We start from the raw sequence: 121,896 nt of genomic DNA, 5'->3' as shown, positions 1-121,896 counted from the left end.
AAAAACAATATGAATGATACACAGTTGCATTGTGAATGCTGATTCCATGTTTTTCTAATGCTGTAACAGCCATGTTAATGAACCTGAGGAGTTATCACCAACTGGTTAACTGTCTAATTCCTTGTTCTTTTCTAGTATTTCTTCCTTAGTTTAAGGATGGCCTTAAAATGCCTCAATTACCAAATTAAGTTAATTTTAATTACAAAAAGTACATTTAAATAAAAATTTCGTCTGGATAATAAGATTTACTACATATCATTTATACTGATATGATGACCATCATACGTATGTTTTCATTAAATGTTTTATTTTCCTGCTGCATCTGAGTCTATCCTAGAAATGTTGAATGTAAAGTATGAATACACACACTGGATGGAATGCATGACCATCAAGCACATACACATTCAGAAAACTAATTAATATCTAGCAGGATTTTAGAGTACACAGGTTACATAGTGCTATGTTATTAAACAGTGGAAAGAAACCGGATGACCCAAAGGAAACCAGTGCAGACACAAGCAGAACATACAAAATTCCAGTCAGACCTGAGCTCAGGTGCAAACCAGGATTGCACTATGTTGCGTTGTCTCTTAGCTTCTTTTACCCTTTCCTCCATCACTGCTGGGGGACCACCATCATTAATTAATTTTTATTTTTGTGGGTGTGTTATAGTGTGCTCGTGGTTCTGGGACTAACTGCTACTGCTTGTTTGAGAAATAGAATACCAACCAAAGCACTACAAAACTCATAGTGACAAAGGGCTGGAAAATGATTAACCCTGATTTTGCTTGAAAATTGGCTACATTCTCTAACTGCACGCCTACAAGGTGGATAAATTTCTGGTCAGCAGTGGTCCATTTCCAGTGATGGATGGGGTAGAAGAGTGCTGACAAATTGCGCATAGCAACAGATGGGAAATAATATTGTTGGATTGCTACATATCTAATAATGATAAGAGAAAGTGATAATGGGGATAATGACTATAATTTTGACATTGCCATCAAGTACAATGCATAAAAGCTTCTGAATTTTTGCATGGCACAATAGCCTGAAAATAAGACATAGAAATGACTAGGTAGCTATAGCAACATCACCAACCACTGTATGTCTTTTTTGCGTCATTTCACAGATAAAATAAGTTAATATAATAAGCCATCACCAGGTTCAGGATGCCATGGCTGTAGCTAAAACCTTAATGGACATTTTTATGTTTTTCACAAGATAATATGTGCATTCATTATCACAAGATACTGTACAAAAATTGTAATAAGATACCACTTTGTGCTTTTGGTTTATAAATTTGTGGCTAAAATTCCCTATCCCAGTGTGACTTCTTTGTCACAGAGTAATATGATGGAACGCTGAGTCTGGTACTGTGTAAAATAATCACCATATGTACTACACTGTGTGTCCAATAAGGAGTCATTTGGGATTCAGTGTATTCCTCACCCATCCTGGCATGCTTGATGGGGCCATGTTATTTTCCAGGCAGGCACCCTCAATTTCTGTCCTTTCGTTCGGTGTGTTGGGTAATCCAAGCGTTACGGATTGAGAGGACAGAGAAAATGGACGGTTCCCTCCTCTTTAATGGGCTGCTGCCCTGCGATTGAGCTCTGTTTGGAGTACCACTGTCTGTCTTTTCTGTTTTTGACCTGTAGTCCTGTGTGGGTAGACGTACTGAAACATTATATTTTAAACAGCTCCCAGGTTGCAACAGATACAGAAATGTAACCATGCCTTGCTCAAAGTAGGACATATATAATGCAGCAGTTATTCATTTATGTAGTGTAGATTAGTCATTAGAACCCAACTACTGCAAGTGATTTGCTTGAGAAAGTAAATTTAACTTTAAGCATGACAGATCAAAGACAGTGACATCTGAGGGTTACAGAGTGCCTACGGAATCCCTGTAGAACTGGATTCAAACTGAACACTTACCTCTATCCAAAATTAGACCTCTGTCCTGGTCTCTCTTGGATCTTGGTTAAAGAGGAACAGGAATGGACACAATAAAATGGCAGTGATGAAAAGGTCATATTTTCAACAGTCCTGATATTCAAGAACCAGTTTCTAAGAGAACATAAATCCCCCCATCATAGTTACCTCTTGCTCTTGCCCATTGCTTGCATATAAATAAACAAACATGGGGAGCATCTAAAAGTCATTGCAAACACAAAATTACCCTTAGGAGGACATTTCCACAAATAGATAAATAACTCTCTCTCTCTCTCTCTCTCTCTCTCACACACACACACACACACACACACACACACACACACACACACACACACACACAAGAAAAAAAAACAAAACAAAAGATAGACTCAATTTAATTGTTATGTAAGGACAGGTTTAGGCTACAATTTTCTTTCTCTCCAATTTTGCTCACAGTAGGCCTGTTTCTCTTCTTGGTGGTGCTGTATTAGAGGAACAAAATTGTGTATGTGTGTGTGTTTTTTCTTTTTGAGGATTTGATGCTTCTTGTTATCATCATTGCCCCTAAGATTTCCCTTTCCTGTTTGTGACTTCTTGAATTGCAGAAAAACACATCCTGTAATTGGAAGGTATTCAGAATGAAACACCTTGAGATCAGAGGAGAATGACCAGACTGGTTTAAGCTGACAGGAAGTCTATAGTAATTCAAATAAGCACTCTTTTTAACGGTTGTAAGCAGAAGCGCATTTTGAAATGCACAACACATTAACCTTTGAGGGGGATGATGACAACAGCAAAGGACCACACTGAGTTCGACTGTAAGCCTCTAATTCTTTTTTTGCTATCACGAACACATACTATCCAAAACTAGACAGATGAGGACTGGACAAAAACCAATTTTTCCTAATCTTCATCTGTCCATTTTGGGTGCTTATTATTTAAGTTACAATGTTCTTACTAAGAATCAGAATTATTTTGGCCATTTGACTTTGACCTCTTTCATCAACAACCCTGCCATCAACAACCCTGCCATCCCACGTGCCACGGTCACAGGGATCATGATGTATCCCCATTCTGATGTTTGATGTAAAATGGTCTTTGACCTTTATTTGCATGATAAAAACAAAACATATTTATTGATTTATTAATTTATTTATTTATCTATTTTTTTGCTCCTAATTAACTGAATGCTGAGATTTACTTTAAATTCTTGAGGGTTAGTTAGTGTCTTTACACTACCTTGGGCAAACTAACCAACAACCAGTATTAATTTAGTAATTAAGCCATTTGAACAAGTCAAACGCCGAAGTGTATTCATGTCTAAACTCCGGGTCCTTATCTATCATCAATCTAAGAACACAACACCCAATAAAAATGTACCTTTCCCATTTTGCGCGCGCAAATTACATTAGGAGTCCAGACTCGGTCTATTTGCTGTTCATCTTAGTCACAGGACGCTGCAGTAAACTCATGTCTTCTTCGGGGTTCTCACTGTAGGCAGCTTACGCTGTACCGCAGTAGGGTGGTGTTCTTCTCAGCTGAGCTCCTGAACTCCCAGAGTGTATCTGTACACACAATTAACTCCTTCTGGTTTGATCGGCATTGCTACTGTATACCGTATTCAGCAACGAGCTTCAAAGGGGAAAAAGCGATTTAGCTCATTCACTTGATATGTAATCGTGTAGATCTGTTTACGATAAAGGCAAAATGAATTCATGTAAAATAATCGAAAAAATAAATAAATAAATAAAATAAACAAGGTTCGAACTAGAACTTCTTATTTGTCGAGCCCTAGCAGGCAGTAACTTGCCAGCTGTTAGGGAGCCGCTTTCACACTGTTGGTGATTCGCGGAGCAGATAGGGAGCTATCCAAACCTGTGGTGCTGAAAATAGACAAAGCCGCAGCCTGTCTGCCATCACCACGGGACCAAGAAAATCCCTTTAGAACCACTTTAAGTTGTTTGCATTGCGACTATGTTTTGTAATCGATTTCACCGAGAATTTTTCTGCAGTTTCAGTGATCGTTCTTGTTTTACCTGAACACGGTTCTCTTTATTTTAGGAGGCTTTCTAGTAAAGCGTGCCTTCCTTAAGATTTTTGCCACTCTAAGGAAAAGTTCAGCTTTTTTAGTTCAGTTTGGTGATTTCTAAGCATATAGTGAGATGTGTGTCTCATGTTAATACCCAGTCGTTTTTATCAGTAACGATCCCGGAGCCGCGCATCGATAACGCAATGTAGCGTTGAGCCTGTGGGAAACCGCGAAAGGGGGTGGAGTTCAGCTTCTCCCACTTTCCCGGCGCTCCAGTGTGAGTGCACACACAGCTCTCACCGCAAGCGCGTACTTTCGCATTCCTCTGCGCTCTGCAGTATCCCCGCTTTCCACCAGTCTGCCTGGAATTGTAGAGCGCATCGCAGCTCAGTTCTTCCCCATTATTCTCTGTCCGCTCGCGGTGTTTCTGCGTTAAATCCTTCGTTGCAAAGTGAAGCTGCGGGAGGCAGTCAGCTTCCCAGCGTCCATGGAGGGAGACGGGATGGACAAGCTGGAGCGCATGGCCTCCGTGTGCGAGTTCGACCCAATCACAGGAAACATCCCCGCCACCAAAGTGGAAGTCAGTGTCTCATGCAGGTACGTGAAGCTATAACCCTCACGCTGAAAGAGAATTTCATAATTGATTGATGGAAAATCTTTACCCTTTATCTTTAATCCCATCTTCTGAAATTACATCTAATATCTAACTATCTCTTTATATAAGCTTGTTAATTCAGGTGTTAATATGCACTGTTTAGTACCTGTATGCATTGTTCGATTATCAAAAACCTTGAGGTTACAGGAAGGCTATGGACTATGTACGCTGTAGATGTTCTTTCAGGAGAATAATTGGTCAATTAAGAAGAAGCTGGTCCACAATAAGGCATAAGTGAAGTATGTGTGCGTTGAAGTCGTACAGTATCATGGCTTTATCCTGATAAAAACCTTGCTTATTGTTGTTTTATTCACACTAAGGCATATTGATGTTTCCGTAACTACACTCAAACTAATCTATACAAAATATCTTGTATCTCTTTTACAATAAAGGCAAAATAATATAATAATAACCCTTTCATTAAAGGTGTGTAAAGAAAGCTTTTTAACTTTTTTTCTTAATGCGCACTGAATATTTGGTATATAGGAACAAATAATTCATGTAATAACAATAAAAAAATGAGCTGTGCTCCCTTCAATAATTATTCTTAGATGCTCATCCTGTGTGGACAAATGGCTTTGATATTTATGAGCCTGATAACAACACACTTTCCGCAAAGCTCACTGGGATCATTGAATATAAATACACTCCATCCCAGAGGGGAAATAGAATATTTTCTCCTGTCCCATTTTTGCACTATATATTATGTCTGCATACACTGTGTGGAACCAGATAATTGCAGATCAAACAAATTTCCTCTATGGCACATGTGTCTACATGCAGCATTGAATTTGTTTTGATAGTTACGTATCTTACCCCATCTTGCACCCTTGATGGTAGGATGCAGGTAATAATACCTTCAATTAAAAGTCTTGATAAATTTAAGAGATGGGGTAGATAAGAAATTCAATCTCATTCATGCTGCCTTGCTATCAAGATCTCAGTCAGACAAATTGCATAAGGTGGGGCGGGCTGGTGGTGTGTGCTTTTTAATCATAATGGGGAGAAATGGAAGCAGCTGGCAGCTTTAAACTTACATAGGCACTGTAGGCACTTACATAGTGAATTATGCATTCCAGTTCACATTGAACTTAACAATAATTGTTGAATCAAACAACAAGACTACAACAATAAGAATGCAAATAATTAATTTGGTTTAATAAACTGACCATCTTAATGCACACTCATAATTGGGATACCACTGATAGAGCACAGCTTGATGTAATTTGACTGGAATAATAAAAATCATGCTAATAAAAAATACTAACCAAATAGAGAGGTTGTTTTATAGGAATCACACCATCACCATCTCTGGAAACCTGCATTTTTGCCATTGGGGTCCAGGATTCCATGAACTTGTTTCATGTAATTGATTTTGTGCAAATAAAGAGCCTGGAGAAGATATTCTCACAAGGCTTTTTTGTTACATAGTAAGACAAGGCATATTTTGGCAGTAATTATGCTGTGCATTCAAGGAGGTTCAAATACACAAGGAATGACAAGCGTAAGATATTAAGAAAGTTTTGGATTTATTATCTTGTCAAGCATATGCACATTCCAATGTATTTTAAAATTCATTTTAATTATGAGCTGAAACACATCAAGCTGAAATATTACTTTAAAAGTTCTTGCATTTGCAGTTTTTAAGTTTACATTTTGAACCAAACCACTGTAAACCTCCCTTCAGACAATGACAAGTACAGTACATATATCTAGTCACATGTATGCTGATTCTGGTGAATGCAGCGTTCATGTGGAACTAGCTATACTATTATTTGCTGTGAATATAGAAGCAGGGAGTAAATAATTCATGGGGTCCTTTCTGAATGTAAACTCTGTTTTCTAGTGATCAACACTGAGCTTTTTGTACTTTTGTTGGATTATTCCACTGTCTTATACTTACAGAAAAAATATTTTATCTATTGCCACACAGTGTTTTTTTTTTTTTTTACTTTTTCCATGTGGAAAAAAATGTAATGCTGTATTAAGATCTTTCTCCTGAAAAGTTTCAAAGTAAAACACTTAGAAAAAAAAAAAAAACAGAGATGTCAGCTATTCAGTAGACCCATAATAAAAAAGACATGCACAAATGGTAAGCTAAGAGATCAAGACCCTCCAGATGACTTTAAACCCAATGCGAGTCCTTAGGATCTGAGTATTTGTACCATTCCTTAGTGCCCTAAAATTTAACATATCAACCCTTATCTGCTATACAGAATCCCACCACCTACCAAATGCCAACCTTGTCATGTCTATGCATTGTATAGCTCAGAGAAAAAATACCATGACAAAGACATTGCGATGTTCAAGAGCTGTTTTTATATTTAGTCTATGTTATTGTTCCCTTTTGCTTGAATTTCAAATGAAAATGTCAGTTCATTCAAATACTCAGTAATATCTCCACCTCTGGCTGATTTTAGGACATAGAAATCCTTAGCAGTGACAAATGTCAACACATCCCTTAAGGTGTCTCTCCTGCGTTACTTTTCTGCAGTATTTTATCAAAGTGTGTGCTATAATTTTCCTATTACACAGAGTCTGATGCAATTATGGGCAATAAGGATATAACCAAACCATATTTTAATTTCAGATTGAACAGATGTGTTCTAAACTGTTACATATATCACATTTGAAGGACATTCAAGTCAAACCGGCACTTATGATTGTGCAGAATAAGAGAACAGAGTTATGAAAAAACCATAATCCCCTGCTACACTAATGCACTTATCACAGCATTTCACTAGTGCTTGGATACCATCAAGACAGAAAGTTTTCTCAGTACATCAGAGCCATGATGGGACTGTGTGTTTCACAATGCATTTTGATTCATACACAATGCCAACTGTTAAAAGCGCTATACAAATAAATTGAATTGAATTGAAATTGAATTGATTTTAAAACCCTGGCCTCCGAGCCACCTCACCTGCGATTGTCATTCATAGATGTAGGCCCCTTTTTAAAAAGTATGCACCATAAAAAACGTTTCCTGTAGCCAATACTTTCATTGCCATACTATGCTTCAAATTTTCTGTAAATGTCAGGCAGTTTTTTTACCTTCATTTACAAAAAAAGAAAAACACCAGTACATTACAATCCCCATATATTAGAATAGTTAATGGATTTTATGTTTTTAATTTTTAATAAAAAACAAGCCAAAAGGTTTTACAGTGCATTTGATTGTGATATCAGGTGACAGGGATCATGTACTGTAGAATGCATACAGATATGTTCAAATGTAAGATTTGTACTTTTATGTGGGTATGTAATGCCTTATGAAACTTGCAAGTGGTCAAATCTCAAATTACTATGAATGTGCAGGAACAGAGGCATAGAGACATAACCAAAATTCTTATAAGGGGTTTACTAATGTTGTGTAAAACTGACTACAGGCACCACACTGACATTATTTACTTATTATGCTTACAGTGAAAGTTAGAACAACACAGCTGAGGGATTTCATTACATCTTCTGGCAGATTCTTGTGTCTGAAACTGCAGCCTCTTGGCTGCTTCTGTCTTGACCTTGCAGGTGTGAAGAATCAGGGAGCTTGCCTCCTTTTCCTGCTTTACTTTGTTTACTGTTACTGCAGTGCTGTGCCTTTGCTCAACCGTCTTCTCTGCTTCACTACCTGAGTCACATTACAAGTAGATACTTTTTGCTTTTCACTTCTATCTGTGTAATGGATATGAATTTGATGTGAGAGCTAAGAAAGGATATCGTTTGACTGCTTTCTGTGGCTCTGTTTGTGAGCATGATGCAGTGGTAGTGCTAATTATCCAATGGTTTAATTGTATTCAACAGCACAATGCAAAATGTATAAGGGTGCCTTCAACAAATCAAGGAAATGTCATTAGTTATTTCCCATATGTGACTGAGAGCTACAGTCTTCCCTCAGGGGCTAATTTTTTAATCAAGTGGACACTGAACTTTATCATTGCTTTAAAGAACCTTTAGGGTTGGGGATAATGCAAGTTGATAGTGCCCCAGTGCTTTCTAGAGACATGCTTTGTTCTTTGATACAGTGATGAATTTCACTCTGATTGGTTCTCATTCCATGTTCAGGGCCTGTCTTTGATCTTTTGAACTCATGTTTTCTTTCACATGCTTTTCATACATTGTTCCTAATGTTTATAACAACAGTCTTTCCTTTCCTGTTGCAATAATGTGAATAAACTAATATTAGTTACACATTCTGAACAACAAAAATATTCTTCTACAGTGCTGTGGAAGAGTATTTGCCCCTTCCTGATTTGATGATGATTTAATTTCTTAATAAGCTGTCCAAACCTCCCTGGCTTATGTGAAAAAAGTAATTGTCCCCTAAACCTAATAACTGGTTGTGCCACTCTTGGCGGCAACAACTGCAATCAAGCATTTGTGATAACTGGCAATGAGTCCTCGCTGTGGAGGAATTTTGGCCCAAACTGGTGGGGTTTCAAGCATGAATGGCCTGTTTAAGGTCATGCCACATCATTCCAATTGAATATAAGTCAGGGTGTTCCAAAACCAAACAATCCTAATTTATTATATATTTTTTAACCATTCAGAAGTAGACTTGATGGTGTGTTTCAGATTATTGACTTGCTGCATAACCCAGGTGTGCTCAAGCTGCAAAGCAGACCCAGACCATCAGTCTACCACCACCATGTTTGACTGTTGGTATGATGTTCTTTTTATGAAATGCTGTATTAGTTGTAAACCAGATGTAACGGGACACACACCACACCTGGGTTCATTTATGAGCTCCTGAGTGAGTTGTCGTTCTGCCCTAGAAGTAACTGTAGTAGGCTGGTCACTCCTGACAAGGTTCACTACTGGTTCCAAATTTTTTCCATTTGTGGATAATGGCTATCACTCTGGTTTGCTGGAGTCCCAAAGCCTAAGAAGTTGTTTGATAACTCTTTTCAAACTGATACAATTGTAATCATCTTGTTTCTTATCTTTTATTGAGATTTTTACAAAAAAAAAAAAACAACAAAAAAAAAATCAGGAAGTGGCAAATACTTTTCAACAGCACTGCATATAATTCTTCACTGCAGTGGTAAACGAATAAATAAGCAGAACATTGTTTTATTGCAAAGATTGATCATACATAATGACCTTCAAATTTCTCTTGAGAATATACAGTATGTATGGTAGTAATTGTCCACATTTTTCATCTAGCATCCTACAGTGCACCTGTTTGTGTGTTCGTTTAACTGGTGATTTATTTAGAACTCTATAAAACATACAACCTTTTTCATTTCCAAAAAAATGTTGAAGTTAGACTGCCTTAAAAACTAGAACAATCTTAACAGAACTTTAAGTCTAAAAGCATCCAGTATGTATATATAAATGCATGTAGATAAGTGTACTATTATGTTACATTATGGGAGTTCTCTCCACAGAGTGGAGAGGGTGGAGAACAGGTCCTACGTAGCATGACAAAGCTGCTTTATCTAAAGGAAATTAAATCTAGATGTTGACTGCTGGTTGACTGCTGGCACTTAGTAAGCAGTGGATCTGTCTTTTCCCCTTATGAGCGTCACTCATCTAGGTTATGGTGAGTAAACAACCAGATGGTAGGAAGCAGCATCTGTTGGAAGAAACGATGGGCAGGGTGAGGCTGGGGTAGTCGTTAATAGAGCTGACAGATTGTATGTGTGTGTTCTTTTGGGAACACTCTGAATATAAATGTGAGCTTGTGCACCCAAGGGTTTAGACCTAACATTGTGTTGCTTTAAAGAAATGTAAGTAATAATGCTTCTTAGTACCAGTCCTGTGTGAGGATATATAAATGTTGCAGATCCAAAAATTGATTTGGGAGAATTTAGGCCTAGATTAATCTGGAATCTGATCACAAGCCTTATTTTAGCGTAAGAGCACAGTACTGCTATCTTTACTCATGTCAAAGGATGGTAATATGCTTGATATTATGAGGAAAAAAACTGAAAATTAAGAAAATCAGTAAAAAAACAAACAAACAAAAAAACAACTATTTGAATTTTAAATTCTTCCTAGCTTATACATTAAAATAAAACTTGACTTACTGTATATTAATTACTGTTTCTCACTCCAAAAATAAAAATTTCTTTCTTTATTTATTTTTATTTGTTAGACATAATAAGCACATGGATTATTCCTAACCACTATCAATTTATATAAAGAATCTTTATGAATATAACTCTAAGAGTATTTCATAATCATATTCAATACCATTTACATTCACAAGCATTCACAGTTATGAAACAGGGTAATGACTAATAAATATTTGTATCATATGATTGAAAATGAAGTGCGCTACAATGGAGATTGCATTTTAATTGCACTGCACTATATGCACTATACTTGGGTATACTGTTCCTCCATGGTTGTTGATTAGTTGCTAAAGTGCTGACATTGTTGTTTTGCTAAAACCTCTTAGTAACTCACTCACTCACGTACAGTATACATGATTGCTGGGGGCCTGGACTTTATCCCAGGAGACTCAAGGCATGAGGAGGAGTACACCTTGGACAGGGTGACAATCCATCACAGGGCACACACACACACACTCACACGCTCATTCATACACTGTGGGCAATTTGGGAACACCAATTAGCCCAATCTGCATGTCCTTGGACTGTGGAAGGAAACCGGAGTACCTGGAGGAAACCCACCAAGCAGAAGGAGAACATGCAACCTCCATGCACACAGACCACAAAGAGGGAATTGCACCTGGGCCCTGAAGTTGCAAGGCGACACTGCTAATTACTGCGCCAATGTGCCGCCTAGTTAATGAAACCTCATAATGGGAATTCCCTTTCTGTCAGAGTGGAAAAGGAATCACCATCTCATTTAAATATCTTATTAACATTCTGACATGATGGTAGGACTCAGCTCATAATTGTCTGGGCTGCCCATCCTTTGTGCTCCCTTGAGGAAACATTCTGGTTTTCTTAGCCTCAGCCTGCCCTGTGATTCATACAGCATAGACTAAATCAGCTTAGTGACGAACCCAATTCTGGTGAATCTCTTTTTAAAATCCAGACAAGAAATAGAATCTTGTTTAATGTTGGACCCTAAACTTTGACTTTCAATGCAGTCAATTCTAAAATTCACTGTCTGCTGGTTAGCATTTGATCAATTATTCCTAATTGTTCAATTCTCAAATCATGCATTATGTCCCAAGTAGAAAAAAAGTATGCTAAGAATATTAAATCCTAACATGCCAAAGCATACCTAAATGTATTTGCAGCCAGACTAATTACTAGTATACTTGAAGTTTGTTATTTTGGAACAACTAATTTTGTACTAAGTGTATTTAAGTTGTAATTAACTTGTACGTGTAATTTAAATTCTAAGTGAATTAAGTATACAGTACTTAGAGTACTTAGAGTACAGACACTTAAAGTATATGGCTGTGTGTGTACTAACATAAATACCTGACAGTAATTAATGAAATTTAAGTATGTATTTAATATATTATAAATACATTACAGCTATTTTTTTTTACTGTGTTACAAATACATGATTAATATACTATGAGTATATTCCTGTTGCAGCAGTAGCATGCTGTTATACTTCTGGTCAATTACAAATATTAAAAAAGGACACTTTGTGGTTAATACAAATATACTTTATTGTATCATACAGTCCATACAACCTTCCATACTAAAGTACTGCAAATGTATTACCAGTACAATAAAGGTGCTTACTGTAGGATAATTTACAAATGCTAAATGCATTTTCTACACTATAACATATTTTTGAAAAACATTACATCAGTTATTATTAGGCAGATTTTATTCATGAGTTCAACAGATTTAATTTGCACAAGGTTACAAAAAAGCACTACTATAGTTTATTTGTGTTCAACAAAACAACAGGTTGTCTCAGACAAACAAAAATTTAAACTGTCGTCTGAACAAAGACAGACATTAGTATTATAATATACAGGTACAGTATTATTTAAACCTGGGGTGTTAATTCCAGCTGTCACAGAGACTGAAAACAGGCCAAGAGCGCGCAGAAGAGTGAGAGAGAGTGGAAACTCTCCACGAAAATGAGTTTCGGCACGAGAGAGTAGTGCACTAAATATAAGCATTAATGAAGTACGAATAAGTACATTTAAATTTTACTGAAAATATACTGAGATGTATATTAAAATTTGTATTCTAATGTATATTTTTTTGTACATTTGTAAAATGATTATTTCAAGCATATTTAAAAAAAAATACTAAATTTAAATAAAAATTCAAGTTTAAATAAGTGTGCTGGAAATTAGACCAACCTTTCACTTAAAGTACAGTATATTTCCCTATAATACATTTTTGGAAAGTGTACTATAATACCTAAAAAAAAGCATGATGTTAGTATACCTTTTATATATTAACTGATGGTACAACTTTTGTTAGTATATTTGCAATGTACTATTGAAGATTTTAATATATTTGTAATACACTAAAGTGTATTTTTTTATACTGGGGTGTGTTAAATCAATGAGAGATCAATGAGAGATGCTGAGAAGGTTGGAGTTTGTTTTGATTGTTCTGTCTGAAATAGCTTCTCCAGAGTAAGGGTGCCTATTACAGTGCCACTGGGTTTGTGGAGAGTGTGTATAGAGGGGAATTGAATTGCAGGTCCAGGGGTGTGAAACTGCTGGCTGTTAAGGCGAAAAGAAGTTTTTAACATAAAAAATGTGTTCTAATATTTTTCCATCAATTTATCTAGTCAAGCAGGAAATAATAGAAAAAAATCTGAAAAGACATTTGTGTGAATTGCTGTATTGTTTAGTTTTATCTATGTTGTCTAGTTCATTAGGTTGCTTGTTTAAGCGCCTTCTATACTAGTTATGAGTTCTGCTCTCATCTTTCTAAGCAAACCCTGCTCCATACAAGCCATAACCTAAACAAGACATAACCTGCTATGTCCCATGTCATTGAGGATGTTATGCCCATCCTACCTGAAGGCTTTTAAAGACTTCATGCTGACACCACCTGCTGACTTTTGTCGACAGTGTGATAGCTTCACCAGTTGGCTTAGAGGACGTCATGCTGTGGTTGCCTGTGGACTTTGAGGACATTGTGTTCCAATGTGGCTGGTAACTATGCCAAATTTCAGGACACCAAACTCTAGCCGAGGGCCCCATCCAGTACACCAAACAGCAACCCACTGACCACAGCAGGCTCCTGTTTGGCAACTGTGTGAAATTCTAATATGCCAAGCACTAGCCTGGTGCCTAAACTAGGTTTCTGTCTGTTGCTAATGCCTGGCTCCAGTACACCAAACTACCAATGCAGCTCTGGTCTGACACCTTTGGCAGATTCCAGCAACTAAACGTCTTTCATTATTATTATTATTATTATTATTATTATTTGCCAGTCTCAGTTTATAGTTCACAGGTTCAGCAACTTATTCATACTGTAGTTCAGCTACATTAGTGTCCTTGTCCTAGTGTCCTGATGTCAGTAATAAAATCTGACATGCTGGTTCCCTTTCAAAGGCTACACTTGATGCTGCGTGAAAACGCTATGGGAATATCTTTTCATGTTGCCGGTTGTGAAGCATGTGTGTACCAAACACGCCAAATTTTGGCTTATATAACCTCGGTCAGGTGACGTCATCTGATTAGACGCACCTGCAGGTTATAAATAGGAGTGAACCAGCAACATTCCTCAGATCTTTTTCTTCACCGCAATGTGCGCGTGTGTCAGCAAAAGCATACTAAAATATAAACAAGCAGAATTAAACTTATAAAATTAATAAAAATCACCAGATAATATGGCGAAGTTTAAGGTTACTGTAGATGTCCCCCTCCTTGCAAAAACTTCCTTTCGGAGGGCGATATGCATACGTGTTCTTCTTCGAATGTTTGGGTGAAAAGCACGCTCTCGAAGGGCTTAATGGAGAGTGTGAGCACTGTGATCTTCTCCCCATAAAGCTGCTTCGTGCGCGTCGCATTCTTTAGGGAACCACGAGCCACGCTGCACTCATAGGGATCACAAGCAGATTTGGCCGAGGCACGAGAAACGGAGTCCCTCCTTTCTCTCGCCCTCTCCCCCGATTCCAAAGTCTCTTCTTCCACTTCACGAGTGCACTCCGGTGCTTCTCGTGGGTGTGTTGAAGAGATTCGTTCTCCTTCTTCTGTGGAAATGGAAGTAGCTTCCTCAGAACGATCGTCTAAAGATGATAGAGAATACGAGTAAGCCTTTTTCTTCGCGTATTTTTGTACCATCGACTTCGTTTTATTCGAACATCGTTCGAAAAAGCACGAGGTTATGTGGTGATGCCCCAGATAAAAAAGACGCTCGCGGGCTATCTCTCCCCTGGAACATCATTCTCATTAAAGAAACCAACACTTCCCTCCAAGCCGTGTAGAACTTCTTCTACCTACCTCTAGCGTTCCACGCAGCAGGTCAGGCCGGCGCTTCCTTGCACACCATGGCGGTTTTGCAGGCGTATCAGGCTGATCTGCTGAAAGATTTGAGCATGAGCGGCACACTGAATCACAAAGCATTGAATGAATTACGCCGAGCTACTGATTTAGCAGCCCGTGCTATCGGCCATTCTATGGCATCCTTGGTGACCGCTGAAAGACACCTGTGGTTGAATCTGACAGGCATCAAGGACAAGGATCGATCATTCCTCCTTGATGCCCCTGTCTCACCTTCCGGCCTATTTGGCGACACTGTGAATTCCGTCGCCACTAGGTTCCGAGATGGTAAGCTGTATGAACAGGCTTTTGGGAAATTTCTCCCACGCCATGCTCAAGAGTCGAGGCCTTTGGCTACCCAGCCTAGACCAGATCTGATTCTCGCCAGGCGAGAAGCACAGAAGGAGAGTGTCAGCAGCCGGGCACCCCCTGTACGGACTGGGGTACGGCTCGTCGCCCCTCACAGGCCGCCTCCAAAAGATCAGATCGCCGCAGTGTCTTCTTTTCAAAGTCCTGAAAGCCTACAAGCCCAGGACTGTGGGGGTGATCCCCCCCTGGGGAGCAGCACGCAACGCTCTTTCCTATAAGAGCATGCCCCCCCGGACACCCCCAGGGGGTTGGTGTTTAGTTTCCGCCGCCAGCGTGGAAGCTACTGCCAGGCATATCTCCCTGGGTGCTAAAGACTGTAGAGAAAGGCTACAGGATTCAGTTTGCTCATCGCCCTCCATGTTTCAACGGCGTGGTCTATAATTCCGTGATACTGGAAAGGGCGCATCTGCTGAACTCCGAGGCGTTGCTGGAGAAGGGAGCCATAGAACAGGTTCCTCCTCCAGACAGGGAGACAGGCTATTACAGTCGTTATTTTCTGGTCCCCAAGAAAGGCGGGGGGCTGTGTCCGATTTTGGATCTTCGCGGGCTGAACCGCTATCTCAAAAAATACAGATTTAAAATCTTAACCATCAAAATGATTGTCTCGCAAATCCATCCAGAAGATTGGTTTGTGACGATAGATTTAAAGGACGCATACTTTTACATAAAAGTTTTGCCACAACACAGGAAGTTCCTAAGGTTCGCTTTCGGGGAAGAAGCTTACCAGTATCGGGTCCTTCCATTCGGTCTAGCTCTGTCACCCCGCACATATACAAAATGTATGGATGCAGTCCTGGCTCCCTTGCGACTTCAGGGCATCCGTATTTTCAATTACATAGACGACTGGCTAATCCTGGCCCAGTCTCAGCAGCTAGCGCTCCGACATCGCGATGTGCGTCCTAGCTCATCTCCATTCCCTGGGTTTGAGACTCAACTCTACCAAAAGCGTTCTTGTTCTGGCTCAGAGGACAACATACTTGGGTGTCAGATGGGATTCGATCACTATGCGGGCATCCTCAGCATCCTCAAGGAAATCAATGCTAATGACAGACGCTTCCCTTACCGGCTGGGGCGCGGTCTTGGATGGCCGTCCAGCCCAAGGGTGCTGGAGAGGTCATCTTCTTGCATGGCAAATCAATTGCCTCGAAATGATGGCTCTATTTTTGGCCCTTCAGCACTTTCTCCAGCAGCTGAGAGGCTACCATGTTCTAGTGCGGGTGGACAACACATCGGTAGTCTCCTATATAAATTGCCAGGGCGGACTGCACTCGCGCAGCTTGAACGAGCTAGCGCATCAGGTTCTGCTCTGGGCACAGGACAAGTTCCTGTCCCTCAGGGCGATTTACATTCCAGGGCACATGAATGTGGGAGCAGATTTACTGTCCAGACAAGCTGTGGCACACACGGAATGAAAACTCCACCCCGACGTAGTCAACCAAATCTAGGAAAGATTCTTTACAGCAGAGGTGGACCTCTTTGCCTCCCAAGAGACAGCACAATGTCCCCTCTACTACTCTCTGACTCATCCAGCTCCCCTGGGTCTCGACGCGATGGCCCATATGTGGCCCAATTTACGCCTTTATGCGTTTCCTTCAATACCTCTGCTCCCGGGAGTCCTGGTGAGGGTCCGTCAACACGGTTTGCACCTCTTACTGATAGCGCCCCCTTGGCCGGCCAGAGTATGGTTCTCGGATCTAATATGTCTCCTCGAACGCTCACCTTGGATGATTCCAGTGAGGAGGGATTTTCTGTCTCAGGCGCAGGGGACAATATTTCATCCCCGACCCGAGCTTTGGAACTTTCACGTTTGGCCCCTGAACGGGACCAACTTAGTCAAGCTGGTCTTCCAGCCAGCATAATTGACACTATTCTAGCCGCTAGCCCTCTGCTGGAGTTCCTGCAAGATAAGTTGTCCTCGGGCTTGTGCCCTAGTACCCTCAGGACGTACATGGCCGCTATTTTAGCCTGCCACATTCCAATCGAGGGGGTTACTGTGGGAAAACACCCTTTAGTTGCTCGTTTTATTCATGGCGCTAAACGGTTGAGGCCACCCACTAGAGCCACGACCCCTTCATGGGATTTATCTATCGTGCTCGAAGGTCTAATTGACACTCCTTTTGAACCGCTATAGTCAGCGCCTGACAGGCTTTTGACTCTTAAGATAGTTTTTCTTATGGCCATTACCTCTCTCAAGAGGATTGGAGGTCTGCGCGCCTTGTCAGTCTCCCCATCTTGCCTGGACTTTGCCCCTGGGTTAGTCAAGGCCATTCTGCATCCTCACCCGAACTATCTTCCGAACGTATTTTCAAACATGCACCCTGTTGTTCTCGAAGCCTTCTGTCCTCCACCTTTTACAGCTTCGGAGCAGAAGAAACTTTACCTATACCTCTTTTCCACTTCACTAGTGCTGGTGCCAGGTGCCGCATTTACGCTAGACAGGAGCTCAGCGGGTGCTGCATGATAATATGTCACAGGCCAAGCCCACTCAACAGAAACGAACATGGCCGAACTCAGTTTATACTCAGTTATTCTCCAAACATTGAAAATGTATTTCAATATCCAAAGGCAGCTTATTCGACGTATTATGACCGCTGAAAGAGATCGACATAGACAACGAATACGTGCAAGACGACTGGTAAGTTCTGCCCTTCCGTTAACTAATGTGTTTTTTTTTTTTAACCCAAACTAGCATTAGCTTAAATGCTAATGGTAATGGTATCTAACTAAACTGTTGTTCTTCTTTTTTTTCAACACGTAATTTACGCAGTAAATAACATTTAACATTCCAATTTTCACATCGCCTCAAAACTTCGTGTGTGCCGTAAATCGCCAGTGATGTGGATGTTGCCACGAGCACAGCAGTGGTGGGATACAATTGTTCCCGATTTCAGCCCAGCGCAGTTCATTGAAAATTTCAGAGTCTTGCCGGAGTCATTTGAATACATTTGTTGCTAGCTGAGTACAATGGGGAAAAGAAACACTACGTATCGCCTGTGTATACCGCTAAGAAAACGAGTTGCTATTGCCATTTGGAAGCTGGCAACCGGTGGCGAGTACAGAACAGTGAGCCACCTTTTTGGAGTAGGCATATCCACCGTGTGTAATTGTGTGCAGGACTTTTGTGACGCTGTGATTAGAGTACTTCTCCCTCAACACATAAAATTTCCAGATCCAGCCAAGTTTGTGGAAATGGCAAACTTTTTTAAAAGTCGCTGGAGAGTGCCACAGTGTGTGGGGGCAATGGATGGAAGTCACATACCTATAATTGCACTGAAAGAGTACCCAGGTGATTACTTTAACCGCAAAGAATGGCATTCAGTTGTTTTACAAGCTGTTGTGAATGGAAAAGGACAATTTTGGGACATTTGTGTTGGATTTCCTGGTAGTGTTCATGATGCAAGGGTGTTAAAACAGTCATATGTATGAAAAAGGCTGAGTGATGGTGACCTGCTAAGCCAAAACAAAGTTAACATCTGTGGTTATGATGTTGGTCATTACTTAATTGGTGACCCTGCCTACCCTCTGCAAAATTGGCTGATGAAGCCATTTTCAGACACTGGCAGATTATCAATTCAACAACAGAAGTATAATTACAGAATAAGCAGTGCAGTGTCAGTCGTGGAAATGAACTTCGGTAGGTTAAAAGGAAGTTGGAGATGTCTGATGAAAAGGAATGATTGTCAACTTGACTTTACAAAGAAGATGGTGTTGGCCTGCTGTGTGCTGCATAATATATGTGAGGAGCATGGTGACAACTTTAGTGAGGATCTTCGTGCCATGCATGTCAATCTACAGCCTCCTCTTCAGGCAGTACCTGACCATGGACATCCAGAAGGAGCTGATGTAAGAGCAGCATTAATGGACTACTTCAACAGACAGGACCAATAAATCTGTAGTGTTTTATTGAAATGCAACAATTGAAGAACAAGTAAAGTGCAAACATTTTTTGAAACATTAAACTGTGATTACAATAATAAATAAAAATAAATGAAAAAAAAAACTTTAACTGTGTGTTGTCTGGTTTCTCTCCATAACCGTAACCATTCGCTCCAAAAGGCCCAGCATAGTACCTGAGGCCTCATCCATTTTTTTAAGAATGGCCTTGTTCATCTCTCTACTTTGCTGTAAAAACTGCTTATCCAATCTTTCCATATAGGCAAGTAGTTCCTCATTATCCCGTTCTCTCGTCTTTCTCTTAGCTGTGTAATGACACACAAATAAAAGTAAGTAAATTGGCTTAACATATAATACACGAATGTTATATTGAATTTTTAATACAAATTTCTATTACTGAGAAACTGGCGACAAAACAATACTTACCTTTCCTTCATGGTTCTGAAGATGAGAAAGCTTCACTTAAAGGTGAAGATGCACTGCATTCTTCCTGATCTTCAGGGCTTCCCACACATGATGTATTTGAGTCTAAATATCAACAGTACAGAAAACATCAGTTTCATATTTTCGGCTTGTTCAATTTTGTACACAGTAACAACGCATTCTTTCAACAAAATGTGTTGTAAACCCACCCATACTGTACACATACAACATTATGAATCATTGAGCAACAAGTTAAAGCATCATATTAATAATCACAGTATGGCTGCACAAAGATGTAAACGTATGTAGCAACTGAGATTTTTTACACTAACAAAGAAAGTAAACAAAGTAACTTAGCTTACCAAGATCCGATGTGGAAGGGAAGACGATTTCCTGGAGCATTGCTGTGGCTAAATTTAATGCCCCAGTAAGTTGATTCGATGGTCTGTGCCCCAGCACCGAATCCATCACATCATAAAAATAATCTTTTGCTCCTCCACCGCTGCCGCTTTTACACAGCCCCTTCCTTTTGTCCCTGTAGTCTTTCTTCAGTTTTTTTAGCTAGTTGTTCGAGTAAATCCTTTCGACTATTAGTTCTTCCCGTATTTCCTCATTCTTTTTTTTTTCTTAAAGCACTTTCTAATTTCTCCTGAATCTCTGCGGATGTCCAAATAGCTAAAAGCGCTTTAGTTTCGTCCGCGCTCCACGTTTGGGTCGCCGCCATTTTTTTTTAAACAATCCCTATAACTCTTACTCCGCCTACCTCTCGTGACGTCACGGGTTCTCGCGACTAGACCAGCAGAGTTTAGGGGCCGGTTTGGTGCTCATTTTAGGGCACCAATTTTTTTCTGTGGAAAAGCGCAACACTGGTTCCAAAATTGGTAACCGGCACGGAACCGGCGCGGGAACCAGAGCAGTGGAAAAGGGGTACTACTGTGTCCAGTACATGTTCTTCCGATCTATATTCACCGCACCAGCTAGTGGCGTAAATCAGAGCAGGTCTTTATATGCTATAGAGGCCACAACCGGGGGGCGGCCGCCACTACACAGACCTTGTCACACTGGGTGAGAGATGCTATTGCTCTCTCCTATGAGGCGCATGGGCTCACTTTGCCTCTAGGAATCAGGGCTCATTCAACCAGGGGGATTGCTAGCTATTGCACTAGCAAGAGGTATTCCCCTGCAACAAGTGTGTGACGCGGCGGGCTGGTCCTCTCCGCACACATTTGTTAGATTTTATAGTCTGGATGTTCCTGTCACTCCGGGCTCACGAGTCCTCGAGTCAGCTTCCCAGACATAGTTCTGAGACCTGTCAGCCTTGTGCGCACACGCTACACAATGCGGGGTCCAGACACTTGCAGTGCGGCGACGTTGGTACTCTTGTTCCCATAGCGTTTTCACGCAGCATCGAGTGTAGCCTTTAAAAGGGAACGTCTCGGGTTACTTTGCTGTAGCCCTGTTCCCTGAAAAGGCAGGAAGGAGATGCTGCGTCCCAATGCCGCACTGCCTACTTGACTGGACGTCCGTTCAGACAAATCAATCTGAGGAATGTTGCCGGTTCACTCCTATTTATAACCTGCGGGTGCGTCTAATCAGATGATGTCACCTGACCAAGGTTATATAAAACAAAATTTGGCGTGTTTGGTACACACATGCTTCACAACCGGCAACATGAAAAGATATTCTCATAGCGTTTTCATACAGCATTTCGTTCTCGCCTTTTCAGGGAACAGGGTTACAGCAAAGTAACCTGAGACGATCTCCATCTTTGTTTTCATTATTTCATGTGCTAATACTAACAGCTTACTCCCAAATATACAGCCACAGGCCTGGCTTCAGCATGGAGCAGAAATTAGTGTATAGAAGAGGTAAAGGTTCCCATTTGATCATGATGAGAGAGAACTTGATTATTTTTAGATAAAGTAAAAACATGCAACATCAATTTATACAGTAGTTACCCTAATAATAGTTGCATCCTTCGCCAGCCAAAAACTTTAGTGTCTGTGTTTTGTTTTGTTTATTATAATGTATAAAATTTTTCTGCATTTCCATCCTCGGCTCAAAGGATCCCTAAGAGTTGCCTGCTCATTCATAAATAAAGATACTTACTTGTTGGTCCCGAAGGCTATAATCTTTTATTAAGTAATAATTCATGATTGGTATCTCAGTAATCTCTTGGTTTTAGCCTGATAATTAGTCAATGAATAGACACAAATTAAAACAGATTTTTAAACCATGATTATTATTACAATTGTTAATGAATTCTTATTGACAATTTTTATAAAATGTGCACTTATTGTGTTTCAAGTGACATGTATGTTTATGTAAGTGATGTAATGATCTGTAATACTTCACTTAATATGTCCAGTTATCCCTACTAACTACTATTATTTGACCCTGCTTACCATTTCTCATTTATTTGCAGTTGGTTCCATCTGAAGAGAAACTTGCTACACTGACTGGGTGAAACTATGAATAAAAAATGAAAGAATTAAAATAGTATTTAAATGTATTTAAAGGCTTAAAAGGAGAATGATGGCGCTTTGTTTCCATCAGTGTCTGTCACTAAGAGATTGCGACTGTTAGGTTGATAAAGTAGTGAATAGCTAATATTCTCCTTTGTCAGCACTGTTACATGAGGGAAAAATTGAATGCAAATTAGATACATTAAAATAAGATTTAGCAGAATGCTGTTATTGACTTTGCAGTACCTCCTGCAAATTTCCCTGGTGTCCACAATTATTATAGTGCTTACTTGCAATATAGTACAGAGCAGTGTTCAAATTAGACTCGGGTTTCTGGGGGGTGGCAAGATGGCAATAAAACACTGCTTCCATTTGTTCAAGTGCATGCACTATCACAGTCTGGTGCACATTGTCATACAATTTCAAAATGGTTTTCGGTAAACAAATGGAAACAATTTATTAAAAAAATAAATGTATGTGCGTTTTAACCTATTGTGTTATTTCACCCAAACCTCAGCAGTGCAAAATTGAAAATTGACCTCACGTTTTGCACAGGGGATTCGTCAAGTTGGAGCATGTTCAGGCGTCTAAGTTCCACTGAAGTTAAATTGCAATGCTACAGCATACAATTCTGAATAATTGTATACAGAGACGCTCCTGGTAACAATTATAAAAAGGCCCATATTATACAATATGTGGCTGTGATTTTCAGGTGTACACAGTGCACATACATTACTTTTGTCCATATGGTGTACCATGCAGGGTACTTGTAGATTTACAAGTCTTGCTTGTGGGTCCTTATGTGTTGAAGGTTTGCTTACATTTGCCTGCCAAAGTGGATAACAAGGTTGACTTTGAATTTCCTAACTAGCTTTGACTTTTTTCATAAACAAAAGCCTTTGAGACCGACTTCTGGTAGTACATTTTCATATTTGTATTTTTTTTTATTTAACTAATTACGATTTGAAAAATAGACTCTTCAAGAGAAAGTGACTGCCGTGTTTTAGAGACATGTTGGGTAGAGTAGCGTACAGAAGATTATTTTCAATCCTATGCAAAACAATAGAAAGAGATAGCATTCTCTAAGGTCTCTAATGCTTAATACACTTTTGTATTATGGAAACTGACAAAGGTGTTGTACAACATAATAACTAGACAATGTGCAAAGTAATGTAAAGAAAAATAAGGACAACCACACAATAAATGCAATGCAGTAGTTGTAACAGTAGAATTGTGGTTGATGATGAAAACAGCGACATGACAATTAGCAGCATATTTTTTTTTTTATTGTTAAAATGTAACATTACCTGAATGTTATGAATAGAGTGCTTATTACTCCTGGAGTTTTATCAGTAAAGTGTTTAACATTCCCTCAGGGTTCTCAGTAAAACGTTTAACATTCCCTAAGTGTTATTCCCCATGAATAGAGTCTTTAACATTCTGTGAGTGTCATGAGCAAAGAGTCTATTGTGATGTTGCTGTACGATGGCCAATACTGGTACTGTATATGAGGTCAATGCATGATTCTGTATACAAGTTCTGAATATGATATTATAATGCGATGTATTGTATGCATAATAAGTGAAATAGATAGGGCATGCGCACAATATTTGTGCCCCAGTAAATAAGTGTGGGACAGTTTGTCATTAAGGCTTCTGACAGCTAGTGAGAAGAAGCTGTTTGGGAATCTTGTGGACTTGCTCTGGATATTTCAGCTAGATGGCAGAGGGACCAGAGTTTAGGGTGAACGTGGGAGGGATCTGACACTATACTGCTAGATCAGTGGAGGCGGCATTTGTGATAGATGCTCTATATTAGAGGCAGAGAGACTCATATGATGTTATGTGCTGTCTTCATCTTCTGCTGCAAGGACCTGCAGGTTAATCCTCTGAAGTTCCCATACCATATAGTGATGCAGCTGGTCAGGACACTTTTAAAAATGCCTGTGTAGAATATGGTGAGGATAGAGCAGGGGAGTCTAACTTTCCTCAGTCAGTGCAGAAAGAAGAGACACTGCTGTGATTATTTGCTTAGAGATATGGTGTTGTGAGTCTAGGTGAAGTCATCAGATAAGTCTTCTTCTAGAAACTTGCAGTCTGTCACCATTTCCACAGGGAAGCCAAGGATTCACACTTAGGAGCTCCCAGGTACACTCTCTCATGAATTTACACTCAGTGAGCTGAATCAGAGCCATGCATTAGAAATGGCTACATGTGCCTACAATTAACATGAATGATGAGGATGGCTGCAGAACCCTACTGTAGAAAGCTGGCCTGTGCTGCCATTTGGACTGCAGTTTGAGTGTTACGCATTTGGTATTACTATTCATATTCCTGGTCCTCTGTCGCATTTATCTTTATAGTTAATGAAGCACAGCAGTAGTGTTCTTGTGTAACTGAGGGAATAAGTGCAGAGAAGATGCAATACTGCCTGCAATACCCCCCAAAAAAAATTCTTCTACCCACACACACTCAAAACACAAGAGCAGCGGTCACATTATAGCATTGAATATGTGTTAGTTTATGGAATCTAAAAATATATATGTGGTATATCATCGTGTGATCATCAGTGTCATCATGAAAAAATATTTGGACACCTTGTTTAATGTAATTTCAGTGCATGTATGTCACTTCACGTTTTCACAAAACATTTCTTTTGGCTTTGTACATACAAACACTACTGTATGCACTGCAGTTATAGATTTTACTACTGCAGAAAAAAATGTTCTTATGAAAAATGCACCTGGTTATTATAAAAGAAATTTGTAATAGAAAAAGAAAATGGTATGCAATGCAATAGTACCTAGAAATAGTTGTTCAAAGAAGGACAACCAGTGAACCAGTAATAGTATTATGGGTGTCCAGTCAGGGTGCCTAGGCTGACCCCTGTCCACCATCAAAAGTGCCTACACTGAGCATGCTAATTGGCCAAAGGAGTAAAGAACGAAAGTGGCTTGGTCTAATAAATAAATTTTGCATCATGTGCATGGGGGGTGCATGTATGCCGTTTATCTGGGCACTATGGGAAAAATGAGCAGTGGGCAAAAGACCAGCTGGCAGAGGAACTGTAATGATCTGAGCATTGCTCTGTTTGGAAACCTTAGGTCCTTGCATTCATGTGGATGTTACTTTAACACATAACACCTATCTAAAAATTGTGGCAGACAAAGTATACCTCTTTATAACAACAGTAATCCTTAATGGCAGCAGAAAAAACACCTTAATCAGGTTCTGTGACATTGTGCGGCCATTGGGAAGAAAACACTTACAAGAATGTAAGGATCTATCCAATGACAGAAACTTCAAACCCCTTTTTTTTATTTGCTCAGAGCAGCTGTACTGGAACAATTCTTACAAGACCAGTATTGTCAAGTGCATTTGCAAGACCCATCAAGAACCATGATGATTCCAAGACTTACCAGCATAAAAAAACATTAATTATCAGGACCTCAGATTAGAGCCATTATGAATGATTTACAGAGCATAAGAAGCAGATATATGTCAATATCAACTATTTAAATAAGATTATTGCATATCTTGGATGCCCTCGCCATTTTTTTTTACAATGCAGAAAGGAATGAAAATCAGTGTATAACCATTGAAATAGAAGGTGCATCTAAACTTTTAACTGGTATTGTAAGTGAGGAGTTCTCCTGGACAATCAACTCTGCATCACTGACCAAGAAAGCACAGCAGAACCTCTATTTTCTCTATTTTCTCCACAAACAGGAAAGAATGAGACTCCACCCACTCATCACACATTCTTTCTGACGAGCTACATCACTGTGTGGCACGGGAGCTTTACCGCCTACAATCGACAGACCCTGCAGCACATAGTGAATGCAGCTGGAAATATTATTGATGTTTCATATATAAACACATGCCTCACTTGTAAGCATTGTGGGTGACTCTTACAGAGTTTCCGTGCCTGCTCCTCCAAATTTAGGAAGCTGAAATCTCTTCCACTTCAGATGATGGATTGGAGAGAAACCCTTTTTTCTATCCATCTTTATTTTATTGTACATATGGTAGAAAGTGACAATAAATTTAAACTCGACTTAACTTGACTCCTTAATGGGTCAGAGCTGTTTTGATGGCAGAGGTGGAAGCAACACTATTAGGCAAGGAGTTATGCTATTGTTGATCAATATGCCAAAGTCAATCGGCATATATCTCATAATCTTGAGGGTTTTTTTTCTGTTTGGGGGCCCTAATCTCTCCCCTCTGAGAGAGCTTGGCCAATCAGCCAATTAACCAATTGAGAGGCTACAGCATACCAGGCTACCAAAATTCAAACTCACTGATGATATGGTGAGCAATGTACTGCTTACGCCACTGTGGAGTCCTGCGGATTTAAAGACAATTTGCCAAGAGAAATAGACAACAATTAAATTACAATGAGGCAAAAAGTACATTATTTCTATTAGTAGATGGGGTGAAGCTGTAATAGCCAAAAACAGCTTTGCAGAAAAGTACTAATGATGGTTATTTGAATTCTTCAAAAACTTCATTCCCAATCAATTTTATTTTAAACATATGAATTATGAATGCATACCTTGGTGTGTAGGTATAATATCAAAAGACACTATGAGTAAATTTAAAGTGGAGATAAAATACACAATGTGTATTAATATACTGTAGTGTATTAGATTGCAAAAAAATAAATGTCTGGATATGTATTTCCTCTCACTGTGCATAAAAAATGTAAGAATAACATAAGCCATGTTTCTTTTTTCTTCAGGAACCTGCTAGATCGAGACACATTCTCAAAATCTGATCCATGTAAGTACAATGGACTTACTTGTTTTTTTATACAGCTTACTGGAAATAGGTTACTGAATGGCTTCCTGGCTTGGTCTTTTTCATAGACTCTTCTAACTTTCTTGCACTTTTCATTGCACTGTGAAAGTGTCTACTTGGCTGTTTCAGATAGTTCCCTTAACACATCACATTTGCATAGTAATGTGACAGGTTTTCTTCAATATCAACACAATGCCATAATTTATTCTATGCTCAAACCTGGACTCTTGAATATTAATGAAAGCTTAGAATGATGCTTTGCTCTCTGTGGCACAGGCATCTTGTACTTATATCAGTTAAAACTGGTTTGTGTTCCCTTCAGGGCAAACTTGATTTATTTTTGATTAAAATTTGCAGATAATTTAATATTTTAATATTTAATAGTCTATGCAGTATATATTTGTGAAAGCCTATTATATTAAATGTGATAGTTCAGTTATGATTTTGTTAAAACTTTTTCAAACTTCAATTTTTCTGTTAATCTGATATACTGTAAACAGAACTTTTTTTTAATGTATAAATCCGATAAAACCTATTTGCTTTTCTCCCACATTACAACAGTATGCATCCTGTATACTCAGGGAGTGGAGTCGAAGCAGTGGCGGGAGGTGAGTGAATGATATTCAGAATCAGCTTGTTCCGACTTCATTGCTTTTATGCTTTGCACACCATGTTCTATGCCTGATGAAATAACTTGAGAAATACATAAAAAGCATACACTGCTCACATTAAAGAACACTTATTGCTTGTTATTTGTTGTTTTGGCATTGTATTCAATCAAGCAGACTATAGGGATCACATATTGTTTGAAAAATTTGCAATTTTATACAATAAAAACCGTTTAGCTTATGACTATGCTAACTATAAAGGAGAGCTTACAGCCTTTGAGATTTAAAATCAAATACGAATTTGTATTCTTGCCAGGACCTTATCAACACCCTCTCATTTCCTGGGACTGCAGAGAACATGGAGTCACCTTTGTTATGTTTGTTATTCTGGTTGTTCCCATCTTGTCCCTTGACAGTTTACAGTCTCTCACTTTCATTACCCATTTTTTAAATCACTGTATTTTATACTTGTTATAAATGTTGTTGTAATAGACAGATATGTAATAGACAGATATGTGATGGTTTATGCACGAAATGTTTATCACAAAATCTAAAACAATTTTTAATATATAAGACAATCAGTCTTTCACATTGCATCACATCTTTGCATAATGTTTTAATTTAACCACATCGGAGGATTTAACCAGTTTAACGTCATGCTACAGCATCTCAATTAGATTTAAGTTCGGACTTCTAGGTTTGTTTCGAATCATCGTCCTGATGCGCAACCCAAACTGATGGCCAGACTTTCAGTATTCAGGATTTTCTGGTAGGAAACAGAACTCATGGTTCCATCAAATTATGGCAAGTCATCCTGTTCCTTGGTACATTATGATATTCTTTTCATAAATACTGGGTTAATCTTATGCCAGATGTAACTGGACAAACACCTTCCAAAAAGTTACATTTTTTTCTTATCAGTCCACAGAATATTTGCTTAGAAATTTTGGTAACAATCAAATGTGAGGACGAGCGTTGTGTTCTTTTTGACCAGCAGAGTTATTTGCCTTGGAACTATTCTATTGATGCTATTTTGTACAGGCTCTTTCTTATTGCTGACCTTATGCCAATATGTCAGAGTCAATTAGCAATAATCTCATAATCTAGAGGATTTTTTTTGTTTGGGGGCCCCAATCCCCCAATCCCTCCCCTCTGAGAAAGCTTGGCCAATCAGCCAATTAACCAATTGAGAGGCTACAGCATCACCCAGAATTCAAACTCGCCAACTCCTGATGATATGGCGAGCAACGTACTGCTTATGCCACTCTGGGGCCCTGAGGATTTAAAGACAATTTGCCAAAAGAAATGTACGACGATTAAATTAAAATGAGGAAAAAAGTACATTATTTTTATTAGTAGATGGGGTGAAGCCGTAATAGCCAAAAACAGCTTTGCAGAAAAGTACTAATGATGGTCATTTAAATTCTTCAAATACTTCATTCCCAATCAATTTTATTTTAAACATATGAATTATGAATTCATACCTTTTTGTTAATATGTGTAGGTATAAAATCAAAAGATACTATGAGTAAATTTAAAGTGGAGATAAAATACACAATGTGTATTAATATACTGTAATGTATAAGATCGCAAAAAAATAAATGTCTGGATATATTTTCCTCTCACTGTGCATATGAGGCAAGTGAGACCTGCAGCTCTTCAGATATTGTTCTGGGTTCTTTTATAAGCTCCTGGATGAGTCATCATTGTGCTCTTGGAGTTATTGTAGTACTGTAGGCCGGGCACTCCTGAGAAGGTTCATCACTGTTTCAAGTTTTCTTCATTTGTGGATAATGGCTCCCACTGTGGTTTGCTGTAGTCCTAAAGCTTTATAAATGGCTTTGTAACACTTTTCTTACTGATACATGTCAATTACTTTGTTTCTCAACTGTTTTTGAATTTCTAGAAGGTTTTTTTTTTTTTTTTTTTAGATCTGTAAGCATGATTCACTTTGTCAGACAAGATATTTTAAAGTGATTTACTGATTCAACAGATCTGGCAAAAATCAGCCCTGAGTGAGTGACTGATATATACACACACATTCGAAGCACACCAGTAAATCAATATCAGAGTGGCTTAAAAATTTAATAAATCCAGGTTTTGAAAAGGCCTATTCAAAGTCAACCCAGTTGAAATGCTGTGGCGGGACAGAACAGAGCTGTACGTAAGTGAATACCCAAAAACCCCAATGACCTGAAGCGAACAATGGACCAAAACAATGGAAGAGACTGATAAAAACAGGCAAGAAATAATTACTATGAGTATAATATAATATAATATAATATAATATAATATAATATAATATAATATAATTTACAATGTGAAAAAGTTTTGGGAGCTATCCTCAGCTTGGGAGTTCTGGAAGTGACAATTTGGTCCTCACAGAGCCCTGATCTCAATATGAAGAAACAGAAAGATTTGATTTGTTAAACAGAAACAAACCCCAAAACAAACCCCAAATATATTTGATGTTTTAGTCTATCCAAAGAAGCTACATTTAGCTTTGATGAAAGTTTGGCTCACTCATAGCATTCTCTCATCAGCTTCATAAGGTTGTCACCTGGACTGGTTTTCCATTCACAGATGTGCCTTGTCAAAAATTACTTTGTGATATTTCTTGCCTTCTTAATGTGCTTTAGACCATCAGTTGTCTTGTATAGAGGAAGGATGGGTACAGAGTTAATAGTCCTATTAGTTCTACCACAACTACTGTACAAATCATATTGTTGCAAGAAACACTTAGTTAAGTAAAATAAAAAGACATTACTGTACTTTCGGGAAATGAAGGTCAGTCAATCCAAAAAAATCTCAAGAATGTTGAATGTGTTCCTAAGTGTAGTCACCAAAACCGTCAAACGCTGTGATGAAACTGACTTTTATGAGTTTTTGTGCCTTCAATGTGGACATGCTGCTAAGGAGCTTGTGAGTGCCACCACAATTTTATACCCATCTTATCAACCTTGCATTGATAAGATTCTTTCGGTTCTTTCGGTTCTTTCGGTTCTTTCGGTTCTTTCCAACTGGCAAGTCTTCCTTATTTTAGACATGCCACCGCTGCTGCCTCTGCCAGGCTACTATTCCTTAAATGCTGGCTCATCGCCATTGCTACAGGAACTCAATGACCACATGTTTTTTTTTTGTTTCGGTCATCCACCGCTGCCACTGAACTTTGATGAGCCTTCAAACTTCACAACATTGTCTTATTGCTGAGGAGCTTGCAAGTGCCGCTTCCATTTCACACTCTTCTCATCAACATGTCGCGGCTTTGTTCATAATAACTTCAGACAAGGACATTCTGCCGTAGAGCTAGCAATTGCGTTCTCTGTTTCATGCCCACCTCATCGGTTTGTTGCAGCTTTGATTTCAATGACTTCAACTTGGGCCTTTAACATCAAAGCATTGCATTTGTCCATTACAATAAGTATAGTAACCTGAGGACAAATTGACATTGATAGTGATTAATTAACAATACAAAAGGTAAACTGTTCTCTCCTGTTCAGTACAATGTCCTCTGGTATAGTAACTGAAATCTTATGAAATACTGATATGGTTTCCATGGCTAGGGCTAGCTTTGGCAGAGGGTACTAAATAGTAAAACTTTGGAAAATAATTCATGATAACAAGAGTCATTGAGTCTATGTTAAAGATTGCTGAGAATAGAAGTTCAAGATTTAAGATTGTGTGTAGATAGCACATGCCTGGACATGCCAAGTGAATATGACCAAAGTTTACTACTCAAACAGTACATTTTGTTGTGTGTTTTATCCAGAGCTGGGTGATGTGTGTCCCCACTGCTTAAGTCCTTTAAATAAATGTTTGCCCTTGAGGGCATTCTGTTGATGGAGTTGTTCCTGTTATGCCCTTAAAATATTATCCATATTGTTATTTCCCACACACACCCTTACTGAGAAATTTTTTTTTTCCTCGAGGCCTTTCCTACAGTCAGGAACCAGCATTTGTAAACTGGTCAGTATGTGAGTTTGAAATTAAATCGTGTGAAGAAAAGGACCTTATGGCCTGAGGAGGATTTAGCTTTTTTGCTGACTTTACATACTTGAGATTTCTGTGATCTGTGAGGATTAGAAGGGGATAATCTGCACCTTCTAACCTTTGTCTCCGGCTTTCTAATAGGTCTTTGATGGCTAATAGCCTCCCGTGTCTGACGTCATGGTTTCTTTCATCTTCAGTTAATTGATGGGGGTACAAATCACAGATATAACTTTGGAGAATTTTAATAAAAAAAAGAAAAAATATACCATATGTGAAGAATTGTCAGTGGAAGAGTATTAACAAAATTCACATTTCCAAAAAAAAAATGATAAAGAAATGTTTGTCTGAGAATTGACAAGGTGTTCCAACACTTGACAATATGTTCCTTTTCTAAAGAGTTTCGAGATGTAATTTTGTGGGGTAATTACAAAAAAGTTGGATAATCACAGATAGATTTAGGATGTCTCAGAGGGCCATGGTAAATATATCTTGAAATCTTGTCTTTTTACTTGTTAAAGACCTGAAGAGACAAGGTGAAGCCGGTACCTATGGTAATAGAATTCACATCTCTTATCAATACACTGCTATAACCCTCCATCCTTCGTTTTCATGAAGAACATAAAAAGCAGTGGTGAGACAATGAACAGATTTATTTCTGATCTATTGCTTATGTTTCTGGAACTGAAAGTAGGTATTCTTTGCTACTGGTGTGGAGTCAGGGAGAAGTTTCTGACATTGAACAAGAGCAATGTGGATGCCTTAAACTTACTGAACATTTCTGCCAGTTTTCAGTATCTCCCAATTTTTTTTCTTGACCTCATGGTCTTCTTTCTGGAATGGGAGAGAGACATCACATTATCGCTTTAAATCTTGTAATATGTGCAATAAGTCATATGAACAGTAAGGAGCAATGGGCAAAAAGAGAACAACAGGAGACTCTAAGGAGATTAACACATAAAATACCAACCATTATGGTGAAAGTGACACTGAAATGACTGTGGAATTTTACAGTAAGTACCTGTAATTTGCATAACATATATGACAGTGGAGACCAATTACTGCATTCTTGAACAATTTATTTAAACATTATTATAACGATTAGGTCTTTAAATGGGTTTGTTAAAAACATGTGGCTCCTGAATATTTAGTAAAAAAAAAAAAAAAAAAAAAAAACAGGTCCTGAATAGTTTCTTCAAAAACTGTGCTAATTTTCATGGCAAAATGCAATTATTATGACTGAACCAGTGTGTGTGTGTGCGCGTGCACGCCGTGGACACGCAGGACATATTTGAACTTGTTTTCAGCGTTCTAGTACTAGTAAGATAAACAACAAATACCTTGAGAAATTGCTGTCATCACATCACTGTAACATTGGATTGAATTGTTTTTACATTGTTTGGCAGGAAGATGATTCATGATTTGATGTTAAGTACTAAAAGCCCCTAAACTCTCTTCCGTAATTATATTTTTGTAAAATTCCTTTCTTTTTTTCCTTAGTTAAATACAGACATAACAGCTACACAAACACAGGTGCGATTTTGTCACATCATAATCACATGATAAACAGTTCTCAAAATGAATTCTGTAAGCTAATGGGATTTTCAGTATTAGGTGCTCTTAGTTAGTGGGTCTCACCAGGTGGAAAATCATGTATTATCTGCTCTGCTATATTTAACAGACAAGAAATCTCAAGTGTTTGTGAAGTGTAAAACTTACATATTACTCTAAAAAAAGGAGAAAAAAAATACTGTGGCTATTATTAGTCTACACAACCGTGTTAAAATGGCAGGTTTTCCCACTATTGATGTGACATAGAGACTAAAATTATTCAAATAAAAAACAGATAAAAGTGTATACTTATACAGTAGTACAGTAATCTGGTTTCACTAATGTACATATTATCTAATACTTTCTTTGAAAAACCTTTGCTTGTAACACTGTATTGAATCTTTTTGGGCAAGAATCTATTGCATGTCTTGATTTGCCAAAGTTATTCCACTTTTCCTTATAAAATTACTCCACATCTATCAAATCGCAATGGGATCTCCTTGCTGAGCTCTATTCAAGTCATTCAACAGCTTTTTAGATTGAATTTAGATCTGGGCTATGACTGGGCCATTCTTTATCAGATTGACTTATAGAAGTACTTTGTAGCCTCTATCTGAAATATACCCTCATTCTGGTTGACAGGCTTTGACAAGTTGCATGGAGATGCTTTATGGAGACATTTAAAGCTGAAAAAGGCAGAGCCAAACAATAAAAAAATGTGAGCAATCAGAATGCAGGAGATGCATAAGAAATAGTAGTTGGAGGGAACCACTGATATGGGTGTTGATGTGAACTGAGTATAGAGTTCAGTGCACTTCATCACATGGCCTTGATCAACTTTTTATTTTTTTGGGCTACCACTAGATTACTCATTGAATCCTACAGTAGTCTATAGGACCATAAATGGCTGAGAAGTGTTCTATTTACTGATGTTTTTTGAAAAGGGACAAAGAAAAAAAAATATTTTGTGAAGAATTCCTACCTAACTGGACACAGACTAATAATTACATTGGCTTGATCAATATATCTAACCTGAGGTTCTGTAGTTTACATCACTCTATCTGCTACAGTATTTGCCTTTTGTATTTCTCTCTTATACACAACCTGGCCAAAAAAAGTCACTTACTCGAATGTTTCATTGGACCACCTTTTGATTGATCTTGCATTAATCATGGGCAGGTCGGGCCACTGTGTAAGGTTTTTTCTAGCACATCCCACATTATCAGCCCGATGAGTCCTGGCATGGTCGTCCTGGAATATTCCTGTTCCATCAAAGAAAAAAAAAAAAAATCCAGCGAGCCTTCTTTTTGGGCACATAACTTTGCTAAACCTAGACCTGTCCAACAGAAGAAACCACAGATCATAACTCATTTTTGCTTTTTTTGAGCTTTTTTTTTTCAGTGCTCGACAGTCTATTTCTTATGCCTGCTCGCATTTTTTTTCTGATTAGCCTCAATGATAAGTGGTTTTCCTAAGGCTACTAAACAGCTGTTTAGTCCCAATTCCTTGAGTGATCTTAGCATTGTGTGTATGGAACTGCCCATTTCACTGTTTTTTTATGATTTGATTTCACTAATGTTCAGAATGTTTTTTTGAGAACAAAGATCATGGTTTATCACTATCCTTTCAGGTTTTAATAGTGCAGTTCTTAACCCAGTTTTACTAGTTTAAGCAATCTCCTTAGTTGTTTTCTTTTCTTGATGCAGTATAATAATTTGCTACAATCACAGGATATGTCTATAAGAGATGAGAAGCTACTCACTCCATCAGTTAGGGTTAAATAACTTGTTGCTAGCTGAACCATATTAATCACTTCAGCAATTTCCAATGGAAGGCTCTTAGCTCTTTGCTTAGATAAATTTATGTAGTGATTTTTTTTGTTTGGGCAGTGGATTTTAATTCTTTAAAAATTTCAGAACGAAAGAAATACGTCTGACCTGTGTTATAGCCCACCGCTAGACTGGGCCAAAGCAAATCTAATATAATATATATATATATATATATATATATATATATATATATATATATATATATATAAAATAACCACTTTTTCTCTAGCGTCTGGTAGAAAGAATTTATCGTCAAGCCTCCAGTTAGTCCATTCTGCAACCAGACCCTTTTTGCTTAGTTTGAAGTTACATTTCTCCTAATTAGTTTTATTTATGTAGATTGATATTGAAATTATGGGTGGCTGGCGAGCATACTGTAACTTCAGTACTACCATAGGTTTAATGCTGAATCCTATATGGCAGCTAGACATAGCTTTGTTCTTGTTAAAATGCCGGATGAAGTATTGGGTTTTCGGCCTTGTTTAAAGATGGACAGTGACTCAGCTAATTAAACAGCCACTGTGGGTACATTCCACTATTCTAAGTTCATTCCACCACCTGGGTATGAGACGAGAGAATAGCCTTGATGCCTGTGGACTTTGGTGGGTCAAGTTGAGCCATCCTTGTGGCTTGAAGGGAAAGTATTCTGACTCACAAAAGGGTTAAAAGATCCTGAGAGTGCACAGAGATTTTGTTTCCATGAAGTACCGCAGTCTCCATTAGAAATTGTTCTTCAGTACCTTCTCTCTTTCTCTGCAGCCATGGCCGTCACACCCATGCCTATCAGCAGCCATTGATTTCAGTGCTGAATATTAATGTTCTAACCCTCAGCCCTGCTCCAGTGTTTGACTTTTGATTAGCATTAAAATCAATTGACCTTTAGCCAACGTATTACCTGTGGGAAATCCAGCCCAGTTGATGGCTAAGCAAAAATGAGCCCCTGAATATGAGAATGTAAATTGGATAAGAATCGGGTTGCAATGATAAGCATAGTAATTTATCCATACCCTTTTATGTGTGCACATAATTCATGGAATATATATGCTTATAATTAATGGAATATCTTAATTGCATACTAAAATATCAGAGAACCTTATTGTTAACGCAAGGCCCTGCATGATTTTCTTTTCCAAAAATGGCGATGAAACATTTTGTAAGGTGGTCATTTAACATAATGCTAAAAAAGTCACTTTCTCGAATCAACTCTGTGTACTTTGATTTACAGTGTCTGCCATGTATGATGCAGTTATGTGATAATAGCAGTCACTCAGTAGAAGCTTTCAAACTGTGTGGGAATGATAAGGCTACAGTAGTTTTCCCTGTTAGGGTGAAAGGGGGTTTGTCCAGGAAGGAGTAGATACTGTTAGCGTTTTCTCTGTGGCACTGGAACTCCCTAATTATACTGCTCTAGCTCAAAGAATGGAAGACATGTCCACAGCCCACATATCCCCAAATTTTCATCCCACATTCACAGTTTTGTATCTCTTTTTCTACTTTACCACCGATGATAAAAACTATGTGAACCAGACACTGCCTGACAGACTAGATGTTCTTTAACCATATTATGTCTTTTTTGTATTGTCATCTAACATATTCCATCACTATATTTAAAATTATTTAAATGTAGTGGACAATAAATTATCTTACTGCAGTAATATTGATATTTTTCCTTATTTGCCTCCTTTTTTATATCAGCTCCACTGAATATCTTAATATGATTACAAGACATTACTTTAATATTTTATATGAAAGATTTCTACATAAGACATGCATAAAACACTACATACAATTTTACCTACACATTTTGTCACATATGTATATGTGCATAATTGATTTATCTATTTTAAAATAACACGGCAATTAACAAGTACTGTACATGATCGTATTTTGTGAATTTAAAATGAAAGAGTTTTTTTTTTTACAATGCACTCTTAAGCTGTATTATATCACCAGCATGATTGTTATCATTATGCCAAGCTACTGTATAATTTACATTTTCCCAAAATTATAGGACTCAGTTCCACTTGCTTTTTAGTTTAAATGCCGGTAAGGGAGATCAACTTTTCAGTGTTTTCTACCAATTTAACCTTTGGTTACAGAAAGAAGGGAAGCGGGTAAGTGTTTTTTAATGCATAATTAAGTCTTTTTTTTCCCCTTTTTTTTCAAATGTATGAATTATATTCATACATTGCCTATAGAAACTAAAAACTACAGAAATTTTTCCTTAACAAAATAAAATTCCTATTCTTGTCATTTAACATACAAAAATGTTAATAAAAATAGTCAAGGCTATATTATGAGGTGTTTTCCAGCAGTACCACAACTTAAGAAGTAAGAAGAAGTGTTCTTAAGAGCCAGAGCAGAGTTTTTCTTTTGTTACATATAAAAAAAATCATATTAGAACTTTTTATTCAAACATCAAACCCTAAATGTGAAATGTTGAACATTAAATCTTAACTCACCCCTAGGCTATTTTATAGGCTTCTACTGTCCAGTCAATGTGGATAAGTCAGATACATCTGATTTAAAAAAAAAAAAAAAGCTTTAGTGTGGGTAACATTGAAAGTATAGCATTATTGTGATGCTAAGAATAAACTTCCTGCTATGGAATATTGCAGAGCAATATAACAGAGCAATGGGGTAAAATCATTATTTAGGCAGGAAATCATGCAGATCAGCACTGTGCTTTGTGCTCTGGCAAAATGTGAAATTGCAGATGCATAAAAAAAAATCTATTACTGAAGAAGGGCAATGCCATTTGCATTACAGTTACAAGTCCATTTTAATTAGCTGGACTGTATTTCTTACATATCACCTAATTCTTGCATGATTTAGTATATGTGACTTTGCAAATTAAAGTAACAAAAAAACAAAAAAAACAAATAGAAATGTTTTAAATTAAAGAATAATTAAAACAATAATCTGGTTGCATACCCTTTTATAATGGAACATGTCACTCAATCAATTAAATTTAAACTCTTATTCTAAAGTAATAATAACCCTGTCACGACTAGTGATTCTGTTGAACTCCAAATAGAGATCAACTGCTTCTTGTGAATTTCTTGGTTTTATCTGACTGCTGAACCGATCGTTTTTAAAGAGCTTATAACGCATGTAGTGGATTTCATTGACATAAGGCTTTGCTTGGGAGATGAGTACAAAACATTGTTTCCTCCGATCCTTCAGCACTGGACGCTTTGTCCCACCATCTCTCAGGGATCGAGGACGACATTCATTCAGACTCTTTTTTTGTTCTGGCACCTAGGTGCCAGAATGTCCTCTAGATGTCCGTACAGCAGAGTCTTTGAAAATCTTTAAACGACGACTCAAGACGTATCTGTTTCTTCAATACTTGGACTAATCCTCGGACCTCATTCACCACCCGGGACAGGGGCTGTAGTCAAGGGACTCATTTGAACAACTTGGCAGAGAAACAGGTTCCAGAGGCTGTGTCCAGCTGGCATGTGGGCCAATTGATGGCAATGCCAGACTGGCGGAGTGGATCCATGTGGGCAGTGGCTCCTGCAGGCTACTTAACGTAACTCCCATAGTTGTGACTAACTGGTTTTGATCAGCCCTTTTTGAGTGAGTTGAATGCGACACAGCCGGTATCATTTGTCACTTCTCTGGTAACCACAGCGTCAATTCCAGCTGGGAAAGGGGGCCATGGAGTCGAATGCAACGGCCTTTTACTCTTCAGGGGCTGGATCACGAAGACTGGCTCTCTGCAAAGAAAAAATTAGCGCAGCAACTCGTGCAGTCCTTTAGCTGATGTTTCTTGGGTGGCAAATAAATGACAGTGTTCAGTCTGCGCACTTTCAAAGTTCCTGGGGTGGATGGCATCGCCCTGCTCACATTACACTGTTTCATTTAACGTTTGCCACGCATTCTCCTCACTCCCAAACTTTTGGAACTGAAGCTAAACTCCCTGCTATGCTTTTAAAGAGCAGGCAAGCTCGAGGTCCGTTAACAATTATCTCTCACCAGCCTTGTCAGATTTAGTGGCCCTGCTTCTTCACAAATCTTTTTAAAAAGGAGGCTACATGCCCAGTGAACCCTTTTGGTTATCTCGGGGAAAATAAACATTTAGGTTCACGCTTATCACTGATGCTTCCGTGACACCAACCAAAACAGTGGCTGCAGTTAGTAAAAAAAAAAAAAAAAAATGCATTTTTAGGAAATGTTGAAACTGAGGCAAGAAAATTTACACACTGTTACCGCAGTCACCCCAGGAGTGATTTACAGATATGTGTTGCATAACAACCTTAATTATTTTTGTGAAAGAAAAAGACAATTTGCAATTTGCATGTGGGATTCTGTAGTGTATCCACTGTAGTAAAAGTATTTTGTAGTCCAGTCTCCTGTTTTACTTCCAAATTAATGCCTCTCTGTTTTTTTTTCTAGCTTCTCTTATCACTTGCACTGGTTTGCTGCATTTTGGAGCTGTGAAAAGAAAATTACGCGTTACAACACTTAAAAGACACACAAGTACTTTGTGCATAAGAGCCATGAGATGCACAAGCTGTGTGTGGGACGCTGTTGGGTAAATGGTGCATTCTTTTACTATGATAAGGAGTCTTCAAGTACCAAAGTAAGATTAAAAATGGGAGGAGGAAGCTCACGAAGCTGTAAATGGAAGTTTGGTGTTGTTTATAATGTCTCATGATCTTATAAAATCTTTGAGATAAAAAAAAGATTTTGTGTGGAACAGAACAATTTTACTTGATCTAATTTGCTGCCACTACTTTTTGTTTGACTCAAATAATGAGTTTGCCATATTTTAATGTGTATGTATAATACTCTACCAACATAAAACTGATACTACTGTAAACTACATGACCACAAATGAAATGAACACAAACTCAGGCTGATTTATAACAAATCTGTGCGAATTATAACTTTTTGCAAAATCACAAAAAAAAAAAAAAAAAAATCACACTAATATAACCTTTTGACTCAAAGATAATATGCACAAAATATTCAAAATTGCAATGTGTCTTGCTTCATCTGACAAAACTGCAACTTTTATTTTACTGCAAAATTTTTTTTTTTGCTGTCAAACTGCTCATGTAAGTTCCAAACTATTTTGGTTCAGAAGACCTCCTCATTATTTGATACATCTGAATAATTTTTCAAAAAGGAAAATATCAAGATGTGTTGATTTTATAGCCAACAACAACCAAACAAGAGGGCTGTAATGCTCAATCAACATTTTATGTTCATTTTATTATATACAGTAAATATTTATCCCATTTATACCATATCCATAGCTGCATACATTAAGCAGTCATAACATTAAAAACATTAATGTCATAACCACTTAGATTTTGGGTTCCCCTTGTGCCATTGGGTCAGCTCTGGCCCCCCAAGGCATTGCTCTGCAGAAACTTTGAGGGTATGTTCTGGTGTCTGGCACAACCAAAGCCTTTGAGTCCTTTGGGTACAGGGTGAGGCCACCATGGATCCATAGTTTGTTTGGCATTTTATTTTATTTTACCTTATGTGAATGTGTGGGTGTGTTGCATTCCCAGGGAACAGATGGAACGAAGATTTATTTCGAGAAGACAAATTGCTGGAGCCATGTGAGGCTCTGAGCAATGTTATGCTGGGTAACCTTGTGTCCTGACAGTTAAGCAGATGTTACTTTTACATGTACCACCTGCCTAAACATTTCTGAAGACCAATACAGGTCTTCAATGATTTGTACAGGTTTAAATGTTGTGGCTAATGTGTGCACCCTAATCAACGCTGGAAAAAGTTGAAGGAACACAAACTCATCACAGCTTGTTGTGTATGGAGCTGCCCATCTGCAGAGTAGTCAGGATGAATTTTGCAACAGCCATCTTAGTTTTTTTAATGCTCTATTAAAAAAAGAAATTGACTGAATTGATCCAAGATTCCTGTATAAATGTTCTCCAATTTTTTATTGTACAGCAAAGAAAATACTTAGTCTTTTTGCTTAAAAAATAAATTGGTGATACAGTATATTTCCTTAAAACAATTATTGGCATAGGAATATAGACATAAACTGAAAAAGTATTATTTAACTTTTATTTACCCTTTATTTACCTATGATGTGGTAACAAAATGCAGTAGATATTGTAGCTGTATAATATTGTAGCAATTTATCCATAGGAAAATGTGCAGGAATATAACATTGGAATTTTTAAAATTCATTATTTATGAGTATTTATCAGTGTCTGTTATTTTTCTTCTTCTTCTTCTTTATCTTTCGGCTGTTCCCTTTCAGGGGTCGCCACAGCGAATCATCTGCCTCAGTTATTATTTTGGTAAAATGTAAAAATTGCTTTATTTCAGTACATAAATAGAACATAAGTACATAAATAAATAATATAAATAGTTTTCTACATAAAATTTACATAATGCAAAATTAAATTTTTAGTAATTTTATTCATTTAGCTGTCTCCAATGTATGCATACAAAACATTTCCTGCTTTATGTCCTTTTTCCATTTTAGTATTTACCCACGCTTAAACAAGCTATGTAGATTTTTCTTTCTATTTTGACCCTATATAAGAGGATCCCCTTCTCATGGCTTGTTACTCAGTTCTACTTATCTTTACTCAGGTCTTTTCTTAGGAGTGGGGATGGAGGTTCAGACACTGAAACAGAGTGTTTAGACATGGAGTGAAACAAAGGGGGTTTCAGGTATAAGAAAAATGCATTTTTCTAAGGGTCATTTTAGCTGGAGCATTAAAAGACATATTTTGGTGGAGCTCTGAGACCCATGTTAACTTGCGAAAGAAATAAGGACCTTTAAAAAAATTAGAGAAGGGACTATGTGAAACAAAATGACAAGACCATAGCAGCAGTGGGTAAGTACATTTCATGAAAGAATACATATTTAAAATGAGCAGTTTGATAGTTTGCTGGTATGATGAGTGGCAGCAGGCTTATGCAAGTGGCATGGGTGGGCAAATCCTGAGCAGAATCCTGGTTTCACCGGTTATGTTGACTTGCTCTTAGACCCGCCATCTATTCCTTTTTGGGTTTTTCGAACATGAACGCCTATTATTAATGGATCTGCCGCACTTACCCAAGCTTAGTCAAACAACAGACTGCCGTGGCTGCACAGACACTTCAGAGTTCTGTGCTAGTGACAGTGCCTGAGAACTTCTATTCATGTCACGTCTTGTACAGAACCATTTCTTCATTGTCACCTCTAATGCATACAATGATATTGATATATTAAACATCACCCTGTAATGTTTACATCATTTAAATACATGTAACAAAAAAAATTAATTTAGAATTAGCTGCAAACAATGGCACAAAATCTCAATAAAATGCAATCAAACTGAGCTACATTAAGATATTCAGGTGCTCTATAAGTAGCTGAAGAGTGCTTCATTATAGGCTGAATAAATAATGATTGAGAAACACTATTGCATATATCAAATCATATTGACTTAGCGCATAGTTTACAGAGTGGAAATTCTCCAGAAGATCTAGATGAATAGCCTAGAGCTGCATCATAATCTGCGATGTAAGAAGCATATAATTAGGTTCCTGTCAGACCTTGCATTTTCAGTGCTTAATTTTCAACCCTACATTTCAACGGAATAGAAAACCTCTGACTAGGAGTTCACACTGTCACTGTAGACTAACACTTATGAGGAATATTTTATTTATGCAGATCTGAAGAGCTGCCTCTTTAAATTGAATTATTCATGGTAAACACAATTAGACGAGGGAATGAACTGCCATCTTTTGGCAAGTAGCTACCGAGGGGAGAGCAGCACATCCTCTACTCTTTGTACCTCTGTTCGCCGGGAGACAGAGATCACAGAGTTTAGCGCTCTGGGCTATGACAAGCTGCTGTGTTCTAATAACGGCAGATAGTCCTTTGTAGCCCGGAGACCGAAGGGTTAGTTTTGGATGTGTCGTTCTATGATGCCTCACGTTTGCTGATGGTTATACACAGTGAGTGTTGTACAATGTGGTTATTACAAACAACCTGAATATGGTTTTGTAGGCTGCTGTGCTGTTTGCTTGGGCAGGTGGCAAAGCAGACAAAAAGTTTCCCAGAAGGGCATATGTTTTGTCACTTGCTGTCTGGAGTAAGGCTGCAAACAATATACAAATATTAGAGGACATTCATTCTGTGTGAATTTCATTAGCAAGGACTGGTAACACACACCAACTAAAATATCCAGAACCTTTAGAGAGAATTTTATGGCTTGATACATATATGCTAATAGGGAGTGCTTAGCACCATGCCAACTAGAGAATAATGTACTGTAATGACACTATTTTTGTCTGTATTTGAATAGCATGACAGCAAACGAGATCACTATACAGTATATTATTTTTTCAGAAGATTCAAACTATCATTACAACTGTTTTTGCTGCATTTGGGAGCCATACATTTTTATTATATTATATTATTATATTTTATTATAATATACATTAATATTATTATTATTATTATAATAATGTGTGTGTATATATATATATATATATATATATATACACACACACACACACTCACCTAAAGGATAATTAGGAACACCCCCTTTTGTCAACACCCCCCTTGTTATTTAACCCCTTTCGGTTTCAGAACTACCTTAATTCTACGTGGCATTGATTCAACAAGGGGCTGAAAGCATTTTTTAGAAATGTTGGCCCATATTGATAGGATAGCATCTTGCAGTTGATGGAGAAAGCTCCCGTATATATATATATATATATATTTACAGCCATGCATATATTCTCCTGTAATGTTATTTATTTATATTTTTTTAAGTTATATATAGAAATACTGAATGATTTTGTACATAATTATGCAGACATGATAAACATATACATATAACATATACATTGGGACAGCATATAATATGTTGCCTAAGACTTTTGCACAGTACTGTACACACAATAAATCGGTTGGTACTGAAAAATATACATTACTGATTGCTTTGTTCAACAGAATATGGGTTAAAAACACTGCAAAAATGTGGGTGACATGTACAGTATTATAATGTCTTAAACATAAGTGGGTTAAAAAGGAGATGTTCCTCAACTGTTTCTGGTGGCTGTGCCCTGATAGGAAAAGGCTTGCAACCTATAGGACATTCCAGGGCGGTCTATATAAAACTGCAAAACTACAACTACAGAAAAGATGCATTTTAGAAAGGATTGAAAAAGAAAGAAAATCAAGCATGCTAAAATGCAGAATCTGCACTTTATTTTAGCTGGAAAATTAACAAACACGTCTTGGAGACCTCTAGGTCTTATAGTAATTTGCATAAAAGAAGTGTATTAAGGGATCTTTAAGCCATTAAGCCACTTCAATGCTGACCAGGAAGGTACTAAGGGTGCATAGCCACACATTCATATTAATTATTATGATTTTTTTCTTTATTGTCTTGCTAAGTTCATATCCGATGACACCATGTAAACCTTTTATTATAAATTTATATATATATATATATATATATATATATATATATAAGAAACATAATAGAGATTTCACTAGTACTTCTACTGTTGAGATTTTATAATATTGTCATGATCCCTTATCCTTACACTGTCTTTCTCTCTCTCTCTCTTTCTCTTATAGTTCGGGAGGACAGAAGTGATTGACAACACACTCAATCCAGACTTTGTGAGGAAGTACATTCTGGACTATTTTTTTGAGGAGAAGCAAAATCTGCGGTTTGACATGTAAGCTAATCCTTTTTATCTTTACACAAAGAAATATACTTACATTTAGGCATTTGGCAGACGCTCTTATCCAGAGCGACTTACATTTTTATCTTATTATACATCTGAGCAGTTGAGGGTTAAGGGCCGCGCTCAAGGGCCCAACAGTGGCAACTTGGTGGTTGTGGGGTTTGAACCTGGGACCTTCCGAACCGTAGTCCAATGCCTTAACCACTGAGCTACCCCTGGCACAACTTCTTCTCTTCTTGCTTCTTTTCTTCCTTTCTTTTCTTTCATTCCTTCATCCCTCATTCCCTTATTCATGTGACCATTTTATTATCTATCTATCTATCTATCTATCTATCTATCTATCTATCTATCAATCTATCAATCTATCTATCTTTATATATATATATATACCTGGCCTATCTGATAAAGTAATTGCCCCTAAACCTAATAACTGATAACTGTGTGAACATTGGCAGCAACAGCAGCAATCAAGCATTTATGATAACTTGCAACACGTCTTTCGCATGTCTGTGGAGAAATTTTTGGCCTACTTTTCTTTGCAGAATTGTTTAAACTTGTTTTGGAGTGTTTTTGAGCATTAATGGCCTGTTTAAGATCATGCCACAGCACCTCAAAATTGGATTTAAATTAAGATTAGGCCACTCCAAAACCTTTTTTTTTTGTTGAGCCATTTAGAGGTGGTGTGTTGTGGGTCATTGTCCTGCTGCATAACCCAAGTGCACTTGAGCTTGATGTCTGGATGAGTTGTCCTTGTGCTTTTGGAGTAATTTTGGTAGGCTGCCCACTTCTGGGAAGGTTCAACACTGTTCCAAGTTTTCTCCATATGTGGATAATGGTTTTCAACATGGTTCACTGATGTCCCAAAACTTTAGAAATGGCTTTGTAACCCTACTCAAACTGATAAATGTCAATTACTTTGTTTCTCAGCTGTTTGTTTCTTAGCTATTTCTTCAGATCCTGGCATGTTGTATAGCATGCTTTACTTTGTCAGACAGGTTCTATTTATGTAATTTTTTTATATCTGGCTGCAATCAGTACTTTTTCAAATAGGGCCAGGTAGGTTTGGACAGCTTTTTCTTTAATAAATAAAATCAAATAAATGACATTTAAAAACTGTCATGTATAGTTATGTATAGTCATGTGTAGTCATGTGTAGTCATGTGTAGAAGTGCAAGTCAAATTCAGTCAAACAAGTGATAAATAAAAGTAGATCATTTTTGTCCTCATTCTTTTTACATGTGTTTAGCACAAGACAGTGACTCTCAGTTCCAATCTCACGCATCTTTCCATTTCACTTTCTTTGACTCTTATAGCTTTTTCTCAATTGAAGAGGCAAAGCACATGCACTAACCGGAGGTGTGAGATATAATTGCAAACCTCAGAGACTTGCCTCTAAATCACACCTGGGCTCTAGGGAGACAATTTTTTTCTTAACAAAGCACATATGGTCAGGACTGTGTGACCTCCTGGGCTAGTGAATCTGACTCAACTTTTTAATATTGTGAGTTATTAATGCTCATCTCACAGGAACTCATTTCTGAATATAATGGCTTAATAACAAGAATGTGACGTCTGCTGGAGGCATTAGAATAGATCTGTAGATATCAGACTTCTCCACACTGTGATTCTGTGGGTCCTGCTTTAATTATAAGCAGATGCAGCTGTCTAGGGCCTCAGAGGAATTTCATGTAGACTCATCTTTATGATAGACTTGATATCCTGTCATTAGAGAGTCACAAATAATAGAGAAAATTAGTATTACAGCTTATAGCCAGAATCTGTAATTTATTTGATATTTGTAATTTAAATGTTAAATGATTTGTTTTTCTGCATATTTTCTGGATTTATACGGAGTGGCAGCTTTCTAGTGTATTGCCACTGAGTGTGAGTTCATATTCAAATAGAAATTGTTTTTTGGTCATTATTGATAATTCAAACCAATCATAAAGTTTCATATATATATATATATATATACAGTGAGGTCAAAGAGTATTTGATCATCCTGTAAGAGACAGAATCTAAAAAGAAAAACCTGGAAATCACATTGTATGATTTTTTAACAATTAATTTGTTAATTACTGGGTCAAATAAGTATTTGATCACTTGCTTATCAGTCAGATTTCTAACCCTCAAAGACCTGTTATTTTGCTTTTAAATAGTCCATATGCTGCTTACGGAGCCACTCCTAGGTTTTCCTGGCTGTGTGCTTTGGGTCATTGTCATATTGGAAGACCCAGCCACAACCCATCTTTAATGCTCTGACTGTGGGAAGGAGGTTTTTACCCAATATGTCACAATACATGGCCCCGTTCATCCTCTCCTTGAAACAGTGCAGTTGTCCTGTCCCCTGTGCAAAAAAACACCCCCAAAGCATGATGCTTCCAGCCCCATGCTTCACTGTAGGTATGCTATTATTGGAAGGAGACTCATCATTCGTCTTCCTCCAAACATGGCGAATGGAGTTAAGACCAAAAAGTTCTACTTTGATCTCATCTGACCACAGGACTTTCTCCCATGACTGGCAAACTTCAGACGGGCCTCGACATGGGCTGACTAAAGCAGGGGAACCTTCTGTGCGATGCAAAATTTTAAACCATGACGTCTTAGTGTATTACTGATGGTAGCCTTGGAAACGATGGTCCCAGCTCTCTTCACGGCATTGACCAGCTCTTCCCGTGTAGTTCTGGGCTGATCTTTACCATTCTTAATGGTGCTACTAATTCTAATAATGAATCATGAGCAGAGTGTAGCTGGACTATTTAAAAGCAAAATAACAGGTCTTTGAGGGTCAGAACTATATAAATATAACAACTTTTTGTACATAGTGTAGAAGGCCACTAATGGTTTTATATCCGCATATACTGTAAATCACTCAATCAAATGTTATAGGATGTTATTAATCAGTTTTTAAAAGCAATGTTTTCAATTTACTGGTTTCAGATATGACATTGATTCCAAAAGTCCTGACCTGGCCAAGCATGTAAGTTTGTAAGATACTACTGCATGTGTGTCTGCTTGTTGGCTACCAAGGAACAAGAATGCATTTAATCTCCTTTGTGTAGAAATACTGACCACATTTATTTTATCGTGCATGCTCTTTACCATTTTAACTTTGGTTTTATGCAAATAAGACTTACTCATTCACATGGTGTAACATGCTTTTAATTCATAATAACACTGCTGTGTGTACAAGGATTAATGTTATTTTGGATCAGTGTCTAGTAACTAATGAAGCAACATCTGCTCATTGCTATTAACCAGTTATTCCCTACTGATAGCAATTCATTTTAAATGTGTGGTTAGCATATTTTATGTGTGCCCATGATGCACACATAATGTGCAAGTTCATTTCCATAAGAAATGAAATCTTTCATATTTCGATGACTTTATCAAAGCTTTCAGAGCTAGGTTTCATATAATATTTTTATTTTTCATTTGTATTATGAGTATGGCACTTAAGAATTTTCAAAACTTATTTAAACTGGAAACAATATTTCAGAAATGGAAGCTTTGATAGTTTTTAATTTTTTACTCCTGGATATTAGTAATAGATTTTTTTTACCCTTTGCCACTGGTTTGCATATCACCAAAACATGTTCATTTACATTTTTATTTCAGATTATGATTTATGAGTTGGTATTCACATTAATGCGTGTAAATGGATTATTGAGGGCGGTGGTTCACCCCCACTCCTCCTTCTATTTAGTCTTTCTCTCTCCTGCTCTCACTCTCTTTTTTCTCTCCACCACCTCTTATATCAGACTATTTCAGCCTTGTTTTTTCTTTCTTTCTTTTTTTTTTTTTTTTAAATCCTTTCTGTTACATGATGTACTCTTTTGTTATTGCTAATGACGGTGCCTGCCTGTTCCCTGGAAGCCCTCCGAATTCAACGTACGTGGATGCCTTCCTTGACTTTATTAGCTGTACAACACATTTCTTGGTAAAACGCTGCTCTGACTCAGTGTGCTTTCTCTTCACTCCATTTCCTGTGTTCCGGATTTGCCTCCGGTCCTTCTTTTTTTTTCCCTTTTTCTCATGCTAACCCTCTGCAGGACTTCCTGGGTCAGACCTTCTGCACTCTGGGTGAGATAGTGGGATCGCCAGCCAGTCGATTAGAAAAGCCTCTGGGGTAAGCAGCTAATGCACTGTAGAACATGCTTGCTTGCTGTACAATGACAGAAGCTACATACTGTAGGTTACATTATGTACTGAAATGTAGCTTTGTATAATAGATGGGCATGTGTTTTTTGCTGCAAAATTGTAGATGGATGCTTTTGCAGATTTCATTTATTACAAGTGAAAAAACAAAACATACATAAAAAACAAAAAGACAATTTAAGGAAGAAACTAGAGAGGCAAAGTAACACCTTAAATGTAGCATGAAAGGACAACACAGAAAGCAAGTCTTATACTGTACACGTAAATATTTCAATACTTGTGCTTTTTTTAAACATAAACATAGATCTGGGGCAACCAGTCATGTGATGTAATATTTTAATTCATAAAACTCAGTACAATATCCCTCCCCCCACACACATGAGAGTCTTTTAAACTAATGAATTTGTTCTTTAAGGATTCTCAGTGACATTACAAAATATAAGATGATTTATGTTTGTCTTAACTTCAAGGGAGAAAAAAAAATTAGCTATTAGGAAAGGGAACACCTGATTATAGCTGCTATAACAGAAGTGATACAAGGAACTTCTCTTGTGCATGTCCACAACATTAAATATGACTGTAATTAGCTTAAAAATATAAAGTGGTGTTTCAAATTAGAAATTTTTGTTATCTAGAGAAGGGCTCTTCAATAAGGCCTGCATTACTGTAGACTTTTATCCCAGTCAAATAGAAGGCACTCTTGATAGTTGATTGGAGCCCAAGATGAATTGATTAAACAAGTGGAAACTGGTGTGACTCCTGCCTAGATCGGAGACCCCTGGTATAGAGAAATAATAATAAGTCTTTTTGACTTGCGTTTTCACTCAGTGAACAGAAAAATGATGAATATTAAGGGTTTCTTTATTTCAGTCAAGTGACATATGTAAATAAATTAAAATACTAAGACTTAGAATGATTCTAGGAATGTAAGCTACTGTAAGTGTAGAGCACTATGATCAAAAAGGTATTGATCCATCTACTCCACGCTATACTGAAATCGGCTGTGTTTCATAAATCTTACACTTGATGTAAACAGAACAGCACACAATAATAATAGCACAGACTAGCCGAAATAAAAATCCAGAAAATTAAATAAAGTTTCAAATATAAGATATTTTTCGATGAACTCATTTACTGTACAATAACCTGTTTCCAATATTATATTTTTCCTATACCAAAATACCACCTGCACCCTTGTGGCCCTGTTACTCCTTTACCACACTTTTTTTTTCCCCATAAAGGAACTACTTACATTTACCTGACTTTTACATTCATATAAGCCTGCTTTTACAAAATAAATAAAATGGTCAAAAATTATTAAGGATTAACAACACCACAAACACACAAGTGTTATATTGTTTTTATCACAGGGTCACAAAGTTCACATAGTTTGTGGGGAGGAAGCGGACAGGAGGATAGTCTTGCTTTCCTTGTAGAAATGAATAATTATATATATATAATATATATATACAAACATATAGTAGTTTAAATAAAAAATATAATGCAATAAAATAAAACAATTATAAAAAGTCACATAAAGAAGCCACATAATGTCACATGACCTGACTGCTCACAAATTAATTTATTGCAAAACTACAGATGCAAAGTAGGCATTTACTTCTTAATAAGTTATATAATATAGTGGACTCTTTGAGTGCAAGTAACTCAGTCTGTGTGTGTTTTGCATGACAAGCAACATTTTAAAATAAATTTTATCTTAATAAATAAACGATGGCTTCTTTGGTCTAAAATTAAGATAGTTAAGATAAATTAAGATCTAAAGACTAAAATTAAGATAAATTAAGCATGTGTTTTGTCTGCCGAGCATCACGTGATCAAAACTCCCTCGCTTTCTGATGGATTATGGGTAAGCATCTTCCATGCTCAGTCTCAGTGTACGTGCATCACTCTTATAGTCAACATCCGTGCGCAGTAGCCCCCTCCCCCTCCTTTCATCTTACTTATTCTTCACACGCGCATGTGTGTGTGTGTGCATGCAAGCACAAACATACACACTAATGGAAACACTGCTCTGTCGTGATTCTTTTTAAAGGTAAAGTGCAGGTTAATTTGTTTTAGTTGTACTTTATATTTTGTATTAATTATTTTTATATGAATATTTTTGGGTTGCGAAACGGATCTTCGAGTTCACATTATTTCTTATGGGAAAATTCGTTTTGATATGCGAGTGTTTTGATATACAGACAGGCATGAATGAATTATGCTTACAATCCAAGGTTTAACTGTATATGTTTTACAAGCCCGTTGCAAGAACAGATGAATCTTTTGGCAATTTTTTTTTTATTGTGTGTGCATGTGTTTTGTATATAAGCTAGTATTTATATAAAAATGAAAGCTTAACAGTACAATATAAATAAACTGTTATTTGAGTTTTAACAGAATTTATAAAAATGAGTGTGCTTCAGTTGTGGGTATTTGTGTACAAGACAAATCCCCTGCATCAGCCTGTATAGTACAAAGCGATCAGCAAATTCTTTGAATTGCTGTGTTATTTGATCTTATGGCAAGCTTATCAGCATTGTCTTCTGGTACTTTATATAAATAACATGTCATGCAGTAGTTGGACTGTGTACTGATGTCCGTTTAAAAAAAATTGCCCCTAGTGCAAATGTCTCTAGACAATTTCCACAATGCAGCACAGCCTACTAACATTGCTGTTAGAGTGCAGCTGACTCACTCAAGTTTACGCATCTACCGAATTATCAAACTTTGGCTCAAGCAAAAAACACATTTTCACAGTATATAAGGACTCTTTACACACATAACTAAGGGGAAGCATACACTTTTCCAGTTCTTTACCAAGCCTGTTTATTCAGTTTGCCATTTTTGTATATGACCTTGCTTCTATCTAGTTGCTCTTGAGATCACCTTTATGTCTGTTTACGCATCACCTGGTTCTACCCTGTTTCCGACCTTCAAGTTGATTTTTTGCCTGGTTTTTATAAAGTCTTGCTTACCTCTAATTGTGTTGATCAGTTTGAGCTCGGACACACATTCATTAAATGGTCTTAATTAGTAGTTGAGGCTGAAAGTTTTTTTTTTTTTTTCAGCTGTTATGGGGCTTTAATCTTGTTTTTATTTCACTGTGGCATAAGGGAAGATGTTTCCTTAAAGCATAACCCTCTGCAGTCGCTGTCCGTGGGTAAGATAAGTGTGAGTGCCTCTAAGCATAACAAGAGGCATCCACTTTACAATTACTCATCTGAGCCACTGGTTATACTCCCCGCACCCGTACTCATAGTTAAGTAAAGGAAAATGAAGACATAGTGGTCAACATTATGACTAACATTTTAAAATGATCTATAATATAAATGTATGAATTAGTGGATTATTACAGATTTAGTTTGCATAACTCATGATAGAACCAAGAGAGAGAGAGAGAGAAAGAGAGAGAGAGAGAAAGAGAGAGAGAGAGAGATGTCTAGCTCAAACATTATATTTTCTTTATTTATATATACATCATGTATTTCCTATGTTGATTATAAATGATTGCTGAAAAACTCTACAGCATCAAAAGGATCATTTAGCCTTAATGACAGTTTGAGAGTCCTGCATTAAAAAAGATGATTTTTAAGTGGTTAAAATAACTATTAATATAGGTTGATATGGTGTCTACACTATGTTTATATATTTTATGTGTTTAAAATACTTTCTCAAAACTAATATAATAAATGATATAGGAATTGCTGAAGTCAGTTTTATCTCACAAATACAGTATGGCATCAGCAGCTTCAAAATGTTATTGTCAGGTAAAATAACTTTTTGCTTTGCCAAGTGGCTTAGAATGGCAAGAACTGTGACAGAAACTGCATGGCAACAAAAAAATCTAGCCAGCAAGCGAAATTAGCTGATGTTAATGATAAATAAAATATTGTACAGTATATATCTTATAAATATTTTAACATGATGCTGCTGTTAATTAAAGTCTTAAAATGCAAAGTAAGCGACGCAAGTCAGGTAGCTAAGTGCTAACATTACTTAGTGCTTATTAGCTAAGTGCTTATTATGCAACTGCTAACTGATTGATCATAGTTCATGATTATGGTGGAACCACAGCAGCAGCTGAGAAAAATAAAAATCACATTTTAAATGTTTTGTCATAGCCTGTGAAGGCATGGGGTGGGGTGTGCATGCCTGTGTGTGTGTGTGTGTGTGTGTGTGTGTAGGCATCTCTACTGATCCAATACAAAAGTCAATTCTGGCCCACTCTGGCTAGGGATGTGTGAAATCCCTTCATCTGCTGGACTGCGATTGTGTGCCGGTGGGAAAGAGCTTTGCGGGAGATTTCAGCCTTAGTGCAACAACACTGTAAAGATTCACGCTCCTTGTACTCAGCCATCTTATTTCTGTTTGTTTATGAACGAGGTAAAGAGGCATCCTCTTTTTGTGGTTACTGTTTGCTTGTGTGGTTCAGTACCTTAAAGTAATGATTGAGGAAACTGAGGAAACGAAAGAGCATCTGGAGGCTTGTGCACATCTGTTAACTTTATCAACACAAGCCTTCTCTCAGTCTCAGCACACTGAATGACCTGCTTTCCTTGAGTATACTGTGTCTGTCAGCTTACCAACTTATCACACACACACACACACACACACACACACACACACACACACACACTCATGCTTTACTGGTGTCTGGTGTGTTTCTTGTCATTAAACAAGAAACAATGTATAGTTTCGCCCTTTGTTTCTGCAAACAGTTGATAAAACTGCTGGACAACTCTATTGTATACTTAGTTGTTATGGGAATAATAAAGCAAGATAGCGTTGTTGTTGCTGTCTATTACAGCTAAATTTCCCTTATATATATAATTTTTATTTTTTTTAAATAACTACACATCCAAATGTGGATTTACTGGGGGCTAGTCCTAGAATATGTACATTTAAACCATAGGTTCAGTCGTACCTTTGACAATACCATGTGTCTTACATTACCTCTCTGTTATATCGTTTTTTTTTTAACTGCATTACTGAGAACCTACATGCTGCAGTTTTTGTAGCTCACCCTGTCTAGTGAAAGGATTAATGCACATCTAAAATCAAGTCATTGTCTCTCAGACAAAAGTTTTATATTAAAAAGGAGAGATATGCTTTAGCTCCAGGCAGCTATTAATGTCACATAGCAATGACAGGAGTGGGAGAGTCAAAGCATTTTGTCTTTGCAGACACAGCAGATATTCCCTTAGTAGTAGAAGTTTCTGACTTAGAGCTATTTAAAGTTTTTTGTGGGGAAAAAAAGTTTTTAGATTTAAAAAAAAAATAAAAACAATAAAAGAAAGCTAAAAGTTTAAACCCTATAAGAACAGTTAATGTTTTTTTATTTTTATTTTTACAGTGATACAACTCAAGGACACTCAACTCTTAGCACAGCCAAGGAACATTGCATGGATACTTTCTTGTCCAGTGGCATACACATGCACAACAATACACATGCAGAACAAGATCACAAAATAACACACACACACACACACACACATATATATATATATATATATATATATATATATATAAAATATAATTAAAAGTTTTTGCATAAGTACCACTGTGACGCAGAAATCTTTCCTTGTATGTGTCGAACCTAGTGCGCACCTCATCGAACTGCATCTGCATAACACTATGACAGTATTCTGAACTACAGGAAGCCCATATTCCTGACCTATTATCTCCTTTTTTCGTGCAGAATTGAATTTTTCATATCTGCTTTTAACATTGATTTAAGAGCACTCATCAGTTAGTTGACTGGGTTCTTCTTTTGTTTCCTGCCATTTTTAAGGAAAGACAAGAACCCTGTGACCTAACAGCATAGAAAATGCTCATAATTAAAAAAAAAAAATAATAATAAACCTAGCACACAGTGCACCTATTATCCTCTTAAGTGGTGTGCACACCATTTATTGTATCCAGTGTGCTACCTGGTTCCAATAACATACTAGCTTTCATGCAGGGACTGCTAGTCAGTGGAAAGTTCCTGTCTATACTTAAGGTATGTGAATGCCATTGTAATACATTACAGCACCACTGAAGGTGTCTTGCTGGAAATTAGGTGCTATCATCTGCCACTTTCCTAAGAGCCTTGCAGAATCTCCCACTTGTGCTAGAGTCATTTAAGGCTGCTTCTTATGAGTCCATGCTGGATGCCAAAATTAAAATGTGTCTTTCTAGCAAATGCCTTCGGGTAGCAGTCACAGCAGCAAAAACAGGTGGAATACTGCATGCCTTGGCACTAAGACCACCTTGTGTGTACTGGAGAGCTGATGATTATGGAGTGAGCTTAAGTGAGCCAGGTATTCTGCCCAAGGAAATATCACCTCATTTGGTTAAGTAACTCACCAATCTTGCAGCATTTATGATGATGAACATGCAGATCATTACTTGTTACAGACAATACATGCCCTGTGACACTTTGTGGACTGTACGCCTAAAATTTAATCCTTTTATCGGATTAGGCCGTGGAAGAAATACTGTATGTAGGGTGCTTCCCTTCTTACAGTATACTGGTCCAATGAGTAAAGAAATCAACCCTATAGCTGTCCTTATGAAATGCCACTCTAGAGGAAACATGGCAGAAATTTGTGTTGCTGCTGCTAAATTGTTATAATTATTAGTCTTCTTCAGGTTGTACAGGCTTAAGATAACCCCTTAATGTGGTGAATGTGTAGTGTATTTGAGCAACTTCCAAAATCAATCCTAAAGTGGCTTGCTTCCTGGTTATTGATTGAACCACAGTCAACTTCCTGACACTTGACACAAGGTCATCCTAATTGTGCCATATGAGCACCATCTTATTAAAAATTAAACACACTAACAACAATGCATGTATGTTTGTAAGCACTGTTTTACCATGCTGAAACTGTTATACCAGTTGAAGAGAGAATACCAGCTGCACAACAATAGATCATCAGAAATAAAGAAAGATATACAGTATGTCATTTAATTAATGCACAATGGACAGTTTTTTTTTTTTTTTTTTACATCATGGTCCCCTGCTATGCAAATGTATGAAGTGATTCAGTGCTTCGGGGAATTTTAGAGAGGTCTTCCACAAATGTACATTTAAAATCTATTTAAGCTCTCTTCCTTCCTAAAACAATATTTATTTTTGATATATTAAATAATTTATGTGATTTTTTTGTTTTTGCAAATTAAAAGCAAGCAAACAAAGACTTTACTCGACTTAAAATGTTCTAACTTAAAAATGCTGATACAAGTGTGTTACCTTTTACGCCACCTCAGCATTAGCCAATTTGCTTAGCTTGCAAGTGGTCTGGGGGTAACCTTTATATTGGGTCAAGCCTCATTGTAAATGTAAGTGGACTTGGTGGTGCAGTTTTATTCAGGCTAATAGATCTTTGATGTGGTAGTGCAGTTGGTTTTAACTAACCCTTGTGGAGCTTTAGAGTCACTGGAGAAGCTAATGGCTGAGTGGATATATAACAGAATTACAGATATGAATTCTATCACTCACTGCACATGGTTAGCACCATTATAGTCAAGCAGCAGTGCCAACAAAAGGGGCCTGAGAATTTGCTTTCATTGCCATGCAGGACTTCACTAAAATATATTTTTTATTATTAAAAAGTAGCCTCACAAACATGCACACATTACTAAATTAATTAAATCTAGTCCCTTGTTTGAAATTGTGTACCATTGGGCTCAATTTAGGCCAAAGAAGCTCAGAATTTAAATTGAAATCTAATAAGTATATTTTCCTGCAATAAAAGCAGGATGTTTTAAGGCTCATTTAACAGCAAAGTAGTTTAGAATATGTTAGATGAGCACTCATTAAGATCGTGGGGTTAATGACAAACACTGTGGTGTCAATGCTTCTTGTCGGAGTCATAACACTTGCATTAGTGTTTTTTTTTATTTTTTTAGGTTGAATGTGGTCTACTTATTTCCATTTTAAATAGTTCATCTTTAGACTAAGGATTCACTAAGAAACACACATTGCACACATTTTCACACATGCAGTGTTAAAGGTAAACTTTAGTCTTTTTTCTCAAGACTGTGCAGTACTTACAGGAAATTATCTTATCTTAGTGTAATGATGGAAACAGCTTGAATACATGTTGATTTTAAAACTTAAATATCTAACTCTGATACATTTTATTTAACATCTGACTTCAATTTTCAATAATTGTTAACTTAATTATCAGACTATAATTTGCTAGATTTCCTTAAAGTGACTGAATCCAATGAATAATTTTGTAGATAGTGCTTGTGGCATAATATCTTTATGTTAAAATAAATTACAATTAATCTACAACTTCATACGAGGATGGTACAGTGGCTTAGTGGTTAGCACTGTTGCCTTGGCACTCTTGCTCGTCTCTGTTTGCATGGAGTTTGCATTTTTTTCCCGTGCTTGGTGGGTTTCCTCCCCCTGTCCAAAGACATGCAGATTATGCTAATTGGGATTAAAAAATTGCACGCTGTTTGTGAATGAGTGTGTGCCCTGTGATGGATTGGCACCCTGTCCAGGAACACTTAGGGCCCACCTCGTGACAAAAGTCTCTGGGGACACGTTCCAGGGACCCCAAGATCCTGTATACTGTACAGTACAGGATAAAGCGGTATAGACGATGAGTGAGTGAACTTCACACTAAGTTTTTATTATAAAGCGATGTTTCTATGTCAGAGATTTTTATGGATAACATATTAATTAAACCATTATTCTGTTAGTGCAGAGGTATCTATCAATGTGCAAGTCCTAGCCCTTTCATATTTACCTACTTGTCAGAGGTTACTATTTCTACTTGAAAATATTAGGCTTATATAGCAGCTAATCAGAGGTTGCTGTCAAATGTGACTAATGTACTACACCTTACTTAGAGAACTACCACATTGCTTACTATAAAATATGGATGTAGTTAATATCAAATATGCCTTAAGGAATGTTTAAGTCAAATTTAATTTAGATGACCAAATTCATTTTATGTAGTTTCTCTGACCAACTTTACTGATTCAAAAAAAATCTGACCAGTCCAGTATCTGACACAGATTATACATCTACTACACCAGTTAACAAACCAATATCCTGTCGGATGACTGTAATGTTTACAGTAGCCAGTACATGTTTAGTAAAAAATGGATACACGTTCTATAGACCATCAACTTTTCCTTTTTGCTGTCACAATCTATACTGCCCAGTTTATAGATCAGTTGCTTCCTAGCCATAATCACAAATTATGCTGTTGAAAGGTAGTTGAAAATAAAGATGATTTAATATGTTGTTTGGAACAAGTTGAAAAACAAAAGACTGTTCTGGTATTGTGTAGCATAAAATTTTGAAATTAAATTTTTTTATTAGTTATTTAAATAATAAGTTAAGTTAATAATGTGCTATCTAATTAGTTCAAATAAAACATAATTTTTAATCATTATTTTGGCTTTAATAAAATTTTGGCTGGATTTTGCTGTCCCACGCGAAGCAGTATTGGCATATGAGCAATCAAGTCAGCCACGCATAAATTCGCTTAAGTGTATTTTCTGTTCCCAAAACTTGTTTGCAAAGCGAGTTTACTTTTTTGTGTTTTTATTTTATTTTATTATTTTGTGCAAGACTTAGTTAAGACGTAGCACCATGAGTCCCATGTTTGTAACGCTTATAATAATTAAATAACCGAGATTACACAAACACTGGACTTTTATCTCATCTCCTGGTGTTAACAAAACCCAAGTACATGAAAGATACACAAACAACACTCAATATTTCAAACCCAAATGTGTATTATACAAAACAGACACTGCAGTGCACAAAATATGACTATTTACTCGAGTTATGCAAGCACTGAAATCACAGCTGATCAGGTCAATTTAAATCCTATGATACACAAGGATTGTGAATGGCTGTGTTAAAAATCAACATTATTATGATTCTAATCCTAAGTCTGCTAATAGACTTTTCTTAATGCTGTCACAGTGATTAGCCATGTGTTGTGTTTATAAGAGCTGTCATCCAATGACTTTCACTAAACCCATAAATTTGTCTTAGTTTCACATGATGAGTCAAGTGTCCTCTTCGTTAAAGTTTTTGATGGACCAGTGATCTGTGATTACACAGCTTATCTCAGTGAAACATTTACGTTTAATTTAGATCATTCTGGTAGAGCCATTGTCTGCCTAAAAAATACGTTTTTCTTTTTCCCTTCATTTCCCATTGGTATTTTAATAGTAAGATATGCTGGACAGTTGCCATATTGATGACCTCAATAGTGGTGTTTGCTTTGAGCTTCTTATAGCACACTCTGAGCTGTATGTCCACATACCAGATTTCCTCCACCTGCCTCTTGACTGATTGCACTCTAGTTTAAATATCAGAACTATTTTTCATCCTAATGAGTGTGTATGCAATACTCCCAAGATGGCTTACTGCTTGAAGATTCGTATAACAGTGCTGTTTACAATGAAATTATATTATGTTGTTTTCCCAAAGTCACAGAGGAGGACACTATCTGTATGTTGTGGGATATGTCAATACACAGCTACAAAGAACTGCTTGACCATGCTTGGGAGTTAATGTTTTGTGTCCTATTGTAGGACATGCCTGAGCAGAAATCAAATTAAAGTCCCTGGATCTGGCCAAAACTCTGCCAGAATTTAAATGGTTGCTGATATAGAATGCAAGATCTGCCTCACAAACACTGTGCAACTTATTATGCTGAGAAGTGCCCTCATAAATCACATCCTCATCTCCAATCAGCTCTCCCCATACAAAATTAGATGCTAAAGCATGGCTGGCACAGAAATAAAACAGTTCTGTAAATTGTGGTGGTGAATAACAGGCATTATACTGAATCACATCATTGCTCACTTTCATGTGTGTTCAGTATGTAAAAATATTCTACCGTGTGCTTAATGACTCTGTCTTGGATAGCATGCTTTCTTAAAACCTTGTTTGATCAGCGCTGCTTTTGTGCAGCTGAACATACAATGGCATGATGTATTTACTTAAAAATAATCTGGTTTTAGGAGCAGAAGTTGCACAGACTATTTCGTTTCTCTTGTTTCAGCTGTCATTTTCGTGTTGACGTAAGCTCTGTCATGATACAGATAAAGTGCACTTAAACTGACATTTACAGTATTCTCAATCAATAATGCTACATATCTTGACATTTTAAAGAATAACACCCTCAGCCAAAGTCTATTCCTTTGTATTATACAGTGGATTGTGCAATATGTTCTGTTCATGAAACTCAGCAAGATATATGGAAGGACATGATCTTCCATGCACATGTCACTAATTTAGTTACGACATACAATTACTATTCCAGTGCTTGATTGTTTTCATGTTTTGTTCTTCCTGACTTACTGTTTTTAAGTTTCTTCATAGAGCTTTCTTCCTCTCCACGTAGACGGCACTTTAGCTGTCAGTCAGACAAGAACCTGTGGCCCTTAATTTGCAGTGTGAAACTATACAAATTAACTAGTTCAGTTTGCCTGTGTGCCCTACTACAGTATATGAACATAAAAACAAACACTTTCTTAAAGATTGATTTCCTCATTTTATATAACACTTGCAAAACCAATGGGGTTTCTCATGTTTGATCACATGCAAATCACTTGGAAATGGGACACGGAGAGTTGTGAATGTGATTGATTGAGTTTGGCTGTGCTGGAAAGCATTGGGAGCAGAGAGCAGTAAAAGCCACATCAATAATAAACAACCCAATTCACTGGTGGGGGTTGTAACAGGAAATTAGATGGGGCATTTCAAATGGTTTCATCATTCAAGGTTTTGGTGTCCCATCAGATTGAAACTGTAAATTAATTCAGTATCACAGAACCTCATTTATCAACTTATTGAGACGTGTTTGTGGTTTATGTTTAGCTACAGTGCAAGTTAATGATTTTAGGTTCAGGATTCAAACTGATTTGCTTATACTGAGGCTGAAAGCTGAATGTTTGTACGTGCTTGTTAATGTATTCTTTGACAATGACTGTTCAGCAAAAGCAAAGTATTGGTTCAACGCTATGATAGCTCTTGTGATAACTCCCCTCTTTATAACTTCCTTTTCTATGGCTCATGGGGTGGAATGTTCAGGCTTCTTGGTTAGATTGTAAGCAAATAGGTTAACTTTATCCAGTAAGATGATGAATTACCCTAATAGTTTTAGTAAATGCCTCGAATTAAAGCTGGAAGATAACATTTAATAACATCTTGATTACTTCGTTTCAAATTCTTTGTAGTATGGTATGATCCATTTGTCAGGATAAAAAATATATATGTATCCCCCATAGGGAGGTGTTTTTTTTAAATGAATGTTAACTTTATAATAATGCATCTTTACCTGGGATCTGATATTGTGCTGCAGTATTTACATTACTGTTGATTTATTAATAAATGTGTACATGATTACTATAATATTATCTGTTAAAATATGATTAAATATTTTTTTATTATTATAAAAAATATATATTTTAAAATTATTAAAATATTAACTTTAATAATTTCTTCACATTGTCATGCTTAAGAATATGTGGTTGCCTGATATGTAGACTATTTGGCTTGTTTTTAGGGGCATTCCAGGGAAGAAATGTGGCACCATTATTTTAACAGCAGAGGAACTGGGAAACTGTAGGGTAAGTATGCTACTTATGTAAATACTGTAATGGACTAAATTCTGCTAAACATAATTTGTCTCTCTTTAAGTAAATTTCACAATAGCCAGATTAGATTTTTACTGTAGTACTCAACTTTCTCATTTTAATAAAGATTGAACATATAACTGAAGCCATTTCCTTTTCCTCACTTAAAGGCAAAAAAACAAAACAAAAAACAGTATAGTTATTTAAACACACACACACACACACACACACACGCACACACAAAGTAACTATTGTTACTTTAGCTACATCAAAACATTCCATATCTAAGCGCTTTTTTGAGACGAACAGAAGCCACTCAAGTAACTATTGTATTTTCAACAGATGACAATAAAGTAATTAACAAAGTGATTAGCACAGCAGTTTTCAGTTTTGCTTTTTGCCATAAAGCTTTGATCAAAAGTCTTTTTCAGGCCGTATAGGATCATTCACGATATGTCAGCATTCCTCTTTGGTCAGAACAAGTGCATCTTTGTATCTAAAGTCAATTTCAAAGCCTGGACAAACTTAGAACCCTAAGACATCCTGGCAGACCTGTAGGGCTTTAGAGAACTTTGAAGTTTTTTTTTTTTTTTTTTTTGCTTTAGATCTTGCTTCCAAGATTTCTGATAAGGATGAGTAAGCAGCTAGAATTACTGGAGAGATTATTTAGTATAATGGCTTATGCATTTCCTACATCTACTGTAATTGCTATTTGATAGAGTCACACTGAACAACACCAGATGGAACGATAAGCGGTTCATTATGAAATGCTAAAATTGCTCTAGTATAACAATGTGATGAAAAATAGTTCTGGTGAAACAGAAATGAAGAGAAATGCAAATCATGAGTATAAGACATAAGAATTTTATTTGATTGAGGCTTTATGTTGGTTGCAGTTTCTCATGATGTCTGAGTAGAGATAAAATAATGATTCCTATCACAAGATATAAATAATTATTTTTTTTTTTTTACAAGCTATCAGAATTAATATCGTGGACCTTCACAACAAGTAGTTGCCTAAATTGTTACAACCAATTTAGATGACTGGTGGTGGCAGAGCATGATGAAAGCGCTGGTTGCTTATTATATGTTTGAGCTATTATTTGTTCATTGTCCCAGCTTATAACACCGACACATTGGACTCACAAATTATAGGCTCTGATGTAATTTCTCACTGATAAGTGGGTTTAAATTGTGAGACAAAGAGCAGCCAATTTGACTGACAAAATATCAACCAAATACAGTACTCAAGAGAAATGGGTGCTCTGCAGTTGGTGTGACTCTTCCAGTTCCATTTTTACATCCAGACACTTAGAGATTAGTTTCCACTGATAGCAATGACCTTGAAATACAGTATCATCAATGCCTCTGTTCTAACAAGTTTAGGAATATGAAATTCAAGTAGCTGGCTTTCTGGGAGTCATTCTAGGAACTTCTAGGGCTTCTATGGAAAGGTATAAATATACATAAACCTGGGCTCTGCAGTGTACCCCAAATTGTAAGCCTATGGCCCCCTGTTTCCTTTAGGTTGACCAAAGGGGAAAGATATAGGCTAGGATTGTACAGTATCACAAGGTTTTTGTTTTAAAGTGCACAAACATTGGTCTTAAATAGCATCAGTCCTAATCTACTGTTTGATAAACTAACGCAGACTGCCATTATCTTGGATTATTAATATAACTGGTATATCGATTTCCTCTTCTGTAACATTATGTTAGGATGCGTAACCAGTTTTCAGACCCATTCCACATCAACAATGGAGCGTCAAAATATTGCCTCCTTTCATCTCTTCTTTACTCACTGGACACCAACATCTGTACTTCTGAAAATGACTCCATCAAGCTCATCCATTTTGCAGATGGCTCCAACCTCGAGGGGCTGATATCTATCAATGATTAGTCCATATATTGGACAGAAGTGAGTCATCTGATAGCACAAAAACTGTGGAGATAATTTTCGGTTTCAAAAGGAAGCAGATTCCTCATGTTCGTATAGAACTAACATCTCAGATGTCAGAACACTCCTGCTGTTAGAACATTTCCAACACAAAATCCCTAAGCAATGCCTGCACTTTCTGCAACAGCTAAAAAGTCCTTGTACTTTTTTTTACAGAGCTATAATAGAATCAGTACTCATGTCTTCCATTTTTACCTGGTTCATCTCTGCAACTTTATTCTCATGCAAGCTATAGAGCAGCAGTAGTGCAGAAAAACAAAAACAAACAAACAAGCAAAAAAAAAAAAGATTGGCTGTCAGCTCCTGATCCTCACTGACCTGCATTCTTCCAGTATAAAAAAGAGAATGGGGAAACCATGGCAGATTCTACACATCCCAGCCATTTTTCTTTTTCAGCATTTTCCCAGAGTAAGAGATCTGAAATCCTATACCAGTTTGCACCTGCTATAGTTTCATGCCCTAGGCTACAATTTTTCTTAATAAGCACCATCCATATAGCCCAAACACTTTTCCCTCTGTTATGCAGCACAAATCGCTTAAATAGGAGAGACAAATAGACTGAAGAGCCATGAACTAAAGGGAACTTGGAAGACTTACTGATACTGTAAACAGGCAGATTTGTTCAGTCACTTTTCACTGGTAAGGTGATATGTGGTACAGCATTAGTGATGGGAAGTTTGGATCATTTTAGTGACTCAGTTCTTTGAATCTTGTTCATCAAAATTAGCGAATCTTTTTTTGAGTCATTTAGTTCATTTCGTTCTTTTGATCAGAAATAAAATAAAATGTTTCCAATAAAAAGACCCCCAGCACATTTACAAATATTTGAATAAATAAAAAATATTACAATGCAGCTAAGGACATATTATTATAAACAGAATGAGCAGTTTACCTGAATTGGTCTGAATCATTCATTCTTTTGTCACTTGACTCTCATATACGCTATGCAGTGCATTACACAGGAAACAGAATTGAACGGTTCTTCTCATGAGTCTTCTAGTCTGAGTCATTCGTTCTCCAAAAGACTCAAAGGTAACTACTCATTTCTGTTTCCTGTACATAATCTATGGAGGTTTTGAGATGCTTTGCGCATGCGCACCCAGTAAAAATGAAATAATCACTCTTTGAGACTACTCGTTTTTCTGAGTTATGTTAAAGACTTGTTCAAAAAGAACGAATCGTTCGTGAATGACCCGTCACTATAGTGCATGAACTGACTGAGAATTCTGGGATATATCCTGGGATAAACTAGTTTGCTGAGGATTTGGCTATTGTATTTGTGGAATTTTTCTCTAAACACAAACAGACTTGACATGACAAAGATCAAGATAAGATTACTGAGGATATGTTCATTTGTCTCCTGTAATTTAGGTACTGTAAGGCCTCGCTTTACTCTTTGTCTTCAGTCATGAGCATAGCTTTCCAACAAATCCCAAGTTGTCTGTGATCACACTGGAAAAGTGCCGGAAACCCAGATTGTCTTAGGCCAAATAATAAGAAGAAAGATTTTCTCTTTTAGAATGTTCTAGAAAGTAAGTTTAGTTTCTCCCTGTTGTCTCATTAAGTTTACTGCCACACCAGTGTTATGACATTCAATAAAACTCTGCAGCTGGGAGAACAGTATAGTCCACCAGGGATCAGTAACACACAGATTCAGAGCACTCTACAACACAGGTTTTGTAGGCTTTCTGCTTTTTATGATTGTTAGGACAAAAAAGGTGGGTTTATAAGGCAAAGTTTTTTGGTTCTCTGGGTGCTAAAATGTATTCCTTTTTTTCCCCTAGCAAACTAAAAATGCATGCTTTAGAAAAAAGCTAACATACATAATGCATAAAGTTTGCATTAAAATGCTTGGTCTCACTGATTTAAGCCATTATTCAGTTCACAGTGTCAGAACAAATCTCTTTCCTCCCAATCTTAAAGCTTTAACATCAGACATACTGTAGTCTTTCTGTGGTTATGAAGCACATATTCTGTCAAGTCTTGCCGGATATTTATTTGAGGCTTTAATATTATAACTAATGATGATGACCTTTGCTGTGCTAATTGTATTCCATTAGCCAGAGGAAATACAGATGGCAGGAGTGTGCAGGTATACACTAATCACCCATTACATTAACACCACATAGCATTAACACTGATTATTAATTATGTAGCAGTAAACTGGTAACAGCATACTGGGGTAAGGCTCATTTACGCCTGTGGGGAATGGAGGCTAGACTGTTTGATTTAATCCCACAAAAATAGTTAATGTGGCACAAATTGCTGTGAAAAAGGTTTGCTGAAGAAAGTTATTGCTGATAAAGTTATGGTTATGATAGAAAGGTATCAGAACACCCAGTGCATTACAGCTTGCTGCATAGGGGCTTAACATGGAAAAAAGTTCAAGGATGTTTATCTTGCCTGTTAATTCTTCAGATCTCAATACGTTTGATTACTCATGAAACCCACAGCACCCAAAGGAACTCCTACTAATGTCCTGGTGACAGGCACCATACAGTAGCATAGAGTCATGGCTTGAGTGGTCAGAGCTGCCCAGGTGGCACAAGGGAAACCTACTTTATACAATATTAGACATAATGTTTTAAGGTTTTAATGTTATGGGTGATTGGTGTATGTGGGTCTGGTGGCACAAAGTTCATCATGGTGCATAATCGAGAAAATGGTATTTAAATTTTTTATTGTATTACAAGTTTTTTTTTTAATCAAAATTTGTTTGGTATATTTAAAGTGGTATAACAATGCACCACTTTGATAGCACTGAGTGGAATTGCAGTGTTGAAATATTACACATAAGTATGTAATTAGTGCCCCCCCCCCCAACACACACACACATATACACACACTTTTTCCACATTTGATGCAGCCCATCTTTAACCTATTTTATCGTCACTCCAAATGGATACACATGCACAAAACACACACTCAGTCAAGTGCAGCTTCAAACCGCTGCCAATCTCAAAGTCATTATATGGCAGCTACACCCTGTTAAGTGAGTAGCAACTGCCAAAATACTAGTTATCTTGCCTAGTGAAGTGTACTGAATTCTTACAGTCTCTTTAAACACCCGTGAAACTGTCATTTAGCTCAGACATTTGGCGGGCAGTGCTATACCTCGCTTTCATTTATCTTCCCGCTGCCTTTTTTTAAATGCTTCTTTTCACTCATTGATTTCTCTCTATCCTTCTATCTTTTCACTGCCCACCCTGCCCCATTCTTCCGCTCCAGACCTCAATCTAATCATATGCTTTAATGGCACCTCCAGAGTATGGAAAGGTTTGACAGTTAAATTGACTCACAGCACTTTTATTGTCCACTGATGAGAATAAAACATGCAAATACTTTGTAAATTGCGTCACTCCCAGTAACACCGTACTAATGCATTATTATTGCCTTTAAAAGCATTCCACATACAGTACACACAGATACTGTATATACATACTGTAGTTTTCTTTTTCTTTTTCCTTTTACACAGATTTTATTAATAGGTCTTTGCTGGATACCCTAAATATTATTTCATGTGAAACTATGAAGAAAATTGTCATGCACAAGGTCTGGTTTTAATTTAATTATCTTTTTTTTCTGTCTACACAAGCTGATTCTCTGTGGCAAAGCAAGCAGGCGATAACTATAATCCGATTGGATTTACAACATCTTGCTTCCTCTTTCTCAACATCCCCCAGGACTGTGTCACTATGCAATTCTGTGCCAATAAGCTGGACAAGAAAGACTTCTTTGGTCGCTCAGATCCTTTTATGGTGTTCTACCGGAGTAATGAGGACGGAACGTGAGTTAGTTAGTTCACGTACACTCTGAGTTTTAACACGTCAGTATGTTGAACAGCTAAGTGATTGTTTTTAAATATATTATTCAGTATATTACCTACAGTGTACAGAACTTACTTCCTAAATGTACCAAGACTAGTTAATCTTAAAGAATCACAGTGTTATTATAAGCCTGTTTTTACGCAGTATGCGTGTGTATATAAATATATATATATATATATATATATATATATATATATATATATATATATATATATATATATATATGCACACACGTGTGTGTGTGTGTGTGTGTGTGTGTGTGTGTGTGTGTTATGTATAACTAGACCATTAACTGGAGTTGTTAGTTCATCTTTGTTTTTATTCTATATTCAGGTTCACTATTTGCCATAAGACTGAGGTGATGAAAAACACACTCAACCCTGTATGGAAACCTTTCAGCATCCCTGTGAGAGCCCTCTGCAATGGAGACCATGATAGGTATGCACACACAGTGCCACTCAAAAGCCCTTTTTTTTCTCCAACCAACAAGAAAGCCTAGTGTGTATTATTTCGGTAGTATGATGTTCCTCAATTGCCTGTGCCCCAGGCAGCAATGATTTGCAAGTGTTATTGTATCTAATACAGTAAAGGGAAGATATTATGCAGCTTCAAGCAGAGAAAAGCTGGTCTCTTTTGATTGATTGTTACAAATAACAATCACGCTGTTGATGCACCTCTGACTAACTGAGCCGGCTGCATCTGCCATTAAATGAGAGAAACATTGGATTCAGACAAAAAAAGAAAAAAAGGATTTCTATGGAGTTGTGATTTAGTTAAACCTGGCAGATACCCTGGCAGTTGTGTGTTGTCCAATACTGTCAGAGATACCTGACTCATAATCCCTATTTGGCTTTCCATCCCATGTTTGTGTCTTTGTATAAATGCTAATCCACACATCTACCTCCTGCTCTGAAGGTTGTAATGTAGGATTCTTATATACGGTACCCAAACAGTAAAAAAAATTGAAAGATATTTAACAGCTAATAAGGTTCCGTGCCCCTCACACCAGAATGAACTTGAGCACAGCTTATTTATCTTAGTTTTCCATAAGGGACACAGTGACAATTTGGCATGCAACTGTAAACAGCAGTAAACATTTCACTGAGTAAAGAGAGTCAGAGATCAAAACATGACGATGCATACAGTATGGTGACATACATTATTGATATATTGTCATTTAAACCATTTAAACTAATGTTTGCTATGAAGACTTATGATGTATGAACAAATATAAACTAATAATGATTATCATTGAACTCATTAAGAAATCATTAAGAAATAATTGACCAAACAAACAATTATGGCCCCAATAATGTCAAACGTAATAAATAAATAAAGTAACAATATTAATTTAACCATAGCACTACAGCATCATATTTTGTAATCTATGAGAGTAGTGGAGTACAGGCACCACACAAAAGAAGTTACTGTGCCATGTACTGTAATACAAAAAGGAAAATCAATCAAAAGAAAAATCACCCTGAATGGCTAAAAGACTGTCAAGAATTACAAAGACATAACTTGTTAAATCATATATTTTCACCCATATTGTATGCACTAAAAAAAAATGTACTGTAACAGCCTCCCTTCAACCTTAAGAAACAAACTGGGGTAATGATTGTCACTAAATATTATTAATTTGTATGTTAGCTGAAGTTATTTAAAGAGAGTATGTGCACTTAATTCTTTTTATAATTTTTTAAAAATTTGTTGCAGTGTATATATATATATATATATATATATATATATATATATACTGTTTTTTCATTTTGCATTTACAGCAGTGCAACTAAACTAAACTAAATTTAGAGCAGTACACAAATCAACATTTTTCAAATATTTAACAAGTGATTTTTAGCACCACCTGCAATAACTAAGTAAATAGTTAAGAGCCTCCCACTGGATAATTACTGCTTGATTAATATGATTCAGCTGGCAAGTTATTTAACCCTAACTGATGCAGCAAATAGCTTTTCAACCATGTGAGATGACATATCCTATGGTCGTGGCAAAGATCTTACTCTGTTTCAGAAGGGTCAAATTATTGTACTGCATCAAGCAAAGAAAATAACTAAGGAGCTGAAACTACTAAAATTAGGTTAAGAACTGCAAAAAGCATTATTAACACATGAAAGGATTGTGGTGAACCATCATCTTTGTGAAAGAAATGTGGTCGGAAAAACATACTGAATGAATGTAATGGGAGACCACTTAAAGGCTTAGTGAAATCAAATTGCAAAAGAAACAATAGTAGAACTCACAGCTATGATTAATATTGATAGTAAGCACATTTCCACATGCACAATACAATGAGAACTCAATACAAAGAGTTCAGAGAAAATGATGGGTGCAGCAGGGTAAGAAGAGAGCGGAATAGTGATAGATCCATCATGCCTAGTGCCTCTCATTAAAGCCTGTGGGGTTAGTGGTATGATCTGGGGTTGCTATGTTGGCCGGGTCTAGGTTCAGTAATATTATGTGCCCAAAAATGACTACCTTAATATCCTGAATGACCAGGTTTTTCCATTAATAGATGTTTTCTTCTCTGATGCTATGAGCATATTCCAAAATGATTATTCCAGGATTGATTGGAGTCAAATTGTAAAAAGTGGTTCAGGAAGCATGAGACAATATTTTCACACATGGATAGGCCACCACAGAGTTAAGACCTTAACCTTACTAAAAATCTTTGGGAGATCGCTTTACACAGTGGTCCAACTATCCCATCTCCAAGATCTTAATGGAAGATCTTGGAGAAAAATGAATGCAACTCTGGATGGAAATGAATGTTGTGACATTGCATAATGCCACAACATTGGCTTGACACTAATAACGCAGCAGTTGTAGCCATTTTAAGAACATGCCTGTGCATGGTGGCTCTTAATGCACTGAGACCAGCCTCACTCCACTCCTTTTGAAGTTCTTGAATCGCTGATATTTGACAAACTTCTTAAGACACCCCTGTTGCTTGTGCACTTTTTCCTACAACATGTTTCCCTCTCAGTCAATGTCCCATGAATATGTTTCAATAGAAGTACCTTCTGTGGTTTACCATTCTTGTAGAGGGTGATGATGAATATTCTGGACAACTTTCAAATCAGCAGGTTTTTTATGCTTGTACTGAACTAAATCAAGAAATACACAATATTTATTCTGTATAAATACTAATTTACTTAAAATCAGATTTAAATATTCTAATGTTTTGAGATGGTGTGTCTTAATTTCACATCACATGTAATTGTAATCTACAATATAAATTATAACATAAATTACGATATAAATATAAATTTACAATTGTAATTCTTAATGGACAATATACAGTATGAGTTTCAATTATTTCATGATTTTAAAATTTTTCGAGATGTAAATTTCACAGAGATGCACTGTACAGTATGTCGCTGTCATAAAAAAGTTTTTTTTTTTTTTTTCCTTCATTTTTTCCTACACTCATGAACTACAGAAAGTAGCATGTCACTGTGGTCTTCAGAGATTTTACTGCAAAGCACAGCAGAATGGATATATTGTAAAGCATAACACCTGCCTTATATTAACAGATAAGGTTTAAATTCTGTAATCATCAAACACATTTTGGTCACTTATATGTCACTTTTATGTCATAGTGCACGTGAAGATTAAATTAGCATTCGGACATACTGATCCAGTCAGCATAGTTCATAAAAAGCATTTTCCATATTATTTGATAGCTCATAGGACAGCTTATAGTATTTTATACTTTATAGAAATTAAATTATCTTATGGCGATGCTACTACAATTATTTCAGTAATTTGCTGAATTGTTCACATTCCCCCTTTACCTAATGGAAAATAAATGATAATTCACTGGGGAAAATACCTTAAACGTTACCTTTATAGAAACCACATTTAATACAGTTTTGCTCAAAATTTTGCATACCCTGAAATACATTTTTCAATTGCCGATTATTTAAAATATGACTGATAATGCAAAATTATTTTTTCTTATTAAAGTATAGAGATGTAAACCATTAATTATTACATAGTTGCATGACTCCTTTTTAAAAACAAATGATACCTGAAATCACCCAGACAACCCTGATCTAAACTTTAAATATCCTTGAATGTTTGGCCACATTATAAACACACAGGTTGATGCATAAAGGTTTAAATGGCTATTGAAGGAAACTTTTCACACCTGTGACTCATTGTAATTGTAATTAGTGAGGTGTTGCCCTTACTTGGCTGGATACTGCACCATGGGGAAGACATAAGAACTGCCAATGGACCTGCATAATACAGTAGTTGAGCTTTATAAAAAGGAGAAGGATATAAAAAGGCAAAGGCAGACAGTATTGTTTAAACTCATACTAAGTCATGGTCAGGTAGCCCAAGAAAGATTTCATCCACTACTATCAGAAGAATTGTACGGGACGTAAAGAAAAACCCACAAAAACTTCAAGAGAAATACAGTATAGACTGCTCTGGAAAAAAACTGGTGGTAAAGTTTTAAGGAGCACAATAAGGAGGTACTTGAACACAAATGACCTGCATGGTCGAGTTGCCAGGAGAAAGCTGTTACTGCTTCCATGCCACAGAAAGGCCTGTTTGCAATACGGCACCTGGACAAGCCTCACAGCTTCTGGACCAGGGTCATTTGAAGTCATGAGAACCAAAACTTTATAGTCACAACCATAAATGCTATGTTTACGATAAATGTAAACCAAGCATGGTGGTGGATGTTTTGGGGCTGTGTGAGCCCCAGTGGCATGGAGAAGTTAGTCAAAATTGATATATATATATATATATATATATATATATATATATATATAAAACATATAAATGAGTAACTGTAAGTTGTTTAAAGGCAAAATTTATATTGAATAAACAATAGCAGTACTGTATTTTTTTGTATGTCTATGGGGGAAGGGTGGGTTTGTATATATTTACTGAGTGCTATCATTCCATGGCTAATTTTGCTCCCAAATTAGGTTTTTGACCACGGCTGCCTGTGGCATCATTTGGATATCCGCATAATAGGATTAACACTGTTCACTCTGTTAGCCCTAACTACATGATTGAAAGAAGAAACCCCTGAACATATCTGGAGGGTGATAAGGATGAACGAAGACTGCTAATGATAACACAGTTATTAGTCCAACAGAGTCAAATAACCCATGCTGATACACTAATGTTGGATATGGGCAAAAAATATCCTTAAGTACAGCTGGTAGTATTTTTATGGTGTCTAAATAATGTATCCATAGACAGTATTAATAATAGAAAGGAGCGAGTGTGACAAAGTTATCAGAAGAACTCATATTCTCCAGCATGCTCAGTAAAACCTAACAATTATTTTCTTATAAAACTGCACAAATCTTTGTCTAAAACTCCTAATTTTTTAGCTCCAAATATTGACTTTATTTTATTACTCTTTATTGCTCTTTATAGAAGTTTATTTTATGCAGAAATGTTTTCAAAAGCATCTTTTGCTTGTGCCATATTTTTGTATGTGCCCAAGACATTTGCACAGTACTATGGGTAAAATAGTTAGCTTTTATTGAGCTTGCTGGAGAATACTTTGTCACACTCACTTCTTTTTGATTTTCATGCAAATCCCAGGAGCGTAGAAAAAAAAAATAAAAAAAAAAAATGTTTTTTTGTTTCCATCTGAAAACTGCCATGCTTTACAGCCATGCATATATTCTCATGTAATGTCATTTATTTATTAATTTTTAAGTTATATATGGAAATACTAAATTATGCATACATGCTAAACATACATAACAAAATTGGTTCAGCATATAATATGGTGCCTAAGACTTTTGCCCAGTACTGGATATATATATATATTTATATATATATATATATATATATATATATATATATAGAGAGAGAGAGAGAGAGAGAGAGTATATGCACTTAACTACAGAATAGATCATGGTGTGAAGTTTAATTTAATTTGACATTGTTGATGATATTAATAGTCAGCATGATCAATGTCCAAGGGAATGTTTGTGCCAAGTTTATACAGAATAGTAGCCAAATCTTGTGTATCTAAATAATGAAGTGAGGATTCTAATATCTAGAATCATCTACACCTTCTGTCCTACAGTAGCAGATGGAATTGTTGGAGTAGCATTTACACACAAACTCTCTAGAGTTCCATTTGTAATTGTGCCAAGATTGCGCATATACTGGACCTGCAAATGTTTGTTCATAACCACAGATTACCGAGCCCTGTAAAATTTCCATTAGCACAAAAACCAACATGAATGAAATAGTAGAACATAGGCATTAACTCAGAGCTGGAAGATAGTGCTGTTTTACACACACACACACACACACACACACACACACACACACACACACACACACAGAAGAATATATTACAGCTATAAATCAAACAGCTACTGCCACAAAAGGGGTAGAGATGTACTAAAGCGCAGAACAGTGCAGCAGCAAATGTCACCAGCTGTAAACAGCATCATAACAGTGCTATCAAATAATTAAACAGAGCCTCATAGAATTCTGTATTAATTTACATTTTGCTTGATATTTTTTTCTAACCACTTTCAGAAGTCTCTGGGAGTATTCAAACACTTACAGTACACCTACTGCTCAAACTTCAAATGAAAAACCTCTTAGATAAAACATGAATGTAGAATTATTTAGCAAAGAGACAGCTACAGTATAACTATTTGGACTATATTTGGTTGTTTCCCGGCCAGGCTAGATTCCCATCTCTGTGTGCATGGAGTTTGCATGTTCTCCCCGTGCTTGGTGGGTTTCCTCCGGGTACAGTACTCCGGTTTTCCTCCCACAGTCTAAATATATGCAGGTTAGGCTAAATGGCATTCCCAAATTGACCATAGTGTGTGAATGAGTGTGTGTATGTGTGTGCCCTGTGATAGATTGGCATCCTGTCCTGGGTGTATTCTACCTCATGCCCTAAATCTTCTAGCATTCAGGCTCCCACGACCCTGAATACAGAATGAAGCGGTATAGAAGAGAAGTGAGTGAGTGAGTGCAATCTGAGTTAAATTTATCCTAAGGCATACAATGAACTATAAATTTTTACCCGATTTCAAGAATTTCCTACAGCATAAAAGTTATTTTTTTTTTTATGATTACTTTCTTGATTTCGAGGTGATCATGATTTCCTGCTTGGCCATTGACTCACTGAGGCTGAAGAAGTGTGATCTTGCAGAAGTCTGAGTTCTCTCAATCTTGTGCTATCAGTTGATCAGTGGCTGACTGGTTGGATTTTGAAGGTGGTTTTTGGCTGCTGGCAGTATCCCCTTGAATCTTGAAAATTTTCAATAGCTTGACAATTGTCATTTTTTAAAATGGAGGTATTTTTCTTTATTCACCCAGCAAAGGTTATTGCAGGAAAGCCTTCCCTCTTTTAAACACAACTGGCAGGACAACAGATTTTGACCTTTTTGTTCAAATGCTTTGCTTGGTTATATTAATGTATTTTTTAAATTATGGTGGGACGATTATTTCATTAGGTGGTTAGGTCCCCAGTTTGATCCTGACTTGTATTGTCTATATGTTGTGGTCTTTCCCATGTCCATTAAAGTTTCCCTTATGTTAGTCCTTTCTTCTTAAAATATATACTATTCTGTGGATTGGTAATGCTGAATTGTTTATGGAATTTACGTGTGTGTGTGTCTCAATAAGCAGGAATCCACTTCTCACATCCAGGGATCCTGGAATTGGCTTCGGATTGACCCTGACCCACTAATTCGAAATGTTTAATCGTCCGGTTTCATGCTTAAGTTACTCTAAAGAGCTTTGATGTACATGAATTGATTGGCTGTCATATTATTCTGTGCACTGATGCCAATGCGTCTTCCAGCAAGACATTTACACAGTGGTTAACACCCTGTAAATCTGTCTTATTGCTTATGTCTGCAGGATGCAGTGTAGTATTTTGATGCCTACATGGTTACCAAATGCACCACTGTGTCCTTCCTTATGATATTAAGATGTGTTAAATGTTCTATCAATGCCTATAATATTAAGTTATGTTAAATAGCCTCGTGATGAATACTGCCTACTGCCTCCTGAATGCCTGGGGCATTGTGTCCTTCCTTAAGCCATTATGTTGTGTTGAATTATTATGTTTGAATTTTGATACCTTTAGTTTTTCCTATTGATGCATCCCTTCTTAAGCCATTAAGTTACTGAATGTGTGTATGTGTGTGCATGTATGTGTGTATGCATACAACCTACTGTACAATGTTCCTGTTAATCACAGGCGTTAAGTCTCTCCAGAAAGTATAAACAACCTCACGATTTTCCCGGTTCAGGCTGCTAACATCTCACTTCAGAAATGCTCTGTTAATTTTTAAATATTGCTGACTCTCCTCACACTCCCTGAGGTTATTTTGAGCAGCTTCTTCAAAGAGTTTAACATGCCTTGACAGACAGGATGTAGCAGCATTTCTCTCTCCACTTGTTTTTGTGTTGTTCTGCAATTCATGGGAATTTGCAAGTAAACATGATTTTTGCAAATCATGATGTGATTGGTTTGTTTGACACTAAACTGCACGTTTGATTATTACTCATCTGTAGTAGCAAGGTTACAAATCTAGAGTGTCTCTGTGTACAGTAATTGGCAAAAATAGTGTTTTGTGAAAAGAATGAGATTAATTATTCAAAGTGTAATAATAATAAATGATGAAATGTGATTAAACCATGTTTCATGCCAGGCACTGATTCCAGCTCATTGCTGTGCAATTCTGAATTGCATTCTCCCTCATGGGATATGATTGGCTGGTTTTAGGGCAAGATCAGATCTGCACACTGCCATACTAAATAGCTTGTTGGATTAAAATCTCTGACACTGCCTATTATTATTTAGAAAGGCTGTGTGGATTTGTTTGCAGCCTAATACATGCCTAGTTATAGAAGTGACTGAAAAGCAGATAATGACACAAATACATGATGTTCCTATTATCTGATTCTCTTTCTTAAAACCTGTGCCGTGTATCTTCCAGGTCCATTAAGGTGGAAATATATGATTGGGACAGAGATGGCAGGTAGGTTCCCCATCTTGAATACTATTTAGGTTAAATGTCTAAAATTGAAGAACAAATGAAACTAAAGTACCGTTTGACATATGAAGCTATTATACTCTTTTGTTTCTTGCCTTCCAGCCATGACTTCATTGGAGAATTTACCACTAGCTACCGGGAGCTGTCACGGGGCCAGAGCCAGTTTAATGTTTATGAGGTCAGTAGAATTATGAATTATTCACTATTTAACGGAGGTATTAAATCATCTGATAAACGAAAGTCAGCTGCTGCTCAGTTACCATGAAAAACCCTCATGTGCCCTGCTGTCATCCTTAACTCACTGGGAAACACAGATGTCCTGCTCAGCCAAATTCACAGGGGCATTTCTGCCATTATCACCCAGGGCAGCCTCTCACTGAGGAGATATTTTACATTTTAACTTGTATGAGCAATTTTTTGAAGCAAATTTTACTTAATTTTTTTTTAACCCGTTGGTTATACCATTTCTTAATTTTAAATACACCTTAAAAACTCAACACAGCTCTTTCATGCAAAATGCACTGAGCTTGCAAATTAACATATTATATTGCACTGCACATGTCTCAAAATCATTACATTCTTCCATAACCCAGGGTAATGATGTCTCTCAACAAGATCACTGTGTCACTTAGAACAGAATTACCTAACATCGCTAAGAACATGCAGACTTACAAGATGCATTTTTAAACTATATTTTTATTTAAAGAATGATTAAAAAATGCTGCAACATTTCTCAACATGCTTTATTTCTGCATGATTTTCAAATATGGACTTCTAATGCAATTCCAAAATGCCAACACAACATGAAGGCACAGAATAAGGCATAAAACAGCATTAACAATACCGTAATATCAAAATAAACAAACAGAAATAAAACATACTGTATTACACTTGTTGATATATACATTGCTAGTCAAAGTGGTCCTCTAAATTGGGACACGTGTCAATTGACCTCACACCTACAACGTCACACTGTATTCTCTCTTGGCATAAACATAATTTAACCATATCCATAGTTGTAATTGTATACCTTCCATCTTAATGAGGCAAATCATTTCTCTAAGGGGAATAAGGTGGAAGGAAATGATCTTTTGACAGGCCTCAAAAAACTCAACAGGAATTATGAAAAACAAAACTCTTCTATTACAAATGTTGGCATACATAAGTTCTACAGACTTCTGTAAATTGCAATTCATTCATGTGCACTTGCAGCCTGCCAAGTCTTATCTTTAGGTTTGCTGCAATATTTCCATCGTAGGTGCCATCATTGAGTATCTGGCAGCCCCCTTAGTCCAGCCTCTCATCATGGAAAGACCAGAATTTAGAATTTGATAGAAGACAAATAATAGTAGCCCTAATATCATCAGAGATGCTGGTGGTAAGTGAGTGAGAAAAAATGAAATGTGTTGTCACTGAATGCATTTTATGTCAATGAGATTAATAATGGTCCACATACTGTATAAGTCCATAGTGCTGTAGTACTAGCAGTGTGTTTGTTAGCAGTTTAAAAAAAATAATTCTTATGTGGTTAGTTCAGACCTAATATACTCCACTTTTTGTCTTTTAGCTTATTAGTACTCTCATTGTACTTATCGTGTCTGACAAATACACATTTTTTTAGTTAACTGCTTAGTTTTTTTTCAAGGAAATTTATCTACTTTCCTTGCAGGGACCAATCAGCCAAATGTCCTCACAAGGTCAAAACAGGCATATATTCCTATGCTCACACGCACACACGCACACACACACACACAATCTACCCCTTTTGTCTGACCTTGGTTCTGAATTTGTCCACTGCAACTCTAGTGAAAATTCATATACATAGCATTGTGAAAAAGTCTTGAGCCTTTCTTGTGTTTATAATGTAGTCATGAGAAATAGCTCAAACACAGTGGCAATGCAATCAGTGGCAAGTGTACAGTTCTAACAAGCTTTAAAATCAATATTTGGTATGATTAACTTTTATTATTCAACAAAGCCTGAACTATCTTCTCTCAAGCTTTTTTGTAATTTCTATAAGTGATCTTCCAGGACATTCTAAAGCTCTTCTTTGGACATTGGCTGCCTTTAGAGGTCAATCCATGACTGATGTTGTTCCACTGGGATTTTTTATATCGAGGTATACTTTGTGTGGTACAGTATGTGTGTATGTAAACAAGGTTAGTTGAACCAGCACTGCTGTATCACTGACATGACAAACATTACATTTATTAATATACCGCGGTGGGGGGCAGGGTGGCGTAGTGGTTAGCACTTTGACCTGTTCAGGGTCGAGAGTTTGAGTCCCATTTTGGGATATTGTACGGTATCTAATTAATGAGCACTAATTTGTGTTTACAGTAAAATAAATTGAAAAAAGTTAGCAAAGAACACTAACTCACTGTCTATATCTCTTAATCCTGTATTCAGGGTCATACAGTAGGGAGTTTTGGGGCCTATCCCAGGAAGCTTAGGGCACGAGTCTGGGTACACCCTGGATAGGGTGCCAATCCACCGCAGGGCACACACATACACACACTCCGGGCAATGTGGAAATGCCAAAATAGCCTAACCTTCATATATTAGGACTGTGGGAGGAAACCAGAGTACCCAGGAGAAACCCACCAAGCACAGGGAGAACATGCAAAGTCCTTGCACACAGAGATGGGAATCGAGCCTAGATGGGAATCGAACCCGGAACCTAGAGGTGCAAGGCGGCAGTGCTAATAACTACAACACCGTGCCGCCTAGCAAAGAACAATTGTGTAAAATTTATCACATGGAAATTTTGGGCAGAAAACCCCAGATGTTTTTAAGTTTGGGTGTTCTTTGCCCCGACAGGTAGTTGTAGCCAAAAGAAAAATCAGCTTTGGAGAATGTTTAATCCACGAAACATGACATGTACATTTTGTTATGGCCACTGCAGTTACCCCAGCATTAATAGACTTAAGGTATACATCACGTAACATCATGATAGGACTTCATTTTTGGATTTTGTGCAAACAGCATATAATATCATTACAAAGCTATTACAGTGAAATGTAGAAACTAGTAGAAGACGAGGCTAATGATGCCGTTAACTGAACTTTTTGTATTGTTTAGAATGTTTCTCATTATCTTCAACAATCTTAGTAATTTAGAAACGTTTGCGTGCAACAAAACTCAGCACTTTTCTTTTTGTTTCAGCTGGCTGTACTGACTCAATACAATAACACAGTCAAAGTATTATTTTTTTTCTAATTAAAACTTAAACAACACTAGTATTGATAATAAATTCTATACAGTATGTACATGGACACAAATGCAACTGGGGGTTAATATTTCCATTGTGACAAAACTGTGACGGATGAAGTTATAGCATTTTGCAAACTCCAACAATTCACACGAATATGAAAAACAATTCTGACATAATGTGTAGCTATTTTGCTTATATTCTATGTTAATATTTATCACTGTTCTGATGCCAAAAATATATGCATAAACTATTCTCTATCAAATTGCAATTTACTTATTGCTGTGTTTTAATATTTTTTTTCTCAAAACTGCAAAAATATCTCGGTTATCTTATTCTGTTGTCAAACTGTTCATGTTGTTTTCAATATAGTATACAGTATGTAGCGGATTCCTTTTTAATGCCCAGAAAATCTGAGTCTTCCATTTTTATTGATTTTATTTAAATATACACATTGAGATTAGAATTACATACAGTAATAATGTTACTTTGTTAGCAGACGGAATATAGATCTACAGTGATAAATTGAACAATAATAACAAAAGAAATCCTCCAATACTACTAATTTTACTACTTCCACTAATCATCCTCATCATCATCATCATTATCATCATCACCATAAAGTGTAGTAAGGGAGAAAAAAGTACAAGGAAAGACCATTTTTTTAACCCTACAACAAGGCTCGTAAAGCAGAAATGGAAAAACCACAGCACTGTCAAAAAGCTTGGGGCTAAAGAGGTATTTAAATGAAGGTCTTATTAAATAAAGCCTCTCATGTTAGACCATGTACCTGCTGTGAACAGCATTAATACAGCTCATATGCCATTTGAATACTAATTAATTTTAATTATAAAGATGACTAGGTGGTGCACTGTGTGGTATTCCCTCCTGTGATCTTGAGCTTGGGTTACTATGTTTTGCAAGTTCTCCCTGTAGGTTTCTTCGAAGGTTCTCTAGTTTCTCCTCTTTTCCACAAATTGCTGCTAGGTGGATGGGCTAAGTTAAATTGCCTCTAGGTGTTTCTGCAATAGGCTCCAAATTCACTATAACCTTGTAACACTGTAAAAGTACTCACTGAAGATGGATGGAAAGAAAATTTGGCTCTGTACAGAATAATTACTTCATGTAAAAGAGTGTAATTAAAAAGTATTCACTGTGTTGTTGCCATCTGAGGCTTTAGAAAATACCCCAAAATTCCTCTTTAATCTGTTGAATTTCTTTGTTGGGAGAACTGATGTATTTGTTTCAAATGAATGAGCTGTAATCAAGGTCAGCAGCTCTGCATGACAAAAGAATTCATGTCAACAAACAGTCCTGAAAGACAGAATTAAAACAGTTCTTTCTTCAAAAAAAAAAAAATAAATAAAAAAGTTTTCAGACTTGGCTTAAACACAGAGTCTGTGTCTCTTTCCCCAACATTAATTAAAGGCTATTCCATAACTTTGGGGCTTTGTAAGAAAAAGCTCTTCCCCCACTGTAGATGATATAATACTAGGTACCAACAAGCAGCCTTCACACTTTGACTGAGTAGGCATTGTGGATCTTACTAGTTCACTCAGGTACCATGGCGTTAGACCATTTAATGCCTTATTGGTCAAAAGAATTTTTAGAAAAATTTTAGAATTTTTAAATCGATGCAAAATTTCACTGGGCTTTAATGCAGTGTGGATAAGATATGGGCTTGAATCTTCTGGTTCCAGTAAGGACTCGTTTTTGCTTCTTTTCAGGGCTAAACTTATTCAGACTGTATTTTTCCTCTCTATGCTTACGACCAACTATAGATGGTTGTAAGCTAATGATTGTTTACAACTCATTTAACGTCTGGTATGCATTACATATGGAGTGTCACTTATTAAAATTTAAATGTAGACTAAATCTCTTAGATCTAAATTTCTTTTTAAGAGTATTTATTTTGCCCACCTTCTTATAACACCTGCACTTTCACATTCAGTAAAACCAACTTGCGTATGTCTAGAAGTTTTCGAAGTTTATCGTTGACTGATAAAAACTGTAAATGATATAGTACCGACAGTGTGATTAATAGCCACTGGTCTGTTTAAATTAAGCTCCACAAGCCTAGTGCCAGAGAGAGCCTTTCTACCGTCAACTTGTTGATTTTACTGATGGTGGACTTCTGTAATTCATACTATAGAAGATTGATGATGCACCGATCTGGCACAAAACTACCTTTTTTTATTTTGGGTTGCTGGAGCAGCAACAATGTGGTTTGGGCACATCCTCCATCCTGTGATGCAGCCTTTGCAATCCAGTTTCATAGAAATAATGTTCTGGAGCAGATCAAAACCTTAGTGCAATCTGTTGCATCACATGTTTTGATCTTCTCTCACACAGAAGGAAGAGATAATTTAACGCCTCTTGGGCCTGTGCACTACAAACCTGTTTAGGTATCAATGACAGCTTGTAAAGAATGTTTTACTGAGCTCCAACAATGGCACATAAACCAAACAAACTTTTTTCCCCTACTTTGTTAACATGCACAGTGATTTGTTGCTATTGCTGCGGCTGCCAAACTTGATGCAGGGATTATATCCTTCAGGGCCAATGAAATGGGTACCACTGGATTGAAAATGCAACTTATATATACTTTCATATGTACTACAGATATACTATGAAATGAATTTGTTATTTGCCAGCCTTTAGCGCCTCCAGCTCCCTGGAGCTCTGTAATTCAAGGCCACATTGCTTTCCTGCTAACATATCTAGCATTTGGCTCTAGGGATAGCTCAAAAGACACCCCCTCCTCTTTTGTAAGATTGCTTAGTAGTATCTTCTGTCCACCTTTGTATCTACCACTGCAAGGTGGAAAAAGGAACATATCTTTTTCATCCTAGCGGGTTAGGGTTGTTTATAAATAAATAAAAGAGTGTAAATAAGTGTTTATTATGCTTATAATTTGTGTCAGTGAAAATTTTAAAGGATTAAAATAGGTAAAAATTATCTTATAAATAAATATTAATATATTGTTTTACATTTCCTTTAGATTATTTTACTAAGGCATAATTTATACAAGGTTTTGCGTTGTTAAGAGCTACAGTCTAAGTGTTAAATAACGACTAACAGGAATGACCTTTTCACAAACTTAAAAATATGCTTACAAATGTTAATTTGCACACACAAATAAAGTTGCTAAAGTGGCTTTTGGGCTTAGTAAATACCATTTTGGGTGTAAAATGATTCAATGAAAAGTGTTTCAATTTTAAGGCTAAAATTCCCCAAAATATAAAATTAAGCAGCTACACAAATTGGACATGCTAGCTGATGGGAAAGATATAATCATCTTTAGACCCTATTAGGAACTAAATTAGCTTATTGTTTTGCAGGTGTTAGGAAATGTGTTTATAATTTTAAATTACTCAGGGCCTATTACACACTAGAGATCTGGTACATGTTTCCAGCTTATCTGAAATAAGACAAAAGTCATAAGAAAGCAAGCAGGAAGTAACACTGAGGGTTGAGAAAATCAAAATTTGTGTTTTGGAAAGTTCGTTCATAAGGATGGGAAATGAGACAGTATGTGTAGTATGTGTACTACAGTATTATCCCTGTGGGGCGATGTAAGATATGAAAGTAGGTGTAATGGAGCATGACAGCCCCAACAGGAATTGAAGAGATCAGATCAACACACCAGCTCTGCCAAGCCTTACAGCTGCTATTTCCTCCAGTAGAAATTCATGTTATTTTGTTTTCATGTTTTTTTTTTCTAGAAATGTAGTTTGTTTGATCTCTTGTTAAAGATGACAGCTCTGAAACAATTTTTCACACATCCATTACTCTTGTCAACTTGCCTAAAATGTCCCTGAAGAGTCATTTTGGGATTTCAGGTGGTGAATGCCAAAAAGAAAACAAAGAAGAGAAGATACATCAACTCTGGAACAGTGAGTCTCCGGCTTGTAATTGTCAAACTATTTATGTATTTATCCTTATTTTTAAAACTTTGCAATCATTTTGGTAGAAGATTTTCCCTGATCTCTAAACACAAGACCAACATTGGAAATAGGTCATCTGTTTCTAGTCAGTAGAGTGTAGCAATGCATTGATTGACCACTGCCAGGTAAATTGAATAATATTGTCAATTATATACTAATAAACTGGTGACAGGATCGTGGGCACCCAAGGCTCATTTGTGCTTCTGGGGACCAAAGGCTAATCCATCAGTCCGACCACATACAGTACAAAAGCTAATATACAGTAGCACAAATTGCTGAAAAAGGTTAATACTGTCTGTAATAGAAAGGTCTCTGAACATCCAGTGCAGTTTTTTATGGACGCCTAACCTTGCAATTTACAGCATTTAAAAATTTTGCTGCTAATTTTCTGGTGACTTGTGAATGCCTCAAGGGGACAGAACTGTTTTGTTGGCAAAATGGGAACCTAAAACCTTGATGGTTTTAATGTTTATGGTTTTAATGTTATGGCTAATTGTATATATGACAGAAATATGGTATATATGGTAAACAAGAACCTACATGGGTTTTCTGGTCTCTGTTAACATTGGTCAGCTTGTGATTTATTTCATATTTTAGAAAATAAAGTATTCACATTTGTTCAAATCCTGGATTTGTTGTTTATTTTTTATGCAAGGTTGGGACCATGGTTACTTGTAAACCTAAATGATTAGAAGTGATAAGTAACAATATGCTTTAATAACAAGTGCCCCACTTGCGAGTTAATTGCATTAATGCAAACAAAGTAATTATTATAACATGGTTATCCATTTCTAACAAAGTTTTTAATATAGCAGCAAAAAAGGAGATGCCTTTCCTGCTGCAATCTACTCTTTAGTCTTGGACTGGCACTGAGGATGCCTGCATCTCGGCTTTGCATTATATATGGCCATGGGGTTAAGCAGCCATATGCTACCAACATTGGCAGCACGGTGGTGGTTGGTCTTGAACCCCAGTCCCTTCGAAAAGTAACTTATATTTATTAGTATATATATAAAGTTTTTACAACTTTTTAGTGGGTAATAAATCTCTATTTGGTCTTGCACTAGTGAAGCTGTTGATCTAGTTCTCCCACTGGAAACCCACTGGATAATTAAACACATGAATACTTAATCATCTGGCTTTAGAGTAGCACAATGGGTCACCTTTTGTAATTATGACAATATAATTAGACACACAAAATTTATTAAAATTCAGTTTTATAATTTGTTGGTAAAAACAAATATGCTTTAAAATACAGTAGGTAACCTATTACATAAGTTAAGGATCTTTTGTGCATAAGAACTCTTGTGTTAACTATGTTATAAGAATCATGTAACCTTCCTAGGCTTCTGTAATAATGACATTATTGTGTGTTTACAGATTGATGCCATGTTATGAGACAGATGTGTCGTGTGGAGAAAATGCTAAACATATGTGAAAGTAAATGTTCTGATTTTTCTAATTCCCAAGGTGACCTTGCTTTCATTCTCTGTTGAGGCAGAACACACTTTCCTAGACTACATCAAAGCAGGGTGAGTACAAAAGTTCAAATGAACAAACATGCCCAATTTTATCTTATAAAATGACTAAACTTGAATGGTGGAAAAAAATGGAAAAAATGGAAAAAATCATTCAGACAAGAAAGCTGTAAAAGAACACAAACATTTCCTTCTACTTTTATACACTAGTTCAATAGCAGAAGGTCCCTGACATGGCTGACTCTGTGTTCTTATCTTTGATAAGGAGATAATGCAATAGCAAAGCCAGCCATAACAAGCAGAGCTGTTAATATCAGTACAGATATCATCATTTTTTTGTTGTCAGGTCTTCTTTGTGGCTCGATGAAATGATGAAAGGACCTTCAAAACTGAGGTGTTGATTGCAGGAAAACACTAATCTTTTTGTCCCACGCCTCCTAACACACTGGTGTACACTGAAATTAATATTATTTGCCGGGTTGCTTTTTTTCTACCCACCTTCACCTTCCTACAGCTCTTCAATTCTAGAAAAATAATTTTCTGCTAGTTATTACCCATGCATCACATTAAAATGCAATTTAGTCAGTTTTGGGTCCACATTATGCCTGGGTATAGCTTCATATGTGCCTACTGAATATAACAATAGGCAAGCATAATCAAGTTGTATTGTTTGTGATGTGCAGGATTTTAACAAGAGCTAGAACCTGATACACCCTTCAATGCTACCGCAGTGAGAAAATTATTCATTGGAAATTGAAAATATATTCAATATGAGCAAATTCATCTGCTATGTCTTATTATAAGATTATTATAAATTTAAATATAAGATTAATCCTCAGGTTTTGTCACACATTGGAAGCTTAATTTTTTGTCTATGGTAGATAATTTAGCTTTTTTTTTTTTAAATAAAAATGTTTATGTACGTACATTAACAAAATTATGTTTGTTTTATTATAACCATGTAATAGGAAAAACTATTTGATGTTCTCCACATGCTTGGTGGATTTCCTCCGACAGTCCAAAATCTTTCCCACAGTCCAAAGATATGCATGTTTATTTCCAAATTGCCCATAGTGTGTGAATGAGAGTGTGTGTGTGCCTTTCCATGGATTGGCACCCTGTCCAGGGTATCCCCTGCCTCGTGCCCTAAGGCTCCTGGGATAGGCTCCAGGTCCCCGCAACCCTGAATACAGGATAGAGCAATATAGACGATGCGTGATGAGAGTGAGATACATTTGACTGTATTGACTATTTATCATTTATCAATGAAAAAAAAGTGTGAAAAAAAAAAAAAACAAGCCTCACATTACTTTAGTGAATAACAACTCTTATGTGCCCAAATGGTTCTGCAATGACAGAATTCTGCTCTCACTCTAAGTCAGAATTAAAATTTGGTGAGGGATGGAGTTATGAAAAATGTGTGCCAGCACAAAAGACATTTGATGGTAAGGGATATGACTGACCTTTCAGGCTCAAACGATCTATTGCAGCCTGACATTGCTTATGTGCATTGTTTGAACATGATATAATCCACTAGTAATCCACTTCCTATATCTCCATGACCTTTGCCGATTGTGCTAAAAATAATATCTTTCTCTGGTGGGTTTATACGCTTCATGGTGTAATATTTATTTGTGAAAAAAAATCTCATACTACCAGTTGACCAGTTAAAATGACAAGAAGTTGCTCACAATGTTGGTAAAATAAAAGGCTCAGAAAGCATGTACAGTACATGGAGATTGCATACTGTGGTGTGTACTCATAATTCATATCCATAAATCCTAAGCCATGCTGAAAGCAAGCTAAATAGATGGCAAGTACAATAAAGCTAAAAGAAAATGACAGATCACATATTAGAACGTCAAGACTGGTGGCTAATAGGCATTTGAGGTCATTCCATATCTCTCTATTTTTCTTTTGTAAATCTTTTCTCTGAAACTCACTGACAGCTCTACATAAATAAAACATCCTTTTCTGTTCTAAAATTATATTCTTAAGGTCTGTGTAAAAATATGACAAGCCTATACAGAATGTGATGTTTATAAATAAGACCAGTAGAATAAATGTCATTGTAGGATTCTAGTAGAGCAATGTCCTAAAGCAACTCATTTCAGTCAGACCAGCTTGATTGTAGCTTGAGTTGCCCAGTATAATACAGATTAATGTGTACTGTAAGTCTGGAGTGTCTCTTGTAATGAATTCAAAATGACTCAAAATCTTTGAAGCAGTCTGAGTCCTAGATATGAAAATAAGTAAGTTGAAGAAGATTCCACAAATAAACACCATTGTGCTGACACCACATGCTCATCCTGCTAGAAGGTAACTTTGTTTTCAAATGTGCTTAAGACAGGTATGGCACTGGGACCATTCATTTTTAATCAATCAATAAACACAAACAAACAAACAAAAAAAAAACCTCCTGCATTTAACCAGCATGTAAATGCAGATCAGCTTTTTAAGGACTTTGGAAGTCTTTTAAAATTTTATTTATGCCACCAATACCCATGATCCTCCAGGTACTGTTGAATCTTCAAAATATAACTAGAGGGTTCCCTGATTAATTGTGTTAAAAAGTCAAAGTCAATAAATTTACTGCACATTTAATCGTATATTTGCCTGATCACTGCATGGGTTTAACCCAAACCTCAGTTCCTCATTAAAAAGGTTAAAAAAACAGATTTGAGCATAATATTTAACTGACACTAATCTTTAGTACAGTATGCCTGTTAGATTGAGAAAAAAATTAATAGCATAGGATGCTTCAATAGTGCAGTACAGTAAGTTATAGCCAGTATAAATTATTTGGATTAAGCTGTTCAGATGCATGAGTTTAATAATAGATTTTTTATTATAGACATAACCATGAGAAACAAATACTTTGTATGGGCTCTTTTTATAATACATTTAATGATACATTTTTATAAGACATTCTATAAAGCTATAATGTTTTAAGAGCTTTTGGGTAAATTATTTTTTAAAAGACAAAACTTGCCATATCGAAAAGTTCCCACTAGTTAAGTTAAGTCATCTCAAATAGACTTGCTGTTTTTTTCCTGGGGTGGGGTGAGGGACGGATGATGGGGGGTTGTATTGGCGGACCTCAAAAAAACTAAGAACCAGCTATTCTGTAGTCAAAAACTTTTTCTTAACAAATAATACTATTGCAATACGTTGAGTCTTTCTTCAGATCTATTCCCTACTGGCTTGCACTTTAGACAGCCATCAGCAGTATTCCATCTCCATGAGCTCTGACATCCTCATACATTTATAATGGCCTGTTATAGGAGTCTGTGGGCAGTTAGCTGTGACAGGTGAAGGGAATAAATGATCGACAAGCACCTGCAATCAGCGCCTCCCGCTGACCTCAAACCTGTGCTTCACTGGCTGGAATGAAAGACGAAGATTTTACAGGTTTTGGTACAGATTGCCCTTTGCAGGCTGATTTGGTTAGAATCCATTGTGTATCCACTATACCGGTTAAATAATGGTTTGGGAAAGGTAAATTCAACTGCAGATTCTGAATGATGGCAGGACAGGGATGAACAAAGACAGAATGCACAGCGGGAGAATGAACTAACACAATGTAGGCCCACAGGGAGCCTCTGATTGCTCTTGTTTGCTCAATCAGTTGGCCTCTGAGCCAAAGTGATGTCTGGAGAATTTATGCTTTGGGATGAATTTGAGTGTAAGAGCTTGATATTATTGCTCAATGTCATTGTTTTTTTTTTTTGCCTTTCCAGTGATATTTGGTATAAAAATCTTTACTCCTTTTTTTTTTACGTTTGCTCCCTGTTTTCTAGCACTCAGATCCATTTTACCGTGGCTATTGATTTCACAGCTTCCAATGGTGAGAATTTATTCTTGTTTTTTCCTTTTGTTATTTGCTTACTTGTTAATAGATTTACTTATAAACAGTTATCAAACTCATATGTAAACTTGATGAAATTAATGATTTTCTCTAGGCACTCCTGTATCTGACCAAGTACTCAGAATGTTTAATTGTAGACTAATCTTTGTTAATGATGCCGAGACTTGGCTTACAGAACAAACTCGGATAAAGGATACACTAATCTGCATTAATTATAAATAATAATACATTTAAATTTTTTTAATGCATTGTAATTAACAAAAAAAGAACCTTTGTGTTTAATTGTGTCACCTTTACTTTAGCTTAGTCACTTTCATTGTATTCATAAATATGCATGAAGGTCTTTTAGTTTGAATAAAATATTCATACAAATTAAAAAAGATCATTCAATTGTGCAAAGACGTGGCTGCCAGTTGAATGCATAACTGCTTACTTGGATCTCTCGGTATCTATTGGTTCCATTTTTCTGTAACAATTTTGCCCCTATGTGACTCCCTTGTAAAAAAAAAAAAGTTGTTGCATTACTGGAAGACACATACATTTCCATTCTGGGGTGGGGGGCTAGATTTCCCCCTATTTTTTAGATGTTTGTGTTCTTTTTAAAACAGACCATATCCTCATTTTCCTTCTCTAAGGGAACCCATCTCAGTCCACATCTCTGCATTATATGAACCCATACCAAATGAATGCCTATGCTATGGCACTAAAGGCTGTTGGGGAGATCATCCAGGATTATGACAGCGATAAGATGTTCCCTGCACTGGGCTTTGGAGCCAAACTCCCCCCTGATGGCAGAGTGTCTCATGAGTTCCCTTTGGTAAGAGCTGTACTGTTTATTATTACTTAATGATCATAGTATTAAAAAGAAATGTGTACAGTCCTGCATATTTACATAACATTTGCATTTTTGAATGTCCATTGCATTGTTAAGTTTTAATATTTTGTATAGGTGCAGGTTTTGTTTAAAGTCTACTAAATATGTATATAAAATCACTACTTTATACACTGCTTGGCCAAAAATTCACTACCTGGATTAAACTCAGCAAATTGAGATAATTACTTCAGTGATTAACAGAGTTAAGCTGGTAACAAGTTATTCAATACTAACTGATGCAATAAATAACTTCTAATTTCTTAAACAAACATGTCAAATAACATATCCTGTGATTGTGGAAAATATGTTATAGTAGTGTGTTTAAAATTATTGACCTACATCAAGAAAATAACTTAGAAGATTGTTGAAATTATTAAAAAATTAGGTTAAGAATCATAAAATGCAATATTCAATTTGGAAGGATAGTGGTAAACCATAAACTGAAATCATAATTAAAAAAAAACATCCTTAAATGAGTGTGATGGGAGATCACTAATTCACTAATATGTTGAATATTAAAAGTAAGAGAATTTCCACCTGTACAATTCAAAGAGATCCCAAGGGATTGGGACTAAACTGCTGTTTAGTTTTAAGAAAACCACTTATCATGCTAATGGAAAAAAGGCTTCAGTTTTCCAGGGAGCATAAAGAATGGACTGTGGAGCATTAGAAAATCAAAACACAAATTCTGTGTGTAGAACAAAAACGAGGTCAGCTGATTACCAAAAACCAGGTCAGCTGACTACCTGAATAGACTGAATGACCAGGTTTTTCTCACTTATCATGCTTAATTTTTAAAGAGTGGTTCAGGGAACATGAGACATTATTTTCACACATGGATTGGCCACCACAGACCTTAATACCATTTTGGAGTCCAGACCTTAATACCATTAAGAATCTTTATGATGTGATGGAGAAGACCTTACACAAGGGTCGGACAGTCCCATCAGCAATACAAGATATTGCAGAAAAATTAATGCAAAGAAATATTACAGTGTGATATACTTTTTTCTTTCTTTCTTTCTTTTTCCAGGCAGTGTATAACTGCACTCCTTTGTTGATTTTTAATGTACTGTTGTAAAATCCCTCATATAGCTTAATATTCTCACTCCAGCATTATTCGTATCTGTGAACTAATACACTTAATTAATCTTCTCTGTGCCTCCCTCCCCTCTTCATATCCTTTCCTGCACCATTCCACACACTTTTTAATATGTTCCCATCTGCAAGCACTTCGGAGTGCATTACTCTAACTTTTAATTTATGCCTTATGGCAAGCAGATTGTTCATTATTCTCCTGTGACTTCCGACAACTCGACTGATTGACATTGTAATTTACTTTTTCAATTTATTTACCTAACATTGTTTCATCTTTTGTTTTAAAATTAAAGAATGGTAATGTGGATAACCCATACTGTAATGGCATGGAGGGCATTCTCGAGGCATACCATCAGAGTCTCAAAACGGTTCAGCTTTATGGACCAACTAATTTTGCCCCAGTCATCAATCATGTAGCAAGGTGAGTTAAGTGCTTGCATCTCAGAGAGCAGTTCCAGCTGCAAAACTTACAGTATATTGATGTGCTCTTATAAACATGCTATTCTTTCTGTAGTTAAGACTTTCACAGAAACTTGTATGGTGGATATCCTATAAAAAAAAAAATAAAAAAAAAATTATATATATATATATATATATATATATATATATATATATATATAATTCATGTTTCTCCAAGGAGATTTTATATATTTTTTTATATATATTTTTGGATGGACTTACCAATATCAATTCATTCTAAGAACCAATTAAATGTTAAGCAGTTTTTTCCCAGAACAACCTTCAAGGTGGAGGATTTTGCACATTGAGGTTTCTCTGTAACTTGACAAGCTGCATTTTATGCCTCATTACCTTTACAGAGGGGGGAAAAAGAAAGGGGCTGGCAAAAGAACGACTGTTTATAGCTGCTATAAAGTTTGAGATAACAGGGAATAACTTGTTTTATGAAAGTTACTACTACAGTATATGTGAATAAAAATATGCTACATTTTTTAATTAAGGAACTTTGTAATCATTGGTAGATTGCTGTGAGGTAAGTAGAATAAAAACTCTTTGGGATGCATTGTAATGGGAAAAAAAATAGATTTAGGGTGATACATTAAAATCAGCCCAGCTTTTTTTTAAACATGTTATAATAGATCAAATTGTCACAAAACTACTTAATAGATGCATTATTTCAAGTTCAGACACATTTAAAAACTATCAGTGTTTTTAATGTTTTAAAAGGACAGGGTAATAGCAATTACTAATTGAGTTTGTACACAGAACACAAATGAAGAGGAAATTAAAGTGCCAGTCAAGTAGTAAGCTTGACACATGTTGTTGTTTGGTGCCCACTGATGGAAAATAAATGCCTCTTATAGTTAACTGAAATGAACGGGTGCTGTAGAGAGTGCCTAATCCTCCTGTCTAGCTTTTAATTAAACATGTCATTATGTGCCAGGCCTTGACAAGACAGAAAATATATTACCCCATGGTACTTGATGGGACCAGTGTCCATTTTTGAATGCAACCATTATTGTACACTAATGAGACAAGCTGACTTTTTATTATATATTTTTTTTATTAGAATTGCATTCATTTCAATTTATGCTTCAAGAAACAAATGGCAGCATGCATATCAAATCTGGCTGCTTCATTTTATATTAAGCACATAGCATGAGATGAGTTCACCGTGACATCAGAGAGGTTTAATCTACAGGATGATTTTTGTATGGTTTTGTAACCTCCCTCAGCTGATTTGAATCACAAAGTAGCTTAGAGAATTTTATGGTGTTAAAATAATACAGAGCCTGAGATCAAGAGGCATCCAAGAGGAAAAGACATGGAGTTTAAGCTGCCTATGAAAATGGATTTATAACTGTGGACTTGTTTCATGATCCTTTTTTGTCCATGTAATTTATTAATGGCTAATCATTCGAGTGCTAAACATGGTGCTTATCTTTATTTTGGACTATCTGATCCTGACTTTTTATCTTGTGTCTGTATCTGTCTGGAAATATGTGTATTAGATATGCAGCGGTAGTGGAAGATGGCTCACAGTACTTTGTCCTCCTCATCATCACAGATGGAGTTATATCAGACATGGCTCAGACTAAAGAAGCCATTGTCAATGTGAGTATATTTTTAATACCATAGGTAAATTTCCCTTTTTTTTTTATAACTACAAAACCATCATGAATGAAGTAGTAAAAGATACGTTTTAACCCAAGGCTCAACACACTTACATCTCTCTGTCTGTCTGTTTCAAACCGAGCTTATTGCATCATCTTAAAACAAAATGTCAAAACAAAATTCACATCAAGCGTCTTCAGAGGATTGAAATCTGTCTCGACGGCTGCATGTTCAGAAGCTCTTCTGCCAGGACCACGGTTAACCTACCACCAGTTACCCAGCAGACTGGATTTAAAGGGAATTTGCGACTGTTAGTCAAACCATTAGAACAGCCACACCTTCCTTTTAAGATCTTGTCTGCTGCTCTGTCTCTTCTTATCCATCCTTCTTGCTTCTCTGCTACCAGACTGAGACTGGAAGGTTTTATATCATCCTTGAAAAACCATGCATTGTAAGGGTTCATTGATATAAAAGACTATAAATCTGTATACATATGGTCTTTATTATTATTATTATTATTATTATTATTATTATTATTAATAGATATTAATTATTTGTAGCAGAGCAAGAATTATTCCAGAATGGTAATGTAAATGAATGTGATATTTGGATTAAGCAGATAATGCATCCTAAAACAACTACAAATACAGATACAGACAGCATTTAGGCTGCTCTTTTTTTTTTTTTTTTAACAAAAGCTTGCCAGAAGGCTTGCCAGAATCACTTTAAGACTGGATCCCGTGTAAAGCAACAAAAAGTCACATAACTCGATGCTTGCTCAAGCATTATTGTTACCTAAAAAAAACAACAACATAATTTTCATTAACATGACCCTGTGGTGTCTCTTATTAACTGCCTGGTGGTTAATAATAGTATGAATAGGACAGTCGTTGAGTTATATTCTTTTTCTTCTTTTCTTTTTATGTGGAGTAAATTAAATTGGGCACTTTGCTGTGTGAAGCTGTTCTCTTCTCCACAGCTGTTGGTTAAATTATGCAGAAGGATTTCCTGACCTGACAGTCCAAGGTGACAGAATCAGTGACTGCACCCTAATTCATTTGTTCCAGTCCGAATCCTGAAACATTCTCTCATCTCCCCCCCTCTTTCTTACTATCTCATTTTCTCAGTCTCTTTCTCAACTCACCACGTCAGAGAGACAGCTCTTCCAAGAACTTATTTATATTTTTATGTTTTGAAAAGTTGCTGCTATGCAACCTATTTAAGGACTGCTTTGCTGTCATCTGTTCCTTATCCTCATTTAATGATGAGAGCTTGGAGCAGTTATAGAAATCATGGAAGTTTCTATAATGAATAAGATTATTAGTGAGTTTGCTTATCTTATATACATGTCAGCATTTTGGATTGTAGTATTCTAAGGTTCTGGCTGGGTTAAAAAGCATTATAATATCATGGCCCTGGTTTGTTTGTTTGTTTGTTTATTTATTTATTTATTTAAATTAGTCTATTTTTATGATACCCGTGTGATTAATTTGATACTTTTATGTGTAAGTTCAAGGTTTGAGATTCAGCATTTTAATACCAACAAATGCAGAGTGTGAGCATTGGGAAAAGCTTATGGTGTTGCTGTAGGGACAGTAAAAGTTTATTTATGTGCGTGTGCACTCGTGTGTGTGTATGTGTGTGCGTATGTGGGTATTTTCTCTTTTTGTTGAGCTCTGGCCCCTGAAAGCTTTTCCAAGAACACTGACCTACTTCCACCCTCATAATTTCTTGTTTCATTTGCCAAAAAGTGTTCTGGCTATGTCTGTAAAAAAAAAAGAAAAAAAAAAGTCCAAGCCAAATCTCAATTTTCTTCTGACCTCTAATATACTTGTTTTGCATAACTCCTCTTTATTGGCCATCATTTATATCATTTATAAAAGTCATTGCAGGCTTTTAATCATATTTGCCAGAAAGTAATTTTTATAATGATTTTAAATTAAATGCCTAGGAAATCAGAAATCCTCTGCACTTTGTAACATTCTGTCGATCTGCATACTACAATTAATTCTTCTGTAGTTCGAGCTATAACTCTTGCAGCTTGCAGTTTTTCTAAAATGCAAAAATATCTGGAATACAGTACAGTACAGGTCCAGTGATAGATTTCCACTGTTTTCCCAGTGTACAGATGAAGAAACTATAATCTATATAAAAAAAAGATGTAGCTGTTTTCTGTTCTTTCCTGTTTTTATTCTCGTATTGATTATGTATTTTGTTATATACCAGAATAAAAAACAGGGAAGAACAGAAAACAGTTAATATCTTTTTTATAGATTATAGTGTCTTTACCTGTACAGTACACTGGGAAAACAGAATTTCTAACCACACCATTAAAAAACATCAATGTTAAAATCCCCAAGAATTTGGGGGCCCTTTGTGACACTGGGGTACCTCTGGCCCCTATTGGTGTGGCTCCACATGGCCTCTGGGATGTGTTGTAGAGTCTGGTAACAAGACGTTGGCAGCAGATCTTTTGAGTGCTGTGGATTGTAGAGGGGGTTCTTATGGAACAGACTTGTTTGTCCTGCACATCCCCTGGATGCTTTGTCAGTTTGGGATCTGAGGATTTTGGATGCATAGTTGGTGGTCTTGGGCTCTTTGTCGGCTGGGCCTTATGTGTGGCGGAATGTGGTGCCCTGGATGTTCTGGTGCCTTTCTGTTGTGACCAGAATTTCTTAGTGCTGTTCTATGGGATTGGACCAGATAGGCTGGCGTTTGGTCTCTGTAGGCATACTGTAAATGAGCACTGGGTGTCTGTGATTCTGTCACTACTTTGCTGGTGTACTGTATAGTTAATCAATTGGTGATCAGTGTTGTTCAGTTCACCTACTGATGTAATGGCTGATTGGTATATGCAAGTTAAATAAAAATAAATAATTTACGTTCACAGAAATTATTTATCGTAGTAAAATAAAAGCAATATCAAGATGTAAAAGCTACTAGCAATCAGAATGATTTTTGGATGTACTTTGCGTACTGTTGCAATATATGAGCTATGTTTTTTTTTCTTTACCATTCTTCTAGTTCATCAAATAAAATCACTGTTCAATTCTCATAGTTATGTTAAACATATAAAATGTTACATACTATAAGTCTTATATATAAGTATAGAAGTATATTTGTGTGAATCAAATCAAATAATTTCACAGTTAAGATAAAGGTTATTAAATATTGATTTGTTATTTCCACTATCAGGGTTTGAATTTATTGTGGTTGATTAACTCCCCTAGATATCTGTACTGAGGTAATGACTGCCTCATCCTACTGATTGGAAGGAAAGAAAAAAAGGGCTTTGTGTGTGTGTGTGTGTGTGTGTGTGTGTGTGTGTGTGTGTGTGTGTGTGAGAGAGAGAGAGAGAGAGAGAGAGAGAGAGACTATGTGCGTGTGAAGATGGGGTTGTGACTGCCATAAATTTTGATTGCATGCTTATGCAGTTCCATCTAAATCTCACAACAGACCTCTTCTATTCTTATTTATTAAGAAAAAAGTCATAATCATTTTCTATGATATCCATATCAGAATAGTTATCCGAGTTTTTTATTTAATTACTTTTTCTCCGCTACATAATAATGAACATTCTCTCTTGGCAGTTAAATAGCATATTTCCTGCTGATAGAGCACCTGAGCGAGATTAACACATTACTGTAATGACAATCTGTCTAAAAAGAAAAAAAAAAACACCTCTTTATGGCTTTCATCCTAACGGTTTCCATTAACCAAGAGAATCATTAGATAATAATGTGGAAATTGTTAATGGAATCCATATGGTTAATTGATATTTGAAATAAATAAATGGAATATTGATAAGGAAAGCCCTTTCCCAGTCAAACACAATAATTAAATAAAATTTTGTAAAGATAAGTATTTTACGCCTTGTTTACGCTAAGTTGTACCTGTACTTCTTTCATCGTCAGACAGAAACACTCCCTATTTGGTAATCAAAAAGTGAAATTACAGATAAGAAATCAAAAAAGTAGATAGGATAAAGATTAAGTTAAAAAAAAACGACTCCAGAGCATTAAAATTCACTTATACCATCTCAGCTCTGTTATTTCATCAATGAAAATATTATATAATCCCAGTAAAAATATTAAGTTTAGTATTTCTAATTGTTTGTTTACATTGAGCAAGTAGCTTATTAGTAGCTTATTTTAAAGTGGATTAATAAATACAACAGATAACTTCATAACATCGCTTTTACTCAACATTTTGCTTTCAGGCTGGTATCTACAGTAAGTACTGTAAAAGTTTAATTTAATTCTGTCTAGTGGTCGATTTATAACGCGCCCACACAATTTGATACATGTGCAGTTCACTGTCAAAACTTGTAGTTTATTATCTGACATAAAACTGCTCGTAACTTCCCTTCTACTCAACATTTTGATTTCATGTATGGCGCAGGTTTAACTTCAAATACCGAAGGACTGGTTCTGGACATATAGACATACAGATATACAGACAGAAGTTTTTTTGAGACTGCATTCGGGTTAAATCATTAAAGGCACAAGTTCTAACCAATGTACAGACAACACCTTTCTTTTATTTATTTATATATATTTATTTATATAGTTAACATTGCATTTAACAGCAAAGAAAAATGCCATTTCTGCATGTTATGTTGGTTGTTTAGGGGCTTAAGGGCTAGAAATAGTTCATAGGCAGTGGTCTAGATGCTATTAAAATTTGATGTGTGTTCCTATATTGTAATTTAATTGGATAAATATTTTTTATTGGAATTACTACAATTTATGTACTTATTGCCTTATTTTTTTTTTACTGTTCTTTCTGTCACTCTTAATTTCTTTCCCCTTACAGGCTGCTAAACTCCCAATGTCCATAATAATTGTTGGAGTCGGCCAGGCTGAGTTTGATGGTAAGAATGTCCACTTCAAACATCGGTCTTCATAAAAGTTTGGTACATCATGCTTAAAATTTAATTTTGGAGCTAAATAAAGGGGAATATATGGGGTTAGACTTTTACTAATTGTGGAGGTCTGGGGGTTTTGGTTAATAAGCAGATGCCATCCTGCTGAATTTACACAGCTGTTGAATGTAATGAGCATGGAGCACCATCTGCCTTCAGTGCTCATTTTTAATACATTCAGGGAAAAAAAATCTTCTTGATAAGATTGACATTTTATTACAATATGATGACACATAAACATATCTTTCCAGCCATGGTTGAGTTGGATGGTGATGACATAAGAATATCTTCAAGAGGGAAGCTGGCAGAAAGAGATATTGTTCAGGTAGTATTTCTCATAAAGTTTAAACACATAAATCCAAGTTTTTCTTTCTTATTTTCAAGATTTTCATATTTAACTCATTACTTTTACAGCCCTTGATTTACACATGTGAGATGATCATGACCATGATACCATTATGAAAATGGTACAAACTGAGTTTTTGAATGCAAAGTTATTTGAAGACTTAAAACTGTTTACACAAAACCACTTCAGGAGGTCTGAGATGCATTTTATTTACATGGTATACAAATGTAAACGTATCTGTCTCTTCACGGCACATTTCGCTGCTCGCACTAGGTTATGCCACATGCTTGATTATAAAGACATTATTTGCATGTCAATGCTAAATTACAGCTATAATTATAGCTGACCAGGGATGTGTATGAATATGTGTACATCTGCATGGTTACAATCTGTTACAAATTATATATATATATAATTTGATGTATAAATGGGGCTTTATGTATAACACAGCTAACTAAAAATGTTTTTTGGTTCACGATGCTTGAGTTTGTTTGAATATGGTTAGATTTAGGGGTAGGTTTTTCAGTTCTATCATTTACTTAAGATTAAATTTCTAAGCATAGAAATACAACTGCACTGTGCTTGCTCATTTAAATTTAGGAATGCAGGAACACACTGTGTTTAATTGTTCATTATGTTACAACAGTTTGTGCCATTCCGGGACTACATGGACCGAACAGGAAACCACGTCCTCAGTATGGCACGGCTAGCCAAAGACGTCCTGGCAGAGATCCCTGACCAGTTAATCTCTCACATGAAATCGAGAGGCATCAAACCCAACCAGACTCCACCCGAATCTAGCCCTGCTTTGCTTAGTCCAACCTCCACTCTCTAAGTTTACACAGACCAAGTTCAGACCAGAGAAAACATGCCATGGCCACAGGCTTCCCTCTTCACATCTGGATCTTTTTCACAATCAATCCAACAGTCTTTCGACAGGCGGACATGCTATACAGCACAAATAAACAAGCAATGGCCACAGGGTATGACTCACACTCTCTTCGGTGTCTGAACAACAACCAGTGACACTCTATTTGAGTTTATCTAATTTGTTTCAGTGGGAAGAACACTTTTGAGTTTGGAAACTGTTCAGTATGAAAAACATGTCAATACTTGGATAAGACCTAAAAATTATTTTTAACATACTGTAGTTTGCTTTCCTATTTCGAAGCCTAAATAAGAGATTCTCTCTAGAGACAATTGCCTTGTTTTTCTTGGCTTACACATCATAGCAGCATCTTGCTAGGTTTATAATATAATTTTTGGGGGGTATGTGAGCCAACTATAAGATTTGTAAATATCTGCCAGGAAGAGAATAATTTAGATAATTACTTGTGGTTGATGTAAGATATCAAATGATTTTAATTGTGCAATGCTTTAGATAAGCTTTCAATATAGTAGAATGTTCATGTTAATTTGGAAATGTGGATATTATAAGTATAATTTTCATGGTTGCATCTGTGTAAACTTAGGTTATAATTTTGAGAAAAATAGAATGGTATTCAGGTAATAAACAATCATTTAACGAAACACATACACCCAAGCGCACGAAAAGCACAAGTGTTTTTTTTATTTTAATTATCTAAAATGTCTAAAGCACGATAAATATGAGACCCATCATATAATGTCAGGTATTAAGTTGCACAGGTTTGTTAAGCACTATAGCCAATAGAGTAAAGTGGGTAAAATTTCTATGTCCAATTTCAAAATTTCCAACAGAATTCAGGAGGTTAGAATCCTAAAAATGGTTTTTAATCACTTTAATAAACATTATCCAAGCTGGTTACTACAGTCGTGAAAAAAAAAACATGCATTTTATTTTTGCTTTAAATCTACACTTTTGGCAAAGATATTTTTAAGTGTACCAGGGAATTTCCTTGTGTCAACATGAGGTTAATGGTTTCTTCTTCCTTGGTATGCCAAAGGATCTTTATTTTAATATTCTAAAAAGAATTTTTTCCTAAGATGCTACTCGTAAACAAATTCACACTGGCCTTATCTCAGCAAACAGACATGATATGGTAATAAAAACTTACTTTTGGCTGCTTCGTCAAGGGGTCGTCACAGCGGACCATATGATCTGCACACAACTTCGACACAGGGTTTATGCCAGTTAACCTACCTGACGCGACCCTCCCATTTTATCCAGGGTTGGGACCAGCATTGCGTACAGTGGCTGCATAGTATAAGGTGTGGCAACCCATCCAACAGCAGGGCTCAAACACAGATCCTCAGATCCCCAAACCAACAACCTAGAGCCTTAGCCACCTAAGCCACCACTCCCATGTGATATAATAATAAATTCGATATCAAAATAGAGCTTATTGAACCAGGAATCTGAAATATGCATAACTTACATCACCAGAAATGTGACTTAATACCTGATTTGATGTAACTTGTGTGTTTAATATAACTTCAAGAGGCACAACTGTAGTTATGACTAACTAAAATCATGCAGGTTCTTTGGCAATTTTCATCTACACTTAGTTTTTATTATCAAATAATTGTTTTATAGTCGAAAACTAATATATATATATATATATATATATATATATAGTTTTTGACAGTTAACAATATATAGTATATATGAGTTAGAATAGGTGCTTACTGCGAGACTTACAGTGCATCAACACTCTTTATGATCAGCAGGGCTTAATTGCTTTCACTGCCATATTCTGATGTGCATGCCCAAAAATGCTGGAATTTTGCCCCAATTTTTATGCATTTTAAACTGAGCTCTCACTTTTCTATTAAAATCCTCAGTGATAACTATGAGATAGCACATGAGTTTGGTTAGAGGCTGCTTTTCTTAAATTATGGAACGCAAGATCCATGCTATTATGGAACATAAATTATAATAATTAAATTAGTTGCATGGAATTTTCCAATTCCATTCAACCCTTTCTTCACGAGGTTTAGTGTGACTTTTTATATTATGTAATGTAACTATTTCATTACATAAAAGGTCTGCTTAATAAAGTGACCTGTGCATTCACAATAGCTGATCCCACCCTCCTAATGTGATGGTCTTTGATGATTGATGTTTTTATATAAATTGGGTGCAATAATCAATGTCTCATTAATGTTTACTACGGATATGCATGGTAAATAGCCTTATGTTTGTACTACTTGCAATTAGCCTAGTCCTGAAATTGATTTGGTAAACCTCAGAAAGTATGTCTGAAGTGGTAGGTTTTCTGTAGAAAGTACCTTTTCAACAACCAGCTTTGTATCGGTTCAGTTACAAGGAGCATGTATAGCATTTTTACTTACCTGGTCAACTGATACTAATCAGTTAGTTACATTAGTTTGATAAGCCTTTACCAAGGAAATGTGTGAATAAATCATTAGTTATTTCAGTGTTTTTTTTTTTTTCTTCCCTTGCTGGACTCAGTTTAGCTTGTTTCAAATTTAATTCTGTTATCTTTTTGTTGGTCCAATGAATTGTATTTTAATTTGGTTTCTAAATATTTGTAGAATAACTTCATTTCATCATACATATCATACATATTACTGGATTCAGTTCATAAATAAAAAGAGCAAACTTTTCAAACAAAGAACATCTGCTTGACAAGATAAGAAGAACTGAAAATTTACGTAAGACATATAGAGACAAATTAGTACCAGACTTTTTTCTCTGACAAGGTGTCACCCCATTAAGTGCCAGTGCTTGCTCTATGAGATATGCATGCTGGGACAAAAAAAAAAAAAAACTATCTGAAGGCTTTTGTGAAACCTGCTTCCTCCTCCTCAAGTGCAGCATAACGCTGGATGAGAGGTCATCCAGAGCAGCTGTTCAGCATGACCTGACTCATTGTTTTGGCTTACTTTTTCTTTTCTGTGTTTTTCCCCCCTCTTTTTATACCTCTCTGGGTCTCTGTGAATATGCATGATGAATAGTTTTCCAAACTGAATGTAAAGCAGTGCTGTCGTCATTTCCATGGATTTTGTGAAATTTGTAATGGATTACCTTAAAAGAAATAATAAAAGAAAAAACACAACAATGATAGCTTTTACTAAGGGTATAAATACTGTTTGCGTGGTCGTTAATTAACATTAAAAAATAAGCACTATGTGTTCAGCAAGTACGTATGTTAAGGGCAGGTGCGTATTTTTGTAATGTTATGAAGCGTCCAAAAATAACAGTTTGCATATTAAAAATAATAATGGATTATTATTATTATTATTATTATTATTATGCAAACTTACTGTCCAGGCTGTGCATCCCCCTCCTCCACAACATCTCCTTGTCTTTTTGTATGTAATAAGGTTTAGTTCTGACACATCAGCCTGTTCACCTGAAGAAGTAAAGGGAGAAAAACTAAATTGCTTAATATCTTACAACACAACACAGCTGCACCAAATATAACTAATAAAAAAAAAAAAAGGTTTCCTTTGATCGGACAATTCTCTGATTGGCAACAACATTTTCTGATGACAGCCTGATGTCACACTATTCTGAATAAAGCCAGGTCTGAGTGAATGATGAGCTGCGTGCACTGTCCAGAGTCTATCTGCAGATGGTCTGTATTGAGAAGATCATTCAAATCATTCTTTATTGTTCATGATGCAGCTGATACACTGTGTGTGGCAAAGATTTTTGATTAGCAGCATGTAAAGGTCAAAGCCAAGCAGTTTCAGGTATTTATGCATAATTACTTCCACTGTTTATCTAAACAAAAAACATTGAAAAGCATTTCTTTTCAAGAACACCATCAAAATTTTATGATGCTTTAGCCTGAAGAAAAAGGGAAATCACTGCCAAGAGGATTTGTCAGTCTGGAAAATTTTTAGTAAACTTTGAAGAGGGAATGAGGGAAGTTACAGTCTATGACAACCACATCGCATAGGCTATGATAAGATCATAAATCATTAGGCATTAAATTTGATCAATTCTGCAAGTAATAAACAAGTTAGTTCTCATACATGAGTGAGATGATAAAACCTGATGCTGTAGGTGGGAGTTATTTCGAAAACAAGAGATTGAAAAGAGTGAGTGTAGGTAAATCCGTTATTCAATTGTAAGTTATTCAGACTGTTTATCTTTATTCTACGATGAGGCATGTCTATGGGAGGGGTCTCTTCTAGAATAACCACTTACAGTACTTTTCTCCAGGAATCGATGGCCTAGTGAATGGTTGGCTAAACAATGCCTGGCCAAAAAAGAAAAAAGTCACACACACTATGATTTCATTCAGTCACTTTTAGCTTTGATTACAGCACACAATGTGGTAGCCAGTTCATGTGTGAAAATGATTTTATATGCTCCCAGAACTACCCATTCACAATTTAAGTCCTGGAATATGCCTAAATGTGCCATCAGGGAAGAAAAACTTCATTAATATAATAACCTGGCCATTCAGGTTATCAGCTAACATCATTTTATTGCCATATTATATAGATCATAACACTGCTTCCAGAGGCTTGTTCAGTGGGCTGTAGACTAGAATGATGGGTGCATCACATCATGTGCTTCCCTTCCTAATCTGACATGGCCATTATTCTGGGAAAGGGGCGATCTGGGCTCATCAGACTAAATTATGTTTTTCCACTTCTCCAAAGTCCAATCGTCATGCTCCCTTGCAAATTAAAGCATGTTTTTTCTGATTAGTCTCACTAACAAGTGGTTTTGCCATCCAGCTGCTGATTCTCTATCCTGTGAGTTCTCATCACATTATGTGCATATGGAAATGCACAAAGTTTCTGCTACTAAACATAGCTATGCTTTTTTTTCAGATTTTTTTTTCTCCATAAAGTAGGTTGATAGTTCAGCGCTATCCTTCTAGGTATTGAAAATGTATTGAAGGGTTCTTAACCTAGCACTTTAAAAAAATCTCAATTAAAAAGTGTTTTCATTGCTTGATGCAGCCCAATAATTTGACCTTTCTGAAATGATCAGGCAGTGTAAATCATATGCCATAACATTCATAATCACTAGATCTCAAATCAATTGTACACCAATGTGATGGGAGTTCTCCCCACAAACGATTTTAAAGAATATCTTTAGTAAGAATATGCCTCCAGTCCTGGGTTTTCTTAACCTCCCTGTGATTGGTGGGTTTCCTCTGAGTACTCTGTTCTCCTCCCACAGTCTAAAAACATGCACAGTAGGTTGATTGACATTTTGATTTACTTCCCTGTAGTGTGTGATTGGAGGTGTGAGCATTTATGCTTGTGCTCTGCAGTGGGTTGGCACCCCTTCCAGTGTGTACCCTGCCTTGTCCAAGTTTGCTGGGAGAGGCTTCAGGCTCTCTGCTCTACAACCTTACACAGGATAAATGGTATAGATCACTGGTTCCCAAACATTGAGTTACAACCCACAGGAGATTTTATTTGAGTGTAATTTTGTTGCGATTTATGTCTGCAGTACACCTTTCAGTCACATGGAAGTTACATTCAAAACTGTTGTAAATTATTGTATTTAAAAAACACATGCATGACCCTCTTTTACAGTCAACAGCAAATAGGCTACAGTACAGCTTGAGCTTAATCTCAATTTTGTCTTATGATCCTGGCTGGAATATTATATAAATATTTGCAAATATAAAGTATTGACATTTATATATGTATGTATATTATGAGATAAAAAAAAAGTAAGTCGCTCTGGATAAGAGGGTCTGCCAAATGCCTAAATGTAAATGTAAATGTAATATCTATAGTGTCATGCCCCAGTTGGATATTTTGCTAAAGGGGAGAATTTCAAACAATCCACAATGTTTTAAAACCCTAATGGTCCTTATCAAAATGGCCATGAGCCACTAATGCTTTTAAAGCACAATAAAGAAAAGCACTCACAGATTAGTGTAGTGAAGAAACAGGCCATTGTAAACTGGGATCTAGGGCAAACTAATTCTAAAAATAAACAGTAATAATATGTGTTAAACTCTTTGTAATACATGTTGTCAAACCTCATTCCTGTATTCAGTTTTAAATGTCTGCACTGATCAAGTCAACATGCATGCCTCTCATTGTCATTCTCTTGTGTTGCTGCTTCTTTTTTCTAAAAGACCTAAATTCAACTTTGGGGATTTTCCTGACCCTTCATTTGTTAAGTTTTACATGAGTAGACTCAAAACCTTTTAAGTTCATAAGGTCATATATATGATGTCTGTGATTGTAAGACAATAAGCAATTTAGTTTTTCACTCTTAATAAACCTATAAAGTACATACATCATATTTATTATGCTTAAGCATAATAATGTTTGCTATAAAACATTTAATAATGATACCTTATGATTTAAATGTCAAATGGTATAATTATAAAAAGTGTGAAGATTTGCCTGATGTGTTAACCCTATGCATCTTGTGCACAGTGTTAACACAGACACCCAGGCAATGGTGTGTGTGTGGGGGGGTGTTTGGGAGAGAAAAAGAGAGAGAGAGAGAGACTATTTCTGGGTGGTGCTGGTTGATGAAAGAGAAAATCAGGCAGCAGGAATGTGAGACAATGATGCCCAGGAAGACTCGTTTCACACCATTGTATTGTAGGAAAGAGAACATTAACGTGTGATTTAAATGAACTGGAGAACATGTGTTGAATCTTTCTTTCCATCCAGTGGGCACTGTATCTGTTTTTTTGCTGCTAGTAGAATGGATTTGAGTTGATAATAAGCATCCCACTATTGGGCATTGAGTGACATCTTTCACACATGAGCCTTTTTTTGGGTGCTGTCTAGGGTGAAGGGTTTGGATATGCACTACATTTGTATGTGGCCCAGCAGTGCACTCATTTTTTAGCACCCTACAAAAGAAATGACTCACATTCAGATATCAATCTCATTGTGTAATAGTGTATAAAATGATAAGATGTGAACTGAATGAAAATAAAGTTTAAATAATTGATATGGGTTAAATAAATGTGATGCTACTCCTCTATACATTACATGAAATCAAATACCATTTCACCTTCAAATAGTTTAAAATATACATACTAGGTGGTAAATTCCATTTCATGTGAATGAAAAAAAAATGAAAAGAAATCATCTAAATAATAAATAATGTTGCCTAGAGACAAATACATTTTGTTGATGCAGTGCTACTGCCATGGTATGAATAATGATAAACTTGATGATGGATGTGGATAGGCCAGCTGACGGTGCTGATTGCATAGTCAAAAATAAACTGAATGGATATATTGTATGCTACACATTGAAAGGGCCCATTTAAGTCAGCTAAAGTTATTAAAACTAAGATCATTGTGATCAATGTTTGTTTAGAAGATGCATAACTGAAATTAACAAAAGTTGTTAAGCTTTTTTTTTTTAGTTGATTTAGAAAACCAGTAAAATAAAATGATTTCAGTACCTGACTTTTTTTCAGTACCTTTTACACATTGAGAATAAGCCTTGATGTTACTCATAAGAATAAAGTAGCTTTATTTGATCATAATCATTAGCTTGGTATCTTAATACACTTTTACATTTGCAAATACTAATAGAATCTGACTACACCTACTAGAAACATGACATGACTCATTTCATAGCGCTAACTACAACTAAAACTGCATTTGCATTTATTACTGATATCATGACTTATCATTATTGGCACAGACACCGATCAGCCTTAAGATTAAAAGCATCAGCGCAATATTGTGTAGGCTCCCACTAAAAGTGTGCTTTCTTTTTTTACACCTGTATCCAATAAGCAGAAAAACACGTTTCAATCATTTTTACCATACCACAGAAATTACTGAAAAAGTAATAGCAGCCACTTTTCCAGACAATAAGGGTGTCCAGTGCGTCTCAGACAAATAGCTTTGGACAGCAGGTGTATGTTACGGTATTGCAGTGTGTCTGGAGAATAAAACTTGCTGAGCTTGGAGAAGATTACATCAAATCTTTACTGTGGTGTGCTGCTGATGTAGATATTGGAATCTGCTGGGTTGCTAATACAAATCCTGGAGGTAGCACCAATTTAGATGTAAATTTAGATAATGTATAATGCATCTACAGGTGCGTTGTGTTTTAACCATTCTCTTGTTTAAGATACGGTACCTAACTCTTTACATTTCTTGTCTACCCAGATAGAGTTAGAATAAAGTGATGTAAGAAAGTTGATGTTAGAAAGTTATATATATAATTACACTATAGTGGATTTAAAATTTCAACGGGTAAATATAGTAACTATTACACACACACATATTTGTGTATATATATATATATATTAAATATATATATATATATTAAATATATATATATATATATATATATATATATATATATATATTAAATATATATATACACATTCCTACATTGTTATGAAGAATATACAGACCTACAGTAATATAGGTCTAGATAATGAGAGGTACCACCTTTGATTTTCTCACATTTCTCCCTCTCCCTCTTTTCTTCTTTGCACCTTTGCTCATTATGTATTACGGCTTAATTTATTCTATGCAGAACCTCTCGGTATACAGCTTACCTTTAAGCTTTGCAGACAAGTAAGACAATGGCCCGTGGCCATCGATTGCATGAACACGCTTTCAACTGCTATTTAAAATTTAGGTTTGACAAATGTCCTATTTTCAGAAGAAGGGCTTGAGTTGCATACCTCCGGTTGTGATAATGGTGCCGCTGTGCCGTGTCAAAGCAGAGAAGAGTGGGAGGGTGGGAGATGATGCACGGTTGAGCACTGCTGATGTGTTTTTCTGACACTTGAAAAATATTTTCTGATTAGAGAGCAGAGGGAGATCCCCATACAGATAGAGACTCTCAGTGCTGCAGTGTTAGTAACATTCATGTTCCATGTACTGTATGTAATGTAAACTTTTGAACCTTACACATAGGTAAAGGTTCTGACAGGAAGAAAAATACTTTTGGATGCTGTTACGTTTCCGCTGCATCAGAATCGAGCGGTGTGGTGGCATAGTGTTTAGCACTGTAACCTCGCTCCTCCAGCGTCTGGGTTGGTTTCCGATTCAGGTCTGTGTTCTCTGGGTTTCCTTCGACAGTTCAGAGACATGCAGATTAGACTAAATTGGCATTCGTAAATTGGACATAGTGTGTGAATGAGCATGTGTGTATATGTGTGAGTGCCCTGCAATAAATTAGTACCCCCATCCAGGGTGTCCCTCCAGGGGCACCTCGTCCAGGAGGACCCCATCTCCTGGCATAGGCTCCAGGCCCCCCGTGACCCTGTATACGGGATAAAATGGTATAAACGATGAGTAAGTAAGTGATTGACACATATATAGACATAAACATGTTCTCCCTGTTTTTAGTGGGTTTCCTCCCACATAGCAAAATCATGCAGAGTACGCTAACTGCCCTTTTCAAACTCTCTGCAATATTTGTGACCCTATTGTGTGAAATATATATGCAAGTTATATGAAAATTTTGTTACAGGAGCAGGAGCCAGCATTTGAATGCAGCATATCTGCAGTGTATCCATCAAATACAAGATTTTTCTTCTGGCTGATTTTTCCTGGCTAAAATTTAACAAGGGTTTCTCCCCTGGCATATGCGGTCCTGTGGCATGAAAACACTCCTACTGCTGGGTCCAAAGGGGTAGTAAAATGGTTTCGAAACAAAGCCATTAGATTTCACCCTACTGGCCTCCTGTGGATAAAAGCCATATTTGCAGTTTGCCTTCATTCATCTTCCACTTCTCCAATACACCTTTAAAACGCCTAGCTCTGTGTAGAAGGTAATCACTGTGAAAGTGTTATACAACGGGTGAAAGCACAGCTCTAGGCTTCCAAAGAACGCAGTACATCTATTACCTGATTGGGGGGGGTTCCTGGTTGGAAATTTATAGTGGTTCCTGGTTGAATGTTTTTGAAACAGTCTGTAATAATGTCATTTACTCGTTTTAGAAAATAATATTTTATAAACAGCAACAGTATCACAGTTGGTGGTGCGGTGGCTTAGTGGTTAGCACTAACGTCTTGCACTTCCAGGGTCTGGGTTCGTTTCCCGTCTCTGTGTGCATGGAGTTTGCATGTTCTCTCTGTGCTTGGTGGGTTTCCTCCCACAGTCCAAAGACATACAGATTTGGCTAAATGGCATTGCCAAATTGCCTGTAGTGTGTGTGTGAGCCCTGTGATGGATTGACACCCTGTCCAGGGTGTACACTGCCTCCTGCCCTAAGCCTCCTGGGATAGTTTTCAGGCCCCCGCGACCCTGAATATAGGAAAAAGCGGTATAAACGATGAGTGAGAGAGTACCACAGTTGAATTAGAAGTATTTCATTATTTGAAATATTTGAGCTTTTCTCATCCTGCTATCTTAAAATGATCACAAGCTCTTCCTGGAAACTGTTCTTGCAGTTCAGTGTTACTTTGCGAAGCCTGTGTCTGAGTCACAAAAGATTAATCATGTAACTAGCAAATACCAAACTCACATTCACCCTAATTAAAGGCATACTGTACTTGTTCCCCCTCAGAGTTTTTTTTCTCCCTATTTTACGTTAACAGTGCTGTATTCTTTGTAGTTCCCATCAAAAGCATATCCTAATATAAATACAGTAGATCTAACCTAAAACCCTTGTATAGAGAAGAGATAAGATGAGACAGCATTTCTTGTAATTAGCTTTTAAATATTTTCAGAAGAAGTTAAGGGGAGAGTGCCAGACAACACAAAATGGTGGTGTGCAAAATAACCCTGATGGTGAGGAAGGTGAACACATGGTGAGGACAAAGGCAGAGCAGAGGACAGTGGTGGAAGCTGAGAAAGGAAGAATGTTGTGTAGTCTTTAGAGAGGAGTTGAGACAGGCTATGGGTGGTCAGGAGGTACTTTCAGTTGACTGGACAACTACAGCCAATGTGATCAGGGAGACAGGTAGAAGGGTACTTGGTGTATCATCAGGTAAGGGGAAAGTGGACAAGGAGACTTGGTGGTGGAATGAGGAAGTCCAGAAGCGTATACAGGGAAAGAGGCCAGCTAAGAAGACGTGGGACACTGAGAGGACTGAAGAGAGTAGGACAGGAGTACAGGGAGATGCAGCATAAGGTAAAGGTAGAGTTGGCAAAGGCCAAACAAAGAGCAGGTGACGAATTGTATGCTAGGCTGGACAGTAAGGAGGAAGATGTGGATCTGTACAGGTTGGCAAGGCAGAGAGATAGAGGTGGGAAGGATGTGCAGCAGGTTAGAGTGATTAAAGATAGAGATGGAAATGTACTGACAGATTCCTGGAGGGTGATGGTAAGATGGAAGGAGTACTTTAAAGAGTTGATGAATGAGGGAAATGAAAGAGAATTAAGAGTAGAAGAGGTGACTTTTGTGGAACAGGGAGTAGCAAATATTAGTAAAAGTGAGGTGAGAAAGGCGTTGAAGAGGATGAATGACAGAAGTCCTGATGACATGCCTGTGAAGGTATGGAAGTGCTTAGGAGAGGTGGCAGTAGAGTTTCTGACTAGTTTGTTTAACAAGATCTTGGAGAGTGAGAGGATTCCAGAGGAATGAAGGAGAAGTGTATTGGTGCCGATTTCTAAGAAGGGAGAAGTGCAAAGCTGTGGCAATTATAGAGGTATAAAGCTAATGAGCCAGACAATGAAGCTGTGGGAAAGAGTAGTGGAGCCTAGGTTAAGGGCAGAGGTGAGAATTTGTGAGCAGCAATATGGTTTTATGCCTAGAAAGAGTACATCAGATGCAGTATTTGCTTTGAGGATGCTGGTGGAAAAGTACAGAGAAGGTAATAAGGAGTTGCATTGTGTCTTTGTAGATTTAGAGAAAGTGTACGACAGGGTGCCGAGAGAGGAGCTGTGGTGTTGTATGATGAAGTCTAGAGTGGCAGAGAAGTTTGCTAGAGTGGTGCAGGACATGTATAAGGGCTGTAAGACAGTGCTGAGATGTGGAGGTGAGTCTGCATCAAGGATCGGCTCTAAGGCTCTTTTTTGTTTGCTCTGGTGATGGACAGGATGACAGATGAAGTAAGACAGGAGTCTCCATGGACAATGATGTTTGCAGATGACATTGTGCTCTGTAGTGAGAGCAGGGAACAGGTGGAGGAAAATTTGGAAAGGTGGAGGTATGCTCTGGAAAGCAGAGGAATGAAGGTTAGCCGCAGTAAGATGGAATACATGTATGTGAATGAGAGGAACCCAAGAGGAACGGTGAGGCTACAAGGAAGCAGAGGTAAAGAAGGTGCAGGATTTTAAGTACTTAGGGTCAACGGTCTAGAGCAACAGACTCTCTAAAAGGAGGTGAAGAGGCGGGTACAGGCAGGTTGGACTGTGTGGAGAAAAGTGTCAGGTGTGTTGTGTGATGAAGGAGTATTAGCAAGAATGAAAGAAAAGGTGTACAGGACAGTGGAGAGACCAGCGATGCTCTACGGCTTAGAGACAGTGGCACTGAAGAAAAGACAGGAGGCAGAGTTGAAGGTAGCAGAGCTGAAGATGCTGAGGTTCTCTTTGGGAGTGACTAGAAAGGATATAATCAAGAATGAGTTCATTAGGGACAACGCATGTTAGATGTTTTGGAGATAAAGTCAGAGAGGCTAGATTGAGGTGGTTTGGACATGTTCAGAGGAGAGATGGTGTAAATATTGGGAGAAGTATGCTAAGGTTTGAACTGCCAGGCAGGAGGTCTAAAGGAAGACCAAAGAGGAGATTTATGGATGCAGTGAGAGAGGACATGAAGTTAGTTGGTGTGAGAGAAGAGGATGCAGAGGATAGGGTTAGATGGAGCAGATGATTCGCTGTGGCGACCCCTGAAAGGGAACAGCCAAAAGACAAAGAAGAAGAAGCTTCTTGTTTAAAGACTGGCAGTGAGTCAGCTGGTTGGCTTCTTTGTACCATCAGTAATGGTGAAGCAAGTTGAGGGGGCCTATAAGCTGGAGAATAACATGGTGCAGGTAGGGGGGGGGGGGGTGATTTGACTTTAGCTTTGTATGCAAGCATCTATGATTTAAACCTGACGGAGGCAGCTCCAAAAATATAGTAAACAGTGGTGTTCAAAATAATAGCAGTGTGTTAAAAAGTGAGTAAAGCTCCATATCTATATAATAACTTTTAATTTAAATCACATAAATGCATTGAACACCCTGCATGTTCTATTCTGAATCACAACATGAAAAAAAATGTGCTAAATAGATTATTAGTTTAATGTAAATGAAGAAAAACAAATATTAGCCTGTTCAAAAAAATAGCAGTGTGGAGTTCAATTAGAGAGGTAAATTATTCTGTGAAAAACAGGTGTCAAACAAGTTTCCCTTATTTAGGAATAATTGCAGAAAAGGTTGTCCTGTGCATTTCCATCTGAAAATCAGAGTAAAATGGGTTGTCCAGACGAACAGCGTACTTCGATTCAAAAGTTGCAGACAGTTTGTCAGGCCCCCAAACAATGAATTCAAGCCGCAGTACACTGTGAAGACACTGAAGCATGGAAGCACAAGCATCATGATATGGGGACGCTTCTCGTACTATGGTGTTGGCCCTATTTATCACATTTCAGGGATCATGGATCAATTTGAGTACATTAGAATACTTGAAGAGGTCATGTTGCCTTATGCCGAAAAGGAAATGCCCTTGAAATAGGTGTTTTAACAAGACAACGACCCCAAACACACCAGTAAGCGAGCAGCATCTTGGTTCCAGACCAACAAGATTGACGTTATGGAGTGGCCAGCCCAATTCCCAGACCTTAATCCAATGAAAAGTTGTGACCTGACAACAAAAATGCTGTTTCTGAGGCAAAACCAAGAAATGCAGAGGAGTGTAGTACAATTGTCACAGATGTGAAGCAGTTCTCAGAAACCATGGTTATACAACTATATATTAGTTCAGGGATGCACAAGAAAGATTAAACTTCAAGCATTTTTGTTTAAATGGTAAATTTATTACTTTGTAAAAATGAATGATGACACTGTATTTTTTTTAACAGACTAAAATTTGTTTTTCTTCACTTACATTAAACTAATAATCCATTTAGCACATTTTTCTTCATGTTGTGATTCAGAATAGAACATGCAGGGTGTCCAATGTGCAATGTGATTTAAATTAAAAGTTATTATATGGATATGGAGTTTTACTCACTTTTTTTCATTGCTATTATTTTAAACACCACTGCAATTAAAGGCAAAATTAAAGTTACTGAGAGCCTAATAAGAAGCAAATATTAGATTCTCCTGATGTTGTAAAGAACTCCCAAGAGAAGTATAGTTGTCCAGAACTACCAAAAGTCTGCATGCATTCATATTTTCAATCAATGGTCAAATGCTTGCCATCATTGTCATTGTTGACAATAATGACAAGCAGATACAGATTAAAATCTTCAACTGAAGTTTGCATCCAAAACAAGGAGGGAGGAGGGAGGAAAGGGGTTGTCATAATTTCACTGACTGACTCTGAATGTGACATGGCTGTTGGTGCCAGACAGGGTGGTTTGAGTATTTTTTAGAAACTCTTGCTCTTCCAGGATTTTTACACACAGTAGTCTGTAGAGTTTACAGGAAAGCTCATGTATAAGCATGGAGGGCAAAAAAGCATCTCAGTAAGCACACCACGTACTGTAAAACCTTGAGGCGGATGGGCTACATCATCAGAAAACCACATCACTCTTGTCTGACAAAGAACAGGACTGAGTGTACTTCTGCAAAGAATGAGGATAAAACGTTCACAGGCTTACCCAAAGTATCTGAAATATTTACAAAGCTCTGTCAGGGGTCATCCTTAGCTAAAATTCTTGATGTTTTGAAGACCTTGTGTGTCACATGTACATTACAGCACAGTGACATTTTTTCTTCATTTATCCCATTTTAGGAAGTCAGTGTTCAGAGGGCAGGATCAGCATTGATAAAGCACCCTGAAGCAGACAGGGTTAAGGGTCTTCTTCAAAGGGCCAACAGTGGCATCTTGGATTTGAACTGCCAACCTTCTGATCAGTAACCAAGAGCCTTATTCCACTAAGCTACCACTGCCCAACCATAATTACTGTGTTTATGTCCTTTTCCTCTCATGCTTCACAAGAAACAGAGAACATTCATCAGTGCTTACAGCTCATGCTCGAAGCACTAGCTCTAATCTGATTCATGCTTAGAAGTGTACGCACATCGTGGGTTATTATCGTGATTAGGAAGACGTAACACTTTCAAATCACATTTCCTAGTTAGCTACCACGAAAATAATCCATAAAGGTAAAGTCTAGTAAAATAAGCATTTGTATCTGCAGCCACTTATTTTATGCATTGTGCAGCTGCCAAATAATTAGGCATAGTAGATAACTGCATGACCTAATAAAGTGGCTGATATATGCATATTTTACAGTTAACATTTAATATGCTTGTTGCATATCAGTAATAGTAACAGATAAGGGATGTAATATAATATCATAGAATAGACCCTACATATTAGGGTGCATGTGAGCTGTACAGTACAAGATCCGGGTGTTAATGTAAAAGCAAGTTGACAGAGAATGCATGCAGAGTTTCCAAGACAGCCTCAGCACATTCATTCTTTATGAGCAACTAGGGACTATGCTGGAACTACATTAAACACCACTGTTCTTGTGTTTCCCACCGGCTAGTCGTAAATGCATTGCATATAAATTGAAAGGGAATGAGGGACAAGTTGACAAACTCCATATTAAAGCCTGTCTGCGTGTGAATAAAATAAAGTAGAAGCCCCAGTTCGGCTAACCTAGTTAAAGTATCTTCAGCAGGGAAAACTGTAAATGTACTGTATTATTGATGTCATATTTAAACACTGAATGGTGTGTTTTAACTCAGAATCTCAGTAATGGACACTGATAGTCTACTCCTAATGCCAGATTAATTATATACATAATCGTATATTACTTAAAACATGCAAACATGCAATACAGTGACTATTATATTGTCATTGGTCACAAAAAAATATATAGCACAAAGCTAGAAAGCATTTGCATAATCTGAAAGTACTAGACACAGCTTGTGCTGACAAGAGGAAGAGGTAAAAAAAAAAAAAAAAAGGAGTTCTCAGTGTCTCACGTTGTTGGAGGTCGATAGTATTTTCACAATCGGAAATGAGCCTTGCATTAAATGAAAGCTTCAAGAACCATCCATTAAAAAGCCAGGATAAAAACAGGGAGTGATGCTGTGCTTCCACGAAGTGTTTATACATTGTGCCTGTCCTAGTTGAAAAAAAAAAAAAATAGGTACAGTTCAGTACAGAGTTAATGCAGTTAAAACAGGTAATAAAAGGTAGCTTTTCTTAATAAAATGTTCACTAATTAGAAATTAGTCAGAATCAACCGGATGACTGTGTGGATTTTGTAGATAAATCATTCAGTATTGCAGAGAAGGTGTATATATTTATCTATTTTTGAAGGAAGAAACCAATTTTCTTTAACCGTGATAAGATCACTGCATTTTTTTTGTTATTTACTGCCACCTATTGACAAACTTTTAGACTTACATGCGTTCCAGTCAGAAAAAATGTAAAAGGCTGCAGAAGAATATTCAGAGGCGCTAAAAATGTGTCCCTACTTTTTATGGATTATCTTATAAGGTATAGGTTGTTGCTTATTTTTTTTGTTACACATAGCCATAACTAGGGCAGCACAGTAATACAGTGAGTAGCATTACAGCCTTACAGCACCAGTGTTCGATCCAGCTTGATCCTGAACTCTATGTGGAGTCTTGCATGTTCTCCCCATGATCCTGTGTGAGTTTTCTCTTTCTGTCCACAAACATGCAATAAGGTGGACTGGCAATGCTAAATTCCACATGGGTGTGAATGTCTGTCTGTTAGACTTATGTCCCAGCTGCATTACACCCAGCATTACCTGGACCTGGTCTGCAAATGGATCAGGATGCTGTCTGCTTCATGCAGATGAATAAGTGAAAAAAATAAAATTCCTCTCTATGCCTGGTTGATTAAAATTAGATTCACAAAAAAAAATTTGAACTTAAGTAAAAAAAATAAAAAAATAAATAAATAAATAATAATAATAATAATAATAATAATGATAATAATAAAAATCCTCTGGTGGGCGACACGGTGGTGTAGTAGTTAGCACTGCTGCCTTGCACCTCCAGGTTCCGGGTTTAATTCCAGTCTTTGTGTGCTTGGAGTTTGCATGTTCCCCTCATGCTTGGGGGGGGGTTCCAGTCCAAAGACCTGCAAATTAGGCTAATTGGCGTTCCCAAATTGCATGTAGTGTCTGAATGTTTGCATGTGTGCCCTATTATGTATTGGTACCCTGTCCAGGGTGTACACCGCCTCGTTCCCCAAGTCTCCTGGGATAGGCTCCAGGCCCTCCACAACCCTGAATACAGGATAAAGCAGTATAGACGGTGAGTAAGTGAGTAATATTCCTCTGGTAATAACCAAGTGACCATCACACTCGTCTATACCACTTAATTCTTTATACTGGATCATGGGGGGCCTTGAGCCTATCCCAGGAGACTTATAGCACGAGGCAGGGTACACCCTAAATGGGATGCCAATCCATTACAGGGCACACACATTCACATGTTCATTCACATACTACAGGGAATTTGGAAACAAAAATTTGCCTAATTTGAATGTCTTTGAACTGTGGGAGGAAACCGGAGAACCCGGAGGAAACCTTCCAAGCATGGGAAGAAAATGAAAACTCCATTGACACAGACCCCAAAACGGGAATTAAACCTGAAGGTAAAAGGCAACAATGCTAACCACTAAGCCAAAATGGCGCCATGTCACTATCAGTAATGATCAAATTATAACCAAAATGTAAGATCTTTTGTACCTTCTGCCCTTTTATTACAATTTCATCTAAAGATTTCAGTGCGTACAATTTTAATATTACATAAAGTAACAAAATGCCAAAGGCATAGAATTACTCATTATTTATAATACAATTATGGTTTCCATACTGTTAGAAAAACTTAATCAGTTAACACTCATCTAGGCACAATGACAAGACACAAAATGGGTTGGTTTGATATACTCACACATGATGTTGCAGTAGGAAAACTATGGTGCAAAAAAAAGTACTACATTATGCCACATAATATGTTAAAAATACAAAAGAGAAAAGAATTTTAACACTTCATGTAAAATTGGTTGTAAATGAAGGCAGCATTGAAAAGCTTCAAAAGAAAGTAGTGGTTGTTATTGTGGCAAATTAAACACAAATAAGTTAATAAGCCGACGTTGCTTTCTTCAGGTCTAGTCAAAAAAAGGAAACAGTGAGTATAAATATTAGAATACATCACAGACAAACAGGAGACTTTCCCACTGCATTTCATCACTATTAATAGCTTCTGGTACTAGTACTGATAATGGACAGTATACTGTATGTTATTTCCTTGTCCTACATGTTTGGACACTTATTTGGATTTGAATCTCTGTATTGCAGCCTCAAACGGATCACCCTCAGCTTTTGGCATATTGATTGGCGCAAGTGGATACACCTCTTGTAGACCTTGAATAATTCCGTACTGGCATGTGAGCTCTTCCTCTGGAACAGTGAAGTTATTGAGTAGCCACTGCTCTGTCCTCTCTCTGTCAACTGTACTAAATGCATCAGATGAATCAGGGTGTGTTTCAGATGGTGTTAAAGCTGCTAAAGCCATTACACAGCTGCTATCATGGAGACTAATGGTGTCCATGGATGGGCTCATCACTCTGGAGTTAATGTTTCCCATCTGGGGGCTTTTCTTCCTGGGATTTTTGCTATGGGTCATAGCAGTAACTCTATCACATGATGAACTTGTGGTTTTGCTTGTGATATTCATATTAGGTGGCCTTGATCCTTTAAAGGAAATGAGCGAATCAGTGTCTTCTAGAGGAAGACTGTCAATCGAGATTACATCCTCTGATGGGACACAAATCACATTTAGACTCCTAGGATGTAGAGTGTTAACGTCATGCATGTTTTCTTTGCTCATGTCTAACAGAACGCAATCAGAGTCTTCATCCAGTTCAGAATCATCTTCTGTTACATCATCTTCTACCTCCATAACATCTAAATCTTCATCATCATTATGTCGAGGTAGTCTGGGATTTTTCCCTGGTGATTCAAACACAACCCCTCGAGGCACTGTTTGCGAAGAACGCTGAAGAAAGTTACGTATGAAAGTACAAGGTTGACCATTGGGCTTTGCTCTCATGTAGTGCTGTACTGACTCGGGTACCACCACTTCATGTCGCTTCTTGCGTTGGCACAGTGAGGAGAGGTTCGGCATGCAGCTGCCCACAATCGGCACTAGCGACACAGGACGCAAAGCTGAAACAAAGTCCTCCAACTCCTGGTAGGAAGAGTGGTCTGAGTAGGGCACGACATGGACGTTATGGTGGCAGGACACCACTGGGCGGCTGGTGGGCAGTATAGCGATGGTAGGCCGCTCCTTATTCCAGGCCAGCAGGTTGGATGCAGTGACTTCAGCCTGAGCAATGGCACGGAGACGCCCAGAGCCTGGCTCTGTGCTGAACACATCGGGCAGCTCCAGCACCTTTAGGGTTGCCAGACGTTTCATATCTACCTCCACCCAGGTCTTAAACTCCAGTGCCAACTGCACAAGCAAAGACTCTTTTCCCAGGTCATACATGCCTGTGTGCAGAAAACAATATTTATATTTTATCCATTACAAAGTACACGAAAATGTTCTACTTTATTTATAAATTCCATGGCCAAAAGAATGTGGAGTGACTCCTCATCAAGAGCATACATGCCACTGAGCATAGATTTGTTATACTGCTTAACCTCAACCTGTATTCATCTGAGAAATAAACTCCCAGCTGGAGCCTGAAAATCAAGTAACATTCATCATGCACTTGACAATAAGATGTGTGTGTTTTTTCTTTTGCTTGAATCTCAAACAAAATTAGGTTATAGCCAGGGGTGCACAGAACTGGTGCTTAGGTGTGCATGTGGTTAAAATCAAGAATGCTTGGCAGATGCTCTGTTTAAGACACGCTTTTGTCTTCTTAACACAGGAGTACAAAACTGCTTCCTTAACACAATATTTAGTGTGCATTGTGGATTTTAATCATGTATGTGCACATAAGCTACATTCACATTACGGCATGAAATGACTAAATTCCAATGTTTTGAGACACAAATCTGATTTTTTATGGCTGTCTGAATGTGTAAATCAGATGCTTTTCAGGTCATTTTTATGTTGTCAGAGATCAGATATGTATCCATGGTCATGTAACTTGAATGAGAACGTTTAGATTGAAATTAATGTTCACATCCATTATATGAAACAAACACATCCATTGTTTGAAACAAATAAGGAGTTGCACAAATATGATGTGATTTATCCCAGATGCCCCAAGCAAAGAAATATTAATGTGTGCCATTTTAGAGAACAGATGCGTTAGACTCTAATGCATTAGAGTCAGATAAATGTCAGATGTAATTATGAATGTGAACCGTCATAAAATGCAAATCCGACCTAACCAAAACATTGTATTTGTATTTGACCTTAGCCTTATGTGCTCCCTGGGTTATAGTATTTTATATGTAACTACCTACAAAAGTGCAAAAGAAGAAATTATATTTAAAGATTCTGGACATTTAAATATTCCATTTGACTACAGCAGAGTAGCATCACAGACATTAAGGCGCATGTATCTGACTGTACACTGAACTGGTTAGGGTTATGACTATTTTACTATGATGAGTTTGATATTTACTGTGTAAGAACTAATACTTAAGCCTAGAGCTGTGCAATATTATGTGATGCATTCTGTGAAAAAGTCTTAAGCAGAACTGTGCTTGCCTGCTGATCATTTCTCATCACCTGATCACAGACACTTTTCCAGAAGGGGCTCTCTGCAACAAAAGTCTAAAGGGGTCATAGAACAAGAGAGCTCACTCTCGGGTCCTCTGTGCTGGAAAGCAAACAAAAAATCTGCTCCTAACTTGGCAGGGATATTCTGGAGTCTATGATAATGGCATTGAGTGCTCACATGGAGTTTACAGATGCCTTGCCAGGGGAGCAGTACACAAGTGTTTTCCATTCAAACCTGTCCTCTATTTTTTAATAACCAGGTACTCAAGCCTCAAGATGACAACACTCAGCTCACCATGACCATCGAAGAGGGGATTAAATCTGAAAAATGTTAACCAGACCAATGAGCAGCTGCTTGACACAGCTTTTATTGTTGACCCTCTGTTCAAAACGACATGCAATATTGACAAGAGGATGGACTACATAAAGGCAAGAGCTACTGCACTGGAGAGCCTGATGACTGAACAGGCAGCGTCAGCAGCAGTTGCTAGAGATGAGCCAGAGGTTTCTGCTAAAAAGAGTTTATGTACTAACTTGAGAAAAGCAACAAAGCAAAACCAAATGGCTCCCCGAACAAGCAATATTAACATCTTAGACCCAAATTTACTTTGTTGGTAAAAAAAAACAAAAAAACTGCCTTTAACTTACTTTTATTATACATCATACAACAGATACTGTAGTAATGACAGGGTAACCTCTCTAGATGAAGAGTGTTCCACCTGTGCTAATATACAGCATAACAGCACTGGGGCATTTAACTATAAGCATCACTCTGTGTCACAGGAGTTCTAACAATTGTTAATTAGCTAATTAAAAGCAAGCTATACTGCTACCTAGTCTACCTAGAATCCCAAATCCTTCTCTAACTCTAATCAAGGTCACTATTTTGTACATGGAGCAAGTGACTGTTCACCTTACATAGCACACTTTCCACTTAATACTATTTGGGATTCAAATAAAGAATCAAAGGTTTCTAAAGGACTGTGCATTACCGCCATGGTTTATTCCAATCACCTTTAGGCTACGTAGTCTGTACTGGTAAGAATTTAAAACTGCTTTTAGCCCTGCCCTGTTAATTATACTAACTGTTGGTCGCTAACTGTCAGTCCCCACCTCCCCTAGTCATGGGTAGTTAGTTCCGTCAGGCACAGAAGAATATGTCTTGCCGGAGCAAAATATCTAGTTAAATAAACAAACAAATCATAATCTGTTAATAATAAATCATTCATAGAACTGGTGTATAAAAGTAATATCACATTTGAGGCCATGCTGTTGGACTGAATTTCAGCAATTATAGGATGCTAGGAAGTTTCTTTCACTATTCTTTGCAGAATCTTTCGAGCTTAACTAGGTTGGATGGCTAGAGATGGTGCACATTGATTTTCAAGTCTCTTCTCGTTTCTTAGGGACTGAGAGCCTTTTAGGGGCTTTTGGTCTTTTAGTGAGGAATGGATTCTGTCTGGCTGCTCTACCATAGAGGCCTGATTGGTGGAGTGCTGGAGTGATGGTTGCCTTTCTGTAAGGCTCTTCCATCCCTAAAAAGGAACTCAGGATCTAATTTATAGTGACCCTTGGGTTCTTGGTTACCTGTCTGACCAACTGTCCCCAATTACTCAGTTTGGCTAAGAGGCCTGATCTGGGAAGATGGATGTTAGTACAAAATTTAATCCATTTAAGAATAATGGAGGCTACTGTGCTCTTGGGAACTTTCAATGCCAATACATTATCTTGTATTCTTCCTCAGATCTGTCTTAACACATTTCTGTCTTGCAGGTCTACAGATAATTCTCTTGACCTCATGGCTTTGATTTCACTCTGAGATAAACTATTTACAGTGACACCTAATTGTATACAGACATGCGTTTAGTCCCAGACTGCCTCTATATAATATACTGCATATTATTATTGTTATGGAACAGTGGTGGTTCAGGCATTCAAGGTTCTGGGTTGCTGATAAAAGGGTCGGGGTTCGAGCCCCACCACCACCGGGCTGCCACTGTTGGGTCCTTGGGCAGGACTCCTAACACTACACCCCCTATAACCCAAGCAGTATATGCAGTGATTTCAAATCTGGTTAACGAAATGGTAGAGTTGTAATAGAAGGGGCAGCCGGTGTAAATCTTGTGCCTGATCTTGTGGATTAAATGATCCGATATGGCAACCCCAAAGATAAAAGGGACAAAGCAAAGAATTTTATTTTTTTTTGCATTTTCTT

At 36.8% G+C, this 121,896-nt stretch overlaps 2 protein-coding genes and 1 non-coding gene across 4 annotated transcripts in view; 1 reads left to right on the top strand and 2 right to left on the bottom strand.

The window, feature by feature from the left end:
• The first annotated feature begins 4,278 nt into the window (after window positions 1-4,278).
• On the top strand, window positions 4,279-100,513 carry cpne5a (copine Va). 2 transcript variants are annotated; one of them, XM_053503914.1, is made up of 21 exons: window positions 4,279-4,561; window positions 26,904-26,944; window positions 27,524-27,570; window positions 44,518-44,621; window positions 47,571-47,610; window positions 48,507-48,521; window positions 48,683-48,759; window positions 61,328-61,391; window positions 67,037-67,140; window positions 67,514-67,618; window positions 76,162-76,203; window positions 76,321-76,396; window positions 83,272-83,325; window positions 84,847-84,908; window positions 88,655-88,701; window positions 89,358-89,539; window positions 90,988-91,115; window positions 92,665-92,767; window positions 97,583-97,640; window positions 97,943-98,016; window positions 98,684-100,513. In XM_053503914.1, exons 1-21 carry the CDS (start codon window positions 4,452-4,454, stop codon window positions 98,870-98,872), a joined length of 1,722 nt encoding a protein of 573 aa, XP_053359889.1. In that variant the 5' UTR covers window positions 4,279-4,451; the 3' UTR covers window positions 98,873-100,513. The 2 variants fall into 2 exon arrangements, with proteins under 2 accessions (XP_053359889.1, XP_053359890.1); XM_053503915.1 differs by lacking the exon at window positions 83,272-83,325.
• Window positions 100,514-113,903: 13,390 nt separating this feature from the next.
• On the bottom strand, window positions 113,904-114,120 carry LOC128530850 (small nucleolar RNA U3). The gene has a single exon (XR_008361169.1). It is a non-coding gene; the product is annotated as a small nucleolar RNA U3 (small nucleolar RNA).
• Window positions 114,121-116,676: 2,556 nt separating this feature from the next.
• Window positions 116,677-121,896, bottom strand: part of dclre1b (DNA cross-link repair 1B) — an 8,442-nt gene continuing 3,222 nt past the window's right edge. Inside the window, exon 4 of the mRNA XM_053504663.1 lies at window positions 116,677-118,492. Within this exon, the coding sequence (XP_053360638.1) occupies window positions 117,270-118,492 (1,223 nt within the window). The 3' untranslated portion in view covers window positions 116,677-117,269. The remainder of the gene's footprint in view (window positions 118,493-121,896) is intronic.

The sequence above is a fragment of the Clarias gariepinus genome, chromosome 9 (genome assembly GCF_024256425.1).
Source record: "Clarias gariepinus isolate MV-2021 ecotype Netherlands chromosome 9, CGAR_prim_01v2, whole genome shotgun sequence".
In the NCBI taxonomy this organism is placed as follows: Eukaryota; Metazoa; Chordata; class Actinopteri; order Siluriformes; family Clariidae; genus Clarias; species Clarias gariepinus.
The sequence above is the reverse complement of the archived record's forward strand: the minus strand, read 5'-3'. Positions and strand labels throughout refer to the sequence as shown.

What these genes read in the sequence shown, in the direction of transcription:
- cpne5a (XM_053503914.1), top strand. Translation starts at nt 4,452, where the DNA reads ATGGAGGGAGACGGGATGGACAAGCTGGAGCGCATGGCCTCCGTGTGC. An exon ending in CGGAGTAATGAGGACGGAAC is followed by an intron (nt 67,141 to 67,513) that starts GTGAGTTAGTTA and finishes TTCTATATTCAG; the next exon opens with GTTCACTATTTGCCATAAGA. An exon ending in CAGAAAGAGATATTGTTCAG is followed by an intron (nt 98,017 to 98,683) that starts GTAGTATTTCTC and finishes ATGTTACAACAG; the next exon opens with TTTGTGCCATTCCGGGACTA.